Consider the following 144,179-nt stretch of genomic DNA (forward strand, 5'->3'; position numbering starts at 1 on the left):
GGCATCGTCAGCAGGTGATCACGTGTTTTCCGAAAGTGGCCGAGTGATTCAATTTGTCGATTTTGATTCAGACTGGCGGAAGGTTTGTTTCAAAACTCCATGTATGTAAAATTGAAATCCACAAGTGTAGAATTAAGATCCACAAATGCTTTTCCGCATCACAAATAGAAAATTGATACACAAATGTCTGTTTGAAAGTTGTAAATGTTCGCAAGATATTCGCAAATGCCTTTCATTTATTTGTATATTAATTGAGTGTATTCACAGATTAAAAAAAATTATTTGTGGAATTTGTTTGGGTATTTATAAATCCGTTTTATATTTGGGAGACATTTTTGTGAATCTTCAAATTTATTATTTATGTTTGTGTTTTATGCGTTTATATGTGAGTAAACATTTACGCACGGGTTGCCTATCTGTTCACACAAATAATATTGAAACAAATCTACCTCCATAAAAAGCAAGTTATTTAACAAATAGTGTCAAATATTAATTTAGTATGAAGTGAGAGAAACTCACTCACCGCTGAGCTCCGCAAAATCCTCCTACAATCCTGCACACGTCGTCCACCACCCTGGTTTATTTAGTAATAAGTCCACTGAATATAAAATCTATATTCTTCTTCACATGGAATAAATTAATCCATGTTTTAATGATGAGAAATCAAGCTAAATGACGACAATTTCTATTTTTCTTACACACTAAGCACTGTTGAGCACTGCAGGGAGGTCGGCGAGTCCCCAATTAGACTAATTACACCTTACAATCACACATCAAAGACCACGCCCACATCAGAGCAGCATTAAGTGTCTAGACATTTTGCTTCAGAAAACGCAGCAATACTAACAATAATAATAATACATTATAATATTGATTGTCTACATCACTTTTGTTGCAGCTGTTCAAGGTGGAGCTAATACTTGTAAAGTCTTATTGATATAATAATATACTAATTCATTTGTTTATATTTTGTATTATTATCTGAATCTGAAAAGTAACAAGAAACTAAAGCTGACATATAAATGTAGTGGGGTAAAAAGTATATTTTCCTCCCAAGTATGAAAAATATATAAAAAATATCATTAAAATATATATAAAGTATAAAGCAGCATAAGGAATATATATAGTTCAATATCAATATTCTAATATTGTAGGATATGTAGAGGATGCACAGTTAGAAATAAAGTTTCCCACTGTCCTTAAAATATATCACCAATTTTTATTTTTTATTTTGTGCTTACATTTACTTGACAAATCAGGCGTCTTTTTAGTTAATGGCAGATATTATTTTGTATAATGAAATTCCTCTATTGTTCAATGACATTTTCCATCAAACCAACATCTTTAGTGTGTCAGAGACCCCAAAAGGTGACAATACAGGCAGATACAAACCATCACTGAAAAGCTGCTCACTGTATGCTGACTTCAGACTTGATGGAAAATGAACATAATCCATGTACCTGTCTGCCCATCCTTCTGCTTCCATTTGTACAAAAAACCTTGCTGTGTATCTGTTCACAATGAACAGAGGATAAATTAAACTTGACAGAGGAAGTTCTGTTCAGCTGAGTCAAAATAAACATCAGTCCCTATTGTCTTGTTGAAGGAATATCCCTGTGTTCATGTATATTCTTATCTGTTCAACCGAAAATAAAAAAAAAATGTGACAGGAACAGGATTCTCATTTTATACAAAACATCCTAAAGTGCTAAATGCATAATGTTACAATTTCAGACAAAGGAGCACAAGTCAGTTTAGAGCATTTTTGCAAAGTAAGCCTGCTTAGTATTTGTGTTGTTAATTCAACTTGTTTCAAGTCTGAAGGTTTCCAATCATTTGTGGAAACAGCTCACAAGCTTAAAACTATGAACATACACAAGTCCAACCTTCACAAACCACAACCTCACAATATCAACCGTTTAGTTCACAACATCCACTAATTATGATATTAAAAATATAATATCTGCACTGAGTAAGAACATCATTCATCTGAAAACTTCAAGGAGCAGCCTCACCTCAAGGTCCATTTAGTAGCTGTTTTGGAGCTTTCAACCAGGTCCTTTTTGTTTTCACATTAACCCTTTAGTGATGTGCATGCTGCAACACTGAAGTGCACATCCCACCTGCACACACATGAACACGCACGCACGCTCTATGCTATTTACCAGCATTCCTACTTGATGATACCCAACAAAAAATAAAAGTAGGATGTGGAGTGGAGCTCTGGGAACATGGAGCACACATTAAACTTTTTAGGAAGGTGCAGCAGCTGATGTTTCCACATAAAGAGTGTCTGCATTATGAGGCATGTCCAAATGTTACCTTATCAAAAAGCTCTAAATATAACTGTGTGCTCCAGACCTCAGCACTCCAGATCCTGTCCCAGTTGTTCTGTCTGTTGAGGCAACAATATGAGCTCCAAATCCATGTCTGGAGATTTCTGCAGACAACAGGAATATTCAGTGATGGATCACTGACAGTGTCTCCAGCAAGTTTCAAGTTACTCCAAGTTTTATGATGAAATCATATGAAGTCAAAAACCAACAGTAACAACTTTCTGGAAGACACGAAAAAACACATTCAATCTTAAATGTATGATTTGTAACATGGGTGGAAGTAACATAGCACACATGACCTGTGAATTGATTAAATATAAAAAAAAAAACAACAGTACAGTCTTTTAAGTATTTTATATACTTCTTGGTCAAAGGGCTTAGAAATGACAGCAGGTTGTGTCCAGTTTCTCTGTGATTTTTTGGAAGATTGTGGACAGAGGTGAAAGGTTGGCTGAGAAAACCTTTCATCAAACAGCTTCTATAAATCTCTTTTCTTAATAGAATCAAAGCTATGGCACCAGTCAGTCAGCTAAATAACTACACCTAAAATATAGCCACCATTATCTGAATGAATGTCAGTAGAGCAGTGTAACATTATTAGGATGAGAGAACTTTGATATGAATAAATGCAGTGTAATCAATTGAACCAAAACAATAAATAGAAAATCTTAAACCTGCATCTTTTGCATTATAGTTTTACAGCTGAATTTCTACAGTGCATTTTGACACACTCCCTTAGACAATGAACAGAAATAATTAATCATTTCAGTTTGTTACTAAGCGATAAAAACATCTCCAGCATTATTCTGATTCTGATCATTAGAACTGGCACATTTTCTTATAATTTCTGATGAAATTATTGGCCTTTAAGTGTTGAGTTTAAATGCTCCCATGAAGACATCTGACAGCAGGTCAGTGATCCAGTTGGTCGGTCAGAAAGACAAGGCAGACATCCGACCAGGCCAATCGGTGAGTCAGCCATCCAGCCAGTCAGCCAGCCGGTTTGTAGCAGTCAGTGCAAGTGTTCAGTGCATCAGTAGTGTGTCGAACAAACAATCAAGTCCCACTGCATCAAATCAGATCAACTGGTTTGGGTCTGAAGCCACAGAAGTGGTTCTCAACCTCTTTGAAAACAATCTCAAAAATATTAAATATGATACTTAATTTGCATATAAGATGTTTTCAGCATTCTTTAAATTATCTTGCAGCTCTCTAGGTCTTTAGGTTGAGGACAAATACTGGAAACTGTAGGCTTTGCTAACAAGCACAGCAGCTCTCTGCAAAGCTGGTTTTCTTTTAGTTGAAAAGCCGGAGCTGCTGACGATCGGCACAGGAATCAATCAACTTGGTTCATTTCACAGGATCAAGCTGAGCAAATTGTTGCCATAAGATGATTAATATTATAGGAATTGTGGCAAGTCTCAATTTTAAGAAATGGCTCCCATGGCGTGCCTGGGTTTCCAGGATTATTGCAGCAACACTGGTAACACTGTAAGCAGAGTCTGTCTGAAATTTAGTGAACGAGATTTGTGCAGTCGATCGATTGAGTTGATGTTTCCGTCAGCTGGTGCATTGAAGTATTCAGTTCCCTGGGTTTGATAAAGTCCATCACATGAACGCCACCTTTACACCACTGAGCATCTAAAGCACTTCACTCGGTTTGGCCTATCGATGTCAGCTGCTTCCTGACAAAAAGTCTTCCCAACATCAGCGTCTGAGTGAGTCTTACGTCAGCTGATACAGCTGCGTGTTATGTGCTTGGGATTTGGAAAACCTCTCACTAAGACAGACTAAGAGTTATTTTAAGCCTGCGCTCCTGTGGCTATTGCTTTTTATCCAGTGCAACAATGTCCTTAAGAGTCAGGATCTCACAGGGCTTAAATGGAAATAGCTTGGAGACAGCAACAAAATCAGGATGTGCGTTGGCGCCAAACCGTCAACATCCATCCGTGATTGTGTCAGCTGAGATTGAGAGCCTCCCGTCCATTTGGACAGCTTTATCACAGGCGTTACTTCTCTGCTTGCCTGTTGAGCTTCAGGCGTCATTGTGAGTCTCTGTGAAACTGGCTGTCGATGCAGAGCTGATGCTGTAGGATGACTGTGGTCATAATGGCTTGTCAATCACTGCAACTCCTGAAGAAGTGAGAACATGACAGACAGTGAGACAGAGAGAAACCGCTACATACACAGGCAAAATGTCATATTATATTGCCTGTGGTATGATCAGTTGAGACATACCGGCGTAGCTGCGTCCGTTGCTCATGTTGGTGGGAATGAGGCTCCATTTGTCTGTGGCTGGGTTGTAAAACTCTACAGAGGAGAGGTTACAGGACCCGTCGTCTCCTCCAATCACATACAGCAGTCCATTAATGGCACAGACACCTGGAAGAGAGAGTTTAAAATTTAACATCTTTGTTTGATCCTTATATATTTCCCTTCACCCACCCTACCAAAACTAGCAATTCACATTATAAAATTCCTGATAATGCTTACATAAAATATAGTCTGTAAGGGCAACAAAATTTAAATTTGTCATTATATGTGCATCAGGATACAGGTACGGTTCATTTTGTTATTATGAGAAGAACCTACAGCAGAGTGTTTTGCTCCTGGAGATAATCTGCTTTGTGTTTTTAATGGGTTGTACCTCATGAATGTCTGTCTACAGTAAGGTCTTTTATCAAGTTGGTACTTACATACTTGCAACCTAAAAATAATAGCTGTTGCCTGGAAATGTATTTGTGATTATATAGTTGTTGGTAAAGTCTTGAAACCACAGGATCAAAAACTGAAACTTTTGCAGATTTTACCATGAAAGCTCAATAGCGATGGCCATGACCAATGATCTTGATGATAAAGGATTTAAGGGATGTGTGATTCTGTGGGCGATATCTGACCTGCATTTCGTCTGCACATGTTCATGTCACAGACCAGTCTCCAGCTGTTGGTGTGTGGGTCGTAAACTTCAACACTCTTCCTCACTAGAGGTCCGTCATGTCCTCCGGCTGCATACAGCTGACCACACAACACTCCCACACCTGGACAGAAAGACAAGAGGAGGCACCAGTGTGAACACAGATGAAGTAGTAGTTGTAGATGAAGTTGTACTGTTGTCATAATACCATTTGATGTAATACACCATTCTGATTTAAAAATATCAAAACTTTTGATGCTACAACACTACAACAAAGTAGAGCTATCTAATGTTGCTCTTCTTTTGACTGTGTGACCTATTACAAATTCGTAGAGTCCGATTTGGCTGATCAAAAGCCAAACACATTTTGTGAACAAACTGACTCTTTAATAAAATCCACTACAGCAATTAAACACTGTTTACTGATAGTTGTGTTGTTTCTCAGGTTCTTGTGTGTACAATTACAGACAAAGTTCACCAGGTGGCACTGTTGCTCCAGATAACACTTTTGATAAAACCAAAATACTGCATCATTTACTACAACACAGTATCAACTAAAAACTAAAAATCTCCAGTTTGTAAACATGTCTCTTTTCTGTAGAGCCACTATTAAGGGTGAAAGAAGTCTTGTTTTGTTGTAGTGTGCATAATGTACTTTGTACTGAATGTAGAGTAAGATAAAGTGTGTATGTGTGTATGTGTGTGTGTGTGTGTTTACCTGCTCCACTGCGCCGTGTGCTCATGTCAGCCACATAGCACCACTGATCAGTGACAGGGTCATACTCTTCCACTGTACTAAGACACTGACGGGATGCTCCATCGTAGCCTCCTACTGCATACAACTTACCTACAGACACACAGACACACGGTCATTAAAAATCAGTAGCATTTGGATTTTGTATTTTTGTTGAAAGAGCATTTGAGAAAACCCAGGTCACACACACTTCAGTCTTACCATCGACCACCCCTACACCCACACTGCTACGTCGGGTGTTCATGGAGGCCACATACAGCCACTCATTTGTTTTATAATTGTAGGCTTCTACTGTCGACAGACCTGAACGAGAGAGAAACAGGGATAGAAAGATACAAAAGAGAGAAGAACAGAAAGGCTAGAAAATTAGTGAGAGACTACATGTGTGTTGATCAATCTGTGGGTGTTAACATTCTGCATTCAGCTGGTAGATGTGTTAAGAGAAGAGAGGAAAATGGCTCCCCTGTCTCTTGTGTTTACTGTTAACACTGTAGTAGACAGTTTTGCTACTGCAAGCAATTACATCTTCTCACCCTCAGGTGGTAATGAGCGAGAGAGGACACAGCCACATAATGATGCTGAGTCAGATGGGGAAATTTGTTTTAAAGAACTGAACAGGGAAACTCAATCAGAATCTTGCTCAGTCGAACCAAGTATTTTACTTTACCTGCCTCATCTTTAGTGCTCATACATTGTTCGTCTCCAATTTCACTTCTTCCAGACATTTCTTGACTGAATCTGTACATTTTTAGTTATCTGCCTTCTTGCAGCTACACCACACCAGAGTAGACCATAATACCTCACTTCACATCACATTATTTTCCAACAATGTGTCACAGATTTTTGTAATTTTGCAGTTCTTTCAGAATCTGGAAAATATTTTAATCTGGCCTGTTTTGGAAAAGATGTGGTCAATTTCTGTGTGTGTTCTGAGTGATACACACCCAGAGGCTTTTAACCATCAAAAACAATGTCATAAAAAGGTTCTATTTGGCTCAAATGCTTTACAAGATCGTGCGATAAAGCATGAGAAGTAGCAACTATGACACAGCACCTAAAAGTATAAGGTTGTTTCAAAGTTTTATTATTTTAAAGTCTTGCGCAATATCTATAATTACAGCTTGTATTTTACTTGAGATATTCCCCAAGAAACATATTTCAACACAAAACACTGTAATACTTTCTGAAACAAGTAATAAAAGAAATTCTGAGAATTCTCCCGAACTTTTTTTTTACTTTTCAAGATTAGAAAATTTTCAAATGCATTGATCTCCAGATGTGCACAGCAACTGTTAATTAAAAAGTGGAAAAAGATAAGCATTAACTAACTACTAATAACTACTGCAGCCACAATTGTGCAACCCTATGATGTGTATGTAACTGTGTGTGTAGGTTTGTACCTATACTTCCATTGAAGCCACCCACAGCATACAGTAAATCCCCCAACACAGCAGCTCCCAGTGTACTGCGTCTCTCCTGCATACTCGCCACTGCACTCCACTGGTCTCTCACTCCGTCATACACGTCCACCGTCCGTTCCCGCAGTGAACTGTTGAAACCCCCGACTGCAAACACACGGCCTGCCATGGAAACAACACCTGGGGAAAGTAGGAGAGAATAAAATCAATTATTCAAAAACTGTAAGACAAATTCATGATTTGTGGAAATGTATTAAAATGTGTTCATGGAGCCTTTCTATTTCTGGGTGATTATGCCCACACTAGTGGTTTTGGAGGTGTTACCTCATTACAACAGAAAAAGCCAACCTAAAATTTTTAGATATACATTTTTTTTACTTTTCAGACAATTGACTATTCAGTTCATCTCACTTCACATAGACTTGAATCTTGTATAGTTCAGGAAAACAATTGTAGGGTACATTTCATCTGCTTTAAATTTTGTCCAAATGTTAGGTTACTGAAGCTCAAAAATTCAATTTTTGTCAGTTGATGTGTTGACTGAACTCCATGGAGGAGGAATTTTGCATTGTTATATGTATTGTCAGATATTTCTGTTATTGTGTCACTATACTGCAAAATNTTTTGTCCAAATGTTAGGTTACTGCATGGAAGTGCAGGTGCAACAGGGACTACTTCACTTGAACGGAGAGGAATTTTTAAGATATGCTGTTAATTACACCAATAAAATTTGTGAAGCTCAAAAATTCAATTTTTGTCAGTTGATATGTTGACTGAACTCCATGGAGGAGGAATTTTGCGTTGTTATATGTAGTGTCAGATATTTCTGTTATTGTGTCACTATACTGCAAAATCATATTCAGCATGGAAAAGGTGCTAGTCACACCCTAAGCAGCCACCCCAGTCATGCACAAGATACTGTACATATACTGACCTGCCCGGCAGCGTCTTGAAGGAAGGTCAGCTACTTGGTACCAGCGGTCTTCCTGGAAGTCGTAACACTCCACACTGCGGATTGCCTTAGGAGCCTGACCGCCAACTACAATCATCACCTGTACATGCACGTGCGCCCGCCCGCAAACACACACATACACACACAAACAGAGTCAAGGCTAGACAGTTGAATCACTTAAGTGTGTTTACAAAAGAGAAGAAACTATAATTAATACTGTGAGTTCACGTTTTGTCTGTCAGCGAGCGGCATGTGAGATGTTTGTGTGTGTTTGTTTACCTTAGGGATGCTGATAGGTGTCCTTGGTCGGGTTCTGTCTGTCTTGATGAGGTGCCGCTGGTCGGCAGGCAACAGGTGATACTTCATTGCTTCTATAAGAAAATCTTTACAGGTGTTGTTGTTCTTTATCAAAGCCTCTTCCTCCACAATCTGAAACAGGGACACAATTCAGCCAAATGTCACCAAACATCATAACTGTAAAAACACCAAGTTGTGGTGCCGGTGGACAAGGGGATAAATTGACAGAATATATATATATATGTAGAAGAACAAGTTTGATATTACCGACTACCCAGCACACACATCACGCACAATTAAGAGCACTTCATTTTAAGGCACTGTGGTGTACTAAACTGATTTTTAGGCTTTCTTCTTAACACACTTTTGAAAAGACAAAAATGTGTTGATCAACTGAAGCACGCTGGTGAAGAGCACCAACCCTATCTGAAGGTATTAAGTTAAAGGCATATGGACTTGTTGTTACGTGAAGACTCTTTCAAACTGAAGCAGCATCTTGGTTAATTCACTAAACATCTCCAGGCCCTTAGTACAGTATTTCTAGATAACCTATGACCTGGATGATTTGGTGTTTGGTGTTACTCACAACTTAATCTAACGTATATCTAAGTTTAGTTACATTTTTTATGTAAGTAACATGCACAATAACACAGTGTTCAGTGTGACGTGGACAGGGAAAAGGATGAAGATTTTAGAGAAAGCAGAGCAGAACAGAAAATGTATTTTACCTGTACCAGGTAATCCCTGGAGAGTAGTGGAAGTCTGACATGCTCCATCAGTTTGGGCATGTGCTCCAAACGAGCCGGCTTATCATGCTTGATCCAAGCTATCATAGCCTCAAACACCTGGGAGAGAGATGGAGAGCTGAGTCAGAGAGCAGTGAGGGAGAGAACAGAATAGAGTAATAAAAATAGAAATACATGGAGACAAAGACTCAGAGACTGAGTGAATAATTAAGATGTATTCACATTTTTAATTCAAAGTCCTTGTCTTTGACCAAGAAATGCAATGATTCAAGTTTTACACTTGAGCTGAATTTCCTCACCTAAGGACATCCGGTCAATCACTGCATGAGATGCAGTGTTATTCACGGTTTTAGACAGTTGTTTTTCTGATGTTGAAAGGGTGTGAGGGGGGGTGGGTTGTTATACACTGTTCAATGACTTACAAGTACTCTGTTTTAAGCATTCAGACATTCTGAGTGTGGACATTGCACATGCCACGCCTCACATGCTCAACAATTTCACTCACTGTCTGTGTGAAATGCATCGTTCAAGCTGTAGATACTGTGCTCTTTCATAGTGAATTGCTTGTGCTTCACTGTCAGCACACTGAAGGTGGCAGACCTTTATTTTACACCCCTTTCTATCCAAAACAGGATTTGGTGAAGGCACCACACCCTGTCAGTAATGTGCTGATTCAAATTCACTGATTTACACACATTCACACTTGATCATCTCCTGTTGGCCTGTGGAGCAGCTCCACTGGAGCAAACGAGGGCCTAAGTACCGCTTCTGTTGTGCACAAAGGGATATTTATAATGATTGCTGAGAGAGAGAAGGTCAATACTCGACAGACTTTCTTCTCTTCCAGGGTTTGAACGAGCCGACCTCTAAACTCAAACCGCAAACCTTATACCAACACACAGCATAAGCTATTTCGAATTTAGATTTACACAAGCCACAAAAATGGACACACGTGCATATTGTAATACAATCCAACACAATGGTACTGTAATAACAAGTGTAATTCTTATAATGTAGCGCTGCGTGTTGGTGTGTGTGGGTGTGAGTGTTGCATTAAATACTGATACTACTTCTGCTGGATTTCTGCTGCCGATAGCTACAGCCTATGTAGCTGACTTCGCATGACACCACACAAACTGTAATTAAGTGGAAAAAATAGTTTTAACTCTAAGTTGGAGATATCAGGATCTCTTATTTCAATGAAATTAACTCCATAGTGTCTACAAACTAGAGGCAACATGGCACTAAACATGAATACGGTTTAACTCCGATTATGTGAAATGAACCATTCGAGCTGTACCTACGTATTTCTTGTAGTTGTTCCCAGCAGGATATCAGCATCAGAGGTGGCAGACCCCTGATACTTCAGCTAATTAAATAAGAAGCTATGCACTGTTTACTTGTATGTGGTTTCACCTGCACATTTATCTAATGCAATAAAAATATCCAGGGTAATAAACTGGATTAAATTCTATTTATCTGTCGTGACTACAGGGTTAGCAATGGGGGATAACCAACTTAAATGTGTGAAAGCTCCCACGATCAAACAACAGGACGTTTTTCCACATCCTCAAAATGTGCCACAGGACTGAATTAACACACAAACAAACTGAACAAGGACAAAAGTCGATGAATCCCACATCTTTTAAAATTAATGCAAAAGATGTGGGCGGTTATAGTATTTATACTTTTGTATTGATCCACCAACAATAAATGAGCAGATATTTCAGTGGGAACTGATTTTGTCTCCAGATGAAGCTGGATGGACAGTGACATTATGACAGTGTCTGGCTCCCTGTGTGTCTATGTTTGACTGAACCAGTCACCGTGACCGCTGCTGCCCTGACAGCAGAATGACACATAGATGCTCCCTCTGACTCCTCCTGTTGACTGACTAACAGCAAACAGAGATGCCATCCTCTGGAATATGTCTGCTGGCCTAAGTCAGATAATCAGACACAGCAAGTGTGATGAGGACATCTGCCTTTAATACAGCTCCAGATCTTTCTCTGCTCCCATTAGAGCTGTCCCAGAGTCAGGATTAGAGTCGGCATCTCTAATCAATGCATCAACTCCTGGGGATCGGTTTTTTTGTCATCTTCTGTGTATTAACTGGTCAGATGCTTGCAGTTAATTGGTTCATGCCTTTTCTTCTTCATCATTATATCTTATCTGCAAATAGGAGAAATATATATATCGTTCACTCTCCTGCATGTGTTGTGTCAGCTCAGCCTCCCCACACCATCCTCCTGTATGTGACTCACTTTTTACCTAAAAACTTTGAGTTTTACTGTCTTTGTTCACCATCTGAGATGTGAAAACATCAGATTTCCAAACAGTCAGAGACAGTAAAAGTTGACATCTTGGTCATAGCTCAGTAATGAAATCCTACTGCACCGCAGAGTGTCTCTTCTACGCTGTCAGCCGGCCACCAGTGCGGAGAGAGATGGAGCAGCCGACAGAAACGAGTCGCACTGTTAAGCATTGTGGTGCCCTCCATCTCCATCACCCATCTCTACTTCCATCATAGTTACTTTTGTGGTTTGGACTCGGTTTGTAAAGTTTACAGCCTGCCACACTGTTGCTCCTGTGTACTGCGAGGCAGCTAAATAAAAGTGCAGTGAGTTGTCTCACAAAATGCAAGTCGACCTGGCGTCTTCTTAACTGATGCATTGACTCATCGACTTATAGGAGGAGCCCTCGCTCCCATTATACCTAACATTTCTGAAAAGTCATTTGTTATTATTATTATATTTATTTATTTTGTGTTCCTGGAAAATCCCTTATGAATATAATTCTCACATATCTTTTCACGTTCAAGGAAACAGGCTACACTTTGATAAAAAGTTGAAGTGTGTGTCTGCGTTGTGCTGTCTGACCTTCTCCTCCGTGGAGACTGTGAGTTTGTCGCTGGAGATGAGGCCGCACACTTGCTGCAGAGTAAGGCCTAGAAATTCCTCACCCTGCACCACCTCTGTGAAATGCTGCTCTGAGAGACACAAACATGCAGGGTTACACACAACACAACTAATTATTTCACCTAATAACCTGAGAGGGTGTCTCTGGTATCCTTTTCACCATTTGACACTGTCACTTTCAACATGACATTTTCACACTCTCTGGACATCGTGCAGTTTTCCAAACATTTCAGCATATTTCAACCGTTACATTAAAGCCCCACCACCTACCACACCACACAGTGGCAAAGATGACTCAGGATTCGTGTTGTGAACAGCGGGAAACTTACCAGCGTATGCGTGGGCCTGGTTGAGAAGCTGTGTGCATGTGTGCAGGTCAGCAAAGGCTCTGATGCCCAGACAGTTGGTGGGGTGAAGCTGAGACTGCAGGAACTCGCAACAAACCTGACGGACATCCATCAGCTGCAGGAGACTCGCTGCTGGCAGCAGAACCTGCAAAGAGGACACAAAAAGTCAATTTAAAGAAGAACTTATGCCCAAAGTGTTAACAAAATGAAATGGTAGAGCACAGTTAAATACCACCCACAGCCAAAGAAAGGTGAGTTAGCCATTTATCAGAACAACCGCTCTCCCTCCAATTAACTCATTACTTCAACAATCTTACTGGTCAGTCAATCAATTTGTGCATTAATCAACAAGCTACTCAACAATCTATAACGCAGTTATCTAGCAATCAGTCCATAAAGCTGATCAACAAGCCAAACATAAGCCTCTGTCAATTAGTCAGCAGGCCAGAAACAATTAGTCAATTTTAAACAATTAGTTAATAGACAGAAAATTAACATTTTTTGATAATTTTGATAATCAATGTTTTTTTGTCATATATTACAGTACAGTGACAGTGAGTAAAGTAATGTATGTATTCGCACTGCCATATTAGACAGCAGTACATCAGCCCTTGAAAACACATCAAATTTAATGTAGTTTGACACCTACAAATGAACCTAGATACTGTGTAAAACTGATGATTGTAACATTATGATACGCACTAAATTTGTATCTTCTTTGACTTAAATGTTGCAATAGTCATTCATCAACACTGCCACATTATATAAACATGTATCCATACAGGTACTTGTCAGAGGGATTGTAACATTTTATTCTGTCTCTATTGCTCAGGCCTGCAGTCGTCTTAGGTCTGTTAGCCAATCAGTTAGCAAAACAGGCAGGCAATGTACTGTTCAAACAGTGATGCTAAAAGACAAAGCTACCCTTTGATACGTCCCTACACATTAGCTTAACTAGGTCAGTGAGACAGTGTCTGTCTGCACACTCACTCATCCTCTGAGTGTGCACTGTTACTGTCTCCTCAGTTTTCCAGCTGCCCTGAAGGCTTATGTTTTCTAAAAGGGAGCATCAGGCCCGCTTGAGCTGTGCTTACAGCAGCTGTGACACACACAGACAGGCCTGAGGGTAGCACATACTAATACTGGGTAGGGCCTCTCTTTGCTCTAAAAACAGCCTCAGTTCAGTGACTTTGGGTTTCTGTATATAAGTGCATGAATAAGCAGCTGTGCAGGTGTACCTAATAAAGTGCTTGCTGACTGTATGTGAAGAAATGAAAAGTAATGCAACCTTTTACTGAATATTAGCCCCTAGTCAAAACACACGCGTCACACATTTACAAGTGAGCCAATCAGGCAAGCACGCTGCTAACAGTGGGAGGATTTCCTGCTTCTCTCCATGCACACTTCCTGTACTAATAATCAGAGGAAATATCCAGCCTGCAGCTTGATCCTGGTGCATTTATTCAACCCCGCAACAGAGCCATGCAGACACCAGGAGTTAATGCCACAGAGATAAACAAGGTCTCAGTCCTGTGCTTTCACAGCAAAGTACAGCTCACAATCATTACCAGCTCTTACATCCTTTGTGGTAAATGTCTACTCCTCAGGCAGGTTCATTGTGGCCATTCTGAAACTTCAACTGAAAAACCAGATAATTAAAGGGATCAGGCCTTAAGGGACGACTTCCCTTGTGACAGGCAAAAACAGTGACATCCCTTGTGACAGACAAAAACAGTGACATCTATAAAATCATTCAAAAGAATAAAAACAGCACTTTACCAACCAGCTATGTCACTTTTAAAAGTTCATTACACATCATGCGTATTTTGCATTAATAGTGTAGAAAAAGAGGGTTAAAAAGTTTGCAATAAACACTGTAACTACTGCAAACAGCTTATCAAGAATCTTGCCTGAAACTGTTGTTTCCCCTCAACAATTTCTGTAGGCTTGTTTGCCATTATTTTCAGATCCAACTAGTTAAGTTATTTTTCTGAGTTGTGCTCAAACTGGTGAGGAAAAACAAAAGATGTTTCCTTCTCAACAACAAGGAAGTTCTGTAACTGTGTGACTAATACTGTGAGCCCAGATCTTTTTGCTAAGAGCAACAGTGCTACTTCGAGTTATCATCATCCGCACTGTAAAACAGCGAGAAAATGTGACAAAGATGAACTGAGCTAGTGTTTTGAAATACTGTTCCTCAGGCAGCAGCGACATGTTACTTGTTCAAAACTGAATCCTTCAACAGGGAGAAGGGAGGAGAGGACAAGCTGGAAGGGCTATATGGACATAACGCACAAAGAGAATTGCTAGTATCCTGTTAATTCCTCATATCACTATGTTTTTAAATGAAATTGGAGTTAAAAACAGTAAAAGCTACCATTACAGAAGAAAAAAGTAAAGACTTCAAGTAAAAACAGGAAAACATTTTTTTACCCACTCTCACACCCTTCCTCCCCGCTCTCCCTCTTCATAAACACTAACACACACGCACTCTCTTACCTGTACATTGTCCTCTGTGACCTCAATCTCAGCAGTGTAAATGTAATCGACCAATTTTCTCAGGGTTTGCCCGTCCACCTCTCTGATCTCCACCTGATGGGCCTTGCTCTCACTCATATCACCTGCACACAGAGAAACACACAGATAAGCACACATTAGCACACACCCACACCAGATATGATGCCAAGCAAACAGCAGTGTATGTCTACCTGTGAACATGGCACAGAAGTAGGGGCTACAGGACGCCAGGACCACCCTGTGAGCTGGCACTTCAACGCTCCCTGCGATCAGCTGGACATCACACAGCAACTTTTTGCTGAAGGGTGAAGTGACAGAGAGAGAAAAAATGCACGTTTGTTATTTTCATTCCAAGTGTATGTGATAAAGTTGTGTAAAAATAAATATGCATACAGGAGCCAGGAAAAGGGTGCATCCTTTAAGACAAGTATGGGCTGGACAGCTGCCAGCAAATGTGCCAATTAAGGTGTTAATTACCAGGGTTGTAACTCCTATAGAATACAATGATTTGTTCCATTTGGGAGTTTCATTCAGTATCACTATCAGGCAAGAGTGGCATACTAATTTTAAGCTGACCAAAAGTTGTATCATCTTACCCTTTTTCCTTTCTAACAACCAGAATGGAAGTAAGGTTTTAGTTTTATTGTTCGACAGCAACTAATTATTATTTTCATTATCCATGCCATTGATTATTTTTTCAATTAATATATAAAATGTCAGAAAATTTGGCCATCCTAGTTTCCCATGGTCCAAGGTGATATCTTCAAATGTCTTGTTTTGTATGACCAACAGTTTAAAACCCAAACCGATTCAGTTTACTAAGTTACTACTTTTGCTTTTCAAGTGGCTAAAACTAACAATTGACTAATCTTGTAATCATTTAAGGTCTACTTAATTGTGTTTTTATCCTTGACAGCATTTTTATTTTATGTCTGGTCTTGTATTTACCATTATTTACCTTAACAAATCTATCTACAACATCTAATATACTATTATAATCTGCTATCAACAACAACATATGAGCTTCAGTACATGGCATGTGTTGTTTTTAAGCATTTTAAGAGAGAGCAATAGCATAGTAAAACCAGGTAAACAGCATTTTTTCCAGTAAAGAAAAAGCCAGACTCAAAATGCAGCCTCTTGTTTAGTGGCAGCTTTGCATTGTGGTCTGTTCAGGCCCCTGCCAGCAGACAAAGTGGGATCTCTTTGATCTCTTCTGAAATGGACTTTTGCTTGTAAAACACTGGGGTAGTGGTACAAAGTGGTCTAGAAGAAGCACTTACTTTCTATTCTGAAGGACAGACACTGAAACCTGACACTTATCACTGGAACATCTGTTCCAGGTAGCTGAAAGGTTTGTATCAAATTGAGGCCAGCAACTACAAATACAAGATAGGTAGCCACCAGCTGGACTTTTCTGTTTAAAAATGAAGCAGTTCCTCCTCAGGCAGAAGTAATTCACTCCCACACTGACATTTTCAGACAAACCAGGTGGACCAAAGATGACTCCTCCATTAATACATTATTTCTGACTTTTCTGGCAGAGTACAGCCTCTTCACTCGCATACTGAAAACGTCTGGACACAGTGAAATGGCCAACTGTATACTGGCTTTGTTTTTGGGTTTTTTTGTAGGGACAAGCGCCACTGTCAGCAACACACCTCCTCAGGTCGTTCATCAACTGGAAAGCTTTCCTCATATGCGTTTGGTTGAAGGTGTGCATCCCTCCATTCACCGTGTCCTCCTCCGAGTCCGTGGTGCAGTTCGGACGCGGTAAGGCCGGTGTGGCCACCAGACTGGTAAGACATGAGAGGCAGTGTCTGGATCATTGGAGATAGATGGTGACCCAACAGTTAGGCAAAGTACTTCATGGTTCATCTCAAGGGTTATATAAAGAGGATGGGACAGGGACTAAAAAACTGGAATTAGTGAAGCCTCCAAAATCAATAGTGGTAAGATGAGTTCTAGAAATATACTAATTTTGTTACTGTTGTCAATCAATGTTGTGCTACACCACAGAAAAGGCTGTTTAGTAAATGTATGCCAGGAGCTGTCTGTTGGCTTGTTACACTGTCTGCAAGTGTTAGCTATTTTTGAAAACTTGTATGACACCACTGACCCATCCTCCTTTAATAATCCTCAATTCTTCATGGTAATCTACTTTGGTTGTCATAGTACTCAGATGCTGCTGTAGTGTCTGCATAGTGTATGCATCCTTTGAAGACATTTCAATCCTGTGGTTACATGGTCTCTTCTTTTTGGAGATTTGTTGACAAAATAAAAATTGTATATGGCCAGCCTTATGTTTTACGCACTCCTCAGACAAATACACAAAGAAGAGGAAAAAACAAAACTATTACCTGTTACCTAATATTTCATAAAGCAGCCTGACCACAAAGAACAAAACCCGCTGAAGAATCCTAACCCCGAAGAATATTCTTAACCATATGTAAATTGATTTAAAACTTTTAACCGAAGGTGGTCTGCACTGAGCTGAAAGCAGGTGGCAGGAGGGAAAGGAAAATAGAAAACATGACAATCACCCAGAGCTCATCTGACAGAACATTTTCTTGGTTAATGTTTCATAGTGTTTGTTTGAAAATGACACCGTGGATCTACTCAACTGCATGTTATCTGGACTCTTATTATGACCCATCCTGTGTCCGCAAAAACAGTTTGGACAAATAATGATGCAGCACATACAAGCCATGGGAATATTATGATAAGTTAGGACACAACAGCACGAGTCGGTAAACTAAAGAATACTGAACACACTGCCGATAGGTTGTGGGTTTGTGTATAAAAATCAAAAGAAGTTTGGTAGAAAATTGTGTTTGTTTTGAGTTTGTTGTGCGTCAAGTTGTCAGCTTGGCTAGCTCTTAGCATTGCTAATCATTTAACTATCATAAGCTTATGACAGCTGCCGTTAGCTGCCGTAAATAATTGGTCATATCGTGGTTATAACCAATTTTAGAAGCCAGTGCACATTCAGTTCACTGTCTGTAAGTAACAACTTGATGGCAGTTCCCAAATGTTTGCTTAGAGTTTGGTTTGGAGCAGCAAACGATGCTAGCTAACTTACCGAAGCTAACTAGTCAACAAGGCTAGCTTGAGTTCGTTTGCTGGGAAAGTGCTCTTTTGACTGACCGTGTTGGATTTATGGTCAGTAGATCATGTGGCCTAAAATGTTACCCAACAGATGTACATGCAGCGTGAATCACAGATTTACAAAATAATCCCCACCGCTAAACCAACTCACCCTAAAGACACACCGTCCATCCTCCCGGAGCCAGAGAGCACAGCAGGCATGAGCGCTGCACGCAGATCCCGTATAACCGAGAGGTATCACTCCGTGGTTCACAAAAGGAACAGACATACGCAGTTTATCACGATGGTATCACTGACCAGATGAAAAAAACTTTATTAAATGGGATTTATTTATATTTTTATCACATTATGTATCACATGTGTTATATATCAGATTAAATTGATCTGTCAAGGTTTGTGTCTTCATCTATTTTTATTGAAGTTATATATTAACAGCCACAGAAGCACAACCCACCCTCCCTTTGCAACAGGCTGCAACAGTACGTTTAAAATGTAAAATAACAAACCACAGAAATTACAATGACAAAAGTAATAAGTTAATCATATACACATTGATATAATATGTTGATACAGCTCAATGGCAAGATCTTAAATTCCTGCACATAAGGAGCACGACCTCCTTTGGGGGCCCCTATTGACCTCCATTATACATTGCAATTTCATTATAACCTCAAGCACCCTGAAACTAACCAGTACCCTGCAGCTGAAATGATTAGTTAATCAGTCAATTAGGTAACTGACAAATAATTCACTGATTAATTGTCCTTTTTTATGCAAAAATGCCAAATATTCCTTGATATCAGCTTCTCAAAAGTGAATATTTGCCATTTTTCCCACTTTACTATGAGAGTAAATGCCACTATCTGGGGTGTAGGACCCCTCAGAGTTGATATTGTAATAAAGTAGTAAATGGGGCTTTTGAGTCCATTGGGCAGTTACCCACTTTGCCCATTTAGTAATCCAGCCTTACTATTAATCACTCAAATTTTTTTTTTTTATCCTGGTGGCCATAGAATAGGCGATATAGCCTATTTTCTCATATTTTTTCTCTTATCATAAATGTGATTTCTTCTAGTTTTGAATGAAATAGTGTTTTTTCATTGTCTATTAATCTATTTATTATTTTCCAGATTAATCGTTGTCTATAAAGGATGTGGTTCATATGTTGTGATCTGAAGACTGAACTGCAGTCGTTATGCAGATCACAGCACAACCAAATGAATCAAAGTAGCTGTCAACAATTAACATCTGTCACAAGGGGGGGCTAAATGTCAATAAATTTGATACAATTTAGCTTTCTTTTTTTAGTTTTTAATGAACACCATGTACAATATTAAATTGCATAAGAACATCTTTACTATATGGAGAGGAGTCATGGGTTTGTTCAATGATGTCATGTCTTATTTAGAAATAGAGGGCCCAGATCATGTTCACACATATCACATATATCACTGTCTTCATTGGCCAGAAGTGGATCACATCAGTACAGTTCTCAGATCTTTGTGCTGCATTCCCACATGCCAAACAATTTATTTTAAAATACCACTGTTTGTTTATAAAGCACTGAATGGTTTCTGATCTGCTGCCACATTATGACCCATCCACACCTCTCAGTTCTGGGACGGATCTAATTACTGTCCACAGAGTCATTTTTTGTTCATATGGGTTCGTATGGTTGCTAGATTTTGGCAAAATGTCTCAAGTATTATGTCTAACATTACTGGGAAAGTGAATCCCTCACTCACAGTGTCTGCTATTTCTTTATGCTTAAGCTTAAGCTTGATTATATTACACCAAAACACAAAATATTATTTTCTGGTCAAAGCTACTAGAGAAAATTATTGTTTTAGTATAAATGTGTGTGGTTAACTGTCTCCTTCCGTTATGTTTTCATATATTTGCTTGCTTACTTGTGTTTAAAGGAAAGACTAACTTGGTGTCTTAGTAAGGTGTTGGACCACCAGAAAGACGAGAGATATTACAAAAGATATTCCCTCATTTGGTATTTTGATGATAGTAGTGGAGAGCGCTGTCTGACACATTGGTCCAAAATCTCCCATAGGTGTTGAACTCAGTTGAGATCTGTTGAATGCGAAGGCCACAGCATATGATTCAAATTTTAAATCACTTTCATCAAACCATTCACTGAACCCTTGTGCCCTATTGATGCCCTATTTCCAGGTTTTTCCTTTAATCTCTTACCAGCCTGTATTACTATATGTATTTTCTTTGGTTACTTCATATATATACATGTACTTCATGTGTACTCTCGGCTATTTTTGTGGATGTCATCATGGATAATTGAGGAAATTGGCTTAGCTTTGGTGTGATTTAAAATGAAGCCATCACACCAACAACTTATCAATATATATAGGCTGAGTTATGTAAACATTTGCTTGCAGAAGAGCCTTGGCTCTTCAGGTTTTCATACCTGGAAATAGGGTCAGAGTGGGAGCTCACAAATTTTTCTTTTTTCTTCGTCTCTGTTGGTTGTCCCTGCTTGCCACAGTTCACAACACAGAAGCAATCAGGCATGTACATTTACTCTTAACATCAGTCTCTAAAAGATGGTGTATTGCTTACAAATTCTCAGAGCATAATTTCATTAATGGTCTGCAAGTAGACATCCCAACAACACCAAATTCAGATAATATTAGAAGAAAGATGACACACGTGGTGACTCTAAAGGAGTTAAGCCAGTGTTCAAGTGGGTTAAGCTTTCTTAAAACAGATACTAAACACTGGATCCTGTGATGTCATTTACAACAAATTGGCTGCATGTGTGTGGGTTTAGGGAGGTAAACCAAACCTGATTTTCTAGAAAAACTATTGTCAAATTGCATTTTTTCCCCAGTGAAACCAGATTACAAGTCAAACTGAACAGTTTAAAATACTAATACTTGCAGAATAGGGACACTTTCCCCCAACAAAGAGAATGTTCATATTAATTTTATATTATGGGCATGCACCTTTCAAAATTTAGCAAACAAAACAAAAGCATCAAAATCATAATTAAAATCATTTCACCGTGAATTCACGTGGGAAATAGTGAATTTAATAAGATTGCAAAAGTTGAGTATTTGCTCATTGTATATTTAAATTATTCTCCAAAAATTTCAATTACAGGACCAAAACAGTTTAAAAAAAAAAAAGCACCGTTTTTGATGATGTACCAAATCAGTGGGTTAAACCTCTGCCTCCAAAGTATTAGCTTTGCCGGTATAAAATGGCCGATGAACTGGAAATGTGGTAATTTACAGGCAATACTCCCTCCTGGTGGTGGCTTTATGAACTCAATTCACAAGATTACAAAAGACATGAGGCAGATTACCAATTAACATTGATGAAAATCATCACACTGCAGCTTCCACAGTGCTGATATTTATGCACTCCCCTCTGAAATGTAACCCACACGATTTGAATTAAGACTGCGAGATAAGATAGATTTTCAAAACATTAAAAACTTTAATAAAAGCAGAATACAACATAGGGGCGAACTGAACACATGGATTTCAAACAGTTTTAATCTAAACAAACGCCTGTAATGGGACGGGAGAAGTGGAAAAAAAGTAATTTACAGTTAACAAAACAGTCCGTGACATTTCTCCAAAAAAATACTTTGTCACGGAAGTGTTTAAGATCAAGAAACTCAAGCAATCGAGTCCCATGCTGCCCGACACTGCCACCAACTTCACTTAAAACCCTGAGTTCATGATGCAAAAATAACAGACACATCTGGCTGGTTTGCAAGACAAACAAACTCATTTCTGAGTGAGCAGTGACTGACATTGATTACGGCTTTACAAATGGTTCAAAACAAGTCTTTCCCCCAAACATAACAAAAGTACGATTCAATAATTCACAATTCTTAGTAGTAAAGTCCATAATGTGTGGAATAAGAGGACAGATGGGGTCCGGGTGGGGGAGAGCCAGGATCCAGAGGACAGTCTCATTCATTCCGTGTGGGTGATGGGCACTGCTTCATTTGAATGAACAAAACAAAGACCCCTCACCCCCACCTGGGCTTATATGATGTGTGTGTGCGCGTGTGTGTGTGCGTGTGTGTGTAAATTCAAGTTCGTTGTAATCAGAATTTTCCCCATGAACATCTCAAAACTGGAGGAAGCCACTAATAGCCACCGCCAAATCCACCCCCCCTGCCGTAGCCACCACCGCCGCCGCCGCCTCTGTTGTAAGGAGCCCCGCTCCTGTAGGAATAGCTGCCCCCCTTCACTGCACCATAATTTGAGTGCTGCTGTCCATAGCCGTCCCCAAAGTCACCATTACTGTACCCACCCCCCATCTGGTTGTCGTATTCTTCGTAGCCCCCATAACCCCCGTAGCCTCCACCACCGTTGTAACCCCCGCCATAGCCGTAGCCGCCTCCGTAATTGCCGCCGTAGCCTCCTCCGTAGCCGCCACCCCCTCGTCCGCCGCCATAGTTTTGCATCCCTCTCCCTCGACCCCTTCCTCCTCGGCCGCCGGTGGACATCTCCTGCTTGGTCAGAGCTTTCTTCACTTCCACCTTGTTTCCATTGATGGTGTGGTATTTGGTCAGCACCGCTTTGGTTGCAGAATCGGTGTCCTCAAAAAAGACAAAGCCGAAGCCTCTCTTCCTGCCGGTCTGCTTGTCAGAGATGATCTCGGCCTTCTCCACCACGCCGAACTGGGAGAAGTACTCGGTCAGGTTATCCGGCTCAATGTGGTCTTTCACGCCGCCGACGAATATTTTCTTGACGTTGGCGAGGATGTCCGGGTTGTTCGCGTCCTCTCGAGCTATGGCCCTTTTCAGCTCCACGTTGTTGCCTTCGACGACATGTGGCTTAGCCGCCATTGCTGCGTCGGCCTCCTCCGGTGTCGAGTAGGTGATAAAGCCGAAACAGCGGGACCGTCCGAGTTGCTGGTTCATGACCACAACGCAGTCACTTAGCGTCCCGTACTGCTCAAAATACTTGCGGAGGCCATCTTCCGTGGTCTCAACGTTCAGTCCTCCGACAAAAAGCTTGCAAAGTTTAGCCGTCATGATTGAATTTCTTCTGTGGATGGTATGATGAGACCGTCCCTCTTCTTCTTCAATGGACGACGTCAGGGCGGGCCGTTTGACTCAATCGCCATCGTAAAACGTATCCGTCGCTGATTGGTCATCTTGAAAAAATCTCCACCCACATTGGCTGGCGAGCGACTCACGTTTCTGCCGCCTTCTAGTCCTGTCGGAAATCTTAAGTTCCTTGTTAGACGCGTGGATTTCAACCGTTGTGATGGTTATATTCCTTTTTTTCTTACTGCTGTTGCATCGGATCTCTTACTGTATACAACTTTGTAAAAATGTAATACTGTAAGGTACAAGCAAGTAATTGATATCTTTTTTTTTAGCACATGTACTCCTTAAAATCACATGACATCATGAAGACCCCACAAAGTAAAACTATATCCCAATTAATTCCCTTAGCTTATATCACTGGTACTGTACAACCAGCGAACACAACTATGCAGCATAATGCCTACCTTTATATGAACGTAAAACAGACAGACATGCCCTTATGTTCTTTAACAGAAATCAACATTTTACAACATTATGACAAAAATAATGTTAACACAGTTTTAGAACAGGACTATAACAACATTATTTGAGTACCCTTTTAAATTAACTTCCTTTAGATGCAGACCACCAATGTTCAAACTGTACTTCCAACATGTAGCTGTTGAGCCACCTACAAAGTTGCATAACCTGACTGAGGACCTGAGGGCTGATAAGGAATCACACTTTTTATTAAAATGCCAATTGTCTTACCCAACAATTTTCAATGTAATGGCCACCAGCTGATCCACTTAGATGATTTTCCCGTTCTTAAAATACTGTAATTCTTCATAGTACCATATGTTTAATATTTGCTCTATGGCTGTGCTTGACATTTAAGAACTGTGCCTTTAAACTGTGAAATGCAATCTTTTTTAAACAATTTAATCTACATTTAAATTACACTGGTCATATGGTAATGGTTCTTAGAAAGTTTTTAAAATTGGCACATACCTTAACAATTTTAGGTTAGCTGCTCTCAATTAGCTGCTCTCAATAAATGAAATTTGTCTCCCCTCCCCATTTTTCAAGTTGCTTCTCCAATTTAGTTCAAAACAATCTACAGCACATTAAAGCATGATGCAACACACCCATGTTTTGAGCCAGTACTTGCTGTAATTGCTTCCACTGCCAATTTTTGCAGTACTTTTGGCACAGCCTTGTCACCATGAAACCTGCAGCATCGGTTTTGGGAAACCATCCAACTGTTAAACTAGGTCGTCAAGTTTTGTTTTTCATAATTTAGTACTACACTTCTATGTTGAGTCTGATTCCCAATTCACATTCTACATACTTGCAGGTGCCCTGTGGAGTTTCTGACCTCTAGCAGGCTATGGAGCAGTTTTACTAGCTGTGTGTCGCCATTTTGATTGTCTCGTGCATGTGCATGAAGCTGACATGACAGACTCCTGACAATGATGTAATACTGTTCCACTGACTTACAGGTGGCACTGTGCCAAGGTGAGCAGCAATGTGCCATCAAAGGCAAGGAGGAATGAGAGTGCAAGCTAGTAAACATGGATGTAAGCAATACAGGGCTTAAAATAGTTCAAAAATCTACTTTGCAAATGTTTTATCAGGAAGTAAATACATTGTATTTAGGTGAGTGAAGAGAACATAATTTTAGTTTACAGAAAGACTCCACAGTGTACCTTTAAAATTAACACAACCCTCATGCTATACAGAGATACAGAAACCAGTCTTGCCTACTTGGTTTCACGAAAGAGGCACAAAATTATGACATTACCACAGACCAATCTATACCAGCTCTTGCATAAACAAGCACCAACATTTAATTGGATATACATTATAGTATTCACTATTCCAAAGTCCCGAAGATGTACTCAGGAATTTGTACGATGCCAACCTGGTTGAATGAAAAACAAATACACCCACCAACTTTGGATCTTTGGCCTCACAAACCATATCTGTGCAACAGAATGAAAATAATCCGTGTGACCTCCTTTTGACACCCCTTTGTGATGGGTATCACCAGTGGGAGACATGCAACTATGCTCAATGTAAAAAAACAAAAGTAACATAACAAGTCTCTTGGTATATAAAAATATAGAGATTTATTGTGGATTCATAAAAAGCACGGCCAACATAACAGATGTTTCCTTTTCCTACGGGATGATCAGAAGCATCATTAATCCTATAAAGGGGACAAAAGTAAAATTTACACTCCGATCGGCATGTCAAGCATCAGTCAAACACAGTATTGTTGTCACGCACATTGTTGCTACTTATGTCACACTAGGTGTCATGAAACATCACAGCACATCAGACAGGATTTAGTAACAGGAATGCGCTTTCCTTAAATTTTGTGGTTATGAGCGATTACTGTTTGACTTTCAGTTATATTTTGTGTTGAGGTTTTATTGCTTGTTTTACTCATACCAATACAGCTAAGACATGAAGTACAAATTACAATGCCAATAAGTATAGCCACTTTCCGGCATTATAATGTACTATATATAAAGTCTGATGTGTTGTTAAATGTCCTCAACATCAAGAGTTTCTTGATAAGATCACTTTTTTAAAACCGATAAAAAGCATTTCTGCCTTCTTCTGTGAGAGCATGATAGAGACCACTTCATGCATCTTTGCTGCTTAATTAGCAGCAACCTTTAAAATTTAACAATGAAATGAAACCAACACTATCCAATTAGGACAAACACACAGCCCTGGCCAACAATAATGAATTTCCTTTTAGATTCTGGTCAGCAGACTTAAAGATCCAAAAATGTACAATGACAAACTCACAGCAGACTTGAATATTTCCTCAAACACAGCACTCACTGGCCTCCCACTGGCGCCTGAAACTTAAACTGGTAAAACTGTGCACCTCTCTGTTCAATGCCAATTTTGGGTGCATTAAAGCACAAGTATTACAAACAAACTGGTGTTCATACATTGAGGCTGTATGAACACTGTGTTTGTAATACTCGTGGTCATTTCTGGCCATTATCATCAACCTCTTGTTTATCTAACTACTAGCATCTGATATCCTGCAACACCTCCTGTTGTCCTCAAGTGGCATATTATATTTAACAACACCTGCTGTCTTTAAGGCTCAAGGGCAGTGTAATACAGGGAAACATGGGATCCCCCAAGAGAGATTCCACACAACATAAGGGGAATTTGACAGGATCAGTCCCAGTTCATTTTGTGGCCTAGCTGGAGAGAAGCGTGAACACAGACATTTCACTGCAATAAATTTTGGTTATTTATTCATAGATCCTGTAAGCCAGCAGACATCTTTGGTGTGTTTAATATAATGGTTTCTCAACTTTACGTCAATGTAGGGATTTATATGCATTTGAGTTTCTGTCATAGTTCTTTGTTTTGCAACAAGTCTGCGGAGAAATGTGGCGTCCAAGCTTTGTTATACTGGATTTTCAGCCAAATGCAGAATGCCAATGAAGCAATTCACATTTCATTAAGACATGCCTTGGATGAAGATTATCACGCTTAGGATACAGCCATGTGTAACTTTTGGTTTTACTTTACTATGAAAATAACATACAACCATATAATGTGACTTAAATCTGACACAACCCTTTATGGGATTGAACCCTGTAAACATTGTAGACGTAAAAACACAAGACAACATTATAACCATTTATTGTATTTTGAAACACACAGTGCTCAAATGCAAGATTCTTCTCCAGGAAAATCAGTTGTTCAGTCAGTGGTTTCCAACCTGGGGGCCCAAGATAAATCTGAGAATTAAGAGTTTAAAAAAAAAACAAAAAACAAAAACTATAAACCCATGCCACCACCTTTATTTTTTGTCATTTCTTAAAATTTGATGCTACACTCAGCTCCTTACCTTACCTTCTGAGGGCAAATTCAAAATGTACATATTTAAAATTGCCACTGTACTTGTGGGTAATATCAATGGGATAAATCTGTGACTTGAGAACAAGAATTTAACAAAACGTAGCTTTTCTAAAAACTCTTTTCCCCCCTACATTTAATACTGAATGTTTGTACCTTTTCAGGAAAGTAAAAATCATTGAAATTCAACATCCTAAGAAACACTTATATCCACACCAAAACCCTAACCTCTTATGAGAGGTCACAAGAAGATTGTTTTGAAAGGTCACGGGCCAAAAAGGATGGAAACCCCTGGCTTAAGTATTGTGGTGCAACAGATCATCACACAGGTCCATTGTTCAATCACCGCTGGTCATTGGGAAAAGAACGTTTATGATTGCATTGGAGCACTGTGTTATCAAAATTCCCCCAAACATATTCAGTAGACCCTGTCAAATTAGACTCATTCAAATGCATTTCGACCACTTTGGGGAATCCTTTGTGAAAACTGACTTCACCTGAGGGGGAGAAGGCACTACCACTCTCCGGTCCCCCCGTCGGCGTGGAGACACACACCCCATCGTTTTCGGGGTGATGTCCTCGTGCCCAGGTTACCGTAGCAACCTGGAGGAGATGGGAGAGAAACAGAGTGAGTAACTGGGGGGAGCAAGTTTTCTGGAGGAGACACCAATTTCCTTGTTCCATTATCTCATTTAATGGTGGAACAAAATTTGGGTCCCCTTCCACCCACTTAAAAGTTCATTAAAGATCAAATTAAGTAACCCCCCCACCCACATTTGTTTTTATTTTAAGATTAGCTATATAAAAGGCGCATTGAGCTATGAAGTGTCAGTTAAGTTGTTTAAGATTAAATAATGGCACACTTGTGCACCATCTCAAAGATAATCCATACATGGTTGACCAACACAGAGTGAAGACAGGTTGATTTACATACCTAGTTTGCTGGATGTGGATATCCTAAAGAGATATTTCAGACTCCTATCACAATCGACCCCAGGTAATCAACAGGGTCCTGATGTAGCCTACAAACAAACTGCTACGGCTATTTTGGCTGGGATAGCCTACAGGAATACAAGTAAGAACACCTAAATGTAGGAATAATCAAAGATAAATATCAGAGCCCTCATGTCCACATATAGATATATATTCAAATATGTAAAAAAGAAAGATATTTAAAAAAGGTTATATTAGCAATGTCTAAAAACCACAATTTTAAAAACAAGGTCAAACCCTACAAAGCCTACATGCATTGGCTGTGGGTAGACTACAACCATTCGGTAACCATTTCACCCACCTGAGAGTAAGGGAATAAACTGTGGGAAAGATGCCATGTAACTAAAGATCAACAAGATGGTGCCACTTATAAAACCTGTGGATGAAGCTTGAGGAAGCCTGGTTAAATAAGTAAAATAACTAAGCTAAGTGGTATAACGTTTTATTTAAAATGAACATACATAAGCATACCAAAGTGTTTTAACAGTAGGTTTGTTCTCCAGACATGAAAGTATACAATATACATTAGATATTGCTACAGGTAAATGGAAAATGAACAATATTTGGGTTGAAACTAGTTCTATGCGTGAGTTTGAGTACAGTATAGGGAAGGAAACAAGGAAACTGGATCCTGCAGTGTCACTTTCCCGCCTTTGCTGAATGACCAAAGTAAATAATTATACAAATTGAAGTTATCAGTATAACATAGCTATGAAATCCAAAACCACATAACATGCTTTCTCAAACTCATACATTGAAAAATCACACTAATTTTACTCCAGAAAACAAAATCTAATCTAATTGCTTAAAATGTAAATATTAGGATAATCAGAACTTGTCAGAAAAACAATCCTACATCGAAATTTTCAAAACAACGGGTGAACCGAATAAAAAAAATAATCAACTCTAAACGACAACCACACGCCATCGGCGTGGGAACATAAAAGGGATCACTGTGTGTTTTATTCTTCATGTTAATGTGTCCTAGTTGAACGGCAACATTCGCTGCTCGTTATTATCAGGTTTTCTGGGAAGTGACCTTCCTACCTGTTTGGGTTTTTGAGGTCTTCATTATGATTAGGGGTGTCTCTGTCCGTATCTCTGCCATGGTTGGGTTTCACGGCAGACGCCCCGTAACTGAATTTGAGTTTAGTCGTTCAAATCCTGGCTGGAGGTAATTTGTGGCAGGGGGATGGGTGGTTGACTTTCCATTGTACAGTCTCATCTAGTAGCCGCCGCCGTAGCCCCCCCTTGGGTAGCCACCACCGCCGCCGCCTCTGGTGTATGGGGCAGCGCTCCTTTGACCACCGAAGGGCCCTTTCATGGGGCCATAACCAGACGAATGCTGGCCATAGCCGCTGCCAAACTCGTTGTAACCGTTTCCACCACCATACCCACTTCCCTGGTCTCCATAGCCGCCCCCATATGGTCCGCCGTACCCTCCGTAGCCGCCACAGTTGTAGCCTCCGCCATTTCCGTAGTTGTAGTTTCCGCCGTAGTCCCTGCCGCCGTAGCCATTTTGATTTCCCCTCATGCCTCTACCTGGTCTACCCCGAGGCGCCATAGCGCTTCTGTTGGCCGCCTGCATCTCCTGCTTGGTCAGGGCTTTCTTAACCTCAACTTTGTGTCCATTGACAGTGTGGAATTTCACAACGACCGCCTTGTCAGCTGCGTCGTGGTCGGTGAAATACACAAAGCCGAACCCCCTTTTCTTTCCGGTCTCCTTCTCCGAGATGACTTCGGCCTTCTCGATCTGACCGTACTGGGAGAAGTATTCGGTCAGATGTTCCTCTTCAATGTCGTCTTTCAGGCCACCGACAAAAATTTTCTTAACCTTTGCGAGTGCCTCTGGCTTGTTCGCGTCTTCTCTCGCCACGGCCCGCTTCACCTCGACAGCATTGCCGTCGACAGTGTGCGGCCTAGCCGCCATTGCTGCATCGGCCTCCTCTGGTGTGGAGTAAGTTACAAAGCCGAAACAGCGGGACCGCTGCAACTGCTTGTTCACGACGACAACGCAGTCGGTAAGCGTACCGTACTGCTCGAAATGCTTGCGCAGGCCATCGTCGTCGGTGTCCACATTCAGTCCACCCACGAAAAGTTTGCAAAGCTGGTCGGTCATTTTTGAACAACAGTGAGATGATAATCTCTCAACAAAGTCAGTCGTCTGTTAATCTCAAAATGGTGGCGGGGGGAAGAACGCAGATGCATTTATACCGGAGGCGAAGCTTGAAATTCGGCACCACCTCTTCCGGTCCACTATTCTTTCTCTGTACAAAAAAAGACAAACGATATTCTGTGTAAAGGCTCTAAAACGACATAATGTAAAACCAAAGCAATAATCGGGAATGGGCTTATTTAAGAAAAATAAATTTAACAACACGTTTCTGTGTTGTGACGCACAATACCGTTGCGGGCAACACTTGGGAGGGCGGTTTGTGTGTCACATGGTATCCAAACCTATCGATCAAATACAATTGTTCCAATTTCTATACATATGGCATCCGTAAAAATAGAAACAATTTAGTTCAGACACATTCTTATAATAATACTTAATACTGTATACCACAGATTGGCCCTGACATTAATTTCACAAATTGAAGCCCGAGTTAATAAAATACTATTAAATGGGATCATAAAGAATACACGGGTTTCTTTTATCTTTGATAACATTGTCAACCTAAAATCAAACTTAATGTAGAACCATTTGTAAATAACGCTTAAAAGCAGCGCTAGTGCCTATGGTATTGCCTAAGGGTCGCCTTGTATGTCGGCATTACTGAGTGGTTGCTGATCTCACTATCCGATAAAAAGGAAATTTCATCCGCAACAGCAGCTTCGTTCGTGTGTTCAAGAATCGAGGCAATTAGTGGTTTGGTTACAATATTCCAATTTAAGAAATTTAAGTTTATGACAGTGAGTGAACAGGCACCAAAACAGAAGCTTCTGCCGATTCAACATTCATTTTTGTTGCAGAACACCTCCTACTCTGGTATATATTTTAATTCAGTGAATAAAAATCTATCTTTATAGCTTTATAGCTAAAAGAATTTAATAGTTAATTACTAGATATTTCATTGTCAAAAAATGTGATTATCAACCACTGATTCCAGTCAATTGACATAAATATGAGGACTTTCTGCTTTTTTTATGTTTTATATTAGTGTAATTAAAATATATTTGGGTTCTGGATTAATAGGTCGTACAAAACAAACCATTTAAATATGTTACATTGAGCTATAGAAACTTGCAACGGTAATTTTCACAATGATTGTTAGTTGCGTGCAGCACATCAAAATCCTTCATTTTGATGTAAGAGTACACGAAACCTTGCTGGTAGCACATGTACTGTCTCAAAACTGAATTTGCACTTTGGTGGATTAACGTTTACAAATTTTGATTTTTCGAAAAAGCAACACAAGATCAAAGAGTTGATTTGTTTGTCAAATTTACCTAGCAACATAGTTCTTTTATACTCATGTATTGCCATGAAATCGACATTACAGACAAGTGATCAGCACTACAGTATATTACCATCTGTATGCATGCTCTTCACTGCTAGACCAAAAACGCCCACACAGAATGGCGACCTCCTCAGACCATGGAGATTCAGGTAGTTTCAGGTGAAAGACAACACTTCACTGCATTTCCACTTCAACAGAATAGCAGTGAATATTTTACCCTACCTAGGCTTATGCTAATGCTGATTTTAGAGCCCATAGAGCAGACATTGCAAATAAAGAAACACCAATATCAAAGTTGATGGAAATTTTTATGAGGCATATTGCTCATGAAACAATCCCTTCATCTATTCTACCAACACAAACACACAGGACAGTCTGTGTCTTTACAGATACAGTTCCAAATCATTAATGGACACAAATGAGGCAACTTTTGGTTTGTCTATGAATCAACAAATGGAAGAAATGATTGATCACAAGACTGATCATGTTGAACATGGAACTGCATTTTGGATCGCTTTGTATGGGTGTTCAGTTATATTTTCACAATTTAATAATTATTTGTGCATTAGTTGACAATGAAGTCAACCTTCATGACCTATTACACATTGCAGATTTGTGTGTCCTGTTCTCATTCTGTTCCCCAGTCCATCCATCTTTTAGAGAAAGTAATAAAGAATGAGGATGACTAAAAGTTTGCAAGAGAAGACAGGATTGTTCAGCCAACAGCCTAGTTGAGGTTTCTAACCTGTCTCTTAATGAATGTTTCAAATAAAGGAAAGATTGTGCATTAAGCTACACGAAATGTTGATGAGGTGGTGTAAACCCTGTAGAATGTTGGTACCACAAGCAGCTTTAACATAAGCAGAGTTAAAGAGAAACATATCTGCACAGTCCTTCACTTTATTATCTTGTTCAATGTTGGAAAATAGTTACGAAATTAAAACTATTTGGGTAAAGTTGAATTAACTACAATCACCCATGATAAATATCCTAAATTCACTGCACTGAAATGCACTCATTCATTTAGCTGAAGAAAAAGAAGAGAAACTGGTTGAGTTAAGCTGGAAATGGCAAATCTCACACACAAAGGAAGACATCTTTTTCATTAAAAAAAAACATCAGAGATGGTTGTCTTGTTTGAATATTGCGTAAACTTCATTATGGTAGTAAAAACACCATAACTAATATTATCAAGTGAAACGATCAGCTTCTTCAGAAATGATAAGTTATACTGAACAGCCAGTTAACTTGAGGATACTGTGGGCTATATCAGGATAACAACAGCCAAGAAAAGACTTGTTTAGTTCACACAGCAATCTTCATAGAAGGTTAATCTTTGTTGTCATTACTTGTCTGGAAACCCCCTAAATTTATACATGAGGATGATCAATTCCTATCTAATATTTACATTTAAACAGGAGCCTAGTGCAGCCCAATCAGGCTCCAATTTCACAGCCAAGCAGCGGTGAGATGCAAAAATGTTAGAGTTTAACGGAGGCATGTAACACACATGCCCTTAACAACCCACCAAAAAACACATGGCTAGAAGACAACAGCATGCATCACGTAATAAGATGCTACTATGAGACCAGGCAGCCATGTTTGTTTTAAAAAAGGCCCAAATCTCATGTGTTAATCTGGTTAATGAAGTGAGTTAACACAGTCCTGCCACATGTTATTTAAGTAACAAAGGAACACAACTAGTAAAAAGGAAAAGGCAAAGTAACCTCAACAAGTTTTTATTTGCTGTAGTAAAATCAAACATCTACCTAGCAGTTTTTAACCCCCCCCCCAGTCCTTTTCTCTAGTTTCTAATCTTCAGAGTGAAAGCCTGTAAGATAATGACAATGTTGATAGTCCATGTGCTTGAATGGATCAGATGAAACGACTTCTAGCCACATCTAAGAGTCTGGAAGGAGAAGAGCCCAGTGTCTGTGTGATAAAATAGGAGGGAGTAGGTGAAAAGGAGTCAATCATGTATCGGGAGGGGGCATATTGGGTGTGTCTGTGGGGGATTGTGGGGAGGGGGGGCACTGGATCACAGCTCCACAGGTGGCTCTCTTGAGTAGGCCAGGTCACAGGTGAGGGATGACAGGCCATATTCAATCATGTTAACACTCAGACAGGCTTATCTGAGTGATCACATGATGTAGACCTTCTCAGCCTGAGAGAAGTTGAAGACTTCTTTGGTTCTGGGACACACCACTTTGTCATCTTGGCGGATGGACAGAAGGGACTGGAAAAGATGATAAGCAGAGGGTAATAAATTACACAGAAAAACAATCATCACAGCTGTTTATGACTTTTTCTTGCTTCTATACTTTATTTCAAAGTGATTTAACATAGAAACAGTTTCCCACAGTCCCTGTACTCTCAGCTGTAGTTCATCTTGCGGTGTACTCACATTGTAGCCATAGACATATCCATTAGGAAGCATCATTGGAGGGTTGTTTTCATTCATGACCTCCCCAGAGATCTTACAGACTAGTCTGGAGTTGGCACAGTGGGCCATGGGAAGTGGCTGGGCCAACTTGTTTAGAGATTTACTGCACACTGGGCAGTCTGGGTTCTTAGAGGTACCATCCTCCTTGTAGCATTGACTGGAATGAGCATGGAGGTTAAGGACAAAAATTTATGTCTTTCAATGAACATATCTGTCTCTGTGTGTTATTGTGCATCTCACAGCAGACACTTTGATTAGACGGTAAAGAGCAGAGACAAGAAATAGGAAAAAGAGAGTGATAAAGACACAATTTGACAGATCTAAACACAGTATAGCCACACATACTACTAAACTACAAGGACACTCTCTGCATTTTAAATCCTATGTCTGTTTCCTTTATTCACAATTAAAGTATTCCGTATATTACATCCTTAAACAGTATAACTGAGGGGTTAAAATTTCAGGGGCAAAACTAACGCAACAGGTTTAAGACAGTAAAACTGTGTTATGTCGATCTACTGTGCGTTTAACCCGCATTCTCACTGCCAGCAGAAACTCCAGTCTGCAGGTTAGTTTCAAACACTTCACTCTGTCTTTATCTGCCACACCCTGTCTTGATTGCCCATGTGTGCACTATTTCTCTCTCTCAACTCTTAAAAGTCAGTGTCATTTGATTCATTCACAGTCCTGTTGGCAACACTAGTTCACCAAAGCCAGGCTGCATCCAACACATGTCCAACCCTAGTCAAGAGGAGGCTTGTAATGGAGTTAACTGAAATAGTTGGCTCATACTGATCAACCTCCGACACAGATTTAACCTAATAGAGTAAGGTAGGATACGGTGTCTTGATGGCAGACAGACCAGCTTGTAGAGTGATAGTGAAGACAGAGTTGTTTCCAAGCTGGTGCAGTCTGTAGTTGTCATATCGGAACTGCTGGATCAACATCTTCCAGCGGGCTGGATCCAAAAGATCCTGATGGAACAGTACGAACAAGACAAAGATTTTTTTTTACACCAAAAGACCCAGTATTACTATTTGTGAGAGTGCACGTACAGTGAAGCACAGACCAGAGTGTTATATAAGCACTGCAAATCCATACAAATTAAACTGACAAAGAGAACACTAACAACTTCTCCAACAAACGGCTTATATTCCTACACAAACAATGTTTATCTTGCAAAACATTTTTGACTACAAAGGTTTGAAAAGCACATCATACATGTGGGGTATCTTAATTCTCTTAACTGCATCCAAGATTCCCTCACATGCATCTTAGTGTTCCCCCAAAAAACTAAAAAAAAACAAAATACTTTATTTATGTTAAAGTCATTTATGTGCACTCATTTCATTTCAGCGCAGTGTGAGAGTCTCTAGTGTGCTTTGCTGTCATTTACGGTTGCGTGTCTCTCCTCTCTTCTGCTTTCTGCTTCACCGTGTGTGTCTTAGCCCCTCCCCACACACACACACAGACAGAGTGGAGAAAAGGAGAGACGCTGACGGTGTCACACATCATGCTGCTTGATGATGACTGATGATTCCAGAACATGCTATCTACAAACAGGGCAGCAATATGCCAGCTTGTTTGGTTCCGTGTAAATATGCAAAGGCAGCACAGTGATGGGATATTTTTAACAACAATATAATGGGATCTCTATGTAAAAGGGGCTTTAGTCTCTCCCAGTGAGGAGGCAAGGAGAGAACTAATGAAGAAATATGTTTTTAAACACATCCTTTCATTTGAACTGTCATCTCAGATAACGTCTGGTTCTGATGACATCAACACGTTATTGTATTCAGCTGGATGTTTTTATCAAAGGATGGTCTTGTGTGTCCTTGCTCATGGCTCCTAAAGGATCCCTCCTCACTGCTCAGAGCAAAAATAAGACATTTGGGACGGCCTTCAAAATGGAGGACAAAAACGATTTCCTGCACAAACAATGATTAAGGTGCAAGAAACTATCAAATAAGGGAAATGAGATATACCCCAGATGCATTATACAGACAGAATCAGCCAGTGGCCAGGATGTGCCGAGACTGAATTTTTACAAAGCATTATATAATGTGAGTCTGTGCTGCCCTTCCACATGCCTTTGGAAATCGGAATCAACACCATCAGTGTACTAGAAGATTCCAGAGGCCTGTGGGAACAGGAAATAATAATAAATGTAGATGAGAATGTTTTGGTAATAAGCATAGAATACTGGAGAAGAGTTGGGCAACCTGTTTTTACAATGGTTTTCAATAAAAACCAGTCCCAGGAAAAGTGCGTGTGTGACTGGTACAACCTGAACAACACACAACCTAGAGTTCAAAAATAGTGTAAAGTTGACCCTTCAGTGAATCATATATGCATGTATTTGGTGGGTTGAAAATTTGGAAAAACAAACGTAGTTAATCACACACAAAGAGAATCACATTACTTTCTACTGTCTTTGCCAAACAAAATCTTTTCCCTCTGTGAAGCCAGCAATGTGGAATACTACCTGCTCCACTTTTATGAGTGTTAACACATCAATACTGAGCAACACCTATGCAACTAATTTTGTTGTATTCCTTATTAGCATTTGGCTCCCACAATTAATTAAACATAATGAGTAATTATGCCAAGGCTTTGTGTTTAGAGCTTCAGTCCTGTTCACGCATTAACTTGCTCTTCAATCACAGATGTTTGTTTGGAGCAAACTATGATTAACAGCTTATCAAACACATCTGAGGTGGTTGGCAAGAGTTTTTCACTACAAAGACATCTTGCATGTATCATGTAAATACAATTTTTTGAATGTAGTTACATTTAAATCCTTTGCATTGAGCTGTGTGCTATGGTGGTAACATTACTATTGAGTCTAATCTCATTAACATGTAGCTGCAAGTTTTCACACTAAATCATGTAAATGAAACTGAGCACAGTCCTCAATATTTGTTTCCAAATATGAACTGGTAACTGGTGTGTTCAATGTTCTGAAAATAACTGTGATGATATTTTTAGCTAAAACTGTGCAGGTCTACAAATATGTTGGCGGAAGACAGATTGTCAGCCCTGCTTCTGTCACACTGGCATAAGAAGCTGGCCAAAATATTGTCACCAGTTTGGCTGAATCATCTACTTTTCTTGTGCAAATAGCCAAATGCTTTTTGAGATAAATTATTGTTGGAATGATGCCATGGTACAACTCTTCAACACTTTCTGAGAATAAAAATAACAACATTGCTTCTGACAACAGCTGCTCAAGGACAAGTCTAAAGCAGCACAAGAGGAAACTGAGCATGTATCTAAAATTGGCAGGAGAGGCCCTCTAGTGGCTGTTCTGTTGCTACAGCACCTTCTCTGCTTGATCTCTAAAAAGTGTAGTCTTATTAGTAATAAAAAGTTGATGCCATTAACAAGTATCTGTTATGTTTCTGATTTATCAACAGTTTGCACAGGCATGTTGTTCATCATGTATACACACAACTGCACTGAATTATACCACTGAGCTTGTGTCCACAGGGAAGAACATTTAAGCAGACTGGTCTGTTTCAGGTCTGTCAATGATACTGGTTTTTCCATATGTGAATGGTAGACACTCGATGATATACCACTATATTCCTTGCTTGTATGTGTGTGAAAGGGGTCTGACCAAATAAAATCTTATACATGTACATATTTGCAATGGTAAAAGACCATAAGTGTTACCTTGTATGGGGAGATGTGTGTATCTGATGGGAAGGCCAGCATCCCCATCACCTGCCGAACCTCATCCAACTGTCCACCCTCTGCTTGGCTGAAGTGTTTCCTTGCATGTCTGACATAGACAAAGAGATACATGTGCACAGGATCAATGGGTGATACACTGCACATGTGTTAATGTTCTACTGGCTTTAAAGTACAATTAAAGTACAATTGGTGTAAAGATTTAGGGTGAAACAGTTAATGTGTAATGTCAATGTTTGTAATGACACAAACAGTGTGTGTGTGTGGTTCTATGTCCAATACCTGACTGCATCCATGCGTTTGTTTTGTCTGATGAGCTCAATGAACTCCTGGATTCTCAGACTGAACTCAAGACAACTCTGCCAAAGAAACAGACAAAAGATGACATTAAGTTCAAACAACTTAAATTCTTTTCATTTGCCTTTTTCTGAACCCAGGACACCGTTGCATGCAGTAAACTGATCTCTTTTATAACTGCTGTGGTACTGGTGGATTTCACGCTGCCTTTCAGTACTTTATTTACCAAATAGTTTGTGACAGAGGAAAAAATATAAATATATCCTACTGCTGTGGCTGGTAGAGCTTGAAAAACTACCAGAGTGTAGCTAAACTCAGCCTGCAGTTTTGCTTGTTTAAGTTTTTTTGATCCTCTTGTGACCAATTGGAAATTTCACAAATGCTCACAAACAAAAACTAAAACACCCAACACAAAGAAGCACCAGACCAACCTTGTAACCTTACAATATTTGGCCATCTACCCACTACCACGTTGACTCTGTAAGTAACAGCTAACTGGGAAGATTATCATGCATTCCTGCAGGTTTGAACTCTACTCAGGACTTTCTACTTTAATAGGATAATCTCAGGATTAACACTTTAATGTGCTGACACTGTCAGAAAGCCAAAACACCCAGGAAGAGTAATTAAACCTTAACATGTTTGTCCCTGAGTACAGACATTGTTACACTGTTGACTATTGTTTAGAGAGAGCAGAAATATTCAACATACAAAACCAATAGCATTTGTTCATATAGTTTTGCTTGCTTGATATACTTTGACATTGTTTTTAAGTATCTGTCAGGCCTCAACTTAAACCTGTTGGATTAATGAGGCTAAAATTTCAGTCATAAATGAACTACCTTCATCTTGCGGAGGCGAGACTTATTGTCGTGGCACCAGGCTAGGCAGGTGGCTGTCTCCTGCCTCTCCAGAGACTCTTCCACCTCCTTAGCTGTGAGGAACATCTCAATGTTCACCAGATCCTAAAAATACAGGCCAGTAGATGTGTTAATGGAAAAGAAAGGAATCAGAAACTAAAGACAAAACAACATAAGTTTATTAAGTAGGGAACAGAGGATTAAATTCAAAAACAACTTGTAAACAATGGATGAACTAACTTATCAAAAAGTGTTTCACTTCAGGATGAGACAACTCACAACCCACACACACACAATAAATGTGTATGAAGTTACACTGATAGTTTGTGTTTCAATCAAGGTCAGTGAGTATTACTTAATGTGTCATTTAGTTTTCTTTCAGTGTTGGCACAATATGAACTCAAAGAACTTCCAAATACTTTGAATGACCTTGAGAAAACACAATAATGACACACAGACAGTTACCTCTATACCACTCTGCCTGGCCAGTTTAACAGCTGTGTTGTAGTAGCCGCAGCGTAGCAGATGCTCCACCATCATGCGGTCCATGCGTTTCTTCTTCCACAGGTTGACTGAGGCTGGCTGGTCGCTGCTGTGCTCCTTTAAGTGCTCGATACGACGCTTACACAGCTTGGCGCTCTCATCTTCTGCTTGGATAGACTCAGCAGCCTACAGGACACACACATGCAAGATATGCAAAATACAAGATATTTACAAAAAGGTGAATGTGCAGTATGTAAAACAGAAGCACAAGTTCAAATTATAGTGCATTCAATACTAATACTTGTTATAATTGCACTATTTCAAAACATGTGGCATAGCAATGCCACATTTGAAGAAGCGCAGCTTATCTCGTTTTGGAGAATTTGGCTGAGAAAATGAACTAAATAAAGTCTAATTATATTGATAACATGCAATAAATCTGGATTTGAACAGGAAGAAGCCCAGATTTTTTGTAAACTTTTTGCAATACAGCTGATTACTACAAACTGATATGATAATCTGCCTGGCTGCCCTCACACTGAAGCCAGACCACAAGACTAACAGCTGCTTCCTGTTCTGTGGCTTAACTGTTATGTGGTGGAGGCAAGTTGGGTGTCATAACCATAAAGGCTGAGGATCACACACATTAAAAAATGGGCCTCCACTGCTACATGTTATATTTTATCACAAATATATTCTGAAGTGTCAAAACAGTAAAGAAACAGTGATGAACAGTGTTGTATCATTCAGTGAATAACTGCATTCCTGGGTGCAATGTTCCATGCACACTGACACTTGAGATTAGATTTATTTGAAAAAAATAAAACACTGCATAACACTGGCTTTGTAAAGCATTACCTATGTGGTTTATTTTCACACTAAGACTATCAGATTTTATTGTTGACTTTTAGACTATTTCTCTCTACACCAGCCAGAGTATTTTAGTATGTGACAAGTATCTGCTGCACAACATTTTGGCACAGAGGAAAAAAGACCTGTAGAAGTGTGTTTTGATCACTTGTTTTCTGTCATTTTAGAAAAGACCTGCAAAAACCAGCCAGGCAGCATTCCACTGCTGACAAACACAATCCACCAAGGCCACAGTCATGCCATTATAAAGAAACCACAGCCATAATAATGTGCTTTTGTCAACCGGGGCGAGTAATGTGGCTTTCAACAGTTGGCTCCAGCTGGAGGGAGATCTTGTTTATAGATCAGATACTGCCAGCAGTGTATACAGGTAGTACTAGGGCCAAAACTAGTGCTTGCATTTTTCAATTACTAATTACTGAATAGTATTTACAGTAATTTTTTTTTTTGCTGGTGCAAGTCTTTGTCTTGCTCAGAACTTTTCAATGGGGTACCATATAAGATGGAGGTTTCTTGGGCCGTGTGCACACTAACAAGCATGGATGTAAAATAATAATAACAGATTTTTTCTGTTTAATCTCCATCCACCAAAGGCCTGGTTTTGAAAATTATCTCCAAAGTGGTTACAGCTGAAAAGACTGGCATCGAAGTGTAGTATTGACAGAGGAAAGCGAAAGAGCTTAAAAACACAACACATGACTGTTGTGATAGACCTTCCACAAACAAAGCTGGCGTATTTGCACTTGCTAGCTATGTTAAGCCAACTCTTCTTTGCCACTGATTATCTCTGTAATCACTTTTTTGTTCAAGAGAATGACAAAAACCTGTCATCAGCTTTACTAGAACACAAAACAAACAACCATGGAGAAAATCTGAGGCGGCAGACGTACTCTGCTAAGATCAGGCACAGAATGGCCTGTCTGTTTATCTCTCCACTCATTTCTTAATAGAAGGTGGTGGTAGAATTCTTTTTTCTGTTTGCCAAGTTTAATTGAAGTAGAAGACAAATAAGTGAAAGAGATTTAAGTGTTTTTGTTTTGCATTTCAGTGTGAATAGCAGCATTGAGAAATACTTGGATACATGGATTTTCAAATTAATCAAAATCAGTGAAGAGATCTAGTTCCTGAAGTTTCAAATTCCAAAACTTACCATAAAGGCAAGGCCTAACTCTTTATTACACTTACCAATGACTGTGTATGTTTGTACTTCCATGAGCATGTAGAAGTGTGCCTATGTGTGTATTCCTCACCTTCCTCTTCAGGGCGCTGAGTTTCTCCACCACTCCATCCAGCAGTGACACCACGGAGTCAACCACCGGAAAGCTGCTCAGGGTCTTCTCCAGCTCTGCAACCACCATCGTCACGTGGCTCGTCTCCCGGTCGATGTTCTTCTGAGCTGCTCTGAAGCGTTTGTTCAGAGTCTCGTAGGGGACCTGTGAAGACAATGCCATTGGATATTTTTACCTTGTTGTTTGAGGCATGCTGGTTTGGCTAATGGCACAGAGAAAACATGCAGCTCAGTACAATTTTATGAAGTGTCATAACAGTTTAACAGACCCATATGAGAATGACTTTTGGCTGATTCAGGTTTGCATTTTGGAAAATGCAGAAATTTGTTTAGATAGCTGAGCTGTAATGGACCTTGTACATATCCTTCCATATTGAGAGGGTTGCTCCATAGAAAAATAAGTAGTTCGCATAGATATCCTGTCTTGGAAGGATTAAAGAGACCAGAGCAAACACAAGCCTAACTTTTCCCCCTGCTGTTAATGTTTCTTCCAAAGATATCACAGACAGTGGAATGAACTTAACATTACATAGTGTGCTCTTTGATGCCCTATGATCTGTCTTCTCACAGCCTAACTTCATAACTTTTCTGCAGCCAGCTGAGTTCAAGAACTGTTCAAGAACTGTTCAAGAGAAACAAAGTAAAGCAGGGAGCAGTTGTCCGGTGTCTACTTTTTCAGACTGCAACAATCCTGCCTTTCTTGCTGCTGCTATCTACAGAGTATTTGATCATTGTCATGTACAATTTCAAACAGTATTTTGTTAGTAAGACCGTACATATCTAGTACATCTCTAATTTGCCAGGTACCAACTTCATATGCATCTCACCTCGAATCATCACGATCCACTTAATCCTAACAAATTCCTGTTTATTTCATTGTTGGCCTTGCAACTGACTTTCAAATCAAAGAACTTGTCTTGAAAGCCTTTTTACAGTTTATGACCTAAACTACAGTATATTAAGAAGAAAAGCTTTAGAATCTATTATTTTTCACCTGATCTTTCACCATAACCATAAAGTCAAAGTATAAAGCATGTGCCCTCCACTGGCAGGTAGCTACAGTTTGCCTATTTTTAGTGATTGTGGTACTTAAAGCACAATGAAAACAAAATTTTGAAAAAGCAAAACAAAAAATATTCATGAACCACATGCTTATCATAGAAAATTTTAAATATATATTCAACAAGATCTAGAGACAATTATCTAGAATCAAACCAAACAGTAGAGTGTTTTTCTCCCTTGTACTACAACATAAGATAACTTCACAGACACCTGTAAACTAGCTTCATGTGACCATTGTGGTTCATTCTCTGATGTGTTGCATTAAAAAACAAGTGGAGCTTTGATCCATTGAGATTGTTTTTCTCTTTTAAGTTAGAGCCAGGTTCATTTCTCAGATCACTAAGACTGGAGAGGAAAATTATACAAGATTGCCATGCAAAATGACAGAATAAGCAATGTTGTTGCTTGGCTGGAATTTGGGGAATTCAGCTCTAATTTTGTAGAATTAAAGCCCAGAACAGGACCCTGTGATTCAGATATTTAATTCTACCACAGAACAGTTTTGCATGCACTAGTAAATATTCATTATTGTCCTGTTGGCAGAAACAGAGGGCTTATTCTGCTCAAGAATGTGTATAGCCTCTGTATGAGACGGAAAAGATGGAAAAGACATTGCCTTTACGTCAGTCTCTCCAGCATTTATTTTTCCTGATGGCTTCATCAAGATCAGGGTTTGCCACAGACACGTTCAACTGGTCAATGTTTGACCAGCAAATATTGAGTTTTTGGTGACACACTGGTGGCGTAAGATCAACAAATTAACAGTGGGTCATAAAATGAAAGAGTCAGTAGCCAGATAGATGGTGATTACAGCAAGCTGTAGATAAACCCAAATTAAGTTTTACACATTCATAGAATTTTTGGTGTAGGTTGGGGTGTAAATAGGGTTGTGCAATACAGTGATTAAGACCTCAGAACCACAGAGGGATGTCAACTGGCAGAATGACATGAACCAATCCAACTTCTTCTCTCCTAATATGATTCCAATACCTCATCTCAGGGTATCTGCCAATACAGGATGTAATACTGAAATAGCCGGATATCTCCCAATGTATCAGGCTATTTCAGAATTGTTTTTAATTAATGTAAAACTCCTTTAATCAGTCAGGTATTTATTTCACTGGAACAGCCCAAAACAGGCATCCAAACCTGGATATTTATTCTAATAATTGTTTAAATCAATTTCCATAAAATTCACTATATCCCGATATTGATGGTGTTATAAATGGCAAATACCATGAATTAAGATGTCTAATCTATATTGCCCACATATGTAAAGGTGCAAACAAATGTGACCTTTATTTAAAATGTGTAATAAATTTGCCCCACAAAGATTTTTCTTTCAACTTCAACAGATCTGGTATGGAAATTAGAATTTTGAGAAAATAATAAATATTCCCTTTTTTAATATGACTGGCCACTAGAGCTAATATATGGTATTACTCTTTTTCCATATGACCTTGATTTGCTTGACAGTGGACATGTAATTCAGTCATGAACACATTTCAGACAGCTATTATAGTGCTAGGCTAACAGTGTGTGAGTGGCTGTCTTTCATGATTTGTAGGGAGGCGACTCATTGCACGAGACAATGACAAGCCTGCTCCTAACAGCACACATTATTCTCATTAATGATAATCAGAATACTAATAATCATTACATGGCTTGCGTAATTTTAATAAGTCTGAATGATAATTTGGGCTCACCTTGAAATAAAGACACAATATCTTAAATATTCAGCATTACAATGTCAATATACTGTCGTGGGCCTGTACTTCTTGCATTCAGGCAGCTAACTTACAAACCACTGCCTAAAATCATATGTTAAATGACAACACGTGAATATATGGGTGAACAAACCTTATGGTTAACCTTACACAGATCTGACAGAGAAAAATATACAAATACATCCTCAAGGACATAATATCCAATACATACTGTATATTGTTGGCAATGCAGATTAGCAGCTTCCTCAGTGTCTGTGTCGGGCAAAACATTATAATTCTGCTCAACATAGCTCCAAATGTAATCAACACTGTTCTCCCCCAGCTGTAGCCTCCCATTTGATGCCAATTATAACCATCACTCCTGTCTTAAAATGGTGCCCATCATGTATCATCCTTACTGCAGCATCCAGGCAAAGACAGACACATCCCCAAACCACAGCCGTGCTTTCTGAACACAGAGACATCCTAACATCGTCATCAACACTAAACGCCACGTTATATTCATCATGGCAACATCACACCATTAGTTACCACACAAAAGCTGTCAATACATTGCTACTCACAACCGTGCGTTATTTGACGACGCTTTCTTTCTCCCTGAGACGGTTGAACACAGGAAGCAGCCCGGACCTGTTTCAGCTCGTCTTTTAGCGGTGGTGTCGCAGTAACGTTGTGTGGAATGGAGGAACAGTGCGTGTGTGCGGCGGCAGGCTGTGATTTCTCTCGCTGGCCATTTTGAAGAGCACACAGGCAGCAGCGATCTGATGACACTGCGCTAACTCGCAGGGCTGCTTCTCGTAGCGTTACGAGCTCTCCCCCGGTGATTTCCACCGATCCATCTTCCAACCAGCTAGAATCTGCATGCTCGACGTTACGTGTTTGGTAGGCAGGCTATTCATGTTTTGCGACGATAAAAGATTGATAAAACTGGGTTTGCCACAACAAGCAAGCTAGCAGGCCAATCACGTCTGCATGGTATTTCATTGACGGCGTGCCTGGTTGTTGAAGGGACGAGCACCCATGTTGTTTCATGTTCTGTCAGTGATGTTCATTGTAACGTTTATATCAACCTCTAACTGAATGCAACTGCCAAACGGTCGACTGTCCAGTGTAGCGTACTCGTCGGCGCTAAATTCATTAATGTGTCACCATCGTTTAATTAATACAGCGTTAGCTCGGCAACTGACCTGTCATAACTACTGTGAAGGGACCACATTGTCAAAAACAACAGGCTTAAACTTGAGCTAACATTTCTGAGGCCCTCGACACACTCAACGCCAATTGTGAGAGCTCATTAAGGCAGTAATGAAGCCAGCTAACTAGCCACCAACAATTGTTATTGTCGAACTCCCCAATCTTTACTGTCGTTTTTCAAACACAGGTAGTTAGTGGACGTTGCTACCTGGCTAAGCTAGTCCAGCTAACGTTAGCCTCCCTGTCAAGTTCGCTGCCCTCGCTATCTAATGAACTACTAATCCCCACTTTCCTAATAACACCAACTGCATCGTGTCTTTCAGCATCCCGGGAATCATTAGACTACCGATATATGGAAGTTCCAATTTTTGTTTACCTTCAGGGTTGGATATTCTTGGACTTTGAGAGCCATGGACAGTTGAGATGCTGTCTCTTGCACCGCCATCTTGGTTTTGTGGTTTTCTTGTGGTTGTTTGTGTTTTTTTTCCATCAACTCAGAATGGCCTTACTACCTCACTACCGCCACCTGGTGGGACGGTGTCAGCACTGACAATATGTGGGGGGTGGGGTGGGGAGGTGCTCTGTATAAGGTTTTTTCAGATGCTTTTCTTATCTGAAGAGACTTATAATTGCAAGTATTTGTTGATTTAAGATGAGCTGTAACATTTTTACATGAAACGATGTTGCCGACCAAAGTTATTGAATATTTTCATCATCACTTAATCTGCTGATTATTTTCTTGATTAATTGATATATCATTTTGTATGGAAAATATTGAAAAATGCCCACTATTTCCCAGTTTTCAAATATCTCTCTTTCTATCTATCTATCTATCTATCTATCTATCTATCTATCTATCTATCTATCTATCTATCTATCTATCTATCTATCTATTTTGGACCAACAGTCCAATACCCATAGATATTCAGTTTACAATAATATAATTATTATGATTATGATGTGATTAAATCGAGGATGTTATGTTATTACTTGTGTCTGTTTGTTGGTTTGTTTGTTTATTTGTCAGCAGGATTACACAAAACGCATTCTAGGACAGGCTCTGTTATATATCAGGTAACTCAGAATTTGACTGAAACTACAGAACTGTTAGATTTCAAATACCAGGCAGACTAGATGACATTAGTGTGTGGTGTAATCAAATTTAATCAGAAATTAATCAATTGATGTCATTATCAAGCAAAAATGCCAAAAGTTCAGCTTCCAGCTTCTCAAATGTGAGGATGTTCTGCATTTTGTTTGGTTTTACATCATAGTAAATTGAATACTTTTGGGGTTTGGGACTATTGCTTGGACAAAATAAGCAACTGAAGGTGTTGTATTGAGTTCTGGGAATTGTTCATATATATAAATATTTCTGACATTTTAGAGACCACAATCTAAAAATTATTAATTAGATTAACTGATAATGACACTAATCGTTAGTTATAGCCCAGGGGTAATTAGTCACATCCAAACATTCCCTTTAATACAATACATAATACAAATCACTATTGACTATATGGACTATATGAACCTTAAAAAAGAGGGAACCTGTGTGAAGAGGAGTGCTAATGTGTGACATACTGACAGTCATTACTAAATGTTACAAATGAGAAGCAATAAGATGTAAGAAATCAAACTGGTAGCGAGTGGTGGCACTAAAAAGCTGATGTTAATGGGAATTAAAAAAAAAAAAAATCTTTTAAAGGAATTCTGAATCATGTTTGTCCATGTGGAACCCAGTCTGGGGTACAGTTCAGGACAGTCACCTTAAATAAAACCTCTGAAAGCTAAGATAGGAATAATATAACAATATTTTATTCCACTAATGATAATCAAGTAATTTGAAAAAGAGAAACCACCCTCTATAACGTATCTTTATCATTACATCCAATTAGGGTACGTATTGTGTAATTTCTATTGATATTGAAAATACAGACTATAGTCCATATGAATCTCCCCTACACCCGTTCCATATCATGGCCACATTTCTTTTCCTGTGTGAGTGAGAGCTCCCTCCCCCCAGCCGCAGTGAGCATATTGCCATTGGCCGCTGTCCAGTACCAAGCTGTGCTGATTGGCTGGCACAAACTGTAATCGCTTACAATTGGCCCATTATCTGCTGCATGCCCCCCATCCCCACACCCCCCACACAGCTTTGGAACAAAGTGGAACAGTGGACACAGAGAGAGGAAGGTGATGCAAGGTTTGTGATGTATTTTTGGCCCCATATCGAGTGCTTCCTGTGTGTAATTTGTGTGTGTGCGTGCGTGTGTGTGTGTTTGAATGTGTGAGTTCATGTGATACTAGCGGCTGTGCTGCAGTAAGAGGAAATAACTCTGTGCCAAGCTAAATAAGGGGGGGAATGAAAGTGTGTGTACTTATAATATGAAGACTTGTTTGTGTGTGACAGTATGAACATATCTATTTTTGTTTATGTGGGTACAGTGTGTACAGTGTGTGTGACGCGGGGAGGGGGGGGGGGGTAATGTTTATTAATGAACAACTTGGCAGGGAAATTGGTATCTCTGCCTCTTTAAAGATGGATTTTGCCCAGAGTGGTTGTTGAATGTTGGTGCAGTTCAATGAATGTAGAAAGATGCAATGGGTCTTTAATTCTGACAGACTCTTGGCTCTTAACATCAATTTTCATCTTAAATAATGATTTTATCAAACAGTCAAGATGAAAAAGTTCTGTATAAAACCCCACCCGGATGATATCCCAGTCTCTTTAGACTTTAGAGTAGTTTCAGAGTCTGCAGGCTTTAAAATGTACATCCTCTGACCCCAGCTGGGCAGTGCATTCTTCTCATGACTGTCTTCATTGGCTTATATCATTAGTTAAAGAGCTAAAGAACTCAGGAGTTAAGAGTTGGATTAAGTGTCATTTTAATAATAAAAAAGAAAATCATACGCTATAATTTGTGTGCCAAAACTGAACATTTTAACTCAACCATGCTTGCTCTTTCATTATTTGAAGACTTTGTCAACTGTGCGTTTAGAAGAGAAATTTTATTTTAATTTGTAAGAGAAAACTCTGTTCCTATTGACAAATAGCTTTAAAAGTCACTCATTATGTATGACTGTCAAAAGTCATGTTCAGTGATGCCTCTTTAAACAAGTTTATACAACCTCTTTAAGAACCAATTCGCAAATACAGTAGAGCTGAAACAATTAGTTGATTAATTGATTAGTTGAACGATCTGCAACTACATACCTTGTCTTGTGCGATAGCAAATTTCCCTCTTTGGGTTTTACACTGTTGGTCAGACAAATCACGACATCTGAAGATGAGAATTAGAAACTTGTTATCGGATGACATTTCAAAAACCAAACTTGAGAATCGACAAATAATCAGCAGATTATTTGATAATAAAATATAATGTAAAATACAATGTAATTTCACATCCTGAAGTAAACAATCTAGAACACATCACACACTGTAAACGAGACCCCTGGATTATCACTGACATTAGATGTTTAAGTGTTTTAAAACTAAATTGACCTTTTTCTCTGTTGAGGGAGGAGACAGCGTCGGCCTGTCCTGACTTAGTTTTTTCATCTTGACAGAGATTTCAACTGCCAGCTCTCTCTTTTTTTATTGAACACACGAGGGACATACAAGAACTCACAGAAGATACATACATATAATATAATACAATATAGACATTATCAAAATAGATAAAGAGAAAAAAACCAATAAAATATGGAGGGGTTACTGCATATTAAAATATATATAGAAGTATATAAATAAAACATAATTTATTCATCTCTTGGTATTAAAAAAAGAGGAGCCAAGCCTTTAAAATAAGGGGCATACAGTATCAAAACAAGAAGTGAGAAGCTCTCTAACTATGAGCTAGTACCTCTAACCTTGAGACCTCGTGCCATTACATTTTACAGACAACTCAAAGCTGTTTGTAAATTCTCAGCATCCAACTTTTTCTGATATTAAAGATCCCTCTTCCTTTATTCCACACCCTTTTTTTATCCCTCTCCTTCTCTTGCACCCCACTCTGCTTCTTCATTATAGCTACTGCTTTCGTTTGCTACCCTATTTTTTTTCTCATATCTTATCTACCCTTCCTTCCCCCTTCACTCTTCTTTCCCACCCACCTGCTCCTCCTGTCATCTCTCCTGCTGGTCCCACCTACTCTACCTCCTTTTGCTCTTCGCTTCCTATCTCCCCTCTTTCCTCTTCTAACGTGGGTTAGATTCTTCATGTCTGCAGGATCTGTCTCCTCCTATAGCAGATTAGATTGCTAGTGTCTCCAGTATCTGCTCTGTCGTCTGTAGCAGTGTCCACATTGTTCTCCAGCTCACTGTCAGTATCCATATATCCACATGGCTGTCTGTGTATGTGTGTTAATGTGTCTGCATCTGCACGTTTGCAGCTTGTGTGATTGGTACGGTGTGTTTGTAGCTACAGTATGTGTTGTGCATGTATGTGTGTACATCCACGTGTCTCATGCATCTCTTGTGTGTGTATGTGTACACGCTTTGTTGCAGCTACATTATTTTGCATCATGTGTGTCAGCGTTTTGGCCTGTACCACAGTATGTCAGTGCAATTGTTGTTGCATGCTTGTATATCAATTTCTCTGCACACAAGCTTGTATCTTTGTGCATGTGCAGGTATGTTTATCTTTGCAATTATGTGTCTATGTGTATATGTATGTGTGTGTGTGTGTGTGTGTGTGTGTGTGTGTGTGTGTGTGTGTGTGTGTTTGCGATAGCTCTAGGTCTAGCTGGCTGTCAGTCTTGATAAGGCCAGCGGTTGGGAGGCGTTAGTCGGGGCTGCTGCTCGCCTGGCCTCCGCGTGGTGGATCTGCTGAGAAGGAGCTGAACCATTAGACACGCTGCAGTGACTACAGAGAGAAGAGAAGGGGTGGGAGGTGGGGAGGGTGGAGATATATGGTGTGAAAGCCAGAGATGGGAAAAGGAGAGTGAAAGAGATGCGGGAATGAGGATTTGTTTTGGGGTGGGAGGGTGGAGGGTGGTTTGACGGAGTGCAAATAAGATTGAGAGCGAAATTGGGAGGGATACAAGACAGAGACCAAGATGGGTAGATGGAAGAGCAGGAGGTGAAGAGATAGAAAAGGGACAGGGAGGGGGGAAAAGCAGACAGAGGGCAGGTGTAGGAGGAAGGTAGATGGGGAGGGAGAGTGAAGAGAGATGGGGTGAGCGGTGGAGAGGTAGAGAAGAAGAGAAACTGACAAGGAGGAGGACGATAGAAAAAAAAAAATTGGTTGTGGAGTGATAAAGAGAGGAAAGGGTGTAACTGTTAGTGTCCACCCTCACAAAATATACATGTGGCTATCACTGCCTGGTTTGCACACATGAAAAACTGAACAGAGCAATTAAAAAAAAACACTGTAAGGCAGTGAAATCTTTATCTATCCTGTCACCTCTTTCCTCCCCTCCCTTCATTTCTTCTCCATGTTTTCCCCTATGTGCAGCATTAAATATTCTATCGATCATTAAATGTTCCTGCCTTCTGAGAAGCATTTGTTCCGTCTTCTCACTCCCCTCTTTCTCTCTATCTCCCCCTCTTTTTGTGCTTCCCTGTGTAGCTACAACAATCCAGCTATCATCGCCAGAGCTTGTTTTTCTCCTCTGCCTGCCCTGGTTTAGAAACACTGAATATGTTTCATGGTTCCTCCATCTCCCCGAGGAGCATTTGTGTCTTGCGTGTAAGAGGTGGCTGGAGTTGAAGTTGCCATCGGCCTTGTCAACAGGATAAGTGTGTCTGTAGCTTCTCACAATGTCGACTGCGAGTTGTCAGTTTGAATTTGGTGTGAGAACCAAAATTGGACTTGCACACCTAACCAAAGTGTTATTATACTGTACATGCAGGGCAAGGCAATAGCTTCAGTGTGTGGTGTGATAAGAAGTATAGTGTTATAGAGATATTTGTCAGTCAGCAAATTAATCAGTTTAAAGACTGAATTGGCATAATTTGTTCAGTTTATGGTTATTATGACATGACATTAAGCAGCTCAAGTGCTTCTTAAAATAGCAAGGGGCTGATGCTCTCTGCAATGTGGAGCAAAATTCGATGCATCACCCCCTCACACAGCCTCTAAATCCCATAGTAAAAGTATCTGTTGTGATTAGAACAGTATTTATGCTTCAGTACATGAGCTTTTCTTGCCTCACATATCGACAGAAGCAGATTTTGTTGGACTCTTTATAGTGTTAAGGTGAAAAAAGAAGAACAAGGTGTCATGTTTTTTGAGGGACAGGCTCAATTTGTCAAGTGCAGATGCCACTGTCTGCTGCAGTCCAAAAGGTGACTTCAAGTCATCTTCTGCATGATGAACATGAGGGGTTTTACAAAAGGGGGTACGTACAAAAATGACACAGACACTGCTCAGCGCTGCTATGTGTACTGGGTGAATTTAGTGTTTACTCCTTGTTTTGACAAATGCATGAGTCACGTCTCCTCCCACCGTGACTCCCTCTCCTGGTATGGACATTATTAAATGAACACACCTAGAGTCACAGGGATTAGTGGTGTCAGTGGTGTTTGTTACAGCAGTCACAAAATATGCATGTTGCTCATTTTCCTTTGAAGTTGAAAAGTAATTTTGAAGCTAATGAGCTAAGAATAAAGCCAGTAGTGGGTGACAGGAATGAAGGGAGAAAGGGGGGGTGGTGTAACAAACGATCAAAGTTGAGTCAGCCTACTGACAGTGTTTAAAACAACAGTTTCCCTGACCCACCGCCTCTTTTTGGATTTGAACAGCTCACCCACCGGCTGTCTGTGACATTTACCAATAGTGAGGATGTGATGTAACCATCGTTGCTACTAAACTAGGTTAGGCCCTGGCAGTTAAAGGGGCGTCTGAGGCTGCTTATATCACTGTGGTTATCAAGTGGCTAAGTGTAAATGAGTGATTGTAATGTCACCACTGCAGGAACAGAAAAAGCCTGAGAAGGTGTATCGGTGTTTACCAGACCAAAGCACAGCGCCGGAAGGTTTCACATACTGCAGCACATGAGTAAAAGCATCTGATTAAAAAGACAATCTAATGCCAGTCACACTGACACATACATCAAACTTACAATTAAACAACAAGAATTATACACGATATCTTATATGTTAATGGGGAATAAGAATCAGGAAACTGAATTTGAGCTCTCAGCCCAAACAGAGAAATCAGTACCTGCTGCAAAGTACAGAGAGAAAATTACACTGTAATACACAGACTCAATTAATTTTACTTCTTTTAATGAGACTGTGTGAGGGTGTGCTATAGGAAAAGACAAAACTCTGATTCAATTATGGAATCATAGACGTGGATTTATTAGACTATTGCCTGAAAAGTTCACAATTTTGGAAATAGCCACAATACTGTACATATGTTAATAAAATAAGCATATTATAGAACTCTTCATGGAGGCAAATTAACATCAGTGTTTTTATTTTTTTAAAACTAGATTTCAGTGGTTGTGATTAAATTAAAAAGCCAAAGGGATAGCTTCCCATCCAAACCCATGTGAAATACTGCTGAAGTCTGTTTACACCTCCCTGCAAGCGGACACACATCTTTTACAAGATAAGACATATCAAGGACTCCACGTGTTGTTTGTCCCACAAATAATAATCAGCATATTCAGCTCCAGTTTTGTTCTGTAACAACGATAATATTATCGAAATATTACGTCATCATACACTTTTTGTTGTTCTAATAATTCCAAAGCACTTGAAAGATAGCATTTACACAACCAGAGAGTATGTTCAGGATCAGCTTTTACTCAAGCTACTTTAAAAGGTGGAGTATAATATCAGATGTGATGCTATTTACCCACTTTATATAAAAGATGCACCTATATTCATACTTGCCATGTTCTAGGTGCAACTGAAATAACTTTATTTGCAAGTTTGAATGTTTTGAAAGAAGGCCAGCACACTTGGATCTCAGAACTGAATTTATAGAATTGCAAAAGTTAAACTTAGAGAGTTAACAGTAAAAGAACCAAACCAGTAAATTCATTTGGTCTTGGGGACTCTTTTGCAGGGTATATCATTATTTATTATTCATTATTTAAAAAGTACACACTGATTATAGAGTCCTAACAAGTTCTTGCTTATTACAGTGAAGTTTTACAAGCTTTGTAATTGTTTTTTCAAGATATCAGGAAGAACAAGTTTTTCCTCTCTTGCTACAGCCGTGTCATTGCATAACTCTTCTGTCTTTTCTCTTTTTTTTCCTCCCTGTCGTCTTTCAGGAAACAAAAGATGAATTTTGGCCGGTGTTAGCTCCTCCCCATTCCTGCTCTGTCTCACACACACTCTAAAACACACACACACACACACACACACACACACACACACATACTCTCTCACTCTTTCTGCTCTCTTTCTCTTTTACACTCTCTTTCCTTCCTGCTCCCACAAATGCAGCAGTGCTTGCATTCGGTGTGTGTGCACATTTATTTCTTTTCTTTTTTTTGGGGGGGGGGGGGCAGAGACAGAGGAAGACACGGAAAGACAGAGAGTGTTGCTGTAATAGAAAGTGAGAAAAGGGAGGGGAGGGAGGTAGCTAGAGATGGTAGGGAGGGAGGGAAGGAGGGAGGGAGGGGTAAGACAGATAGAGAGAGCGGGCGAGCGAAGGGGACGGAAGGGAGGGGAGAGAGCGTGAGAGAGAGAGAGAGAGAGAGAGAGAGAGAGAGAGAGAAAAGAGGGGGAGCACATGTGTATGCTTGTCACTAAGGGGCTGGGAGAAGGACTAAGGGAAGCGAGGTAGCTGGCCACAGCCGCCATATGCTGACTGGATTCCTGTTCATGTCTGCTGTGTGAAGACTGTAGGTTTCTGTTGTGTGCTGGCCGGCTGGGGAACACACCATGGGAAGCTCACATCTCCTCAACAAAGGCATGCCTCTAGGTAAACAACCAGCACTCTGCTTTTATGTGGGGGAACTGTGTGTGTGTGTGTGTGTATGTGTGTGCGTGAATGTGTGTGTGTGTGTTTGTGTGCCAATATTTGTGAACTCAGTGTACATTATTCTGCCTTCCTCCTCCCCTCCCCCTTCTCTCTCTTCCTCTCCCTTTTTCCGTCTCCTCCTTCTCTTCTTAATTCTCTCACTCTATTATCTTTTTTTATCGCTCAGCCTCTCTTTCGCCACACAAGAATGGTTAGCCTTTTCTGTACAGCTCTGTGTGAGTGTGTATGTGTGTGCGTGTGTGTGTAATTGTGTGTGTGTGTGCGCGTGTGTGTGTGTGTGTGTGTGTGTGTGTGAAGAGGCAAATCTCTGCTATTGAAGGCTGCTTGAACACCTCCATTTGTGGCGACAGAAATAGATCTCTCTCTCCTTCGAGGGCTAGCAAGGACATGACACATATTTCCCTTTCATTGTGCTTCTTTTACGGAGAGCAGTTGCCTTCACTGAAGCGCACACACATACACACACGCACACAAACACACACACAAATACAAATCACAGGCATGTATGCGCACACATACTCACATATGTATAGGGAACTCAACGGACAAAAATACTGAAGTATACACATGCATACACACAGCTGGACTCACACACAGGTGAGAGATGCACCTTATGATAAGGTCTAGAGAAGACTATTCTAGAAAATGGGATCTGAATGGTTAGGGGCGACATAACATAACAGCGTCACTAGCATCGAGGTGTAGAGTCGCGCCGAGAGACACGCTGGTGCTCTCACAGAAACGCCGAAGGAGGGTGTGAGGATAAACGATCATCCACCCTAAAGCTGAATTATTGTATCTGTGGTCACCTAAATCTGGATTTGTGAAGCGGTTTCTCCAAAAAGAAACCAGAGATTGTAACGTGATGTCATCAACAGGCTGCGGGCTGTGTCTCTTGATGACATCAAAGATTAAAGTTGCAGCTCTGATCTTTTTTGCTTCCCCCTCCCTCCCTTCCTCCTTACCCCCCCCCCCCCTTTTTTTTTCTCGCTTCGGGAGAGATCTTCTCCATATCCGCCTCAACTATGTCCCAACAGCTCAAGAGTCCAAGGTCACAGGAATAACGACTGTGAATTATGGTTCAGGGAGGTTTGCCCTTTTAAGATGCTCATGCACAAATCACCACTAGTCAATAATCATGACACTGATCTGATCATGGGATCTGTCTTGGCACTCAGTGAAGCTCAGTGAACCTTTGAAGGTCTGCTTTAAAATCGGCTTGTCATCCCTGCTGATTGATGGATATGTCGACTCATGTTTTGGAAGGCAGGGGTCCTCTGATCTGTGACTGTTGAGTCATGTCTGATCTGACTATAAAGACCTAGATTAATGACACACACACACACACACACACACACACACACACACACGTCAGTCACTTCATACATCCTTTGTAAAATCAGAACATTTCTGGATAAAAGCCTTAAGTGTAATCTTATTGTTCATTTGGCTAATTTGACTGGTGCATTTGATTTACATAATGATCTTAAAAGCTGTTTAGAAGGTAAAGAATAATGGGATTGTGCGTAATAGATCCAGGCAGTTTCCCACCAGGAGGTGAGGTTGCCTTATTATGCCACAGGATAAAATCAAGGAAACGGCTCATGTTGTGACATGTTGCCAACTGATGAAAACCACAACTCAGTGTCACTTGGAAGTATTAGTTTACAAGTCATGAACACACTTGCACGACTGACTAAATATAGGCTAAAATGACAATGAACAGACACCTGGTTTTAATGGATTAACAGTTAAAAAATGTAACTTTTTATAAGCTTTACTTCACATCCAAAACACTACAAATCAGTTTAGGGAATGTTAGACATCTCAGTTTTTACACATTTGCATCTACCATAATACACACTTAAACATTCACTGAATTATTATATTGCATGAACACTTTCACCATCACAGATGAGGATTTTGAGTTGAGCATTTAAGCAGGGACTCATGAACCTGACTAGTCTAAAAGAATAGACAGCGATGCAGGTATAATTGACAGCACTTAGAAATCTATGAAGCTTGAAGTGCTGAGCAAGGAGACTATGTAGTAACAACCACTGAGAGGCTAGGGCTATTATGTCTAATGCATATAATGCTTGAGATAAAAAGAGAGGTAGCAGTGAAAAATCTACCAGCCACTGCTGAGAGGTTGGGCATTTTTTAAGGTGAGATATCTGCAGTGAAGGTTAGCTAATATAAAACTTACCAATTAAATTGACTACATTGAAATTCGTTCATTTTATTAAGAAATGATCATCAAAAAGGGAAATGTAACTGAGAAGCACATCAGTCTAGACAGGTGGCGAAATAACAGTGCCATCATGTACAGAAAAAATAACTGGCCTGCAATGTAACATCCCAAAACAACAATTAGTAGACAGGCTATAATTCAACTTATGAGCCCTTAATGAAAAGCACTCATTACTCAGGAACATGCCTTGTTGTTATTAATTTATATGTCAGCAGAGTCAGGTGAGTCTGTTTAGTGTAAGACCTGCAGCTGAAAGAACTCACTCAGCTGGCAGCCATGAAGCAGGGACAGCAGGACAGCACCTGCACAGTTTTTCTATTGGTGTCATCACATACAAATTTACGGTCATTGTCTGCACTAGAAGGCTTCTATTGCAATATTTATTAGGTGGCAGCAACTTTGGTTGTCTCACTGTTTAAAATCAGCACCTTGCGTTTAAATGAAAGATCTGAAAAAAGTAGAAATGTGGTCGGCTTAATGAGCATATAGGTCTTCCACTGACGCACTGTAGATCTACTGTGGTCATCTACAGATAATTGAGTATGAAATAAATCTGGGCATACTAAATACTCTTAGCTTGATCTTATGAGCCAGTAATAACAATAAACTGTCATATAACCTACTGATTAATAGGCCAACTCTAATTAACAGGAAATACGTGCAATGAAACAATATTTAATTTTGCTGGGGAAAGCCTTTGAACCCATTCAAAGACCCCCTGTGGGTCCTTGGACACCAGTTTGGGAACCCTTAATCTAAATACAATAAACGTTTCATAGCTTTAATAATCCATTAATGGGGCACATTTACTCCAGAGTATCCAGACTGACCCCAATCCAATTGAAACTTGAAAGCGATTGTGACTTTCTTCTGCATATTAACAGTTAATCCAATATAATGGGCCAACGTCCATACAATAATCCAGTTATGGCCTGAATTTAAATGTAGTATTTCTTATTGTGCAAGTATTGTATAAGTCAGTACTTAACGTTTTTGGTTTGTGGCATCTTACAAATCTATTGTCTATTGGTGACACCCCTCACAGTGGAAATATACAGCTAGTTTCCTCATTTCGGGTTGTTACATTTTACTCTCTTCTCAGAGGCCTATGGGTTGAAAATAACTAATTATTTGACATAAAACTGCTATAAAATCTAATTTTTAATAGAGGATGTGTGTTTTCTAACTTGCATATCCAGCCTCCATTTTTTTTTCTGTGGTCTCTGATTCAGTGCAGGGGTGTGTAGTGGCTATAGTGGCTACTACTATATAGCTTTATTGATCTATTGATCGAGACCTAGGCAGCGGTTACTGTAAAGCTGTAATTTGTCCTTTCAAACCTTAACTGATTGCCATGTACCTTCTATCTGCACATAGAGGAAGTAGAACTGCTATAAAATTTAGAGATGAGTAAATATACGCAGGTTGTCAGCCCTGCTCAGACACAGAGGTGAATTAACTAAGATTTGCCTCTTCAAACTTTGACTTTGAATCGGTCGCCACAACTAAGATGCTGCCAAATGTTGTATCTCCTTGTGTGTTTTGCTGCTGATGTTTTAGTAATGGGAACAAAAAGCTGACAAACCTGAACTGGCTTGCTGATACACTACCAGCAAATTAAGACCTTGTTTTTATGTGTATGTTTGTGTGTATACAAGTCAGTGTGTGCGAGAGAGGGAAGAAGAGGAGACCTGCAGGGTGATCATTTCTATGTGTAAGCACTTTGATGTATCATATATCACTGCATATTAGTTATGTCAACCTGCATGGATTGGTGTGCTGAGTGTGCACCTGTATTTCTGTACATGTGGGTGGGGCAGGATGTGTGTGTGTGTGTGTGTGTGTGTGTGTGTTTACGTCAAGCTACCTGAACACTTTGTCCCTGCACATTCAGCCGTTTTTAAGTAATGATATAAAACATGGTTTTTCTCATTCTTAGAGAGATACATGGGACAGGGGGGAAAAAAGAGGAAATGGCGAAGGAGATAAAGAAAGCCTGGGGAAATGAGACTGAAATTAGAGATGGAGATCTGAAAATGAGGCAACACAAGATGAAGGGATGGCAGGATCAACACTGAGGGGGTGAAAGACAGATATGGGGGCTTTTTAACCACGTCATGTTGCTGCATGCCACAAGGGCCAGTAACATTATAAATCAGCCGTGCTGTGGCTCGATGGTTGGTTGCTACAGTTGCAGGCGACTGACAGATCACAGGTGCCGACACCAACACTTTCCTCTCTTCTCTCTTCTGAACAGTGCAAAATACAAACACTGCAGCTGAAATGTGAGTATGTCATTTTTGCCAGGGTTCATTTTCAGTTCAGTCGGAGAGGGACTGAAAAGAGATTTAATTCAAGAAGTCTGACCTTATTTCAGAACTGAAAAACATGTAACAGCTGCTAGTTCTTTGGCAATAACTGAAAATGGTTTGTAAAGGTGTGTATGTGAACTGTAGTTTAAATAGACTGAAATGAAGCTGAATGGACGCTGGCTTTGATCCTAATACATCTGATAGGCCTATGTGCTATGGCTGTGAAAGTGAGAGGTGTTTATGGGTGTCAAATCCAACACATCATACATAAATAAGATTTATGTAAAGCTGCAACTATTATTTTCATGATTGATTAATCGACTAATTGTTTTTCTTGATTCAGTGATAAATTGTTCGGTCTATAAAAAGTCAGAGAATGGTAAAAAAAAAAAAAAAAATTGTAAAAAGAGACTTAAACTCAGATGTCTTGCTATGTCCAACCAACAGTCCAACAGAGTACAATGATATAAAACAGGGAAAACAGAAAATTCTCACATTTTAGAAGCTGAAACTAGCAAAACCTGCAGATTTACGTGCTGAACATGTTTTTTTCTGAGTTTAAAGTTTGATACAACAAACTAAACCCACAGATGCTTTGAAAATGAGAAACCCTTGTTTTAAGAGTTTGTGGTAACAAACCGGTGCTGTCGTTCCCTTGTGTCGGTCAAAACCAGGCACTCGCAGCTTGTTTCGGCAGATCACTATCTTCCTAGTGACCCGCACTTTTAAAACACATGACAATTGCTGCTCTTTCGTATTGTCTCTGTTGATCGACAGTCTGAAAACACTGTCTCGTTCCTCAGAGACCAAAATCCAGCTGTTCTCGTGAGCGGGTCAGTGACAGCTGGATACAGGCAGGCCGCAGGGCTTTCCCACTGGCTCTCATGCCGCAGTCCCAGCAGTCATTGGCAGATGCTTTTTCCATCTCTACATGTCACTCAAACGGCGTTAGCCTCATTTTGGTTTGATTACAAATTTTCCGGGAGACAATTTTCATATTGGGGGATGTCATTTAGTATCCCAGGCCCTCAGGCATAAACTGCACAGCCGGGGACGTTACTATGCAGATGGTTCATGTTGTCATTGAACAATTATCACAAATAAAATTTTCTTTTCTTCCAATTCAGATTTTTTGCATCACCTTATAATTTTTACCAAATACAGTAATGAATTTGATTCAAAGAGTAGCTGCAGAGAGACCCTGGATAGATGGCAAGAGCAGAGCTGGAGCTGTGGCCCCGTTGGCTGTGAAGAGGCCTGTTTGCACTGTGAAAGCTCCCAGCAGTCACCCACCCCCGGGGCTATGGGGGGGGGGGCGGTTAGAGGAGAGGAGAGAGCAGACGAGGACGACGAGACGCAGAGACGAGAGCACGAGCAGACGACGCACGAGAGAGAGAGAGTGTGTGTACACAAGCCTACTCTGAATATAATCGAGAACGCGCACAGTCGGGCATGGACCAGATGGATGAGGTTTTAGAGTTTAGGAATTGAGCAGAGTGAGCGGAAAGTCTGGGCAATTATTTAATATAATGAAGAATTTAATGAGTGTTTAATGTGACAGGAAAGCGAGAAAATACATTAAATAAAAAGAGACCAGGAGATAATGGCCATTTGAGTTTGTTCGATTTAAGAATTCAAAAAGAGAGAGTGGATTATTATATAGGATGTTGATCTTAGGTTTGTGTGTATGGGAGAGACAGAGAGAGAGAGTATGGATGGGTGTTTTATCATAAAGAACAGTTTGACTCAACGGAAACTGTTGGTGAAGCGTCAGCGCTCGTGTGCAGTGCTCCTTGGGTAAAGACCAGCAAGTGTACCTGTGCGAGTCCACTGACGAGGCAAACTGTCTGTACTCAGCACTATAACCTAGCTGCTTCCACTCCATCCTTGTTGTCTCCAGTAAACACAAAATGTATCACTGCGCCAAAAGGCAAAGAAATCTGGCTAAGCTCCGGTCATCGCAACAACCCTCACCCACATGTGCCTCACCTGGTTTGTAGACCTGCCAGTCTGCAGTTAACAAAGCTGATGTCATTCCTGCCTATGTTAACCAGCTATCCCTTGAGCTACTGGCTCTCACTGAGACTTGGCTCGAACCAGAAAACACTGCGGCTGCGCTCTCCACTTACTACACGCTCTCCCATACTTCCCGTCTGTCTGAGCAAGAGGGTGGGACTGGCTTATTAATTTCCAACAAATAGAAATTCACTCAACCGTTGCTATTGCTATGAACATCCACTTGGACAATCCGAGCTCTGTGGACTTCCTGTCCCTCATACATATTGATTTGACCTAAAACAAGTTTGCAGCCGTCTGACTCTCAAAGCCAGCAAAGAACTTGACCTCATTCTCATTCAAAACTGTGCCGCAAACAGCCGCCAACGGTCATGCACCTCGCTGACCATTATTTAATTCGCTTCACTGTATGCCCCCAGGAACAGCCCTTTGTTCCACCATCTCTGGTCTCTTTCTATTGCAACCTCCGCGGCGACTTTTCCTGAGTGGTCACCTCCGCTCCACCTCCTCTTAGCACATTTTCATCACTAAAGGTCAACGAGGCCTCAGAGTCTCTCTGCTCTACACTGACTCCAGCTCATGTCTGGATAGCCTGTGTCCTCTATCCACCAAACCTCTAACCTGCGTCACCCATGGCTGACTGATACCATCCGAAAGCCACCCTGACAAAACAGCGTAAATCCAGCGACCCCACTGATCTCAAAGACTATTAGTTGCTCCTATCTTAACTCTCATCCGGCATCAGTGCTGCCAAAACTGCTTTTTACAGTGATAAGATCAGCATTACCACAAACAATGAGAAATTATTTTTCACCTCCAAAACATTACCCATTCCTTGGCAACACCTTCAGCTGCTCCAGGACTGACGTAATCACAGTCGCAATCATCCCGATTTTAAACCCTAAATATCAAACATGTCCACACTGTTCTCGTTTGCGGTTCCCCGATGGTGGAACGAGCTACAAGTTGCCATCGGAGCAGGGGCGTCCCTCTCTGTCTTCAAGACTCATCTCCTCTGAGAGCACCTCCCCTTCTTTCACCTCCAACACCCTAACATGTCAAACTCTACTTACTCTGCACTTCTTTACCTGATCTCCTTGCACTGCGTCTTGTTGAGCAGATTTAGTACTTAGTGCTTACTCTAAGGCCTCCTACTGTACTGAGGCTTGAGTGTTGTTCCTCATTTGTAAGTGGCTTTGGATAAAAGCCAAATGAGTAAATGTAAATGTAATGTACTCAGTAGCAGTCAGTGGTACCGGTCTTTCCAAGGTCATGCTTGGTGCTGGAATGAGAGCTATTTCCTCCCTCACTTTGACCAAGTGTGAGCTGGAGAAATGTCTGGAATCTCTGGTACTTCCCAAAAGCACCACTCTGCTGAACTGACTAGACTGAGCAGATTTCAGTATTTTGTTCGTGTGAACTCCATGTTTAATGTTGTGTAAATACACACATCTCTGAATCACACTTTGCTCCTGTTTCAGCTCAAATGAAAATCTTCTAAAAGATGAGTCTATAGGCCAAAAAAAAAAAAAAAAAGCTGTACAATGAAGCAGCTACAGGCCAGTGTGCTCCTTATGATTACATCTGAGTTACAATGAGGGCTGTGTTGAAGCCTCACAGTACTTTTTGTTCTTGTTGAATTCCAATTTCTCAGCTATGCACCATTGATTTTGTATTGATGTGTAAGTGCAATGGCCTCCAGACAAATCCTATTACGGAAAGCTAATGTTTTACCAGGCCACATAAGGCATTGTGAGCAGGATTTGAGTTTCACTTTATTGGTCTTACTGCGCTGTGGGGCGGCTTCATCAGATCAGGTTTCATGCTGTAATCTGACGATGGAGATAAGAAAACAATACAGAAATTGAGTGAGGGATTGCACTAAGTTGTTTGTTTTAGTGCAGTTTGAGTGCTGGAAAAACGCAGTCTATTATCCTTAATTTTTTTTTTTTTTTTTTTAACATACATTAAGGTTTTAATGAGACAATGATGTGTTGATGTGTTGAGACATTTAACTGACACTGTAAAGCTGTAACTGTAGGTGAAAAAAATCATGGTTAAATTCCTGATCCTAATTGTAATCCTAATTCCATGGTTACAGTAACATGGCCCTGTGTGTCATCACATACACTATACATGCACTGTACTCCTGTTGCATGATCGATGCAGGAAGAAGTATGTGCAGAATAGTTTAGAATTATCTCATGAGTATGCTGTTTGAAAAAAAAAAGCTTTTAATTAGCATGGATGTATTCTGGAAGTAGTCTATACAGTCCCTCAAATTTTAATAATGATGTATCACAATATGACACAGACTGAATACAGATACCTCATGTCTGTTCTCTAAATACAGATTCTTAACACTTATAGTCTGTCACAACCAAACCCTGAACACTGCAGCACAGTGGAGCATGAACCAGAAATGCATGTAATCACTGTATACATTATTTCCCCATGCATGCACACTGGCTCAGTCAACAAAGAAAAGAGAACAACTGAGAGTCTGCGGGGAAAAAAAAAATTCACCACAGTTTCAAGACTGAGCAGCATGTATTTAGACACGTATTTGCTTGCTGCAACAGCAATTTATATGAGAAAGAGGAAGCTCAACCATCTGCCTCTGCTCAAGGAAGTTTATTTCATGCTTTCTTTCAGTACCTCCCTGCTTCTTATTCATATTTAATTATAGTTACACTTATTCACTTCTGGGAGCTGCCCAGTACAACACAGTGCTCATCTTCTGGTCACTGAGCTGTTTCACTGGAACAAATGGGAGGAACAGCACAGAAACATTTATTTCTAAATGCTGACATGTTAAAACATTAACATTAAAACATTAATGCTAAATGTCAGGTTTCGACATCCCTCCAAATAAAAGATACAATGGCATCTATCCAATATATAACATGTAACAGTCATCATACGAGAGGAAATCAATCGACTGCAGGAGAGGCCAATATACCCATCTCTCCAACAACAGCAGCTTCCATTAGTAATGCAATCACAAGATGTGTTGCATTTGCAAAAAGGTTTTGGGGATTTAAAAAACAAGAAAATCCCTTTGTAATTACATCATTCTAAAAGCTGAACACAACATCTCCACACCTCTTTTCTCAAGATTGTCAGCAGGCATTCTGGGAAAAACTCACTACTGACATAGAAATATAAAGTAGATAACCGGTAAAAAAACAAACAAACAAACAAACAAACAGGTAAATTACAATACTTCATTACAAAAACACAACTGGAAAGCAATGACAAACAGACATTAATGAGACAAACTGGTAGCATCATTCCAGCAGGGACTTTTCCTGTAATTTATTTTGCTTATGGGCAATTTAATGAAAGCTCTGGAGGAAAGAGCGTTGCTTAGTATCCCTGCCCAAAATTTCGAAACTAATTTTCGGGCTGAAGATGCCAAACATCTGTCCACAAATCTGATTCTCAGGGATCCTTGGCATTCAAAATGTTGTAGAGACAGTAGAATGGTGATTTTGAAATGACTGGTTTAATCATTCGGCTACTTTCTCATGATGTTAGCCCAGGCAGCTGGAAAACAAGCTCCATCTGGAAGTCTGAGCTGCAAAAAAAAAGTTTAAGGAGAAATATTTCGAGAGAAATGACAGAGGCAGCTGCTTATCTGAGATGTGGGCCTTCACATCTCAGATGGGAACAAGTCAGGAATGAGTGATGAGAAGAGTCAGCATCAGCAGAAACAGGCATAACTCCCCACTCATTTCATCTACAGTGTTTTGGAGGGGTGTCAAAACTTGACACAATGTCTCAGATTTTCTTCTGAATCTACATCTGTCCATCCCTCAGATGTCTTGGTTCTCAATCAGTATGTCTGTCAGTGATCTGAAATGATTAACCCTTCAGTTGCCTGAGAGGACAGATGAACCATAGATCCAGGATTTGATTGCAGTGGGAGGGAATAGTTAAGGAGAACTAATAAATGCAGCTTCTCTTGACCACTGCTCTTGTTAAACCTGAACAAAGGCCCACTAGTGGGGTCGTCTGGAGGATCTGCCTTGTTAAACGCTACTTATCCTCCTGTGCGGCCTGGCTGTACTCTCAGGCTAATGGTTTAATCTGAGGACATGATTTAATAAAACATCCAGTGGGAAGGTTGCAGGGGGACTCACTCTTACTCTTGCTACTCTTACTAGTTATTTAAAGATTTCAGTTTCTGACCCTCTCTCATGACAGATCTCACCCCTTCATACGAACTGTTGCACCTCTTTACCCAACTGACTTTTATCATTTTCAGTGAGCTATGAAATATCACATTTTTGTTGCGTATTTGTAAATTAACACCCTGTGTGCTAGATAATTGAGCAATTGAGACATGATCTAGGGCTTCAGGCTGCATGCTCACTTGTTTTCTGGATAAGACTGCCCCATTTTTTCCCAAGTGAGTTGCTCCCAAGAGTCACTCTCAGTTGTCCACAGGGGCAAGCACTCGCATTCACCATGAATATATGACAACTCAATTAAAATATGTGAGGTGGATGAAACACAAAAGGATACTCTTAATTATACCGGTGTTTTCTGCCTCCTGATTTTTTGTTCTAAAGGGATATTGTGAACGTTTGAGCGCAGTCTCTCTGATTTTTGAAGTCTGTACTATTTTCTACAAGCCTAACTTCAGGGCCTACCTCATCCATGTTCCCAATTACCGCCTGTTTCAAAGAGTCAGCAAACAAAAGTAATAATTAAACAGAAACAATAGATGTTTAAAAGCAATAAGGAGAAAAACAGCTGCGAAACATGACCTCTCTCAACAGAATTAGCTGTGCAGCAGATAGACAGCTGCTCCGGGAATTTAGTTTTTTCCATCCACGCTTACTGTCATGGTTGTCATAGTAACTGCATCAGTCCGGAGCAGGAGCATTATGGGATGCAGTTGAAGCAGGACCTCATATGTGCCCAGGAGCAGCCACATATCTTCAGACATATAAGGAATGCCCAAGCAAATGATGCATGTCTAAAGGTCTGATAAAGACCTTTTTTTGTGATGAAAGATTCCTAATTTCTTTGACTGTGTGATTGTTGCTTTGTAGGTGTTTAGTTCCTACAATAAGAAATTCCACTAATTAGATGCATGTGTACACTTCTACCACATCTGACAATGAAGTCTATCTTCTGTCTTGGTCCTGCTCACTGCCACGTTCATTCTGCCCATCTGACACCTTTTCTTTTGTGTGTGTGTGTGTGTGTGTATGTGTAGGCATCAGGCCACCCATTATGAACGGGCCCATGCACCCACGCCCCCTGGTGGCGCTGCTGGACGGGCGCGACTGCACTGTGGAGATGCCCATCCTGAAAGACGTAGCTACTGTGGCCTTCTGCGACGCTCAGTCCACACAGGAGATCCACGAGAAGGTAACACACTTAACTAGATAATGTACACAACATACGCACGCGCACACACACACACACACACACACATACGCACGCACACACACACCTGTTAACTACAGCATCCTCCCTGCACTCAGACACAGACCCTCATGCCCTCCAAGTGCTTCTCCTAATAAAGCTCACACTCATGAACACATCAGACCTTAATTCAAGTCATTCAAGTAAATTGAATTGTGGCCTCAGACTTTTGTATCCCACTGTGCATTACACAAATATTAATTGATCGGTTGTAAAAAATTAATTCACATTAATCTCAGGAAAATTTTACGACATCATATAACATAGTCATGGTGGTTTTGCTCTTCCAATCGAGCTCCACTTCACTGCACAAATTTCGATTTTTGGGCGGCTTCAGTAACTGTGCAAGAAATGGCACCAAGCGTAAAATTCTACCTTGAGAAATCTGTGAGGCAACAGATGCGGCATCTGTGTTTTTCTACAATACATGGAATCGCCTCATTGATTTGCAAGTGATCTCTGATCTGGAAAAATTACCATTTGTGCCACATTCACATCACATCATTCAGACTGTCATTACAACTAATGAGTCAAAGCTGTCAGCCTACAGTGCAACTCTGACACAGACAAGTGTCAACAAACAGCAGCAAAATGGCTACAAAGCCTCCATCATTGGCAGTCACTTCTAAATAAAATGCAATATAAACAACAATATAATCTATTCAGCTAATTTAAAAGGAGCATACACTTCTTTTTTTGTATCTAGTTTCACTATTAAACTTCTCTGCATGCATACACAACACAATAAAAGTAGCAAATTTAGGCAATTTAAATAATGTGACTAAAAGGATAACAGTAGGGATAACCTTTGTGGACGGGTTAGGGAAAACCAGAAGGTTTTCCTGGTATTTCCATTCTTCCCACATTGCATGAATGCAGCATTGGCACTTGAGATATCATCAGAAAGAGAGGGTCTGAAGTTATCAAAACAATACTGGCTGTGCATTTAGGATGCTTTATAGTTATAATTTAGCTGTAACTTTAGTTAAAGTAAGACAGGAAAATGAGTGAAGAAGAATAAAGTACAGTACAGAGAGTAAACTAAAAATGTGGGTCAGGCTCGGATCTTGCCACAGCCACTATGGATTGTAAATGGGTTTGTATGTCTGGCAGGGTTACGTCTCGTTCTGGGTGTCTGCCAGGCACACTCTCTCTGTGAGCGCGCTCAGTAGGCCACAGCGTGGGAGAAACAGATGGCTCTCCTTCGCTCACTATCTATCTCTTGCCCTCTCCCTCTCTCTCTCTCTCTCTCTCTCTCTCTGGCTCTACACAAAGCAGCCACCTCATTGTGTAATTAAAAGGGCTTCTTTATTGTAATTGAACCGCATGTCATTTTCACCCTCTCTTGCACACATGAAGAGGAGGGCTGGCAAAGATTGAAAGATTAACTGAGAATCAATTAAAAGGTGACAGCTGACACTGAAATGGTTTTCACACAGACCCATATATTCCTATTCTATACGGTAATCAAATTATCAGCTTTTTGAGTCATTATATTTCATTGTCCATTAAGGCATTAAGCCGTCATGCTGATTAGAAGCCACCGAACAATCCCATGAGAATGTGACTGCTGCTGATATTAGTTTTGTTAGACACCTCATCTCGTTTCCTGTGGTTATAAAAGCTTCGTTTCCATGGTAATATTCAGGAAATGGCGTTATTCCATGCAGGCAGGAATATTTAAAAAAAAAAACAGGATATGAGGGTGATATAAACAGCACCTCCAGAAAAAGCCTTAATGGAGATACTTTATGTAAACAGTGTGACAGTGAACTCAGTGAACTGTGGCTGCACTCTGCAAAGCCATGCTTGACTTGTGCTCACACCTACACAAACACATGCTGATAACTTGGCTTATAGTCTTTCTACATACAGTATGTACTGTACCATGAAGCAATACCTGAGACACCCTTGCATGGCTGTCTACAGACAGGTGGCTCAGTAAGAGTATGCAGATTTTGTTATTTCATATAAATACACACTAACAGATATTCCTACCTCTCTGTCATTTAAGTAACCATGTGTGTTGTGTGTGTGTGTGTGTGTGTGTTCAGGTGCTGAATGAAGCCGTAGGAGCTCTAATGTACCACACCATCACTCTAATGAGAGAAGACCTGGAGAAGTTTAAAGCCCTGCGTATCATCGTCCGCATTGGCAGCGGCTACGACAACATTGACATCAAATCTGCTGGGGAACTGGGTGAGAACACACACATGCACACACATATATACACACACACACAGAAGAAGAGCGAGTGTGTGCTGGTAATACTGTGCTGCACTGTGCTTCTAACTTTTTACACTTTTAAAAACCAAATTCATTTTATCCTTTGTAGCGATATTTGCAAGTTAACAGTACAAATCCAGCATTCATGTAACAAAGTGATCTACCAGGAATGTGTGCTTGCATATACACAATTTGACAATTCTCTGCCTTGTGCTGCTGCAGAAGTTGAGCCAAGTTTAAATTTGTTGCTTTGTGTCACTAGCACTGACAAAAGTTACTTTATAAAGTTTTTTACATTTTTTTATTGTGTGGCCTATTGCTTCAAAAGTTTAAAAAAAGTAGTAACTAAATACAGATAATAGTTACAGTTAATATTCAGACCTTTTGTAGATGAGCAATGATCTTCTGTATTCAGTGATTTAAAAAAAAATCTTTAAACATTTCATTGTTATGAATGATTGCCCCACTTGCTATGTAAACAGAGAAAGTAGTTCCAGGTAGTTCAAAACAAAAGGCTGTTTTTCAATCGTAGTTTTTCTATGTCCTAAATGAAATTGTCATATTTGACCATTTATTATTTTTAAGTTCAACTATTAACTGTTTATTTTATTCTAACTTTTTAAATAACAATAGCTTCACAGTAATATAATTTATCACAAGTGTAACAGACAGACAAGTTAAAAAGCAAAATAATCTTTAATCTATAGTCTATAATCCTTTTTGGGTCTTATTCCTATTTTGGATCTCATTCTCTGCTGTTGTCTTACTGTTTTCTGTATTCTGTGCTGAGCTTGTACTTTTCTTCATTTAATCTAAATAATTTAGCCTTTTTAAAGTTTACTGTTGGTCCGTTGGTTTTTGGTGTTGTTCGGTAACTCTGTTACTAAATATTATATAAATAAAGTTATTATTATTATTCTCCCAAAACATTTTTCATTGCTATCTGCCATGAGCAGCCATGTTTACAACAAGTCTATGATATTTGTGGAGAAAAAGAAAACTCATTTTGTAAAAACTCATCTCTCTCCTGCAGCAGCCGGAGCTTTACTAACGTCCCCTATCTTCTTCCAACAAGAGGCTCTGGCATTTGAAAGTTGCCAGCGGTGTTTGTGGAGAAAACTGCTGACATCGCACCTTCAGCCTGCACTTCTCCACCAAAATAGCTTTGGCCAAACTTCATCTCTTTCAAAGGGCCCAAAAACCTATTTCTAATCCTTATCTGCTCTCTGGTCCAACAGGCATCGCAGTTTGTAATATGCCAGCAGCTTCAGTGGAGGAGACGGCGGACTCCACGCTGTGTCACATCCTCACCTTGTACCGACGCACCACCTGGCTGCATCAGGTTTGTGTAGCCTTGTGTGGCTGATAAAAGGGAATGAAATGAACTGGATTTGAATGAACTCATTCTAAATGTATTAGTTAGAGGTGTACGGTTGGTTATCACTATTTTAGTTTGGACAGTTACTAATAATCGTCTACTGACAAATCAGCAAAATTGAAACATTTCGTTTCCTTTAGAATGTTGCTGTATTTGAAAGACGTTGATGTAAGATGTAGAAGGTACAGTAAAATGATTTGTTCCTCAAATCAGTTATAAGTTATTATTTAGACATATTTCATAACCATGATTCTGATATCTAAAAGGATTTAGACTGTGGTCATTAAGTGCAAAGTGCTGGCATTATGAAATTCACCTGGATCATGTAAAGCTGTAATGTTTTTGTTGTCTGTGTCATTTTTGCATGTAATAATTAATTGATATTCATGCCAGGCTCTCCGGGAGGGCACGCGGGTTCAGAGCGTGGAGCAGATCCGAGAGGTGGCCTCAGGGGCGGCAAGGATCAGAGGAGAGACACTGGGACTCATAGGGCTCGGTGAGCAATGCCCTGTCAATGACATCTACTCTGCATACTGTTGCAGGAGACGTGTTTATATTGTGCGCACAGTTCGGTTTGATGGTCGAACTGTCCATCAAGTTTTTAATCAGACCGTTTTTCTCTTTTTTCCATTTTGGGAAGTTTCGTCCTTAGCTCAGCTAAATTAGCTTCCCAAGGAGTTACTGCCAATAAAATATAAGCCGATTAAACCAGAGGTAGAATGCAAATCTCTTCCCTGTACAGTCTGAGCATTTTCCAGCAATAATGAGCAGACGTGTGCAGCCAGAGCATTATGTAATTTGTACGAAGAAAATGGGGAATATTAGATGCACAAAAATGGCAGCTATTGTGTTTTTATGTTCCATTTGAATGAGTATTCATGTGTATGGAGTTTGTCTAAATGCACCTGTGTGTTTACTAATGAGTGTGCCTGTGTGTATTCATGTGTTCTAGGTCGAGTGGGCCAGGCTGTAGCCCTGCGAGCCAAGGCCTTTGGCTTCAATGTGATTTTCTATGACCCTTATTTGGCTGACGGAGTAGAAAGATCCCTGGGACTACAAAGGGTCACCACACTACAGGTAGCGCGCACACACACACACACACACACACACACACACACACACACACAAACTCACACACCATTGGGCCATTTTTGTTTCTGTGAAACCAGCAACGACCTGACTGTTTCCGGCACTTTTGTGTTTTATGAAAGGAAAAATGCCTCCACTCAAAAGAAATCCTTCCATACTTGTACAGCTTTAAGTCCAGCTTGAAGAATGATCATTTCATTGACTTTCACTATAACAGCTAACACACCAACAGGAATGTGGTGATGCCATGATGCCATGTCCACTGTTTATATCCTTTAAAAAGAGTTCAGGTTTCCATATTAAGTAAAAAGGTAATTCATAGCATATTGCTAAACCTATTACTTTATCATACAGCTACAGCAGGGTTCCTATCAGGGATGGAAGTCCCAGTCTTGTTTTTGCTTGAGTCTCACACTAGTTTCATAGGGAGGGATGCTGTGAGAATTTTTATTAAGTTTCTCTGCATGTAATGCCAGTGTCAGCAAAGAATGTCTCCCATGACAGTGATATTTGACTGTCACCACAGTACCATTTTAACTCCTGCTAGGACTGTAAGAACTCAGCACTGGCATAGCATTTAAATGGATTCACACTAAATCTTCTTTTTACTGAGGAAAAAAATCCAACAGTGCTTTCTTCACCATCCACCATGACAAATGTGTATTTACCGGTATGTTGCTGCGCCTACTTAAAGTGCGTGGAAAAAGGAGCCCCCTCTTGCCCCCCCCCCCCTAATTTAGCTTCACGTCTTAGCGTGAATCTGGTGAAATTTGTCTGCTGTGAAGTGACTGTATGAAGTGTAAACAGAGGAGAGGGATTTACTGGCACTTCTTTGTCTTGTCTTTCTTCTCAGGACCTGCTCTTCCACTCTGACTGTGTCTCTCTGCACTGCAGCCTGAACGAACACAACCACCACCTGATCAACGACTTCACCATCAAACAGGTGAGGGAGAGCCACGCACGCAAGCGCGCACACACACACACACACCAACACTGACTTGAATGATTTATTTATACCTACATCAACTAAAGCCATAAATATTAAGTGGATACCCATAGATGTCCACTACCTACATACAGATGAATGAGGTTCTGTACTGCACGAGCTGCATACGATGACTGATACACTCAGGAAATATTTGTTGTCGATGACGCTCCCTCAGCCCAAAGGATTATAGCTCTAAAGCAATTCTGACCTTGCTGGAGGAAGGAAGGGGAATAGACAATGTGAACCAATACAGTATTACATATTTATCATTATGGTTAAGTTTCACTGGGAGTTTCTGCACCGTGAGTAGAATATTTTTAAGGACAAGTGTTTTGTTATGTCCCTGTACGTGTACATGTTAAAGACCACTGGCCAACATTGAGAAGAATTAATATTTCATTTTATTATGCCTTTAAATGTCCTTAGAACAAGAAAAATTTAAATTGTTATCTTATTAGATGAAAGTAAATCACTACTTATATGTGTGCATATGTGTGTTGAAGATGCGTCAGGGGGCGTTCCTGGTAAACACAGCCCGGGGGGGTTTGGTGGATGAGAAGGCCCTGGCTCAGGCTCTGAAGGAGGGGAGGATACGTGGAGCTGCTCTAGACGTTCATGAGACAGAGCCTTTCAGGTAAGAAAATCACTGTTATCGCATACATGAACTGTTATCTGTGATGTTTTCTCGATCAGAGATGCAGAACATGGTTGCAAAACCAAGACAGCATTTCATTCTAGTTTTAGGGGACATCGCAAATATGATGCTTTTTTTTTGGTTTGAAGGAATATCTTTGGATTTTGATTGTTCAGACAAAATAAGCAATTTTAAATTTAGAAATTGTGATGGGCATTGATGGCATTTTTATAGACTAAGCAATAAACCAGATAATTAATAATATGATTCAGTGGTGAATGAAATCATTGGTTGCAGCTGTAACCCGTTGCACTGTTTGTTTTGTGTCAGTTTCAGTCAGGGCCCGCTAAAGGATGCTCCCAATCTGATCTGCACCCCACATGCCGCCTGGTACAGTGAACAGGCATCTCTGGAAATGAGAGAGGAGGCAGCCAGGGAGATCCGAAGGGCCGTCACAGGTAGTGCGCGCACGCACGCACACACACACACACACACACACACACACACACACACACACACACACACACACACACAAACCTGCTGAAAAATGTAAACACAAGTCTGAAAAGAGATATTTTTAGGTGTTCTGGTACAGTCAAGCATAAACCATCCTTATTCTTTTAGCCGAGAGAGACTAAAAGGCCTTTCAGAGTGTGCCTCTCTTTCCTCCTCAGAACCTCCCTCGTTCTATCCTCTTTTTCTCATTCTTTGTTCTCTCTTTTCCATCCTCTGGTTTTGCGGTTTCCTCGGTGGCTCGGCCTGTTCAATCTTAATTCTTGCACACCTTTTGTATCTCTGCAAAAAGTGGGTTGGTGAGGTAAAAAAAAAAAAAAAAAAAAGGTAGTGCAGTAACACCAACTAGTTCCCCTGTGTGCCTTAGAGAACACTGCACTATTCATTTCAGGTATTCCTTTTTTTTACTTGAGCACCTCATATTTTTTTCTCTCTCTCTCTCTCTGCCTTTTTCTTTTGCGCCGTCTCTGTTTTTCTTTTAGGTCGTATCCCAGACAGTCTGAAGAACTGTGTGAATAAGGAGTTCCTCACCCAGAACAACCACTGGGCAGGAGTTGACCCAGCTACCGTCCACCCCGAGCTAAACGGGGCTTATAGGTAACAACACGAAAAGGATAACTCATTGACTGATGCAAAGTTTGACCGATCTCTTGGAAGAACAAGTACAAGTGTTTTACTTCTTTGTCGGCTGTAAAAAGTGTTTACAGAGCATACACAGTGTTTTATGACAATGACATAAATGATATGATGATGCACGATAATTCAAAATCTATTGTTGGATATTTTTAGGTCAGTGTCTCTGTATGTCCAAAACTCAGCCAGTAATTCACCCCTGTTAGCCGATAAAACATTTATTAGGTTAGCGGTGCTAGGTACAGTCTTTCACAGAAACCTATAGTTGCTACAACAACACAGTGGGCAAGGATACACCCTGCTAGCATCCACCGATACCTCAGTGACAGCAAACAAATATCAACATCAAGGCACAGCTTGCATCTTTCCGCACCTTTAACTATTCTTTCATCTGCCTGTCAGTCACTTGGGATTTCAGTTGCTGATCTGCAGTACCAGTTTGAGGCATTATTAATAGATTAATATTGCTACTACGAAGCCTGATCTGTTACTGATCTTGTAACCCATTGTGCTGTGGCGGCTATCTGTAAAAAAAGTTAAAACACTAAAACTGCACTGACATTTCAGTATTTAGTTGATGCTGCAGACGAAGACACAAATCATGAATCCTTTGTTCTCCACACGTTGTGCAAAACACTGCAGGACCCTGTACAAAATGTCACGGGAGGGCGATAAAAAAAGCTGTGATGCAGGCTATAATTTCTGTAAAGGTCAATTTACTCAAATTACAAAAGAATTAATATATTTTCTCACATATCCCTCATGGAATCTTGCCATGAAGATGCTTTACTTCTCTGAGATTGTGCCAGTACCCCACTGGTGCTTGCCAGCACTGAAAAATGTCATTTTAAAAATTCAGCAACAGCATGTCATAGGACTTACTTTCCATTGTAGAGACAGTCCCTATGAAAACAGTTGACAGCATGTTAACCAGAGTAATGAGGACATCGTTTCGGGAAAAAGATAGGGCTGTTTAATATTTTAGATGCAAGCACCACAGATAAAATCTTCATGGCTAGATACCACTAGATTTTTTTGGTAATTAAGTTGGAGGGAAATGTCAAAATATTTCAGTTGGATTGGCTTTCATAATGTTATTGTAGATCTAATGTGATCAGGCACACTGTGACCGATCAAGTATCACATATTTGCAACTGCAGTTTCAGTTGAACTTCAGTTTCGTATCGCTCTCTCTGCCCTCTAGGTATCCCCCAGGAGTTGTGAGCTTGCCAGCTGGTGGCCTCCCGCCTCCAGTTGAAGGCATTGTGCCGAGCGCGGTGCCCATCACACACACCCTCCCGCCCGCTGTCACACACCCTCCTCATGCCCCATCTCCTGGACAAAACACAGTCAAGCCACCAGAGGGCGACAGAGAGCAGCATCCAAATGACCAACTGTAGCCACACACTCACACACACAGGCTTGTCCGTGTTGTCTGGTAACTGGAGGAGGTCGGCATGGCAACCGGTGTCAAAGCAGTATGTTCCCTAGCGACAAGTTGTTATCAGACAGGTTCAGTGTCAGATCGACAAGTTGAGGTCCCAAAAACAATCGATTCCACTACTCTCTGGCAATTGGTTCCCAGCAGCCAGTTCATACTCCAAAGAGGAAGAAGAAGAGGATGATGATAAAGAGGATGAGGAGGAGGAGCGGATAGCTGTCAAATGCTCTAATCAAAGCACAAAACAGTTGTCCTCTGCCCCAACCAGAAGTCCTGAGAAAGACTGTAAAACTCAAGGTCCACAGGTTGATCTTCACATAACAACTTTAGCCGAGTTTTAAATAGTTTTCTCTGCCAGAAGTAAAAAAACAAACAATAACGATCGCTTGATTTGGAAAGAAAAAAATACTGAATCAAATTCTGCTGTCTTAGACTGTAGTGTGTCCAAAGTTAGAGGAGCAGGTTTCATGTCTTTCTCTCCTTTTTCTGTGTCCTTTCCTTAGTTTGATGTACAAGCAAACGTAGTAGGTTATGAAATGAATGTAACCTGTCAGTGTACAGTTTTTAGACTTACAGAAAGAAAATACTGATATTTGTATTCCAGTCTTAACAAAAAGAGTTATGTGATCTCTCTATGTAGCCAAACTGGTTTGAGAATACAATATCTGTTTGTTTTTTTCAATGTGTCCCCAAATTAACAAGCCCCCCCAAAAAAGAGGCAGCTTTTTGCACACCATCTCAGGAAATTAAGTTTCCGCAGTTGGTATATTATTTTTTTAAATTTTTTTGTTTTAAAATTCCTTTTTATGCCACTTAGTGCTTTTGTTTTTCTACCTGCTTGCCTTTTCGTGTCCCGCTACATTAGAAAAAGAACTTTAACAAGAGCTAAAGTCGATCTAATGTTTGCTTTCGTTCGTTATGTTAAAGGGGCATATGACTTTGCTCTATGACTTATGTAAATGTTTGACCCAAATGAAGGGGGTTGTGGGAGGAAAGGCTGTTGGAAGGTGGCAAAATGGTATGCTTGGCTAGGGCGACTTCATCCCTAGTCGTGATTATTAATTGCAAAATAGAGTGGTTGCATTAATTAATCTGTAAAACAAAGCAGGTTGTCTATAAGGTGATTCAACAGGAGTTTGTAGCAGCTTACAGTTTGAGACACAGCTTCACAAAAGGTACTTATGTCTTCTTCATGTCTGATGAACCAGTACTTCCACTATCACAAAGTAACTGTCCAGCTCATGGAACATGAAGAGTTCAGCACACCAAGGTTTACGAATACGCAAAACATTGATGAATCAGTGTGTTGTTTTATGCTGCTAAATCAGTATTTTACTGACGTTGCCCCTCCAGCTCTGAATCTGTCAACTCAGCAGCAAACTGACTTGAGAATATCTGCATCAAAAAACATCAACAGTTATTCAACTGTTCTTCTTTCTGCCAGAACCATTTTCGGATCCTGTTTGAAGTTAAACTCACATGTACAGATGTCACATTCAGTTAAGGAGAGTTAATGGTTACTGACAGAGAAGGAGGAGGTGTGTGCTTGAAGCTGGGTGAAACCAAATTTACAAAAGTTTGATTTGCTCCCAAGTCGACCTTTTAAGACTTTTAAAAATGCTTTATGGCTTGTCAGTCAAAACAGCTGTCGAAAAGAGGAACAACCTGCATATGTGAACGAAAAACTATGGTTTTACAGAAACTTGAGAGACATCATATATGCACAATGAAGTAAAGATGTTTAATGATAGCATGTCAAAATGTACGGATTGCTCCAGTCTAGTATCCCTTTAACATTTCATGATGGCTCCTACCTGAGTATACCGTTTAGCCACCCTCTGTGGCCTCTGTGTCTATGTGTACATATGGTGTTCTGCCTGCCTGTGTCAATGTGACTTGGTTGTATCTGTGTCTAAAAAAAGCAGCACTGGGAGGAGGGGTGGTGGCTAGTACTCTCCACAAGGCATCCTTATAAAGACTGCCATCTAAATACACAACTAAACACTATGTAACAAGCTAAAAATGCTTCAGATAAAAAGGTAGCAAACTGAGCCAGTAATCCAAGTTTCTACTGGTTACAACACCCCACAGTACAAGCAACAGGGTAAAATATGTGAAACTCTTTGCTATCAGGAATATTTATTACTGATTCCAGCTCATGTGTTGTTGATGTTAGCGGGCCAGCTAAGTGACGGTGCTTTCTCGATCCCCTTCTACCAGCAGCTGAGTAGTAAAAAACAGTTCACTGTTGCCTACCTGGTCGTCTTCATGGTGAGGTAGTAAGCGTAGCGATCAGGGATGGAAATTTCACTAGCCATTGGTGAGTATTTCGCAGCCCAGGCTACAGTGTCCAGTTCTCACTGGCCTAAATCTAAGCGGGGTGTCTAGGACTGAGGTGACATTTAAATATCACTGTCAGGCTAAAGCCCCAAAATCCTAAAAGGAATGCTGAAATATTTTGAACTTTACTCTTAAGCGTTCCTCACCAGATGCCTGTCGTTATGTGGGGAGGGAAACTCTTTGCTAGCACTTCCTAATATAAACTCAAAGCATTCCTTATTCAAACTGATGGATGCCACAAGTAAAAACAGCAGACTATCTTTTAAAGTGTCGAGGTGCTCCTTGAAATTCCATCCCTGGTAGTAACATACAGTCCACTGTTGCCTACCTTGGTCCCCTTTATGGTAAAGTAGTAGGCGTAGCAATATACAGTATACATATTCTATATTCTACAGTAAATATCATTATTTTTGGTCAAAACTGACAACCTGACAAAGATATGTTTGTGACTGTATGCATTTGTATGAATTATTTTAAAAGGAAATAAACTGTGGAAAGGTGAAATGTGTGTCTTATTAATCTTATTTTAGGGGTAGCTATTTTATGGAGGTGGCTAGCTTTCTAATAGCATCTGTTAATCAATGCAAGTGAAAATTGATGATGTATAGTGAAACGCTACATTAAAAGTTCCTTTCCTCAAGTTTTACATGTTTGGCAGTTAGTATGCAGGAAATGACACAAGCCATGTAGAAAAATGAGGTAAATGCAAATCAAACTTTTAAAAGGTACAACACATTTTAAATTTGGCAACTTAAGTAAAACAAAGTATTACGTTTCACCACAGGTCAAAAGCTTATTGAAATGTTTTCAGGTTCTCCATTGTCCGTCAACAACAGAGGAAACTGCAGTAAATTTATTCAGAGTTCAAGCCCTGTCCTTTTACCTGGTCAATTACTTATGGTAGTTTTGCCCAAGGTAAGTGCCAGTTACCAGTTGACTCCACCAGGTGTCACCAGCACAGCTGCTGCACTCCTGCTGTGGAGACATGCAAGCCAGCTTTGACATAGGAATCTGCATTGGCTCTGCTACTTGCATCTGGTTTTCCAGTTTAATTTATGTATGCAATAAATTTATAATCATCTTTGTGTGTTCCTCCAGACATACACAGTGCACCTGTGTTACAGCAGTACAGTGGCTGTCAACACTTCTTGTGTCACATACTTGCCAGCATACACTGAGCTATTGACTGGTCAAATGTGAAGCCTACTGTCATCAAATCAGACCTCATACAATAAACACAACATCCATAACATTAAATATTAATAAGAAGTGGAAATTAATTATAGTGTGTGGTGTAGAGCTGGTTATTATAAACAATGATTTGAAGGCCTCGAAATGAATCTAATGTAATCCAAATCGCTTAAATCACAGGACTGAACAAACGAGAACTTCCATTTACGTAAGTGTTCTTCCGAGCAGATATTTGCAGTCAGGAAATCGATTGGATATGGTCTGATTCTAGTTAGAAAAGTAAATGTCTTATACATGTATGAAGTCAATTCACTCAACACAGAATGGAGAGCCACCGAGACTTAACTAGAGACTTATACTGGGTAAATATAGATTAGATTATACTGTTTTATAGATCACTGCTTGCCCAAGTGACCCAAGTTATTATGAAAGCTTTTTATGTAGAAATAAGATACAACATAAATATTCAAGAATCAAGCTGAAATTTTGAGAGACAGGAGCCAAATCTATTCTTCTGCTGTCTTTGTCTGCTTGAGCAGTGAAAACAGTTGTTGGCTGCCAATCATGTGAAACCTCATCTTGAACCGTAGCTGACTTCAGACACAGGACATGGAAAGACTACTACTACATCTCTTTGTCTTTGTTTTTCTCTTTTTCTATCTCTGTTTTGCTCCCTAAATATCCCAAAATCTCTCCATTGCACTCTTTGCCTCTTCCACTTTCTTCTCTCCCACTCTGGTTCATCCATTCAGGATAACAGCCACTGGAACAGGCGCTCCAGCAGCTGGAAACTCAAGGTGGTTTAATCTAAATATCAGGGAGCAGGATGGGAACCAGATGCAGTAAAAAATGAAGGGGGCACATTTTATTCAATTAGCATGGGGACCTCCAAAGGGCACTCTGCAAAGGGGAAGAGCAATTTTCATGAGTCTCTTAGAATTTTTATAGGGGAAATAAGTGTCTGCTTAAACCTCAAGACCAGAAGTGTTAGCATTGACCATCATCACACTTAAATTCAAAGGTTAGAGACATCGTGCAATGTTAAATATGAGCAGTCACATCTTCCATTGTGAATATCGGCTAAGCTTGAAGATTTAAGAGATGACGGCTAGTTAGAAGAAGGGGAAAATTTGGGGAAAGGATAGATGAATGACTAACACTCTCCACTCCTTCAGGAAATACCTTCAAGCTGCCCTTGGGCAAGGCATTTAATATTAATCCATGTTATAGCAAAATACAGTTTTTCAGGGTTCAAGTAGGACTGCGGTTTTTCGTGCTTGTTAAAGCCTTGGCTGTTAGACAAGACAGTCTGAGGCATGAAAGGAACAAAACTGTAAGTTGAAAGGAAACAGCCCTTGTAAATGGACAAAGTACACAAAGAGGCTTTTTCCAAACAGTAAACTTGTGAAATGTTAATTGATGCTAGAAAAAGTGGCTGATGGTAACATTTTTTTCTTCAGGGTAATTAATTTTTCTTCTTTTTATCACTTCAAATTTCCACTTACAACATAAGATACACTGCCTGTTTTCCTACTGATTGTTGGAGGCTTACTTTATTGCTCTGATCCACCTGTCATTAGCTGGCCGCTTATAAGATGCTTGCAAGGTTGAATATTTGTGCCTGAGGTTTATAAACAAATACTCACAAATGTTTTATTGTTTGAGCTTATAACCAGTGGTGGAAGAAGTAATAAGATTCTTTATTGGCTGGAGCCAATCCCAGTTGATATTCTGCGAGGGCGCGTTACACCCTGGACAGGTCTGCAGTCTATCACAGGGATGACATATAGAGACAAACAACCAGTCACGCACACATTCACACCTATGGGCACTGTAGCCAATCAAACTAATGTGCATGTCTTTGGACTGTGGGAGGAAGCCGGAGTACCTGGAGACAACCCCTGTAGATACGGGGAGAACATGAAAACTCCACACAGAAAGGCGCCCTCCTATTTTGCATCATTAACCTGGTTCAATCTCTGACATAGATTACTTGTTAGGTTTGTTTGTTATTTGAAACGGAGGAAGCAACTAGAAGGATGAGAACCCAACAACAGAAACAGGCTGTCATGAGCTAATGCTGATACTGCTGACCCCAGTAAATTATGGTTTTGTCCCTTAGAGCAACACTTCCCAACACTTCCCAGATAAAGCTGTCATCATTCTATTATTTTCTTATTGCCAACAAATGCAATGAAAGAGCAACGTCTTGAGCCACAGGCAGCATTGTTGGGTTTTTGTTGTCATGGGACTTGTTGACCGTAAGAAAATGTAATTATTACTAATTCATTGTCACCCTAGAAACAGTAAAAAAACAAAAAAAAAAAACAATTCAAATTTTCATGTTATTACCTTTTACACCAAGAATGTTATTCACATCTTAAAATGCCTGTTGTGCCATTTTATTCAGTGGATTTTCTTCAAATTATTCTGCAGTTTAAATTATTTTTCCCTTATATTGACAATAATATACTTTCATATTATTAATAAAAATGAACTAAGGCTTGTGTTTTTTTTATGTCTATCTGACTGGAAGGTTAGGACAAAGTAGTTACTGTATGTGCAATGGATAAGAATGACAAGACTGCAGATGCCTTGATTTCTTTTTCAAAGGAACAAGAAAGGGAAGTGACAGTTTGACAGTTTACCTGCCAACCTGCATCCACAACCTACTGACTGCTGCTGCTTCCAATTCACTAAGTTTCACACAATGTTGTACAAGCTGTAGTCCACACAGATTGATATGTTAGTTCCTCGTTGTGTCAGATTTGTACACTCTCAGTTGAAAGTACTGACTGTGACAAAGACATATGTGTGGATGAGGTGGGTCCAGGCTTTCACAGATGAATTGGTCGATGATGGACTTGGAGGAAACGGGTGGATTTTCACAGTTCCTCTTTGCATCTCCTTTTCTTCTCCCTCTGCTCTTCTCGCCTTTCCTCTCACATCTCCTGTCACCTGTATGTGGTTTCTTCTTCCTGCATTTTCTCTCTTCTGCTCTCAGTTCTGCTCTCTTCTCCCCTCAACTGGGCACAGTCCAAATAAAGCCAAACAGAGGATTATTATCCTCAGAAATGTGGTGGAATATATTGGCCCCCTCAACACTGAGAAGGTGAGGCACCCTGCTGAGACGAGTTCCCCACCAAATGCAGGATTTCCATCAGCATTTGTGTCAGTGGCAGGTTTCAATGTCCAATGGGTCCACATACTGTTTCATGGGGCCCTACCACCCTGCCAAGAAAAATGTCTGGTGGTTAATAAACACCAGACATGTGCTTGTAAATGCTGGCTGCTGTCTGAAAGGTACTAACTCCATTGGCTGCTTTGGCAGGTCACCCTTATTTTGTTGGTGGCGAGGAGAGATGGTGCACTTCCAATTTCTCTGCTATTTTATCTCAATTTATCAATTTTTACAATAACTGGCCGCCACACATGTAGAAAATATCTAGTGGCAGTAGAGCCAAGCTGCATCATTAAAACAAAGTGTAAGATGTCAACAACGAATGGGAGTTAGCTTTAATATCCCCAATTTCTTTGACCTCTGACTACTTCTGGCACCATCTGTTATCAAAGTGATGATATGGGGATGCAGCACAAAGCTCCTGCAAGAGATATTTAAACCCTTTGACTGCAGCTGTCGACCACAACGCCAAACTCACAGGGGTTTGGTGATTTTATGCCTCATTCAATTTCTGCAGTTTTAACAAGGCAAAAAGACTGGCTATAACTCCACAACTGGGTCTGTTAAAAGGAGATTATGTTGTTATCTCTGGCCAAATGGGTTTTGATTACCCATACAATGCTGGAAAACACTGTGCAATAGTTTATATGAAAAATAAACAGACTGCTGAATAGGGCCCACACTGCTGGAGAAACCGCAAGACAATCAAATGAGAGGAGTAAGATTATGAGAAAGACAGCTAAAGATATAAACAGAGAGGAGCGAGAGGAGACAGAGGAAGAAAAGTATGTAAAACTGAAAAAGATGGAGAATGACTGATGAGATGACAAAGGCTCCTCTACTAATTTCTGTTATTGCAACACAACACATTGTATTAACTTGAATATCAGCTTTTTACAATTATTTTGTTTACATTTTTCAGTGGGAGTTCTGGTCACGTTTTCACATTTTCCCCTCAACGTGTTTTGAATGTGTGTGTTTGTGTGTGTTTCCCAAACAAGTCTGTGAGGGTGGTGACCCAGTTTCAGCAGCAAGGTTTCTGGGGTTTTTTATGTCTTTTTTTCAGCCCTGAATGAGTCTGAGGTGGGAGAAGCCGACACTTGACAAAAGCCATGTGGTTCATATGAACACACACATGGAGAAAAACACACAGGTAGATGTAGGACTATATGCATGCACACATACACATGCATCAAAATATCAGGTTGAAAGGGTGAAAAAAATACATACACATGATACAAATACATGATCAATCTGAGTTTCCTGCTGTGTTTACATTCACACATTAAACATTGACTCTCTTTGTTTTGGTCCATGTTTAATATGTTCTGCTCCGGTCTTAATGGAGACTTCACTGTTGGTGTGAAAGATGACCTAAAATGACCTAAAATGACCTAAAATGTGTATCATGGTATATTTTGAATATGATAAATATCTCATTATAAATTCAACAGAATATGATTACCACCTCGTGGATGTATGCCTCCACCAACCCGCCAAGTTGCAGGAAACATGGTCACAATCTCCTCCTCCAGAGTTACAGCATGAATAATGGCCAGAGGTGTTTTTGAGGAACATTAAGATGAAGTTGACCTTTGACCATTTGGATATGAAATATCATCATCTTACATCATAACTAGTGTATGAATTTAAGAGTTATGGCCAAGAACATGTTTTGAGAGGTCACCATGACCTCACAGTGACCTTGACCTTTGACCACCAAAATCTAATCGGTTCATCCTTCAGTCGAAGTGGACATTTGTGCCAAATTTGGGGGGATTCCCTTAAGGCGTTACTGAGATATCACGTTCACAAGAATGGCACGGAGGGACGCACAGACGGATGGACAACCCAAACACATAACCGGCCCCCAGCTGTTGCCAGTGCGGAGGATTTCTCATGGAGTATTGTCATATCAAGGGCCGTCCTAAATCAGTGACTCTCACAGCAAATCTCCTCTGCTTCAGTATGAGCTACCACTTAAATTTACAATACAGAGCTACATACATCCACTTGTACAACAGTGATTGTGATCCCTGACAGATCCAACCTGGGAACACTAAGTTGAATTGGCTATAATCAACACAGAAAGCACTTCAGGCTAATGTAAGCTTAAGACAAACTTTCACACAAACTCTTCTTAAAGGATTTCATAGTGTTGCAATTGTTTGTATTGACAAAAATGGACAGAAGTTGTGAGAATGAAAAATGAGAGCTTGAGAAAGATGTTCAAAACCTGCTTACGCTGCACACCTGGCCAACGTCTGCATTAAGTGGGCTCGCTTGTAGGATTGTTGGTTTTGGAAAGGTACCAAAACTGTCAGACAAGCCCCCCCCCCCACTACTGGAAAGGCAAGGGAGCGGGTTTCAGATGCTGTTTGACAATCTAACAAGCACTTTTTTGAAAGCATACTGACCTTTATCTGAATGGTTACATAGAAATGAAGGCAAAAAAAACCACATCTGAACTCCATATTTACCTTTCCTCTGCTAAGAAACAAAAATTGAGAAAAGATATAAATATATTGGAGCAAGATTCATGCAACAAAAAACTCTCCAACTAGAGGTGTAATTTTTTTCCTACTCCTTGGCCATCTTGTGGCTGCTATTATGATTTTTGCTATTTATGATATTACCAAAGTTTTGTTTAAAAAACAAATACAATTGCTATGGAGTCAGACCGCACTCTTAATAGCAGTGGCTGGGGTGTATCAAAACTTTACATGAGGTTTAAAGACATTTTGGCTTATTTCACATACATGCAACTTAACCCATGCCTCAAAACAAGAGCCTGTTTTCATAGGCTCTCTTTGTCTTCCCGAAGTAAAAGCACGCCAGCCTCGTTCAACTTCCAAATGAGATATTTCCAAGAAACCATCTGCAGAAGCACCCAGTATTGTCTGAACAAATCAAGAGTAGGTTTCTTCTAGGAATGGAGAATAAATTCAGATCACATGGCAGTGCTTCATGCCGTCATAGATTAATAACAGCCTGTTTTCCAAACCTTGATCCAGAAGGCTGTTTCAGAGACGACTCCTTCACATGACTTAGAGTGTAAAGGCCAACATAGATGATCTGGCATATTATAGACACAGGGATATATAAAGTAGACAGACAGGCATACAGCCAGGATAACTGGTAGCATGCCAGTAATTGTAGAGAACCAGGATTATGCATTTATCCTGCAACAGCATTGCAATGGGGCCTCTACAGCCAGATTATCTAACAGTAGGTCCCTGCAGGGTCAATACAATTTAAAATCATATTGTTGATGTTTCACTTGCTTATTCTTTTTCAGGGTCAGTGTTAAGTCAACACCGACAGCTACGTTCCATCTCTCCTGTGCTTGCTGCAAAGTCGCCCATTGGTTAGTTACAGCAACTTGTGTATGAATTTAAGAGTCAACCACAATCAAAACACTGTGGCAGAGGGTGACGTTGAGCAATACATTCATCTAAATCACAATTGTACAAACTTGCAAACACAATCTTCTTAAGCTAATATCACAAAAACAATTGCTGGCGGAAAATGCAAATGAATACTTGGATTTAATAACTGGACCAATCTCCTTTGGCAGCAATACCCTCAGTCAAGCTCTTCCAGTAGCTGCTGATCAGACCTGCACAATGTCCAGGAGGAATTTTGGACCATTCTTCCTTATAGAGCTGCTTCAGCTCAGTGATATTCTTAGGATGTCGGGTGTGAACGGCTCTCTGGGGTCATTCCACAGCTACTGGGTTAAGGTCTGGGCTCTGACTGGACCACTCCAACAGGTGGATTTTCTTAGTTTGTTCTTCACTTGCATGGTCACCTATCCCCTCCTCATATTGACAGACAACTCTGCCTCAATCTAAATGGCTACTCTCAACTCTCAACAAACTCTGAGTCACATGTGAGATCTTTTGTGCATGAATTAACATTGAATCAAAACACAGCTACCCAGGAAACATTTAGTAGCCATGTGTTCAATTACTTTTAAGCCCTTGCAATCTGGGCACTTTGTGTTGAAAGGGCTGTATCTTCCACCCAGTTTTTTCTACATTGGCATTAACCAACTCATACTAAAGCTGAGACTTGGCACTTTAATGTAGTATCTATCATTTTGTTTCAAATTGAACGTGCTGAAAGATCTGAAGAACAAAAAATGTGTAACTGTCTAAATACTTTTGATAACAAAGATGAGTAGGAGATCAGAAACAAAAGGGCTGGTTCTCTGCTTTGGTTTTGTACTTTGAACTCCACATTAGAGACATCAACTGTGAGTGATTAAAGTGAATTTGTCCATGATTACAACTATTTCCATCCCTACAACGCCAATGCAGCATATTAAGTCTAAGAACTTTTCTTCTCATCATCTTCTCTTGTCTGTTTTTACTCCCACTAGTTTGTTTCTGCTGAAAGCCAAATACAGAGGTTTCAAATTCATGTGACAGGGATGATGATCCCGATAATGATGCTATAACAGCAATCCCACACGTGTTATGGAAAACTTGATCTATTTCTATGACTTCTCTTCTCTTGTACTACACCCATAACAACCACACCTCATTTGAATATTTTGCAGAAAAATTGCATGAAAGTTGAAAGAGCACATTCAGATTATATCATAAAGTAAAACACAATACAATTCTCATTTACTTGAAGTTCTAGCTCATAGAATCTTTCAATGAGAGAAAAAGAAGATGTTAATCTGCTTGCAAAGAGTGCATCTGATATCAAGGCTTGCTTTATGGTGAAGTTTCCAACAGCACGGCTGCTCTGCAGGCCAGATGTACATATCTCCTTGTTTAAAAGTGATGACAGTGTTATGCAAAATACCCTTTTCTCCAGCATTCTATCTGGGTTAGACTTCTGGATTTAATGACCGTCAAATGGACGAAAATTATGATTCTTTCCAACAGTGAGATGCTGTAATGTCCACAGATGCAATGATGCAGCAAATAACTAGCATATGTGTGTATGTGAATGAGTTTGATCTTGTATCTTGGGCATTTTTCAAGAGAATCGGCCCAAGTGATTATAAGATCTGAAATGGGCACGTGCTGTTGACCAAGGGAGAGTTATGTAGAGTTGTACAAAGATTCTAATAAGTCTGCCGCTGCAGACAGTCAGATCCAAAACTACATCCTACAACACGTTCAGAAAACATGCAGTGGGTGTGTATACGCCTAAATGTGAACAAACAGTTGCTGTTTAAAGGTCATCGTCATGTGTGGTGCTGCAGTATCTTCTGCCTGTCTCCATTAACATCCCAGCATGGCTCAGGCAGACAAAGAGAGGAAGCGACAGACAGGTACAGAAACAGAGGTATTGAGTCTTCCTCTCAATCACCCCCCTCATCTGTCAAAGATGTCTGGTTGCAGTTCTCACATCCATCATCATTATTTCATTAAAAGAGAAACCTGAGAGACACCGGCTGGCAAGGTCATTTACACAGAATATTGTGCAGTAACTGCTCACACCTATGAAAACAAAGTGTGGACCTTATTACTCTGTCAAGACGTCACAGGAAACCAGAGGTAGGAAGAAACGGATTATGGTGTTACAGTAATCTCATTAAAATATAATAACTCTTATCATACTGCAACCTTTCACAAATTCCAGTTACATAAAAGTGTGAGGATATCAGATTTTTATTTTAATGTTTTTAAGTTATTTTGACTTTGTGAACAATGTCATAAATACGATATAATTTTACACTGCGTGATATATGAGCCTTGGCGAGGGCAAGGGTTTAGAAAACCCTACAGTAACCCTCTGCAGTGATTTACACTTTCATACTGGAAACCCAGGGTGGGACAGGAAACTACATTTATTTTAGTAATTGACCAACATGGGTGATGGGTTCTCATATATAAAACAAGTTATATGCTAAGTTGTTTATTCAAAGACCGAATGAGGAAAATTCTACTTCTTATTAATGTAGCTCTTTTTGTTCAGTAAAGACAAAAAATGTTTCAAGGAGCATACTAGCACTAATAAAGGCTGCACCTTGAAGAACTTGCAGCTTTTTACTCCATTTTCCTTTGAACTTTCCTCAAATGTCAACATGAATCAAGGCTAATGCTTTTTTTGGCACAAAGACGTCTCAGTAGTACATAAAAAGGTTACAAAAGAAATTGGCCAGAACCAACTCTGGCAATACTACACCCACTAAAATGAGAAAGTAACGTTAGCTCAATTGTTAGGGGCATGCTGAAGTTAATAGGGGAAACCTGTGGCTGAAAGGTCATGTGACTAAATCTGTGATCAAACATTTGACACCTAAACACAGTCTGGCCTCTTTAGAGTCTTACTGTATCATTCACAGTGCTTTTGTTCATTCACAGTGATTGTACAAAATATTTCAAACTTATCTATAATACAATGGACAAATGTATTAGTGTACGCCACAATAAAGAGGATTTTTTTCCCCCCCTTTGATTTTTTTATTTGACGCATTTTGGGACCATATGGATTGAGGTACATTCCCGGTGGCATGCATAATGCAGTCACACATAACATTTAGGAGACTATTTAAGATAAGTTATGTCAAATCATAATTTACCCTTTCGTGGACATTTCTAGATTATTGGGAGACTATGGGTATTTTCACACTTGGTCCCTTTCAGCCCTCAAAACAAACACAGAACAATGACTCAGTATTTTTCGCACATATGTGAACAGTCCAAACAAACTCAGAACCCTCTGAAGTGAACTAATGGGTTCAGTTCGCTTGTTTGGTTTGCTTCAAGTCCGCGTTACAGTTCACCTAACCTGTGCATTGTGGACACATTGGCTCCAGATTCGTTTCATCTTTTGCCATTGTATTTTAGCCCTGCCATAGACAGACCACATGGTATCGCACTGGGACGCTCAAAACAACAAATAGATGGAACCATGGCCGCTGGTATCGACAGCAAGACTGGTGGACGAGGAGTAGTTTGGTCCAAGATAATAACAACTGTACTTCACCAGATATATAATGAACACATCAAGCAGCAACTGTCTCCTACGCACAGAAACACCCTCTTCCCACCCCCCTTCTTTCATTACCTCATTGGCGATGTTTGTTGGTAATGATGTTTAGTAAGTCTATTGTTTTCCATGCTCACCATTATAGTTTTGCGTGTTTGCACATTAGCCAATTACGGATAAACACAAAGTACAGCTGAAGCTGATGGGAATGTCATCAGTTCTGCAAGTGTTTGGCCACACACAGGCAAAGTATTGGAGGAAGACAAAGACAAATTGAAGTTTTGAACTGATGATGCTAGATGAATACTCAAGGTGTCACATTACAATTCATTGTGAGGGGACATTCATGTACCAACTGTTATAGCAAGTCATCCATTAGTTCTCAATCTATGAATGGCAAATAATTAAAGAGTGGATGGAAAAACAAACCAAGACTATCTATACAGTACATATACAGTATGCCTATAAGCAACAAAATTTGCGCACACACACTTCACTATTCCCATAAATAGTGAAACATTTTTTTCACATAATGCATTCCCCCTTACCTTAATCCAGACCAAAACCTAATCCAACCCTGACCCTAAAATCAAGTCTTAACCCTCAAAAAGCAGTCTCTACTGGTCGGGATCTCAATTAACGGGTAGTCCCCACCAGGATATAACAACTACTTTCATGAGCGTGGGTATAATTTTTACTTAGTTTGCACTAATATAGAGGATATTCTGCTATAAGATCCACTGCTATGAATTACATAATTTTTTAAAAATAATGGTCCAGGCTTCAAAATATTGTTTCAGAATCTTATAGCAGACACAACTGACCAGAAAATACCGTCTATGCTTGAGCCACAGGCGAATAGAATGATATGCTGTTGGTTTAATAATAAATGTTACATACAAAACAGTAGAGTGAGAAGTATCGTCTACTGTCTCTCAAATACCTTGCGCTACCCTTTTGCACCTCATATGACATTCTACTGAATGTCACCAACACAAATCCCCTGATATTTATTGCACCTGGCAGCTTTGGTGACTGTGATATTGAATTCATCTGCTTCGACACAATCCATGTATGAATTGTCTCAAGGCTCAAAAATCCTCCTTCCACCTGTCCAAATCCTTCATGACAGAGGGCGATTTATTAGGTGAGCTGAGTGAGGGATCAGAGGTTTCATTTGGGTTCACCTGGTCAGTCAGGTTCATGGAAACAGCAGGTGTTCCTGATAGGTTTTTTTCTGCATTTGGTGTATAGCTCTGTTCTTTAGAATTGCAGGATTTCTGGGCAGCGGAGCAGCATTACCTAACAGTTCCTCAGAGACAGACAGTAAATCCCTGAACAGAGAGGGACATGAGAAACACAAGATGATGTTTCTGGTTGACTTTGTGAAAGCTGATAAGGTGCGTGATTGTGTGTGAGAGCACCTAGTGTTTCAGTATACTTTTGGTGTGTGCATGTATATGTTGTGTATTAAAAGTCTCTTGGGTCTTGTCCTGCAATAATGCTATGAAAAAATGTCTGTATTTTTATGAGACTTCATGAGTTTGTGTGAATGTGTATTTTTTCTACAGTACAATTCTCCCTTCACATAAGAAGAAAAACAGAAAGTCTATAAATTCTTCTTTCTGCAGACATCTGGTCTAATATCAAACCACATCTTCACTGAGGGTTTTTGTATGTGTTCTTGCATTTTCATTCATCCTGTTCTTTATTCATGAGTGCAGTCGTGTCACTGTGACTGCATGAAAAGTCAATGATACCCACTGTTTAGCATGCATGGTCATTTGCCCAATGACATCTAAGCGAGTTTATCCCAGTAACTTCAACAGGCCATCAGTCAGGCTTTAATTTTCAGAGCTAACTGACCAGAGTTTCATACGCCACTGGGGGGATTCAGAACAAAGCATCACTGTCCAAATATCATTATGCAATGCTTCAGTTGTGTGGAAATCTTTCAGTCAATTTTGGCTTTTGCTTCATTTTCACCTTGACTTTAAAGCTGACATCATCCCCCAACATGCAGAGGGAGTGATATGACCTTTATGTCTGCGGAAACCATTCAAACCTGTTGTGGAATTTTTTGAAAATCCGTTGGCGTCACCTTGAAATGAGAATCGTTTTTCTCTTTCTCCTGTGCTGCAAAAGCTATCCATCTTGACAAGTCATTCAGTGTAGTGTTGAGTCTTAAAATATTATTTCTCTAAAAGCAAGGGAGACAAAATCTGCCAGAGGGGTGAGGTAGTTTCACTGAAGCAAACTGGCTTGTTTAAGCTATTTTGAAGTGACGTTATCTTGATATCTCTGGAGCAATAACATCATTATTTCACAATGTCGTCACTTTTTTCAGAATATACTTGAATCTGCACTGGGAACCTGTGAAATTATCTCACACATTTTCACCTTTTTTAAAGTGAAAACAAAATTTCAAGATCGATTTTTTTTTTTGTTTTTGTGAGGATAAAAGTGTACGTCTTCAGAGATTTAAGGTTTTCTTTTGACTGCAGTGATAATTTAATTTCTTCCCCTGTCTCTTCATTTCCAAACTATTAGTAACTCATCTGTATCGAAGCCTGACAGCTGCACAGACTTCTGTCCAACAGATTTTTCTTACTCTCTGTCACTGAAAGACATTCCAACAATAACAAGTCAAAGAACAGAGGACCTCACATTGGCTGGTTTTTCAGGGTATCCTCAGTATCAAGTATTTTATTTCATTTCCCAATTAGGGGAAAGATCAAGCGACCAATGTTCATTTTACCTTTCTGGCTATAAAATATCCAGTTCTGGTTTTTATTTTATCTTCATCTAAGAAAAAGAAAAAAATATGAGTTGGAGTATATACTGCTGAGCAGCTCCACTACAGCTGTTTGAAAATATGAACTTCCTCTTAGTGAGATGGACACTTATGAAACAATCCATGCATGATTACCACAAATGTTCAATTTTTAAAGTTGCCTTCATTTCCATTTACTCCTTGATTACTGATGTTCATTTTTCTAATTCCTGTTTTAATTATTGTATACAGCATTTTTCAAAGCACAGATCTTATAGTTTAACTGAACACATAAAATAAGGGTACCATCACAAACCATACATCTGTAACAGCGCAATATCTTTTGATATCTGCATTGTACTGAAAAAATATATACTATTGTAAATTTTTTCATTCCTAAGTATGAATATAGAGATAACTATAAAAATTTTCAAAAATATGGACCCACACAGACATGGTAATTTGTTTTCTTTACTTGCTTAGTGCACAAAAACCGAATTAATAAACTCTGATCACGTTTGCCCACATGTAGCCTAGGTTTACAAGATTATTCAATTACTACCTGGACACACACCTGATATTTTTTTCCCCCTATTTGATCGTATTCCTTTAGGATCTATTGATTGTCCTTTGGCTAAGGCATTATAAAAGTAATGTATTGGTCCAAACATAAAACGATATGGGTGTTGAATTATAAAACGGGGGGTTTGAATTATAATTCAGGACTATACAATTAACATTATGTATTATTTACAACATCAGATTTTTTCTTTAAAGTGGAAAAAGTCTCCTACAGAGTGTTGCGTAATTTTGTTTGTAGCCTTATTGTTGCTAGGCTAACAGGTTACTTGAGGTCCGTTTAAAGTGTGTCTCTTGGAGTACGTCAGCCCCTATGGGAGTTTCTGGGGGCTATTTCCATGTGTATTGCTGCCATTGAGGAAATAAATTCAGGGGTGAAATCAAGTTGAACATATCTCCTGAGGTCTTCACTGCAAAAACAAACCTGAGACCAAATCCACCCTCAATCAGCAAAGACTTGTCGGTGCCATAGCTCAAAAAGAGAAGAGGGAAAATCATTGGACCGCTTCCAAGAGCTTGACGTGAGAGTGGGTGCGGACTGACTGACAGACAAGCTACACAAATTTGGGATTTTATTATGCTTTAATGGAATTAATATGGTATTTAATATTTAATTTTACGTTTATAATCAGGCTTGTCTAATAATTCCATTAAATATCAATGTGGTAAATTTCTTCTCTGTGAAATTACTCAATCTGAAATTGAGTATATATGGCTCCTCAATCTGTGAAAAAAGTGAAACCCTTATGTAGCCTTGATAAACTATTATCTGCCAACATTAGCCTTATGACTACAGTCAGTGAGCACTGCAACAAAAAGCAGGGGGACTACTGACAGTGTCACCTGCATCAAGGTGCATAAAGAACTGGTCTCTGTGACTGGTGTGGAAGAACTTGACTGGCCTGCACAGACCCAGACCTTACCCTCATCCAACACCTTCTGGGATGAACTTGAACACCTACTGATTAAGGCCTCATCACCCAACATCGGTGCAAATCTCTGCAGCCACGTTCCAAAATCTATCCCAAAAGAATGAAGGCTGTTACATATTAATACATATTAATACCCATTGTTTAAGAATTAGATGTTTCAGGACAACCACACTTCACCTACCGAGTGTGGAAAATATGTTTTTTGAACCTGTTTGAATCATGTTTCATTACAGATGATGACTAATAAATCTCAAGCCTCTTGCAGGTGTTCTATCATCATATAAAAGCCTTTACTTGTAACGCCTGATGGTTTTACAATACAGGTATATGAGAACATGACAGCATAAAAACTTCCCATCCATCTATAGGTTATGTGGAAAAATAGAGTCATCTACCATCACTGTGTGTGTGTGTGTATGTGATACACAGAGCAGTGAGATTCTTCCAACATTCTGTCAAAAGTGATGTTATACTTAGATATAAGTGGTGTATTATGTAATACAGTTGGTAATTTGCATTCATTTCACTGAGATAAATTAAAAACTACAGGATATTAATCACACCTGTTGTAAACATTAGACACTGCAGGAGAGGTGGCTTTGAGAGAGAAACTGTCACAATCCTGTGTATTGTGAAGAATGAGTTTACCGTGTAACTCACTGTGACACATTTGTCATTCTGCTAGAGATTTTTATTTGGATTCACAGCACAGAATGTGAATTCACGCCCACTTCACAAATGTATGTTTTTGAGGCATTATCAGTCCGCCTCACTGACGACATGTTGAATGCTCAGCTGAATCCAGATGTCTTGATATGACGGCCATCCACGTACTGACTGCCACGTTTTCACCAACTCATTAATGCCATTAGTATCAAAAGGTTACATTTTTTATCTTTTTTCATTTCTCTTACATTTCCAATAACTCAAAGTGCAAATATTGCAAAAGCTACAAAATGGTAAAATAATTGAGATGCTTATTGAAAATCTTTATATATAAGGAATGGAAATCTGTGTGTGGAGGTTGAGTGTTTAAACCATTAGTTTTCCTGTTTAGTGCCACAAACCTCTGCACTGAAGTTTTGTTCAGACCTTAATGTTAATAATTACCCTCAATCCTCAAACCAGCATTTAATCATCATGAAGAGGCAAACTCCAGTCAAGGCCTCTGTGTGCAGTACATACAAACCCTGATTGTTTTACCACATCATGTTCAGAGAAAGCAAAGCCACTGGTCTACTTGAGCTGTAATCCTTTAATTACATAATCAGAATTCATAAGAAAAAAACCCAACAATTTTCCCAGAAGACTGACACTAACTCTGCCTCTGTAGTTGTAGTTTATCTGTCTCCATCGCATCTTAACGGGGGGGGGGGGCAAAACCATCAATTGAGCGTATGATCATCAATGCGCCTGTCAAGGCATGTTTCCGTAACTGCCAGGAGGGAAGTATTTCTGTATTCATGCATATACAACTTTGCTTGAAGTTCATCCGTCTTATTTCTCAGGGACTGGACATTACGGGGGATGACAGAGGAGAGTGATCCATGCGTATTTTCCTGTTTAAGTTTCATTCTGCCAAAGGTGGCATGAACTCCAAGTAACAAGCAGCATAAAAACAGTTTGTGCGCACCCATGGCTTGTGGAGTTGAAAAGGTATTCAAACCAAGCTTTCAAAGGAACGTCAGTTTTCTGACAGTGCTGCAAATCCACATTTTCTCATCTAGACTATTATGTTTTTGTTTTTGTTTTTTTTTATTGAAGTTTCACTAACTTTATAAATTTGCAGTTTCTAAAAACACATTTCAACCATACAGTAGTTTTATTCTCATTTGTGATTAAGTAAGTGTAATAAGCCTTATTTATAGGTATTGTGGGCTTGTTTTGACACTGAAGCACAGATGGACTGGTGTGTATCCAGCAGTGAAATTTATGGGCGTCGCCTGTCACTGCCTGACAATGTTTTGATACAGGAGTGTCTGTGTGGGCACTGTTGTTTTCAACTCCCAGCAGATGTGAGATGCTGACGAGGACTCTGCAACCGGGTAACCTGCCTGGCAGATAGACCCACTTGGATTCCCAAACAAACATGTGTCCTTAAACATAAGGTTACACAAGGCTTAAATATTTATGGTTTCAGAACACAGAGGTTTTGTGTGATCAACTTGACTTAGCTCTGCTGAGCATGGTCAATAGCAGAAGTTTATGCTGAAAGGCTAAAGGGCTTAAACCCTGTGAGAAATTAAATATTTGCTGGGGTATTGCTGCAGTAATCCAAACATATTTTTGATTGAAACGGCCATTGTGCAATGTTTCTCAGTCAAAATATCCATCTGTATGGCAGAGAATCAGAAATCTGGTCCAGCTATACTTGCTTTTAAGGAAAGTTGACATACTTATGACACTTGGTCATGTTGACCATTTGCCAATAAAATCTGTTCAAAACAGAATAAGCTCACTGGTAGTGATGCAATCCTGAGGAGTTTGATTTTTTTTGCTTCAGATTCAACAACAGCCCAACAGCATCACATCACACAAGTTTTTTAATGGCTGAGTCAAATCAACAGCATGCTTCCACAACAACACCATCATCTTTCTGTAACTCCAACATGACTCCATTAACCTCTAGCTGCAGCAACGTGCAGAGGGCTGCACCTTTCAGCTTTAAACTGTCCGAACAACTTGCCAACAAGATGAAAAAGCCATAATTAATTTAACTGGGACTTTACATCCCATGCTATCTTTTAAAACACAGCATTACAATGTGTCAGTAGCCTCAGGCCTTAATGCTTAACTGTTGCTTCCACCTCCCTCATTTGGATCGCTCCATCCAAACATGTCAAGAAAACACGCATGGAGAGAACTGAAACTGGCTTCATCACTGTTTTCTCCTCTTGTGGAAATACATTTCGGCACTTTTGCAACCTGACAAAATTGGACCACACCGTGTCATGGTTGGAGCACAATATTTCAAGTCAAAATTTTGAAGAGTGAAACCCGCACTGAAGCACAACACTACTGTGCTGGAAAACTGATCTTTCATTTCATGTTTTTTTTCTTTCTTCTTCCCTTTTTTTTGTTGTGAAGGGGCCCTGTAAATCATGTCCTTTATACCTCCGGCCGGGGGTTCACCGCCTCACCGCAGGGTGGGAGGACAGCATGATGGGAAAAACATGATGCGATCTCACTTTAGTGGGTCAGAGAGAGAGATTGAGAGGAAGGAAAAGGGCAAAAGAGGATGAGGAGCTGTGAAGGAGGTAGGAGGAGCTGTCTACACTAGATACGAAAGAGATACAAACAGTAGGGGGTAAAATACTGAAATATAGTCAGAGAAATAGAAATAAAGACAGAAGAATATGAAGACATAAAACCACTGTAAAACCAATAAAAATAAGAGCCAACTCCATACTGCCAAAAGGGCACAAAAACAGCACAAAAAGTCATTAAAACTGAACAAAAAACAAAAACACAGTACAGAGTTTCCCCACACATAGTATATTAATAGATGCTCAAGTATATCTGTCGACTCATTTTGACATTTGTATGTTTTTTAATCCGTCATAACGATGCTATCCGCGATTGATTAACTATTCTCTACTCGCTCCCCTGTACCTCCTTGTTCTGCTAACTCACAAAGACAAACAGAAAAAGAGAAAGAGAGAAAGAGAGAAAGAGGGAGAGGCACGGTGTTACGGTAGAAGACGCGGACACGGTGGATACTGAACGGACAAGTCAGTTGTCACTTCCAGTCGGGGGTCAGTGAAGCTGCTGGCACAGGTAATGAGGCAGCTGAGGGAGAGGCTGACGCAGCAGGTCCCAGTGTGGTAAGAGCAATATGTCACTGCATCTTTGTCACTGAGGAATATTAAATAAATGTGTATGTTGTGTTAACACATAGTTGTTGTTGGTCACACCAAGTCACTACATCAATGACCCATGCACATCACCATACATGTAACAGAAATGCTCCTTCGCGAAGACGCTGTCAAGCTCGTGGCTGCTGTTCCGTGCAATCCCAAGGCGGAAATGTTCGTTTGCAAGGATAGCTTTGTGCTTGCCAATCTATTGTGTGCGCTCATGTCATGTGTATGCTTGAGTTTTGAGACCAATTTAATGGCATAGAGGTCTCGCCAGGGTGTGGGGGAATTGAAGGGGGGGGGGAGGGCGGGGGGGGGTGCAGAGGGCGAGAGGTGAGGCAAAGACTCTGCATTAGGTGAAAGGCACAGGTGCATGCCGAGAGGAAAGGTGGGTGGAAGATAAGTAATTGTAGTTGTGCCCGCTGATTTCGCCTGCTAACCAACACATACAGCAGCTGGAGCAGCAGTGGCTGTGACGCACAGCTCATGGAGGCAATTAAGACACAAAAATGTCTAATAATGGTCCATAATTTACTTCTATTTAGATATCATATAAAAAAGGTGCTCCACCTAGGTTTTTGTCTGTGCAAATTGGAGCTGCTAATTGCAAATTCAGCATACATTTGATGGTACCGATTTGTTAAGTTGAGGTTCACAGAGTCAGACTATGAAACATAGAAAAACTTACTTAAAAATATAAGAACATTAGGAAAAATGCATGGTCAAATTATTAGCCTTCCTGCTGCAGTAGCCAAACTTCCCAAATCTGGCAAAGGTTTTGGCCACTCAAAACTAAACGACAGTGATGGCTCACTCACCTCTGTCAGAACTGTTGCCTCTCTTCCAGATGACCCCACATGCCACTTGGAGTTACCCATGTGCAAATCTGCTTTGTGCAGCTTTTAAAAAATCTTTCTACTAATCCAGTTGCCAACTGCTCAGCCAATCATTATGAAAGACACAAGAGCGAGTGAGAGGGAGCAAGAACAGCAGACTCAGCAGCTGTGATTTCCTAATGGTGAATTTATATGCGTTGTGTTTTAATACTCTGCGGTCACCTAATACCCTGGACCAGAGCTGTTCATCCATAATTCTCAGATATAAATCGCTTTGGTCCCGACATCTAATATTGGCTTGTCTGGCTGCGGTGGGTTTTGATGATTGATGGCACAAACATTCAACAAAGTGAGTTACAATACCAGCAGTCTGTTTCTGTGGAGTCAAAGAGTAGGACTCAGATAATGTATCATCACAGGGTTGAGGTAGGTCACACTGTTTACATGACCATCCAGAAGCCAATATTAAGGTCTATATGGGTGAAACCAGCAGTATCGTCACACTCAAATTACAAAACATTCCTTTATCATAGAACGAAGAAGCACAAAAGCAAACACAGGATCATTATACGAGTATAAACATGAGTAACGGTTCTGCCAAACCAGAGTGATCCATGTGCTGCATGGATATACAATATCACCACTGGCCTGCTGTCTCATGTTTTTGCTCTGACCTGCAGCTTCCATTAGACGGGACACACATGCACACAAATACACACACAACTTGTCCAGAAAAGTGCAAATGAATGCAAATGCACACAGATTGCTCCCACACAGAGGAGGAAATTATTCCCGGAAATCAGGGGTGATTATTGCTGTAACAAGGCCCAGGGGGTATGTTGAGTGGAAGCTGGGGATGAGAACAGCGTGAAAAAGGTTCAATGTTAAGACCAGGTGTCAGCAAGAAATAAAAGTGTGTGTTTGTGTATGAGAGAAAGTAAGAGAGACAGGGTGAAAGTGACTGATTCATAATAAATGACTTAACTGATGTGTCTTTTTTCTTGTATTTACTGTGTGAGCTTTTATGTGAGTCACGGTGTGTGTGTGTGTGTGTGTGTGTGTGTGTGTATGTATGTGTGTGTGTGTGTGCGCACGCAAGCGTGCGTGCGTGCGTGCGTGTGTGTGTGTATGTTAAACTAAGCCAGAGAGTAAAAACAATGACCTCACATCCTGCCACCATGGCAACACTGGCCATTAACCTAACAACAACATGCTCTGTTATTTTGTTTACAGGCTGTCCGGTCCATTGGGCAGACATATGGTGGCCTCTCTGCGGCCTTCAGCATCTTAAAATTCACCCGGTCACTGAAATCAGTGAGTTCAGCCCTGCTTCCTACTTTCTGTTAGAAAGTTCAATGATGTTACTTGGCAGCAAAGCCAATTCCAGCTTGTAAACCAGTTTTGGATAATATTTCTTCACAGTGAAAGATTGTGCGTCCACATAAAAAGACAGAATCTGTTTCACAACCTTCACTGATGTGAAGCAAAGGAGAGGCTAATGGGTGCAACAAAGGACAAGTATTGTACTGACTGAATCAAGTTCTGAGCATGAAAGAAACTCTAAGAACACCTACTCTAGTGCAAGTCATTTGATACTTACTCATAAACTAGTTCTTTCTTCACACTGACTCGTGTACAGTACTTAAGTACTATACTGTATAAATCATTTCTTTTCCCTCCTGATCAATTGATGGTGGTGTAATTTCCAACTGAAAGCGCACAAAAAGCAAGATACAGTCTGCTGCAAGCCTTAAACAAGTTCATCACCATTAAAACACAGATCTCTGTTCACCATGCTTGATTCACATCAACAAGTTTGGCCATCTGGCCTTCATTAACGCGGAGGTTACCAAGGACTCAGTGACCACTCTGATATAAGCAAGAACGCAAACATCCTCAGTAGACACCACCCTGATGAACTTGAGATAGCAAATAAAAAACATTTGGTGAGGTGAATAAAGTATGAAGAGCTGAAGAGGAGGTGTCCAGCATTCTTAATCTTGATTGGAACAGATGGTAGTGTACAGAAGCTCTTTCTCGGAAACCCTGAGCAATGATAGTAGGATGACAGATACATTTGATGGCTGTGTTAAAACTAAACAAAATTGTCATCACAAACAAAACATGAATTATTTACATGTAATGTAAAGCATTCACAATAATCACCCAAAGATCAGCAGGGGTGGGTGCAGAGAAATGACATGTTTATGGTTTGCAGTTCTCTCCCTCTCTTCTATTTACAACCATGAAAAGCAGCAGATTCACAAACTGAACTAAGTGACGTGTTCTGTCAGTCTATCGATCTCTGTCCTCTGTCACAGCGCAGCATTTACACACAACAAACATTGCTTCAATGTGTGTGTGTGTGCGCGCGCGCATGCGTGTGTGTGTGAGTCAGTGTTGTAAGCAATATATATGTGGGGATACCGACGTAAAACTATGGCAGGGCATATTAAATTTAATATTAATTTACTACTACTACTAAAAATAATAATAATTAATAATAATAAATCAATACATTAATGGGAAAACAAGCCTGACACTGGCAAAGGCACAGGCTATCGGCAATCGCTCTCATAATCATCGATCACATTGCCCATCGGCACACTCTTAGTACCAGCCAATCACCTCTGATTAAATCTTTGTTGGCTGGATGTGTGATGTAATAAAAAGTGTTGACCCATCGCCAAAAACTAAACTGCAGGATGGGACTTGGCTCCCGAACTGACAAACTCACAGGTCTTCTCATACGTGGAAAAAAACAGACATATTTGCTTTTGTGTTGCAACAGTTAGTTTATATATCAATTAGTTGATCAACAAAGAAATGAACTGTGACAAGTGGGCTAGTTCAGTCTTTGGTCTCTTGGTGTGAAGATGCAAGTGTCTGATTTTCTTGGAATGCCTCAAAAACGCAAAACATAAAACCGTTTTTTTGGAATTGGTCATGTCCCATATAAACACATGGTTGAAAAACACTGGGAAACCAGTTTGTAAACAAGCCAGATACATCGATGAATAATGACTAAGGTAATATGACCTCTTTCTTCTGAGATTTATTCTGCTCACACAGTCGTTACAACGACTGCAATATATAGGATAATATATAGGATGCTGACAGTATTACCACCTCCGTCCCACAATAAGTACCCATATCCTCAACTCCCACCACAGTTGCGGCAGACATGTGCCAGACTCGCCTCTTTGGCCCCAGTCCCGCATGGTGTTTCCTGACCTATATTCTCTTAGACTTTCCTCTCCCTTGGTATTTACAGCTTCCTTTCAAACACATGACTGGACATTTTCCTACACAAACATTATCAGCTCAAACTGGTACCTCCTTGTTTTTAAATCAAGACCATCAGTCAGTCATGTGCTGAAAAAATAAGGCAAAATAGGCCAGTGTGCACGTGTGATATTGGTTCATCTCCACAGCAACACAAGAGTGAATAATATAATAACATAAGCTGAGGCTGTGGACAGTGTATGCGTGTGAGTGTCACATCTGTTGCTAGATCACCAAGAATTCCCAAACAATAACAGGGGACAAGACAGAAAACTGTATTGAAGTGTCACTTCAGTGCAGCATTCACCAATAGTCAAACAACTAAATATTAAATATTTCTATAAAAAAGGTACAGAAATGATACTGTACAGGAAAACAGGATAAAATAAATATGGACTTCCAATGAATATACAGATGAAGAGTATGTGATATGGTCAAAAGTAAAAAGCCAACATGACAGAAAAAATCCTGAAGGTGCTCAGAATAATAGAAAGTTGAAACATTTATAATTCCATGACAAGTGAGCAGACTTCATCTAGTTGAAAGCTCCAGAAGCAGTGTGTAACTGGACCTTGAGTGTAGATTGTTTTGTGTACTGGCAGGTCTACCTTTGTACATGTAATTAAGATATTTACTACTGCTACTACTCATAATAACTTTACTTATACTTTATTGATCCCTGTGGGGCAGTTCAGCTCTCTGGGGAGGATGAGGGCCAGAGGTCAAAGACAAACAACAGACTAGGAGTTGGTTGAGATTCAGAGGCTTAATCCATGACACTGCAGCAGTGTGGATGTCTGTAGCCACAGGGATATAAAGGATCTCTCTATTGACCATGGCACCGTGCACCCTTTTAAGGTGTGATATGCATATAGGGATGAAGTCATAATGCAATGTGTTAATGCGCATACCAGGTACATTTGGTACCTGTGAATCCACTTCATGAATTAAGTCAGCAGTCTTCTGTGCCATAGGGAGCAAAACTGAAAACCACTCACTTTTGCTCTACTACCCTCGATAAAAAAAACTGAACACAGTGTAGCACTGTTCAGTGTGCAAGAGTTGTGAAGGCAGTGACGAGTTAACTTTCCTTTTTCAAATGTCACTGACTGAAAGCAGACTGGAAGTCCAAACAATAAATCCTGGAAACTGAAAGAAGTTGAGTGAGGGCAACTGGTCTGTGTGTGTGTGTGTGTGTGTGTGTGTGCGTGTGTGTGTGTGTATTAGTTTGTGTTTGTAAGAAACGTGACCATATGGAAATCATTAGATGTGGGCTGATTCAGCATGCTGGCATATTTGTGTGTTTGCACGTGAGCATGTAGAATGTTGACTGCCACCACCTCCAGGTTCAGTAAGTCAAACACCACACCCACAACCCCCCTGAGAGAGAGAGAGAGAGAGACACACACACACACACACACACACACACACACACACACACACACACACACACACACTATACTATACTGACCAATTATTAGTTATAGAAGTACAAAACTGCTTGCGTAAGTTGTCCAGAAGGGACTTGCAACCCTGGCCAATGTCCAACTCCTGAAGAGGGGACCTCTATTAGCTGTAGTGGAATTATCTGTATCTGTTATCTTCGTATGTACTTGTGTCCCAGTCAGTGGTGAACACAGACTGGGACACAGACACAAGGCTATCTTCATGCCTTTCATAAATGGATCATCATCCATAACCAATTGCTTCTAACTCTCTTGGAGAGGGGCACTGCACAACAGGGTTGGTTTTAACACTGTGGCACAGAAAATGGGAGGGATTTGTGACTCACACTGAACCACTGACTCCTTGCAGTCACAAACGAACCCACTACGCTACTGATTGCGCTGAGAGCTTTAGTTATTGGACTTCAAAATTTACTGAGCCTTATAAGGATCAAACACACATCCTCAGACGTTCCAAGCAGTCCTCTAACATATGGACATATTTGGTCAGAGATACTTGACCACCCTTTCTGAAAGTTCATCTGGTCGTTGGATTTCAAAATTCACCAAGTCATCTGTCATCAAATCCTTGACCTCAAAACTTCTCAAAAGTCTTCTTTCTTGACCTTCAAACTTCACTAAGTTACCTGAGGTTTGAGCCCACAACCTCAAAATTTCAAAACAGCCCTGTAACACTCTGAGCCATTTGATCAGACAGCTATAAGCTATATTTTTGGAGCCTTTGAGTCTTCCCTTTGTCTCTCCGTGTTTGACTTCAATATTCACTGAGCCTCATAAAAAAGTAAGAGGACTGCTCTGGAGTCTTGAGGTCTTGGACTTCAAAATTCACTGCAGACTCAGGATTGAACCCAACACCCAAAATAAATATTCAAAAGCTCCAGGAAATAGGGGTAAACAGTTGAAGCCTGCACAGACCAGAGTACTATGCCTCCACACCGCTGCTACTGCCCATACAGGCTCAGGTACTGTAAGAATCCAAGTTCATTACACACCTGAAATTGCCTGTCAAAAAAAAAATGTGTTAAGGTGTAAGGTTTCTGCAAAAATCTGACTCAGTGTCATAAAACATACCATTTCTTTCTATCTTAAAGTCTATACTTCCTCAACATTTTGTTGGATAATGCCTTAATTTGCCTGACTTTATAAGCCCCTGAAAAACACATCAAAGGAGGTATGCAAATCGACTGTGTCATAGGCAATATAACTTCCTACATGAGTTAAAAAACAGCACTGGGACTGGATCTAGCTGCTCAGCTGTGATTCAAAAACCTCACCAAGAGACATTTAGAGAGTTCTAGAAATACATTATAAGCCTCATTAGTCATATTTGTAGGTATAGAGAGCTACAGTATCACACTGTGAAATGACACTCTACCTATGGCGCTGCACAGGACCCCTGGCGGTGTATCCAGAACTGCTGAACACATTAGCAAGTTAATGGGGTACTTATAAAGAGCAGGAGAGAGGAGGAGGAGAGTGGCAGAAGGATAGCCAAAGTCAAAGGGCATGAAGGGGGCAGGGAAGTCATTGACGAGCAGATAGAGAGGCTGAGAGAAAGCATTTAGCAAGTTGAGGAGGGGAATGGAGCAAGAGGGGGAAAGGGGGGAGAGACCGGGGGAAAGGAGGGAAAGAGGGAGAGGAAAGAGAGGGGTGAACCTCCTGAAAGACATAAATAGGCGAAAGAGGACTTGGAGCCTCGCAGTCACTCTTCCCGACAGCCACATCCACTGCTCTCCTCTCCCCTTCTCCTCACCTCCAGCCCTCCTCTCCAATCATCTGCTGCAACCCTTAATTCATCTGGAACCCTGAGCAAAACCAGTGAGTAGTTACTGCACCACACCATCATGTTGTTGCTACACAACAGTACAGATGTACTAACATTTAGAAGACTGCATCACTCTGCACAAATTGATGGCTGTTGACAGTTATATTACGGAAGGTTACCAAACTTGCATGTATCAGCGCTTTACGCAATCATACCGCATGTAAGTGACAAGAGATTCAAACAGAGAAAACAAACATGTGACAGTGAAGTGCAGATATAACAGAGTTTATATGGATGTCATGTATTATAGTTTGGAAGAATTAGTGTGGCAGTAAAATGCAAACATCTGCTGATAAATGTTAAACACATCTGGCTCTACTTTTGTGTTAATATGTCAGCATGCAAGGGTGTGCTCCACATTAAAATAGTACATTTCCCTCAGGGGAACCTTTAATATCGGGGCTCTTTATTGGTCAAGGACACATATTAGTGTCAAGATAATACTGCTAAGTGAGGGACTGAGTGAGAAGACCCACATCACTTAAGAGTTATTGAAAGAGTTCAAGAAGGTGGCAAGATGAATGCCAAGTTACTGCTCCCTCTCTGGAGAATTAAAATATTGGATAGTGAGGAAGATATGATGAGATATCCAAAGTTAGAAAATTCAGATGGCATAGCTTTATTCTGTTAAATAATATCATCGAGACAGGAATGTAGAGCTCACAAGGCTGCAGCAACAACATTTCACAATTTGTATTTTAACTGATGTCAGATCTCCCTCTGCCAATCCTGCATTGCTTAAATTTGAGTTTACAAGTTTAAACAGTGGAATATAAACAGTGCAAAGGACTTCCGTGAAACACATTCCCTCTGACTCACATGCCCCACTTGTTAAACCCAGCAGTGATGCTGCTGCCAGACACTTTGACCTTTTCTCCAATTCTCCTTGTCAGTCTTGCCATGTACCAGATCTTACAGGAAAAGGACAACCCCAAGCACAGATGTCAAATAACAAGAAAAATGGTAACTGCACATCAGAATAGTGCAAAGCTTTTAAATGCACAGGCACAGAGGGAGTTAATGTGCACAAAAAAGAGTTAAGAAAAACCTATTCAACAAAAGATTATTAGTTGAATCTTTAGAATAAAGACATTTATGGCAAATATTGGTAAACATGCTCTACATCAGATCACCTTGGGACACAGCAACAGCAGAGCAAAGAACACTAAGTATGTAGTACTGTATGTTGTGATTACAACTGTACACATTAGCAGCTGGAGGACTCAGTTTGATGTTACTACTTACTTCTCTCCTTTCTTTGTATTCTCTTAAATATATCTCATCCAGGTCCTTCATCCTTCCCCAAATCAGCCCCCATTATCATGGACATCACAAAGAACATCCTCCCCATCTCTGAGGCACTTTACCATCTGATCGTCATGATGCTGACACTGGGCCAAGGCTTTCATTCAATGCCTGTTCCTACTGATATCCCCATGTGCACGGCCTCAGAAACTGCCCAGTACAGGCTAACGTTTACCGGCAAGTGGACTCAGGCAGCTTTCCCTAAGCAGTATCCAGTCTACCGTCCCCCTGCACAGTGGTCAAACCTCATTGGTAAGTGCAGAGTTGAACTGCTTTTTGTACAGATTATTTTTATTAGAAGCAGATGTGGAACAGTATTCTGATTGGTTGCGTAACAGAAAGCTAAATATTTCTCCTACTGACCCATTGCTCAGTGCTTGAAACTGATTACTAAAAGCAGAAGAAGCCATTGAAGAGATAAATGAGCATAAGATTAAATCTCCTTTCCTTTAGTAAATTTACAAAAGATACATCAGATTGCTTTGAGGAAATAAAGGAAATCTTCTCAATTATGCACCTAACATTAGAACAAATATAGTCATAAGGCTTAGTTATTATCAAAAAACCTTCCTTTAATATCCCTCTGCAGAGTTACACATAAACTGCTAATTGCAACATCTATCTATGATCCTCTCCTATCCCTCTCTCTCTCTCTGCTCTTAGGGGTGACCCACAGCTCTGACTACCACATGTGGCAGCGTAATGAGTTTGCCAGCAACGGAGTGAGGGAGTTTGCTGAGAAAGGCGAGGCCTGGACGATCATGAAGGAAGTCGAGACGGCCGGCGAACGCATCCAGAGCGTTTATGGGATCCTCTCCGCTCCTGCTGTTGTGGGAGGAACAGGCCAGATGAACACTGAGTTTGAGGTCTTCGCCAGGCACTCCTATGTAAGTCACTCAACACCTGGAATCCTTCAGTCTGAGTCAGGGCATTAAGTACATCGGACGCCTTTTGCTTGGTCAGTATGTGTGACAAGGTCGTCTGATGCTCTGGGTCACAAGTCTTTCTTGTGAATCCTTCCATATTTACTATACTTCCGCAATCTACAACAGTAACGACATTTTGAGCGCCTTCATCTCAGTTTTCCCTTTCAAATAAGTTTTCTATACAAGTGGATTAAACTAGATATGTTTAAAATATGCTTGATTGCTTGTTTGCCCTTGTGAACTGTGTGGTGAGGTTATTTCCACTGAGGATGTTGCATTGCCGTGTCACAACAATATAACTGAATAAAATATTATTATATTACCAATAGTAATGACAGCCAAAACTATTAAAATTGGACCAAGGACAAGTCTCTTTTTAGCCAGGCAATAACTTATAATACCGCTACTTGAAGGTTATAAAAAGAGTAATATTATGAGAAAGAGCACATTATACTTTTTTAACTAGGTTGGTGCAGCAAAATTGTTAACACTACCATAAAACCAGCTCCAGACTTTTTTTTCCATATGCTGCAGCTTAAAGAGAGCTTCTAAAACGTAGCAAGCCTAATTTATGTCTCTACAAATTATATAAAACTCTGTAGGAGTTGGCTGTTAAACTTCCTGCTGATGAGTCCCTGGCTAGGTCATAAAACTGGGGACACATTTGACACTATGTTAGGCTTGGACAAGGGACGAGACAGAGTTGGGAGAAAAGAGAGGGAACGGAGGTTTGGTTTGGAGGTGAGAGAAATGGAAAAAGTCCAGTTGGAGACTGAAGATGTTCACCAGCTCAAAACAAACTATTCTTTAGCACTGAAATAACAGCATGCGTGTAAGGGGATGGGTAAAGTATTGGACTACGAATAACCAAGGATGATATTTGCTTCCAATTAAAAACATTATAGCACAGTGAAATACTTAGTCATGTGATATACACATCACATATGGTTGATTTAATTGGTAAATCCACAAATTTTACACATCATATGTGAAAAAAGTTGTAAGAACTCTTTTGTGGCTCCAGAAGAAGCTGTGCAAAGCATGACAGATCCCCTCGAGTAATGTCACTGGAGTCTGTACTGTTGAGTCTGAAGACTACAATAAAAAATGTAATAATCTGCAGTTGTGTCGTTAGAAAGAAGCAAGCTCACCAGACCTCTGTAGCATTGCTCTGCTTGAGGCTAGCATCTCAAGGCTATATTAGCCGCTGCTAACATAAAACTTCCACATGTTTGACAAAACTTTCAGCTGTTGAGATGAAATGTAGGTAATACTGATGCCAGGTTTTCACAAGGGAGAAGAATGCATGATAATATTTAAAGATAATATCTCTGGTCTGTCTGCATCGAAATCAATATATTTTAACTTTCCATCGTGAATCCAACAATTATTTGTTAAACCACAGTCCTGACAAACAAATCATATATGGCCATAAAAATAACCCTTTTCCATTCTCTTTCCCATGTCTCTCTCTTCTTCTCTCTCTCCTTATCTCCAATCTCACCCACCCCCTTATTTCCTCCTCTTTCTCTTTACGCTCCATCTTCCTCCCCATGCTTTACTTCCTCCATCTGCAGCTCTCATTTATCGTGCGTATCGTTCCAAGCCCAGACTGGTTTGTGGGTGTAGACACTGTTGACCTGTGTGATGGCGACCACTGGAAAGACAATGTGTCGCTGGAGCTTTTCCCATACGATGCAGGAACTGACAGCGGGTTTACCTTCTCCTCTCCAAACTTTGAGACCATCCCGCAGGACAAAATCACACAGGTGGGTCAATCTAAGCCAAGAACAACATTGCATGAATCAAAACCCACAAATCATAAACCATGTGAACACAGAAATGAGCTTGAAATTGTGCATACACGTTATGTTGCCTACAGATTATTATAGGATTTGAAAATCACCTAAATTATGCAATATTCAACTGCCAGCTGCTTAAAGTCACTCTGGAAATTTGACAATCAATTTAATCACAGAAGATTAAATAAAGATTAGCACACTCCGTTAGTACACCCTTTGTGTTGTGGACATAACACATAAACTTATCATCTAAAACTCAACAGCAGAAGCACTGCAGCACACTACTCATACATCAAAAAACACTTTGATTATAATGGATCAACTTATTAACTGCTATTGCCACTGTGCTATAAAGTGTGACAGCCCCTTATGATCTCTACCAATACATCTCCATTTATCATCAACTGTAATTCATCGTCCATTTTCCCCTTCCATAGATCACCGCTTCCTTCCCTAGCCACCCTGCCAACTCCTTTTACTACCCCCGCCTCAAGCAACTCCCACCCATCGCCAAGGTAACGCTTACCAAGATAAAGAAGACCAATCAGATCATGAGCCTGCCAGTGGAGCCCACCCAGTCCAACCAACTGCCAACAGGAAATGAGATTGAAGACAAGCTCATAAGTAAGTCTGAAGAACACAAATACTCTGAATCTCTACCTTTGTATGTGATTGATTAGATACTGATTGAAAAAAGTCAAAGCCTGACTCACCCTGTGGGTGCCTTAATGTGCTGTGCTATGGAGCAATGTCTTAAAGAGCGGGTCCCCATTTGCCTTTACTGTGCATAGGCAAAAGGATGCACATGTGCAAGCCTTTGGGCAATGCGATGTATGTTACCAGTTTAATGCTATTGCACTCAATAGTTGAGGGCAATAACGTGCAAAGAAGTATTGCAACGCACAAACAAAGGCAGTGAAGACAGCAAGCTATAACTGTCCGCTAATACTATATAGGACACCTTGAAGGAAAAGACCAAAATGTTCAATTGCAAAACTAAAATACTGTTTTTCCAGGTATAAGACAAAAAACTAAAAATTAATACAAGCTCTTATACATAGCCAGCAAAATATGCTGAAATATAGATTAGTGAGATCAACAGTTAAACAATATACTTGCAATATTCCACCATTTCTACCCTAAGGTGCCTTTCTCCATTCTGCTTTACACATTTAAATGGAAAAAAGATATATGTTTTATGTTGTGCACAATACTAGGAACTTGTTTCTTTTGCTGACTCAGATGAAAGCATTTGCAAACCATTATAGGCCACACACAAACTTAATTACTTCCAACCAGAAACCAGAGAAGCCAAGCGAGTGGAGGGCATCAAAAAATGCCAGGGGCACATCTGGCATCCAGTGGAAAAGTCTAAAGATGAGAGACGGAGAAAGTGAAAGAGCATTTTAAGAAAACTGCGTCGAAATTAGGTACAGCAGCGTTTAGGTCGTGATTCAAAATGGGATACAGACACATATGTTTTAACAAGACCTGGATCCATAAGTTGAATCTGGATTTACTTAATGTTAGTTCCCAGACTGTTAAATTTTAAGACTCCCTGTTGTACAGATTAGTTGTAACAGTAAAACAGACTAAGTGCGAGGACGAATAGGAAGACAGCTTGGAAAAATAAAGATGAAGAGTGTGTCAAACTACAAGTAAGGCCAACAATGCAGTAGTCAAACAACCTGCCTGTGTGACTGATGTTCTTAAATGTGACAGGAAGGGAAAAATAACCTTTTATAAAAACACAATTCACCACAAAAAGTCTAAATAGATGACTCGACCAGGAAAAAGTTTCATTAGGGGGGAAAAAAGGAACAGATAGCGTGTCAGCCTGGCAGTAGAGCTGACAGTGCGGTAATCAGATTCAGTGTTGAGAGTGACTGTAAAGGTTTGACTCAGCATCACAGACTACAAGTCCGTTCCCCTGACTACCCATCAACAAACAGCAGAGAGGGGCCAAGAATCTGTTGGGGTTTCCTGCCCTGCTCCCAGTGCTCCATTCTACCCCTCCAACGGTTTATCCTTCCCTCGTTCCATTAAAACCTTCATCTCTTTTATGCATTCTCCTCAGGGGTTGTACAAAAATTTTCATTACAGATTAGCATTCACCTGTTCTAGATTTTATCTGTGAAACACAGCACTGATATAAAATAAGATGAATTAGCATTACATGCAGCATCTTATCAAGTTATCCCTCTGTCTGTCCTTAATGGACACACAAGCTGAACAGAGATGTCAAAATCAGCCTTTACTTGACGTGCATGTCCCACCCCTCCATCCGTCCATCCATGCAGCTTCCGTATTGCCTCCCATCCTTCTGCTTTTCTACTCTTTAACCCACAGTGAAGTCTGTGATACATATCAGCTGTACACAAGGTCACAACAAGGTTGTTTGAGGTAGCCCGGCAAGTTCACGATGTTGGAAAGGGAGAGTGAAAGCAATAAAGAAAAAAACATGATATAACATAAGATTTCAATGATTGCATAACAGGTTAGCTGAAAAATGAACGAAAAAGGCAGCTGCCTTTCCTTGAATTACAGCTGAGGTGCATTTTTGCAAGGCACTAAATCTCTATCTGCTATGGTGGATTTATTAAGTGATACCAATGTTTACTGTAAGGAAGGGGTATACTGACTAAGAGCATGCACAGTCAGCAAAGACTCAATAACGGAACGTAAAAAAAAAAAGAAAAAAAGAAAAACAGAACTGCAATTAAGTCTCCTGCAAACACCAGCAGCACAGCCACTGCCAAGAATCTATAACGAGAAACTATGGGTTCATAAAGAGCTGCACACACAGCATGCCATCATTTACTGGAATTCCCTTTCATTATTTTATTACTTTTTAAAGCCAAATAATGGTTGAAGAGTAGGAATTTTCCTGGTTATGACTTATTCCACTCCTTTCCATGCAAATCTATAAAAGGAAACTTACAAATGTCAATACAATGAACACAGTATTTTCAAAAAGGAGGTAAAACACAAGAGTGCATGCACAAGAGTTAGAAAACAGTAACTAGAAAATAACAAACCAAACCTAAATGTTAATGAAACTATAATGCCCCCCCCCCCGTCTCTGTGCAGATACCCCTCTGGACTGCGAGGTGTCAGTGTGGTCGCCCTGGGGCTTGTGCAAAAGCAAGTGTGGAGACTCAGGTGTGCAGCATCGCACACGCTACGTCCTCATGCATCCGGCAAACAATGGAGCACCCTGCCCCCTGCTGGAGGAAGAGAGGAAGTGCTTCCCAGACAACTGCTTATGACTAGGCCAGGAAAGGAGGGAGAAAAAAGAGAGGAAGGAGAGGAGAGACAAGAAAGAGAGGAAAGCCAGGAAAGGGAGGAAGGGACGAAGACGGAGAAACAACAGTAAAAGGTCCGCGGTGTATTCCCATGAAGCATAAATATGACTAACCAGACTCCCTTCTTTCCACCCTGGCCATGGCCTCTTTCTGTGGAAATGACTTATGTACTGATTGATAGTCTAACTATGAAAACGGGAGAGTTGGACTAAAAAAAAAAAAAGTCTCATCCTCAAGTCACACTGACAGATCTGACAGTACTAGAGAGGTGTAGTTTGGCAGAAATAGCTATTAGACACCAATTCAGTTTTGACAGGTTATCAAAATTGTGTGGGGATAGAACAATGCTGTTTTAGACACAGCCATCAACTAAAAACACATTTTCACATTATAATTGGGTTTGGTCTGACATTTCTGAGGATCATATTCACATTCACATTTGTTTGCCCACGGTGGATTATAACTCCCAGCAGCTTTAATCTAACGGATTTGGAAATAAATCTATATAAATGACACTTATGATCTAAAATCCTCATATCCAAGAAATACTTAACAGAAAATCCAAATACTATCAGTTCCATTAGTTGAATCAGTCCTACTCTATTGCAGCATTCAAAACATAATGTTTACAGAGACATTGTGGTTATTTTCCTGAAGACAAAGAATATATTTATTGACAGGATTTTAACCTGTAGTGTACAGTATATCAAATCTGATAGTAATGATTTGTATTCCTTTATGTTACTGAGATATTAGTTCAATACAGAGGTTTTGGTAAAAAAAAAAAAATCCTAAAAATGTACAAAAAAATGTATGTTTTCTGTATGGTCAATAAAGTGTAAATATCTTTTAAGAAAATGTCCTTGATGAACTGTGTCTTCAAGAAAGAGATGGTCCTTTTGAGAAGGGAGGATATTTGCATGTTTATTGTTGAACTTTACATGATTCCTATAATCATGATTGATTTTCAAACAAGAAATTTCCATGATATGAACTAAAATCCTTCTTTCCTGATGCCTCTGCTCAGTGCAGCGTATGACCTTCAAATCTCAACCACACATTTAGACTTACTTACATTTGGGTTCCCGAGGTAATATTACAAACACTGGGGCTGCAGGATCAAATTGAGTACAGAGAGAAATGCTTTTAACTAGATGACCTGGATTTAGGCCCCAGTGTAGGCTCAAACTCACCCTGATGAAGTGTTGGTCATAAAATGGATAAAGGTGCTCACCAACTATTTAAAACAATTCACCAAATGTTGATTTAGATCACGAGACCTGATATCTTATAGATCTCACTTCATTCTGTAACATCCAGTGCTGCACATCCCACTATGAAGCTAGAGTCCCATTTAATGGACAGAACAGACACCAGTAACATGTAATGTGAAACAAATAAAAATCACTTATGACCCCCAGCCCCCTTTCCCACCTACCAACAGAGAAACCACGCTGTAGATGACAGATTGAATAGCAATAAGAACTAAACATCTGGTGCATGAAGAAGCTCCTTCCGTTTGAAATGACGAGGGAGGGGAAAATTACTGAGCAGATCCAGGTTCTGGCTTTCATTAACAGTAGTTTCATCAGCTAAGTCTGAGAGTGATGAGAGGTAAGTACATTATATTATGAACAATATATCACAGGGAGTATACATTCAAAACAGAGGTTTACTGTTATATAATCCAGGTTGCTAAGAATTTGTCTTGGTATGTTCAGGATTAACAAAAACTGATATAATGTCCTCCAAGGAAATAAAGTTCTTAACATATGACAAAGATAATATAGAACAGTATAGAACTCTAAGATCAATACACTCACCAAGAACTTTATCAGGAACACCTGTATAGCTGTTTTTTCATGAAATTACCCAATTAGCCAATCATGTAGCAGCAGTGTAATGTATAACATCATGCAGATACAGCTCAGGAGCTTCAGTTAATGTTCACATCAAACATCAGAATGGGGAAAAAATATGATCTCAGTTACTTCAACCGCAGCTTGATTGTTGGTGCCAGACAGGCTGGTTTGGGTATTTCTGAAACAGCTGACCTCCTGTTTTTTCACACACAACAGTCTCTAATGTTTTTATTCAGATTGGTGCAAAAAAACAAAAAACATCCAGTGGGCAGCAGTCCTGCAGACAGACACGCCTTGTTCAGGAGAGAGGTCATAGAAGAATGGCCAGAATGGTTTCATGCTGACAAAAAGGCTACGATAACTCAGATAACTACTGTTTGCAACTACGGTAAGCAGAAAAGCAACTCAGAATGCACAACATGTCGAGCCTTGAGGTCAAAAAGCACAAAACCACTGTCAGCCAAGAACTGAAATTTGAGGCTGCAGTGGGCATAGGCTCACCAAAACTGGACAGCTGAAGACTGGAAAAACATATCCTATCCTGATAAATCTGGATTTCTGCTGATGCAGAAATAGGGTCAGAATTAAAAAATTCAGCATGAAGTCATGAACCGAACCTGCCTTGTGGCAACAGTTAAGGCTGGTGGTGGTGGTGGTGCAATGGTGAGGGAAATAATTCCTTGGCACACTTTAAGCCCCTTAATACCAATCAATCATGGTTCGAATGCCACAGCCAGTCTGAGTATTGTTGCTGACCATGTGCAGCTCTTTATAGCCACAATGCACCATCTTCTAATGGTTACTTCCAGCATCTGCAGCTAACAAATTTGCAGAATTTATGTCTCAGCTTGTGGAATCCATGCCACGAAAAACTGAGGATGTTTTGAGGGCAAAGGAAGGCCCTACCTAGTATTAGTTTATTGTATATGTATGAAGAGAGAGTGTATGTTGTAGAAGTTTTCAAAATATCACAAAAGAAAATAGCGCATGAACTAACTGATCATAAGTAGCAGTAGAATATGGTATTGGTAGTGCCAAATGGCAGCGAATTACAAATTATTAATGGTAGTTTTCATTAGAATATATGTTTGGAATAAATTAGAGCATTAGACTGAGGTTTGCAGACACTACATAAATCCAAGGTACTTTAAAAGTGAATCTGTTACTTCATGGCAGGTATAATAAACATATTGATTTAGCATTCACACTTTCTGTAAAACCACTGAAGCGTGGGAGGAGAGGGAAATCTGACTCGTTGCTTACTTTAAGGATGACAACTTTTGCAGACACTAAATATGAGAAGGGTTTATTCAGTGTGTGGGTGTGTTGGGGTTTACTTCATAAGTGATCTCATCTAAGGTAAGCATATGGCAACTATTGTATGTAATGGTTTGGGTTTCTGAAGGGCTCTGGACTGTTTTTTTGTACTGTAGTACCAGGCAATGGCACTGCTAACCCTTACTATTTAAAAAGGTTAAAAGGTGAACACCATATTTTAAAAAGGACTAGAAAATCTACAAGGAATAAGAAATACACCTATAGGGCACATGAAAAGCGCATTTGTCTTATTTGTCAAGATTAAGCATCAATCATTACCTTTTTTACATAGTGCTCATCTATATTCTCATTCTACAACACCTTAAACGGACAATCAAAGCAGACAAATTATGGATTTGTAACTTATTCTCCCTGCGTTTTGTTGATAGCTAGTGGGCTCTCCCTTCGGGCATGGTTCAGCATCTGTCACTTTTGATATGGTGTGGTAATATGCAGAGCAAGCACTTGGCCCAGTGTTGGAAACAAAATAAGTAGATATTTTCTGTATAGTGACAATAAAAAGCATGGCATGTCCCAGAAATTTGTTTAAGAAGAGGAGGAGTCACTGCCGTATCTGGTGCTAGTGGTCAGTCCCTGTCAATCACTAGCCTTAGATATCTTGCTATTGGCTATTGGTTAACCAGTCACAACACAACCAGAATGTCTCGTCGCACAAAGCAGCACCTGTGAATTTCTCACACTCAAACTGTCTCCCTTACAGCCCTCCACTTGTAAGATCTGCTATAGGACATGGTTGTGTGGCTATAGTCGATGAAAAATACCTCAATCTTGACACAGAATTTGCAGATCTTAAGAAAAAGAAAAGAAAAAGAAAAAGAAAGGCTATCGGAACTACAGGCCAAACATTTGGTCACTGGCAAGGGTATTGTAATCTAAAAGCTCATTGTTAACTGAAAATGGGTTTTCGAGGCATTGGCTTTCTGCTCCAGTGTTACCTGATGTTGGCAGCGGCGATGTATTTCGATCTCGGAGAGCAGGAGGAAAAATGCATCATTGAGGAGATTCCTGAGGACATGCTGGTGACTGGTGAGTACTGGAGAGGGAATATTCCTCCTGAGTGTTGTTTACAATCCCGACAGTAGGAATGAATCTGGAATTAGATTTTGTAAAGTGTATTGTGAATTGCCATGTGACTGTTGAATCACACAGTAATGTTATATGCACTTTCATTATATTATGTCTTATTTCAGTGCAAAAGCCATTTATGACTTGACATTTATACTATACATTTCCACACTGCACATTAAGTAGTGTCTTCTTGAAAGCTGATTTGTTCTGTGCTTCAACAACAACAAATAGTCACGGAAACGTAAAGAAATGCAATTTGTCCTACAATGGGAGACGGAGAGAAATGAGTGTTTGTATACTTGGGTAACATGTCAAGTAGTGTATATTAAATACTATATTATGTATAAACATTAAATTAATTTTAATGAATGAAATTCATCATTTCTTTTCTCTCACAAATGTTATAATCTTTAGTATTGCCCTTGACTACAACTATGCGAGTTTGTGCACATGTCTATATATGCACTCATGTGTGAGTGTCTCTTACCCTCAGGTTATTTCTTGTTGGAGCCATGGGATTCGAAGGCGTTCACCCACTCCCCTCACTTTGGCGTCACTGTGACAGTCAGAGATCCAAACCATGAGGTACTGCACTCACAGGAGAGGTTTATCACCAAGCAAACATGTGCTGGCTGTTGAAATCAAACCTAAACAAGGACAAAATGAACACTGAACAGTGCTACTGAATGCTAATACTGCACATCTCAATTTTGTTGACTCATAGCTGTAGAAATATTGGCTTAACAGTGTCTTTCCTTCTCCCTAGGTTGTGATGTCCAAACGCTATGGTAAATTTGCTAAATTCACCTTCACAGCTCACGCCTCTGGTCAGCACTACCTTTGCTTCCAAACCAACTCCACAAGGTTTGCAGTCTTTGCTGGGGAGAGGCTGGTGAGACATGTGGACACACACACAAATCATTTTAAAGAGAGAGAAAAACGCAGCAAAACATACAATACTGCAATAATAATACAACATTATATCACAAGTTATTTCTGTGAATTGCATGACGGTGTCCCTTTACACCTCACTGTAGCCATAGTTTAAAACACACTGATAACGTTAATTACTCCCATTGTAAATCTAGAGCTAAAACAATTAGTCGATAACCGATTAGTCAATAATCAGCAACTATTTTGATAATTGATTGATTGTCTGTATAATTTTTCAAGCAAAAATGCCAATTATTCTCTAGTTCCTGCTTTTGAGTTATGAGATTGAGCTGTTTGTTTTATGTCAGCAATTTCCAACCTGAGGGTAAGGGCCCCTCCTATGGGTTAATAAATCTGAGGGGTTCATGAGATGCATAATGGATAGATTTAAACTCATTGGGTCCGAAAAATGTATTCAAATCTGAAAAAATGACGAATTTAGAGGCCAAATATCTAACTTATTGACCTATGACACCTGTGATGAGGGGTCACAGGCAGACACTGCTTTATCTTAAGAGGTAACAAATGTAAAGTCTTTGGAAACATTGTGTTATGTGACAGTAAACTAAAAATCTTAACATCCTGAAGTGCCTTGAATTTGATGGCAAAATCCTGGTTAACAGGACATTGTCACAGGCATTTTTTAAGACTGAAATCAAGAAATAACTGGTCAGATTAATCCATAACGAAAAAAACATCTACAAGCCTAGACAAACCCCCCCCCCCCACTGTGTTTTACAGAAGCTACATTTGGATGTTCAGATGGGTGAGCACACAATAGACCCCAACACTGACAAGACTAAAGACAACATGGAGACACTGGAGAACAGCCTCAGCCACCTAATAGATCAGATGACGTACATCGCCAGCCAGCAGGAGTACCAGAGGGTAAATGAGAAGTATTTTCATTGAGTGTTATCATTCACCCTGAAGTGACCTTTCAACAACAGGAAGATTTAATGTCTCTTTCCCCCATCTTTTCTATTATCTACTCTCATTCAGGAGAAAGAGGAGGTGTTTCGTCAGATCAGTGAAGACACCAACAGCAAAGTGTTGTGGTGGGCAGTGGTGCAGACCTCGATTCTGTTATCAGTTGGTTTTTGGCAGATGAAACGACTCAAAGACTTCTTCGTTGCCAAGAAGCTGGTCTGATGATGACTTATGACCCGTCAACAGTGTTCACCTTTTTGCATTGCCCACACCTCTCCCAATGCTTAGCACTATTATATTGTAACCTGCAACATGCCCAGAAATACTACAAAGATTAAAAACTGTCCAAATGCCAAAAAGATGGTTATACAGATACAGGATATAAGGGTGAAGACCCTGTGTGTAAAAAATAAAAGTGCAAGGATGTAAGAGTTGGACGATTGTGTCATAGTGTGTTTTTGTATCATAAACATGATAATAAATTCAATTCAATTCAATTCACTGGCAAATTGACAATATTGGCAAAAGCTAATTGAATTGTGTTCCTCTTATTCTATGTTAATTTCTATTGCCTTTTAAATGGTAAGCACACAGCAATCCATTTCATTTGAGTTCAGTGTAATTTTAGGTTGGGCTAATATCAACCCACACTTGTTAAATAATGTTTTAACTTGTTAAAGTAACATTATAATCATGGTTATTTGGCCCCGTTATAAGCTGTTCCACAGAGAAAAGAATACTAAATGAATTTAAAATTTGAACAAGAATTATTTGGTGATTACTCCTTATTTTTCAGCACATGAGCTTTATATATAACTTACCTTCATACTTCAACATCTTGAATAGTCTTGAAGTCACAGCCATGTAGTGTCAACTACTAGCTAACAGCATACTGAAAACCTAAGCTAAGAACTGACGTCGTTACTTGCTAGGACGTCGTTACTTAAAAAATATTATTGTTGAGCTGTGACGCGACTTTTGTTCATTAATTAACAGAGAACGGGTAAGCCTATAATTAGGTGCCATAGGTCAAATAAAAAAAACTAGTTTTGTGACCAGTTACTGGTACAGACTTAAGAACTTTGCTTCTACAGATCCGTTAATTGACGTTAACGGCAGCTAAGTTAGCATTTAGCTTCACCTGCAGCGGGACATCCGGAGTCAGGTAACATGCTAAATCTATTCTACATGTAGCTGACTGTATGCCGGGTGGGCCCGGCTATACGGCTGCCTTAAACTTAAAAGAAACACAGCAACGACTTTAAATCACTTAGTCGTGACAGTTGAAATAACCCATAGCTTAATTGGTTAAAGCTGAATTAACACGCCCAAGCAGAAACAACTTGAGTGAACCGGACTTAAAAATAAGTTTACCTATCTCACGTTGGGCTCTTCTTTTGCAGGTCTTCAGATGTCTAACTGGATCTGCTGCAACTCCTGCTTCCTTTCCCCCAGTGCTGATCGAAAATTGGCTGTGACAACCTGTGGCCATATCATCTGCAGTGTCTGTTATCAGAAAGGTAAGTCATGAAAGCACCAACTCCGCACTAGAGTTGTACCAGGCCTGCTGCTAAGGGGATGTGAAAGCGTGATTAGACGAGGACATCTGTTGGACTTCAAGTGATACTGCAGAGTTGATGACACCAGGTGTACTCCAGAGTGAAGCTTTTAACTAAACCTTTGTATGCCTAGGCCTTCTCTAAAGACCCCTATTTAATAAACCCTCTTACAGGAAGCCATATTTGAGACATGTACATGTTGTCACACCGGTTTTGATATTGTTCTGGGCCACCTATATTAAAGAAGTGAGAATGAAATCTCTGATCCTGTCATGCTCTGTCCCTGAGTGCTTCTTGTCATATCCTCAAATGAAATAAGAGAGAAATTATACTATTCAACATTGGATATGGGACCTCTTGAAGTACTCATGGAGGTCCCTTGATCCCACTTTGGGAACCACTGATCATATTCATAAGCCACAGGTCTGTTCCTGATGGGTCTAATTTCAATCAGACTCTTACATTTCAAGCCACTCTGGCTGCCAGGGTTATATCAACGGTTATATGCAATATGCAATTTTGTGACTCAGGCGGAAACTCCTTTTGTTCAGTTTATGTACTGGATTCAGGCTCTGCATGTCTTCTTTTCAGTGCGACCCTGCAATGATTTTGCATTGCTTTGTAATTCTGATCAAATGTACATATGTGTATATACAGTATACATATATATAAATTGCAACTTTTCTTTCAGGCAAACAAGGCAAGTGTTTAATATGCCAAGCCAAATGCCAAGTATCACCTCTCTCTGACAAAGTAAGCATCTTTCTTCTCATTTAATGGCATCATTGTGGTTGTGGGGCTGTCTGTGTTGGATAACATGACACATTAAAACTTTATAGACAGACTGATATCATTTTACAATCCTACGGTCATTAAAGTCATGTGAAATGTCTTTGTTTCAGAGCAGCTCAGAGGTGAAGGCCTTGTTTTCTGACATCAATGTTGTGGCGACCAAACACTTCACGGAAGTCAGCAAAGTTTGGTCATTTTCTTGCTTCACATCATAAAATAGTCCTATTAACTGTTCTTATATCTGCATCAACCTCAAAACTACAGCGTTGTTCAGCAATGTCTGTCTCAGCCAGTTTGACACAGTTTGCTCAAAAAGCTGTTTTGTAGAGTTATATATGCAGTATATGTATTTTTATATTATCTGTTTGTGCAGACTTCACATAACATTGTTTCCTACCTCCTCTCAGGTTGTAATGTTCCAAGCAAGACATCAAAAGAGACTGTTGACTCATTACCAGCAACAGGTGAGAGACAATGGATGTTTGTTGGTGTGTATGGGTGTGTCTTTGAGGGTTTGCTTTTCTTCATCTTACAGGTAATGCACTATTTTTTGAGGAGCTATCAGCGCCATTAGCGCTGTTCTAGCACATCACTAACCGTTTTATCAATTACAGAATGAGAAACTAGAGGAGGTATTAGTCAAGATGAAGCAAGAAATGCATCGGATGACAAAGTAAGTTAAACCATGAAGATTTTCATACAGATTTCTAAACAACAATTTATGAAAAGTTGGGTGACTTTTCTTATTCATTATTATTGTTTTCCCATTAAAGGAAGCTGAATGAACAGAGTGCCTACATCTCAAAGCTAGAAAACTCTCTTCAACATCAGAGGTACAGCATAGAGTAGATAGTATAGTAGATAAAGATAGTCATATTAGACATACACATACATCTTGATGTTGTAATAATGGGATATTAAAAAACATGAGTTCCTACTTTTACTATGCAAGTTAATCAACTAGTCTTTGATTGTTCCTCATAGCTGGCCATCCTGAAGCATATTTAGTTTTCCAAAGTGTTTGCTAACAAGCATTTGGCTGATGTTTCATTTTCATTTCCCATTCTCTAGATTATTTTTTATCTTCCTTCATTCACACTCAATTTATGCATAAAATATCAGGTGCCGCACTGCATGGTCAGGATTGAAACACTTGTGAAATAAAAGAGTAAAGAAAAAGACTAAATGAGGATCTGTGGAGGCAGTAAAACCAGTAATGAATTTGAAATAAATGCTGGCGTGTGACCTGTTGGATTTGGCTGCACCTTACCATATAAAGTTATTTACAACGAGCTGGCTGTTATTCCTCACCACTCACTAGGTGTCACTCCTGGCACATCTGCTCCTGGCCTGTCACACTCAGAACTGAATGGGTTTAAAGGGGCAGTGGATTTTAACTTATCATGAACTATATATTTTTTTTAGTATCCAAGTGCAAGTTGTGGATTAAGAAAAGGGGCCCTCATCAATAGGTGTTGAAAGATTAATTTCAACAAATGTTACAGCCTACAGTGCAGTGAGGTCCTTTTATAATATTGTGTAGAATAAAACCAAAGGTAAACATACACCAAAGAAAACCCTAATCCAAATATGCGAAGACCTTATTTGCCTTGCTTTAGGGCATGTTGAAGGGAGATGGGTCCTCACCTATTCTCTCATTTTAGGAATCAAACTGTGTCTGAAGCAGCTATGATCACTGTCTGTTTTGTTGCAACTGATTAACTTTGTATGTTGCTGTTCTCACTCAGTGTCAAAGCTTCATCAGTGTCTCAGATGAGTCACAGTTCCCATACTCCACATGGACATAAATCAGGTAAATAATCTCATAATTCAATGACACTCTTGCATTGGTGCTTGTAATGGTCTGTATGGCAGACAGACCAAACTGGTATAGCATCTAATTAATCTGAAACACACAAATATGATACACAAACTGCTACTATTATACATTATACTGTATATGTTAATGTATTTTCTCACAGATACCGATTTATTGTATGTTGCTAATATTCTCTTCACTGTACCATCATTGTTGTCATCACTGTTGTGGCCAATGATGGTAAGAATACCTAACATTCATTTTTTTGGTTTAGACATTATATATATGTTTTACACTGCTTATACAGAGCTTTAATCAAGAGCACTTAACCAAGTCAGAGACAAGTCCAAGTCTGACCAGATTAACTGAGTCATGGCCGAGAGCAAATGTTAAATGTAAAATGTTCCTCATACTGTTGTGTTACTGTTGTTTATAGTGAGTCAGTGTGAGTCTTTTGGGTTTAAAAAAGGTTCAAATGTGATTGTAAGAGTAAATAGTATAATTTTTTTTAAACATTACATTACTTTCAATTGTGATAACTCTGACCTCTGAAGGAATAGGTGGGACTGGTGACCAAGACAGAAAAAGTCTAAGATGATAGTATGTTGAGACCAGACTTCCAACTGTGTCCAGACTCAAGAGCTACAGCCCTGATTTAAATTGTAAAAGATCACTTTAAGTAATAGAAATATACCACATTCTCAAAATTGTATACATCGCAATTTCATACATGTATTAATTTTACATGCTGTAAATTTTATACCATTCAGAATTGCTCTATTTTTAAGGCCGGCCAGTCAGTTGCATAACATCTGTTCCACAAAACTCTCCAAACAGGGCTGGTTGTACAAAATGGGAAAGCTAGCAGGCTTATGTAACAAGACCAGAAACTCTTACATCCAATTATGCCACTGAACAACCATCCAACATGCCCAAGGCAGTGTTTCACCTTTGAACATTTGTACATCTACAAATGTCTTCTCATCAACAATAGCATACAGTAGATGTTTATATGTTACTGTTTATTGTTTGTTCAGTCTTACAGATTCCATTTAACTCCCCCATGTCCCTCTCACGATACTCCTCAGTCACTAGTGTGTGAGTATTGTCCTCTCCTATCTCTTCTTATCATCAACCCTCCTTTCCTCTGTTCTGCTCTCTTCACCTTGAGTAATGCTGTGCTTTTTTAAATTCTGCCCTTATTTGCCTCTCACCTCGCCACGGGCCTCTTAAGAGAGAGAGAATGTAGGAGGTATTTCACAGTGCAAACAAGCTTTAACCTGGGTTCAGCCCCAGTGTCTTATGTTAGCTTTAGCTGCTGTATGGCTTTGCCCTGCCCTTCGGCTGTCTACACACACACACACACACCTGAATAAGCTAAGCTTTGCTTGGGTTTAGTCAGGAATCCCTGTTGGGTTTCCTAGACACCGTTGACACAGGATTGATTGGCTTCCTGAATTTAATAGTGTAAATGTTGTTTTATCTTCTGAGACTTTAGATTTTTCTACTGAGCGAAAGCAGTATAGATGACGGATGGCGGATATTAACCCCGTTTGCAGTGTTACCACCATTCCTGCAGTGTGAATTACTTTTTGATAAAGAAAAGACTTCGAACTGGCAATTTATTTACTGCTAGATGTAATCTTGGAACATGGCTGAATGGATGTTTATGACAGTAAATAATACATTTATTTTATAGAGTGCTACTTAGAATACTTAGTAAATCTAATATTAATTTGATCTCACCAAAAGTCTCACAAAAATAATGAGTTTCATTTTGAAAAGCCAAGCAAAGCCACTAAGAATGAAAAACTAAATGTTTCTACTACATAGATCTTTGGCTTGTCATTAAAAAAAGATCAGGTGCCACTGCAGTTTTCAGCCAAATGAACCCGACCAGACTAATGAGCTGTGCTCTCCTGTCTGGCAGCATTGAAAACATGGACGTGGATGAAAGGAGTCTGTTCAGGAAGGTAAGTTCCATTATTTCTCCTACAGTAAATGTCCATATTTGCTATTTGTATAATATACTGTAATATATAAGATCTGTCAAGATCATACTACGCTTTGCCATTAAATTTATCACTTTAGCGAATGGAAAATAAAAAACCAGAACAAGCAAATAAAAAGTGATTTGTGCTGATTTCTCTGTGTGTGTCTCTGTCTTTCAGCCTAACACTGTCCCTAGACTGTCGTTAATCAGTCCTCCACAAGATGGACGAATGGGTATGTGCCTTGCTCTGCCTATCATAAAACTGTACTTTTCAGTGTTAACTATAAGATCTGCAGCCTTATATCTGTTTTGGCAATTTCTCTGTCATAACTCTGGGAAGACAATCTGCTTCGTTACATCAATGCAAAGAGGATTATACCAGTAAATTCAGGGTTAGTGGTTTGACTTCCCTCCTTGCTAAATGTGTACACTAATGGCTCTTTGGGAAATCACTCATGCTATGTTACCAAGGAAATAACAACACAATTAAGTCTCGGTGTCTCTCTCTGGTAAATATATGCATCTAAAGTTGCACATTTAGGAATGAGGTGTCACATCGACACAGGCAGATTCACACTGTAATCATCTGACAAAATCATCCTGCAACTCAACCTTGTGTGGGAGTTATGGGCACCACAGTTGACCACCCACAGTGATTAAACCAATGCAGATGTTGTCAGTTGTTATGTTTAGGATTATACATGCTGAGTTCGTCCTCTCTGATTATGTGATTTAGTCACTTAAGGGATTTGACTTCAGTTAGGCTTCAGTTATGAGGGATAAATTGGGTGACAGCCCTGAAATACTGTCAGTATTGTGTAGATTCTCACTATATCTGTAAGAGTGCTTGGTTAAGTCAATATTATATGGAGGAAAACCATAATATATAACCAGCATCTGATTGATTGGACTGTTTAAATGCTTGAGCTATTTAAAGGCTCAGCAGACATTTTGATTTATTGTTACTACAAGTAAGGATGACATGTACCATTTATTATTCTACTCTCCAAAGCAGATGGTTGTGTTCATGCCATAGGTGTTTTTCCCTGTCGGGTATTGTGAGCTACTAATTACTGTGGAAGATGACTCACCCATTTATCTTGTCTTCTTGGAAGCTTTTCCGAATGAAACTTGCAGCAAGCAAGGGATGTGACGGAAGAAGAGACACATAAGCCGATAATGACCTGAAAATATGTCATGTATTTTTAAAATCATTAGAAGCCATTATTTCTGTAGGACCTGTGTTACAGATTAACCACGGATTTATCTGGTGTCATATTTAGGCACCATCGCTCAGAGATCGTCCAGTCAGAGCACATTGGCCAACCACTCTGCTCGCTCTGCAACAGTCAGGTGATTCATTTAATTTGTTATAGTCGTCATGATAATGTTTATATCTGTCTATATAATGTCTCTTACATCTTTGGGTATTCCAGTAAATGGATCTATAGAGGTGTCAGAAATTACGAGGTTTTGAGCACTCCATTCAAGTCCATTAATGCATTAGTTTTGCTTTTAAAGATAAGTCTGAATATTCCATATTTTTCTTATTGAGAACAAATCCCCTGAAAAGACCAAAACCAACAATGAACTGATCCTGCTAAGTGTTGTCATGTAGCTAAAGCCTGATAAATCTTATTCCTCTGTGCCATAAAGCTCAGCTGTTTATTAGAGACACATCATTGAGCCGCTTAGTGACAATGATGTGTTTCTACTTTATTCAACTTTATTTTCAGTTCCATCTACATGGGAAATCTAGACATGCGCACCAAATCCATGGCTTAAAACAGTCCCCCCACAAAAAAACACTATTTCCTCCAGTTTGACTAAGTGGCCAGCTGTTGTACGTCATTACTAGGCCTTCGCTAAAGTGAAAGTATATATTTGTGACCTGTTCTGAAAGATGGCAAAAGGTGGGAGAGTTGGGAAGTGATGCTGATGGTGTTGCTTTTGGTCTTTTCATGGTATTTGTTGACAGTAACAAAAGTACTGTGTAAAATGTCACCAGGTGAAGTGTGGAGCTTTATTCTATGTAACCATTTGCGCTGTTTCTAGTAAAGGTTTTTTGAGAACAGTGATTCTTTTAAGAGGTGACGCTATCGATGATTGAATGCTGAAATACTAAATATATTCAAATAACTTACCTTACCTCCTTGCTATTAAAGCACTCCTGCATTTTCAGTTTTAAATGATCATCGGTAAATCAGTCAGTTGAAGTAAAAGGAGTTTTCATTAGTTGATCATGTTCATCACACATAACAAATCCTCTTGTGTTATTTTATGAAATACACCTGCACTGTGAGTGAGTTCTCCTCTCCTCTCTCAGCCGTTTTCAGGGAGCACCAATGACCCCAGATATTTCATACAGCCAGAGTTCTGGATGGAGTTCTCCGGTCTTCAAGCTTCCCTCCTCCTTCAGACACTCCATGTCCTCCCTGGTCTGCCCTCCTCCTTAACAAACACACACACAGACACACACAGACACACACACACACACACACACACACACACACACACACACACAGAATCTGTCATGAAGCCTCTCGAGGAAATACACCTGGCCACTGACATGTACACAGAGGTATTTGTGACTCTCGGAACCTAAAATGAGTCACCAGCCTATTTGTGTGTTGTTTTATAATGACCCTGGATTCGCAGGTGACATAAAACATATTCAGCTTGAACCTATGCCATGATATATACCCGTATACTGATGACCAAACTCAAATTCAGTGTTGTTGAATTTCAATTTGTCCAGTCTCCCAGTCAATTAAACTGGTAAAATAATGACATATGCCTTTGTGTTGTTGAATGAAACGGGATCTTTATGGGCTTAAATTAGGCTTTTGCCATCATACTTCAGATATCCTGACGAATTCACTCATTTCTGCGATGATGCCTGGTATGTAGTTAAAGGTCAGGTTATTCAGTTGAGTTTGCGTTGTTTAGCCATGTTGTTTTGAAAGCGAATTACTTTCAGTAATCCAGCAGAGAGACGTACAAGCCTCAACCCACAGAGCCTTACAAGCTTTTAGCCACAGGCGCAGTTTGACGTTACGCTCACTCTGCTGCACCAGCACCTGTTCAATTTACAAAGATTACAAAAATAACCTGGGATTACTTTCACGAAAAGATTTGTCCATTTACTGGATTTTACCAGGCTACTCTTCAAGGTTGCCGAACTAACATTAAGAAAGCCTTTAGGCAGCGACACAGTTAACATCCCTCAACAATAGATTCGGCACTCCTGGCCTGCTCCAGGTAACCTCAGTAACATGACTCGTGATTTCACCCTCAAATCTTGTTACAAAACAGCTGCAAGTAAAGGCAAGGAAAACTGTAGCCATATAGAAACATGATATCACCTGAAGTCATCACAACAGGGAAAAGCTGTTGCGGTGAAGCGGGTGGCGAGGGCGGCCTGATGTGTTCAGACAGGTCGATTCTCTCTTTGTCGACCTGAGTTTTTGCCTCCATTGTCCCAGTTGTCAGGGTGGTGAATGGTGTCTATTGAAGAGGGCTCAGGTGTGACTCTGTGTGTGTGTGTGTGTGTGTGTGTGTGTGTTCTGGACCTGTGCACGCTATATTCAGCCACTTACTAGTGTGTGTGTGTGTGTGTGTGTGTGTGTGTGTGTATGTGTGTGTGTGTGTGTGTGTGTGTGTGTTAACGGGTATTGTACAGAGTCAGTAGGCTTGATCCTCCTCTGCGCTCCAGTGGGATTTGAAGTCGTTTCCTGTTTTTTAAGGTCCACTTAGAGAGAAATGGCTCCCCAGGGCAGACTAAGCTGTCATGGTGTCACAGTCTGACAGGTAGAAGACTAAATCAGAATAATCTCTCCCTTATGCACACACACACACACACACACACACACACACACACACACACACACACACACACACACACACTCTAGATGATCTTGTGCTGTACCTCTCACTGTGACGGTCATAATACATGTGTTGCACTTTTCTTTCTTTTTTTTTTTTTTTAAAGTCACAATTCTGGATACTTTTCTCACACACTAAGACATCTCCATTTCTCTCTCACTGTCTTTATCGCTCTCACTTTCTCTTGCGCACACACACACACGCACGCACGTATGCACACACACACGCACACATATATATACACACACACACACACACATACACACACACACCTCTGTATGGCTCCAGGCTGTACAAATGAGCCCTGCCACTTCAGAGAGCTAAAGAAAACTATTCTGATGTCAGTGGTAATTATTCAGCAGCGTTCCCACAGCTAGTCCACCCCTCCCTCTCTCTCTCTCTCACTCTCTTTCTCTTTCTCTCTTGGTCTCTCTCTCTGTCTCTCCCTTTCTGTCTCCTTCTCCATCTTTCTGTGTGTGAGAGAGAAGCTTCTCACTTAATCTGATCCAGATTTCACACTTTGTCACTCAGTATTTCAGTCTTGTACCTTTGGTGCTGTAAGTGTAATCCCCTCAAGGCAAGACACGACATGAACTAAATGATTTCACACCGGAGCTATTTGTCTTTCTGAGGTGAGCAGAACGTGTTTGTGTGTAGGTCTACAGTCTATAATCTCAAATCTCCATCACCTTAATAGTTTGACATTGAAAAAAAAACAAACAAGAAAACTAATGAAGATGTTCTTGTTTAAAAATGGCCACAATGGAAGATTTATTTCTAAATGTATTTTTTATACTCAGACCCTGAAACCAAACTTTTATTATAATGACCAATTTAAACACGTTCTTTTATTATCCACTTTTGTGCGGTTTAAGGATTGACCACCAAGATAAAGCCTATGTACCTTTTTACAGATCAATTAGTTTTAATGGTTTAGAGCATTGCAACCTGCAAGTTGAAAGAAAAGAAGACAAAAATGTCTGCTGCACAGAATTATTATTTAAATTTTTACTTCTTCCAAATCCTTGTTTTTCTCTTGTTTAAGAGTTTTACCTTTTCACCTTTTTCACATTTTTACCTTTTCTTTCCTGCCGTTTGCGACCATGAACTATCACACAGGGCCTTCCAAAACAATCTTTCACATCTGACTGATTTGGCACAAAGTCACCTTTTAAGCCGTAAAGAAATCTGTCATTTGAAACAAACAAGTTTTTTCTGATTTATAGTAGAACAGATTTCATCACTCTCAAACAATATGATCATTTATAGCCATGAAAGTGGCAAATCCTAATAATTAATAACGTCATCATCAGGTCAACATTTTAATTTGTCCAATATGTGGGTTTAAGGCCGGTGTGGATCAGGAGGTAGAAAGGGTCGTCCACTAGTCACGGGGTCGGCGGTCTGATCCCCGGCTCCTCTTGCTCACACATCAACGTGTCCTAAAATCCCAGTTGCTCCTTCCATAGGTAGAAAAGCACTGGGTAAGTGCAGTCTATTTATCATTTATGATAAATAAGATTTATAGAGAAAATGATCCTGAGATGACATTGACTGGCCTGTAGATGGCACTATAGTCTACCTCAGTCTTGTATATATCATGATAGCTCAAGTATGCATTCCTCTACTGTGTGTGAAGGTCTTTGGACCACAGCTGCCTCTGATAGGGATCTAGAGGATGAGGAAGGGACGCGCAGGAGGTCATATTCACGTGCGTGCGCGCACACACACACACACACACACACACACACACACACACATACAAAAGGACGAGATTGAGGAATTGTTGGACGCACAAACATACAGCGAAACTGCCTGTCTTTGTGTTTTAGTGGAAGAGAGCTTAATAGGAGTGGTTTATGAGTCAAAGAGAAACAGGTGAGGATGGGTGACCTGAACCACTCGTATACTCACTCAGTACACACACACACACACACACACGCACACACACACACACAGGCGTCCCACATGTGAAGGCAGGCAGGCTGCTGCCTTTGAAGGGGCCTGGCCTCCTCCAACTGTCCCATGCATGCTTGAGTGATGTCAGCACGCCTGTGGAAAGATTCCTTTCCTGTCATAGACACACACATGCACACATATGTGCGCACACACGCACACACACACACCCACACACACTATTTCTTTATCACACACAATCTCTTTTCATACAAACACACACCAACTTGCCTTGCCATTTTACTACTTTCTCAAACAAATACACACACGCTCTTGCTTGTATAACACACACTGACTCTGACTTTCTTCCTCTCTTTTCTCACACATGCACACACACACACACACACACAGACACACACTTGGCAGGATGTGCGGGGAGAAAAAGGGGCCGAAAGACAACACCGAGATTAGGAGGCTTTTGTCACGGCTCTGTGGCAGACTTTAAAGGCCTTGGCTCCCTTCCCATCTGCCAGATTTCTTTCTTTTCTCACCCTGTATGTCCACATCCCTCTCTTTTCACGGGGGGAGGTAAACATTTGGTACAGAGGGATGGAGAAAAGGAGGAAGGGAGTGAGGGAGGGACGGGTGGAAGAAAGATGGAAGCCGTCTGCTGCCCCCTTTTAGCCTCTTTTTTGTGTTTTTGTTTTCCTAGTTTTAATGGCAGCTTTGTGGCTGTGTGGAGGATGAGCGGAGAGAGGGAGAGGTATGCAAACAGAACAGCGCTTCAATGCCAACCAGGTGTTTGTGTTGTTCCCAACTGTGTGTGTGTGTGTGTGTGTGTGTGTGTGTATATGTGTGTGAGAGATGCATCTGCGCTTTTGTGTGTGTGCACATATGCACATCATGAAACAGTGTCAGCCTATTTTCCAGGTGAGAGTGTGTATGCATAGGTATCTTTTGGATTTCTATGACTAGATATGTGTGTGTGTGTTTTTTCCCAGGTGTGTGTGTGTCTGTGTGTGACTGTGTGTGTGAGCCTCTTCATGGTCACTGACTCCATTCACCTGAGCGCTCCTTTCACAGTGAAAAGGCAGTTGCCGGTAAAAAGCTCTTTGGACAGCTTCTCCTCATCACCAACCACAGCTGCTGTTGACTCAAGCTTCCAGGAATCTCCTCCACAGGTTCACACCCTCTTAACCAGCCAACCGCACACCAGACCCCTCCGCGAGCGGGCAAAAGGTCCTGCAAGACCGCAAGGTCTAAAGGACTAAACATTTGCCCAGGCAATGGACAAGATGTTCACAGATAATTGTGATGACTTAATTACTCAAAAAGAAGTTGTGGTACATGTATAATCACTGGTCGGAGCAGCTGCATTCAAAATCTTAACTTCTAGCCTCCTGTGTCTTCGGTATCTGTTGGTTGTAAATGGTGCCGTGTTTAAAATGTTGCTCTATCTGTGATATTCCTCTGCTAAAATTGTAGCTTCAACGAAACAAGTGTAAAAAAGTTTTATGTTGCTATACGAAACTAGTAAGATTTCCTGAAACGTTTTGTGCATCTCAGCAGCTCAGGAATGTCTTCAGTATCTTCACACTCCTCTGCTCAGCCCGTCACACAGTGTTACATACTGTGTGTTACTGAGAGACCTGCAAAACCACAAGATCTGAGAGGCTAAAAGCTTTCATTCACAAAAAAAGTTTCACAAGTTTCAAAGTTTCACTCAAAATGCAACACTGCCAAAGACTTTTTTTCTTTCTTTTTATGCATCGCCCATTAGGCATCTCTCTGCAAAACAACATTAAGTATGCGTGTATTAAATGTTTATTTAATTATTAATAATGACAGCCACATGTTACATCGAGGCAAAACTACAGAATTTTAAACAGATTTTGTTGAGTGAATTAAACTTTAAAGAAAGAACAAAATTATTTTGTTGTTTTGAGATATTTGCAAATGCTTCAGTATGATTATGTTTTACTTTTCACATCATTTATATAGAAATCTTGTAAAGATGCTAAGAGCTTTAGGAATATTTGAAGCCAACCACATAAACTTTGAAAACCTTTCTTGATTATTACTGTATTCAGCTGAGCTTTTGTGGTTAAATATTACTTATTATTAATTCTTGTCCATTCCCTTTTAAACTTCCATTACGTTCACTATATAAATAAGAAGCATCTGTCTTTTACATGGCTCTCCTGAGAAACATATCAGTCTGGCAGATTTGACCTGAGCCTTTTTATACTGAGGATGTGATGAGCTAAAGTAAGAGGGTTTCCATCATTAACACATTTGAAGCTCAATATATATGTTTTTGTTTCTAATCTCTTCAGACTTGATACCTGCACGTGTTTTAACAGGATAATCTCCACTCCTGTGTGTAACAGGTTCCTTGGAGTGATATTTTTTGTATGTTCACTTCCTTGCCTGACCTCTCTTGGAAAAAAAACCTTAATCTCAGTGAGACCTGTACCTGGTTAAACAAAGGTTAAATAAAAATACATAGTACATAATGTACTGTCTGTGGGTTGCACCAGAATCATACACCAACATTCAATATTTTGCTTTTCAGGAAGTATAGATCACTCTTTTTAAGATGCCAAGAAAACAAAGAGAACTTCAGAATTATCATTGAAAAACCAATGAATTTTGTTTTAGGAATTGTGTGGAAAAGTGACAAATCGGAGGAATCAGGCCTCGCTGACGTTCTCTCCTCCCTTCCTGCTCTGCACATTTCTTTCCCCTCTCCTTCCACACTTCCACGCTCTCCACTGATCTCCTCTCCATTTTCTCATCTCCTCTCATCAGCGCAGAGCAGCAGTGAGCTCAACACATCTGTCAGCAGCTCAGCTTTGTGTCATCCTCCTCCTCCCTGCTTTTCTTCATCTCTTCCTCCTCCATCTGTCCTCCCCGTCATCCTCCTCCCCCCTAACTCCTCAAGTCAATCAAATTCACAGGAGATAGCCAGTAACACACACACCAAAAAAAAAAAAGAAGAAGAAAAGCAGGAAAAGGCTAATCTCTGAGATAAGAAAAAAATGAGAGTTGAATGTCAAGGATGGAAACAAGCCATGAAAGTCATACACAGTGTTTGCCTTGTATAGTATCTTCTATCAAGTCTTTTTTCCTCCTTAAATCACACACTTAACAAAAATGTAGAGTGTAATATATCTTTCACAGCTTTAAATCTTTCGTATCACTTGCTCTGCTATTTATTTATCACCAGTGAAGCTTTCCAGATGCATGAAAATCCACAGGTTCCCTGGATTTGTAAATCCCTGGGTTAGGTCATACACTCATGAGTAACTGTTGACTTTGCAAAAATTTCAAAACCACAAATTCCTGTGAGGTATTTTCCCCTCTCTGTATATTTTCATTGTTCTTTTTTCCTTCTCTTTTTTCTCAAACTTCTTTTCCGTTCCGTTGCACGTCCAATATCCCCTCGACCGCTTCGCTCAATTTCTGACCTTCCAATCCAGAAAGTTATGAAACTGTATATCTGTATTAAAGATCCTATTTTTGGTCAAAGCATCCAATACATGAGGGGGAATTATACATGGGTCAATCTCTGTCCATTCAATATGTGATGTCTGATCTAATTTAAATGAAATCTGCAGAGACAACGGGAAGTAAAGCAAATACAGAACATGAGAAGATTTTCTTTTGCTTTCACTTCTTCTATAACTCCTTCTGACGGACTTTATTTTCACTGACTTGCTTTTTATTTATTGTTTCATCTGCTCTTTGTTAGTTCTGAAAAGTGATGTTTAATCCATTAATTTTACTGCTGAACTATTGATTCCTGCAAAGTCAAATTGGCACTGTCATGTGCATAAATGCCTGCGTAGTACCCTCTGTTATTTATTCATAAATATCAGTAATTGTTACTGAACTTACAGCTGCCTCGCGGGACCTTTATTGGTCTCAACACCTGGAGTCTGATAAGTCTTAGGTAAAACATCTGGGCAGGATGGATGTATTACCAAACAGTCCCACTGAGCACGAGGGGTCTGGGGGGGCCCTCAGCTACAACATATGTGATGTGTATGCAATGTGTATGAAGTGACTGCTATTAAAGCTCAACTTATCAATATATTTTTCTGTATCAACATATGGATCAAATGGCTACATATAATGAAAAACTCATAGTGAGCTCATTCAGCTCATTGTTTTGGTTCTGATGCCTGAAATATTAAAGTTGTGGTTCAGTCTCTCATTAACCCTGTTTCCAGCTGCAGCAGACAGATGTTATCAGTGAAAACACTCTACACATCCCGCTCAGTACCAAGCAGTCAGTGTCTATAGAGAAGCATTTAGCAGAGTCAGATATTTTTGCTCAGGAGTTGGTGAACCAAAACAGAGCTAAAGCTTGGATATTAAACTTAGACCAGGTGGCCAGAAACACAACCCCAAACCAACGTTAATGTTCCCCTGTGTCTGCTGGATGAGTAACTAGACAGCTGTTTGCCAACACATTAGACATATCAACTAGATAGGGTAATAAAATGGTAATGTTTTATAGCGTGTTTTCCTCAGTTCATACTGAGTTAAAATATCTTGCTGGAAAGCCAAATTGCTCAATCCAAAGTAAGGCTGTGCTGGATGATGGGTTCCATACAGACCAACGCTGGAGGGAAACCTGCAGATACTCAGCTTCATCAATGCAAAGTCCAGCAATGCTTCACAGTCAAGCAGACAAACACCATGGCAGAGAGGGTTTCATCCAAAGAGAAGAACGCACTGAAGAGCGAGGAAATGACTACTTTTATTTGTGTGTCATCTTATTCTGTTCTCATGTCCTGCCCTGTTGCCATCCCTCCACCCTATTGTAGTGCCCCATCCTTTCAACAGCGTTTTCTTTCATCATCTTCCTTTCCTAAAATGAGTCAGAGAGGCAGAGAGACTCTGGGCCTTCACACCCTCCGTCTGCACGCAACGCTTGTCCGTCTGTCATCTCTGCAGACAGACATGTTGACAGATGAAACGCAGGCTGCAGCCGTCACAATTGAAGGGCTACAACTATTTAGAGAAAGACATTCACTTAAAGACAGTCCCATGGTGCTGTGAGGGTTTGTATCAGATGGGACTGGAATCCCTGTCTGTGTCCATGTGATGGAGAATTGAAGCAGTGAGACAGACAGATCTGGGACATCGAAAAAAATAAAAACCAAACATTTGAGTGCAGCCTTTAAGAACAAAGACAGTATCACAGAGATTTGACTTTTTTTAATGGCACCAATAACGTGATTACAATGAGAGAAAACACATTTTTTATCCTAAGTGATAATAGACTGTACAAGATTGTCGATACAAAGATTATCGATAAAATTTCGTATATTCCATCAGCATGTATAAATACAGTATCTTACAATGACATGAACATGGTGTTTGCCACATAGCTTACATTATGACTATAACACAAAATCCACTCATGCAGTATAATGCCCAATTATATGAAAATAACAAACACGTTTAAAAGAAAATAAATTAGAAGCACACGTTCATTGTTTTGTTTTGTGGGTCAATGTGTTGCCAGAGTTACGGTATGGTCCAAAGCATCCTCACTAAAATACCTAACACTAATTTCATTTCATGTACATCCTAGTGGTAAGTGCACATATATACAGTCTGTCTGTTGGCAGTCCATTAGCTTTGACACATAAAACTTACATGTGAGAAAAAAAAAAAATATAGCAGTGGCTGGAGAAAATCTTGCTGTTGGACAGAGAGGAAAAACTTCAAAGTGAAATAACACCAATAACTCCAGCTGATGTTCAGGGTGACTTTGTCAGGAGACATTTCAAAAGAAAAAAAAAGGGGAGGACAAGAAAAACATCTCGAAAAGGAGAGAACAAATTCAGTATTTCAAATGCTATGTTCAATTAAAGCTGTTGCTATAGAGGCATATACTGTAAATGTGTTTCCCTTTGGAGCTGTACAATAATCACTTAGACAGCACAATACACTTTGTCTTTGCTGTCATATGCTTTACTTTAGTGGGTTTATACAGGAGAAGAGGGGGAACCTGCTGGAAGGATGAATTATGAGGACAATATGGTGAGAGGCTTGCTGTGACTTGTATGCTTTTAATTCGCATTTAAGCATCAGAACAGATTTTTGCGCAGCCTTACAGATAATTATCTGTAGGCTATATTTTGTATATTTGCAAAATCTGTGAGTAACAACAGACAGAGAACTTCACAGGTATCAAATCAATTTTCTTGAGGCGATTTAGACAGCGAACCAGTGAGTATTATAAAAAATAAAAGGGCATATATGATTTATCCATATCAATATATTTGTACATTTTCCAACTTGAGCTTAAAGAGTAATGTGCAAAAATATATGCTGAATAACGACCACATGTGTAACTGAGTTCACCAGGTGATCTCAATATATCACTTCCTGTCACACGGTTGTTTAAACACACTTGTAAAGTTCTCACCGTTGTGTTTTAGATGTCCTGAAGAGAAACCTACTGAGGGAAACGGTAACTAAATACAGTACAAATACAATCAACTACATGACCAGCCAACACTTTCTTTCATATTTCACATATATACAGTACAATTATACATTTCCCCCACATTTTATTTCATGTTTAAACATCTCTGGACAGAGTCACCCCACTTCTTCAAGCATGCACATGGCCGAGTGTGGCTTTCAGAGAGAGCTGTGATGTAAAACAGCTGAAACCTAAATCTTATCTGAGGATATCATTTTACAGTTTTTCTTTAGTGGTCAGAGTCATGAGCACACACAGCAACAACAAGATGGACACCTGAGAAAGAGCAAGTCTGTTACAAATGGCTGCGTACTGAGAAGGTTTGTTGCGGCTGGTTTTTATTTTCATGGAGGTTCTGGTCAGTCTAAACGAGTTCATCATGGGCTGGTTCAGAAGAAACTTCCCAACAACCTCCAGGGGCACTGAGACCAATAATGCAACGATATGCTGAGAGTAAAAGTCATCCAAACTAGAGAACATGGTGAACAGAGTCTCTTTAAACACCTCCAAGAAGAAACCCCAGCAAACCGCTGTACTGTGAAAAAGTAAAACTCTACTCCTACTACTTTTACAGGGGATTTTGATGCTTTTGCAGCTGCAGTTTTAAAAGTAATCTTTAGATTTAGGATTTTACTGCTTGTAAAGAAAAAAAACAAAAAAACAAGTTCTTGGGCTTGAATCGTTTTAACACCTTTCTCCTGTTGCCTTGGGTCTAAAATACACCATCTCCTCTCTCCTGCTTGAGCAGACACTGACTAGCAAAACGTCTTAGCCTTGGATTGTTATATTGTGTACTAATTGCTTTAGTCCTTACACCTGCTGATGACCTCACTGACAAACAGACCCTGTGCAAACACACAGATGTTTTCAGTTTAGCTGATCAGCCCTCTGCTCAAGATGAAGTCAGGAGGAACTGCATTAGGACTGCATTACCTAAGTTCACCAAATTCATTGTATTAAAGAGAATGATGAAGCATCTGCGTTTCCCACGCTGAAAAGTGCATCAACATTTAAAGAAGAGTGAGGGAAACATCAGTCGAGCTGAGTCTGTTCATGTGCACCTCGTCCTGTGGAGAGGTCTAGATAGTTAAAATAAGTGACACCACCTGTGGCAGTGTAGGTGTGTCGGGGCTTTAACATGGGGTTAACATTGAAACCTTGGGGATCAAATTGTACTCAAATAGTGAGAAATGGCATAAAATTCACATGTAAATCCAGTTAAAACACATTTGTCAGACCTCATTATTTAAAAATCTCTTAAGGCTGGTTGATAAAATTCATGTAAACTCAAACATGACAGATACTTACTTGACTGTACTATTGTAACTCATTGCCATTGTAGAGCAACAAGACAAGTTTGTATACTTTTAGATTAACATCCATCTACATGAAAGGCTCTCTGCACAATATATGGCTCTAAATTTAACAATTGCAATACTGACATTCAGTTACAAGCTGTATACCAATATTTTACCTTTAAAGTATCTTTAAGGTGTTGATTGCAACATTTTCAGTTTTCTTTATCAGGGTGATAGACGGTGCTGCAGATGAGAGGGCAGCCCATTATCCAAGACTTTACTTCTTTAGATTAAAACAAGAGACATGTCTCCAGAAGAGGAGCTGAGGGTTTTCAGTCTGATTCTTGAGTTGCAAAGTTGAAGTCTCTCTCTTTTAAGCCCCTTAAAACAGATTAACAAGAACCTGCGATATATACGAAGTTCCCAGAGTGATCCATGAAATCTGGAAACAATTCTCGGAAGGCACCATTTCACACTGAGGCATTGTTGTTGATCCCTTTGTGCTGTTCGCTAAAAGAGGTTGAACATGACATGACGAGCACCGATATCCTTCATCCCTCTCACTTGTGAAGTCAGCATGCATCAAACAAAGCTGAAAAGGAGACATTACAAACAGGAAATGCCACCATTATCTGGGAAGTAAACAGTCAGTACATGAAATCTAATGATTACCTTTGAAACCGCAGTCTGGGGGGGGGGGTCCTTGGTTGTAGCAGAAATCACATTGTAGCTGCTGCTAAAATTAATCTACTAAAAGAGGTTGACATCAGCTCTTTTTTTTTTTCTTCACACAGCACCCAGATAGCAGCTGGACATTTATCAGAACAGCTGTCGGCCCAGCAGAAGTGAAAACCAGCAGCCCTCATCTTTACCGAGGGTGTGGATACAGTGGCGTTTGTCTTGAGTTGTGGTTCTTATGGCTCAGTTGGGCTGACGCCTGAGATATACTCTGAAATTAAGCTATTACATTACACACATGCTATATTGTTCTTTATAGATTACCCAGGATGAAGTAGCATGCTAAATGCCATATAATCATATTCCACTATATACATGACTAGCTATATTTGGAGCTTTGCAGTGTAAGCGAGCTGTATTTGAACTGTTACTGAGGAGGTTGTGGTTTTATCCAAAGTACAAAAAGAACAGAGGCAGATAAATTGGTGGGTTGCTGTAAAGTTACCTTGAAGCTGTGAGTTCATTGTTGCTTCAAATAAGGCCTTTGAGCAAGAAGGGAGAGATTTATACATTTACAGAGGAAATAAAACATTTTGTGATTTTTCTCTCATAGATTGCAGTGGATTGGCTCCCCGGTTGGCTAAAAATAAAGATCTTTGTTTTTCTCTCTTTACATTCTTCATTGTTTGTGTCTTGAGTAAGTCCATTTGCACACAACATATGCTGCAGCAAAATGAGGAAGGATTGCATGATCCCATGTTTCTTTTTCTGTGTCAGAATCTGCACGGTCTCTTGCATGTGGCTTTCCTTGTTCTTTGCTTTGTATGTCAGACTGTTGTGACTGAGTCTGCATGCACAGGAACATGCTCATGTAAGAGCTGAATGTGAAAACACCAGAGCTCGCTGCTAGCCTCGCCGCTAACACTGGTAGTGAATGTGCTGGTGCTGGTGCACTTTCCCGTCCACGTGCGAATGTGTGTGCGTGTGAATATCCGTGTAGATCTTCGGGTAGACCTTCGGAGCCAACGCAGCGCCTCCTTGAGCCAGGAGCAGCTGCTGATGGGCAACGTAGTCCTCATATGAAAGACAATCTTTATCCCCATTGGCCGGTTGAGGAGGCAGCGTTGGGCAGGCTCGGTCACGGTTGGCCGCAGGTAGACGTTGAGCGGCAGCAGGCAGAGCGGAGGAGGAAGAAGGGGAAGAAGAAGAGCAGGTGCGTTTTGATTGGCAGAACCAGAGGAGGGCGGTGCCTAAAATGAAGGCGACACCTGCTGGGATTCCAATAATGACAGGCCAGGGCAGGCTCGGGGACGTTGCTGTGGGTACGGAGTTGATTGGGGGCTTCAGATCTGTGAAAGAATGAGAGGGGTGGAAATGAATGGAAGGACAAAGAGCTGAAAATATCAATCATCTGTCTAGATTTTAACGTAACACACTCCTATAGATGTTGTGTTGATTGCTATGGTGATGTAACAAAAGGAGCTTTGTTGGTTTGTTTGGGGAGTTCAGTTTATCATCATATACCAGCAGATAGACTGGAAATGACTAAAACGATTAATTGATTATCAAAATGGTTTTGAATTAATACAGAGGTGTATGCTTTGTTAAACCAGTGCCAGCTAACATATACCAGCCAAACAGATAGATTGATGCACCATTTACATTAGTAACAATGGCTAAAAACAGCTGTTTAGGTTTACCGCCTTTTTTCAAACCCGCTGCTCATGTATCTCACTCTTTAGTATTTTAAACCAGAGAGATAAACACACATGATGATAAACATTTCTCTCTCTCTGTTATTTTCTCTCTCTATCTTCCTCTGACCTGGTAGGACAGTCAGGTAGGCGCTCCTGAAGCTGTAGCCCATAGTATTGGCTCCCAGGCAGATGTACATGCCAGCGTCCTCCTCCTTGGCTCTGGTTATCAGCAGCTTGTTGAGGTAAGACCCATCAGGACGTGACCACACCTCTCCTGTCGGCAGCACCACAAAGCGATGGTCTCCGACCTTTGAATGAAATCATACAAAATACAAGTTTGTAGATCAGTTCAGTCAAACATTACTGGTTAACCAGACAACTGTGTTTTTGGCAGGACATGCGCTTGTACCTCTATGGTGGAGTTAAATTTGTTCTCATCACCAGGTTCGACTCTTTTAAGCCACTGGATAACCGGCTTGACGTCACTACGGACTTTACACTGGAAAGACGTGGTTCCTCCGTAGTCCACGGTGGTGTTGACAGGGTGAGTACCAGTCAGGATGGGTTTGGAGTTGGTACGCTCTGCAGGAAGAAAGTATTAGATTAATGTGTTAATATAAATATTATATTATATTTCAGTTGTCAAACTGTTAACAGAAGAAGATGGTTCGATTGTTGTATTTTGGAAACTTGTTGAATGTAGCTGTCATCAGAATTAAATCAGGGGAAAAGCACAGTGAGGAAGGAGCACCAGCGCTGAGAAAAATAACATGGTTTGAAAGCATTATTTGCACAGTATCTGCTGTATTCACCACCACATCCTCCCTGTCTGCTGCAGATACACAAACAGATCCCTTATCTTCAGTTCCCGCCTTTTCTTTCTGAGTTTATACAGCAGAATAAACACACCTGCCAGAGACATTCAATAGTCTCCTTTTTAGTATCTGGTAATGCAATCTCACTGGAACATAATCTGAGAACATGTGTTCGATTTTTTTCCCCCTTGTTTGACATCAGCTATTTCAAAACTCAGCAGAATTTAAAAAACATCCTCAGTTTTGTCAGTGTTGCAAAAGATTGTGGTTTCTAAACTGTCAATGACTTTCAGGGAGGCTCATAGGGTGATGGTGAAAAGTTACAGGTTTAAGACCCTAAGAAACACCTTGCAGTGCTAGCTTTGTTGTTGTGGTAAGCGCGGCTATTGGCTACCCACAATGCAAACAACACTAGAACTCATTCAGATAACATGAAAAAAAGGTTGTGTGACATCTTTGGGCATTGATTTTTATTTTAGGTGGTAAGTAAATGCTATAGAGGGATGCCAAATGGTGCCAGGATAACCTGTATTTAATGTACCTAATCTCCAAATTATTTAAATCACATCTTTAACCATCATATAATTCAACATGTTTAAGAATCATGTTCCTGTTGTACTATACTCAAGTAATCTCGGTTTATGGATTTTATATGTCAGAATTTTCCAGTTTTTTTTGTCCCTTATCTCGACTTTTCTTTAGCAGCTGTGAATGACTGACAGCTGAGTCGATCTCTACCGATCGAGAAACTGTCACGTTTAACATGAGCGAGCAGCAGCTTGATTTACTTCCACTCTGACAGTGTGTGTTTGTGTGAGTGTGTGCGCGCACATGTGTGAGCGCGTAAATGTCTTTCAGGAAAGACTACAGCTGTAGCTTAATGTAGCGCAGATGTGGCGTGTAAAGCGAGAGGCGAGAGCGCTGGTCTGAGCCTCTCAACAGAGCAATAACACTCAGTAACATCCAGTTCAGTGCGCGCACACAAATTCAACACCAACTCTCCACCAAACGGCTCAACATTAAATCACCCAGCGTTCAAACAGCTTCTTGCAGCTTTCCAACACAACGTACTTCATCAAAAAACACCCACAACTCATCAGAACACACGTTGAGCTCTCAACAGTAAAACTAGACCCTTTTTACACTAAAGCTGGAGCTGCTCGGCTCACCTTCCACTCTGAAGAGCCCGCTGAGCATTCCTCGCTCGCTTGACTGATGTTTGACTGACAAGACTGGTGGTGATCAATAAATGCCACTGAAGTGAAAGGAGGCTTTTAAAAGCTATTTTAAACTTCTATTCTTGGTGCAACTCAAGTGCTAGCACACTGGTGCATCTGGGCTGTAGCTGTGCTTTACAAACAACAACAATAACTGAAATACTTGTATGAAATTAATGACAAACAGCGATTCATTTATGATTACAGTTTAAAATTTTGGTTGACACTCTCGCTGTGGTCACGTTTGTGGATCTAATTTTAAAACGTGTTATGTAACATAATCTCTGATACTGTCTAAATGTCAAATTCAATCAGAATAACACAATCGTGATTTCCAAATTATCTTCAATTACTATTTGTAACTGCAGGTTTGTAGCATTAGACGCTGTAAGAGAAATCTGCTGATGACTGACCGTTGTCTTCATGTGCTTTTCTCTTCAAACATGGAAATCTATACTCAGCTACTTTCCAAGCACAATGAGTGATTCCTTATGAAAGCAAAGACTGATTACTTTGCCAACAAATCATTTCAACGTCTGAAAAGTTAATTATGGTGCTCATGATCATATGATCGTAGACATTCTACATAATCTCTGTATTGTGAGTCAGAATGGAAACGAAACCCATTTCCAACCCTGCCATTTATTCAGACAGGCCTCTCAGTCAAACAATAATATACATACTGTGTACAGCATAATGTATGTTATTGTTTGGGTGAGAGGCATATGTATATGTATATCATATACCAGCAGCAACACTCAACAACTCACACACCACAACTCTAAAAATGTACTTTCAGATGTGTCAGGACATGAAATGACCACATGCAGTCAAACCACGAAACCCTCAGACATTCAAGCAGCTTACAGTGAATGTGAGGATTTCTTTGTTTTACATCATTGTTAACTGATTATCTTTGGGTTGATCTCATGTTGTAGATGGCAACATTTAAAAAACCCTTTCAGCATAAATACTACATGGTAAATAAATACATAAATAACACATGGTATCATAACAGCAAAACTCCCTCCCTTTTCCAAAAATATTTGAGTACAGAGCTTCATCAAAAATTCACACAAGCAAATAAAGAAAGAAACAGATTTTGGAACGTACACAAAAGGACCTACAGTATGTAATCATAAGGAATTACTCCATCTGCTGATGAAGACTGTGTGATACAGTATGGTTGAAATCTACAAAAATACTTGCAAGTGGACCTTGAGTTGGGATTGTTTAATCAATGTATGTAAATACAGTAAGAAAATTACTTGCAATTAATTATTTCCTTGCCCTGCTTACAATAAGATTACTTCTCTTTTGATCCCAGTATGGAAAGTCTCTGTGAATCTGGGACTGGACATCAACTGGATTTCTCCTAGCATTAAGTTTCAACCAACCTTTATCAATGCTGAAAAAGGTTTCATGCCATCACCTTTTGGCAATGCAAATACACAGTTGTTGCTGTTTTGGGAAGCAGCCAGTATATATATATATGTATGGACTATAAATCATGCTGACTCACGTATGACTTCCACTTTGTAGGTGGCATTGATCTCTCCTGCTCTGTTGGAGACGTGGCAGGTGTACTTCCCGCTGTGCTCCGGCGTCAGGTTCTTCAGACTTAGAGTCCACTTCTTCTTCTTCCCGTCTCCTCCACCTCCTCCTGCTCCAGCTCCACCGTCCTCGTCCACCAGCGGCCGACTGTCCTTCAGCCACACGATGTCGGGGCGAGGGTTACCACTCGCTGTGCACTTCAGGCGCACTGAGCTGCCCACCGGGCGAGCAATGACGCGCTTCCTCATCTTTGCCGGCTGGGTAAAACGTGGACGTACTGCAAGTGGAAAGAGAGGAGGGGGG

General features: G+C 40.1%; 8 protein-coding genes across 10 annotated transcripts in view; 3 read left to right on the forward strand and 5 right to left on the reverse strand.

Moving 5' to 3' along the window:
- Positions 1–1,218: 1,218 nt before the first annotated feature.
- On the reverse strand, positions 1,219–18,533 carry klhl3 (kelch like family member 3). Of its 2 annotated transcripts, none has more exons than XM_022760200.1 (15): positions 18,459–18,533; positions 16,861–16,995; positions 15,391–15,497; positions 15,182–15,303; positions 12,665–12,827; positions 12,297–12,406; positions 9,400–9,516; positions 8,654–8,803; positions 8,357–8,474; positions 7,405–7,602; positions 6,206–6,307; positions 5,969–6,097; positions 5,234–5,374; positions 4,575–4,718; positions 1,219–4,469 (listed from the first exon to the last, which is right to left on the reverse strand). In XM_022760200.1, the coding sequence occupies exons 1-15, from the start codon at positions 18,506–18,508 to the stop codon at positions 4,441–4,443; spliced, it is 1,815 nt and encodes a 604-aa protein (XP_022615921.1). In that variant the 5' UTR covers positions 18,509–18,533; the 3' UTR covers positions 1,219–4,440. The 2 variants fall into 2 exon arrangements, with proteins under 2 accessions (XP_022615921.1, XP_022615920.1); XM_022760199.1 differs by having other exon boundaries at positions 16,861–17,019; positions 18,459–18,524.
- A 3,215-nt stretch (positions 18,534–21,748) lies between these two features.
- Positions 21,749–23,461, reverse strand: LOC111232614 (heterogeneous nuclear ribonucleoprotein A0-like). Its single transcript, XM_022760207.1, has one exon. It carries the CDS (start codon positions 23,328–23,330, stop codon positions 22,437–22,439), a length of 894 nt encoding a protein of 297 aa, XP_022615928.1. The 5' UTR covers positions 23,331–23,461; the 3' UTR covers positions 21,749–22,436.
- A 5,185-nt stretch (positions 23,462–28,646) lies between these two features.
- Positions 28,647–30,412, reverse strand: LOC111232615 (heterogeneous nuclear ribonucleoprotein A0-like). Its single transcript, XM_022760208.1, has one exon. It carries the CDS (start codon positions 30,337–30,339, stop codon positions 29,446–29,448), a length of 894 nt encoding a protein of 297 aa, XP_022615929.1. The 5' UTR covers positions 30,340–30,412; the 3' UTR covers positions 28,647–29,445.
- A 2,155-nt stretch (positions 30,413–32,567) lies between these two features.
- Positions 32,568–46,049, reverse strand: maea (macrophage erythroblast attacher). 2 transcript variants are annotated; one of them, XM_022759992.1, is made up of 9 exons: positions 45,975–46,049; positions 41,578–41,760; positions 39,440–39,643; positions 38,957–39,079; positions 38,100–38,176; positions 37,800–37,908; positions 34,965–35,098; positions 34,086–34,281; positions 32,568–33,917 (listed from the first exon to the last, which is right to left on the reverse strand). In XM_022759992.1, the coding sequence occupies exons 1-9, from the start codon at positions 46,041–46,043 to the stop codon at positions 33,822–33,824; spliced, it is 1,191 nt and encodes a 396-aa protein (XP_022615713.1). In that variant the 5' UTR covers positions 46,044–46,049; the 3' UTR covers positions 32,568–33,821. The 2 variants fall into 2 exon arrangements, with proteins under 2 accessions (XP_022615713.1, XP_022615714.1); XM_022759993.1 differs by lacking the exon at positions 45,975–46,049 and adding an exon at positions 44,968–45,183.
- Positions 46,050–54,291: 8,242 nt separating this feature from the next.
- Positions 54,292–78,318, forward strand: ctbp1 (C-terminal binding protein 1). Its single transcript, XM_022759994.1, has 11 exons — positions 54,292–54,488; positions 66,361–66,515; positions 68,627–68,771; positions 70,037–70,140; positions 70,570–70,672; positions 71,129–71,253; positions 72,119–72,208; positions 72,757–72,887; positions 73,218–73,345; positions 73,883–73,997; positions 75,238–78,318. The coding sequence occupies exons 1-11, from the start codon at positions 54,449–54,451 to the stop codon at positions 75,431–75,433; spliced, it is 1,332 nt and encodes a 443-aa protein (XP_022615715.1). The 5' UTR covers positions 54,292–54,448; the 3' UTR covers positions 75,434–78,318.
- A 26,266-nt stretch (positions 78,319–104,584) lies between these two features.
- spon2 (spondin 2) lies at positions 104,585–112,126 on the forward strand. The gene is made up of 6 exons (XM_022760224.1): positions 104,585–104,689; positions 105,984–106,253; positions 106,665–106,888; positions 108,505–108,696; positions 109,167–109,353; positions 111,820–112,126. The coding sequence occupies exons 2-6, from the start codon at positions 106,019–106,021 to the stop codon at positions 111,996–111,998; spliced, it is 1,017 nt and encodes a 338-aa protein (XP_022615945.1). The 5' UTR covers positions 104,585–104,689; positions 105,984–106,018; the 3' UTR covers positions 111,999–112,126.
- A 3,803-nt stretch (positions 112,127–115,929) lies between these two features.
- On the forward strand, positions 115,930–118,602 carry LOC111232667 (transmembrane emp24 domain-containing protein 11-like). The gene is made up of 5 exons (XM_022760287.1): positions 115,930–116,260; positions 116,796–116,887; positions 117,069–117,194; positions 117,977–118,123; positions 118,238–118,602. Exons 1-5 carry the CDS (start codon positions 116,131–116,133, stop codon positions 118,385–118,387), a joined length of 645 nt encoding a protein of 214 aa, XP_022616008.1. The 5' UTR covers positions 115,930–116,130; the 3' UTR covers positions 118,388–118,602.
- Positions 118,603–135,856: 17,254 nt separating this feature from the next.
- Positions 135,857–144,179, reverse strand: part of LOC111232634 (fibroblast growth factor receptor-like 1) — a 69,097-nt gene continuing 60,774 nt past the window's right edge. Inside the window, exons 5-8 of the mRNA XM_022760237.1 lie at positions 143,845–144,153; positions 140,700–140,872; positions 140,418–140,598; positions 135,857–139,942 (exon numbers count right to left, since the gene is read on the reverse strand). Of these exons, the coding sequence (XP_022615958.1) occupies positions 139,512–139,942; positions 140,418–140,598; positions 140,700–140,872; positions 143,845–144,153 (1,094 nt within the window). The 3' untranslated portion in view covers positions 135,857–139,511. The remainder of the gene's footprint in view (positions 139,943–140,417; positions 140,599–140,699; positions 140,873–143,844; positions 144,154–144,179) is intronic.

Source organism: Seriola dumerili, unplaced genomic scaffold (assembly GCF_002260705.1).
Source record: "Seriola dumerili isolate Sdu_G_001 unplaced genomic scaffold, Sdu_1.0 BDQW01000331.1, whole genome shotgun sequence".
Classification (NCBI taxonomy): Eukaryota; Metazoa; Chordata; class Actinopteri; order Carangiformes; family Carangidae; genus Seriola; species Seriola dumerili.

What these genes read in the sequence shown, in the direction of transcription:
- klhl3 (XM_022760199.1), bottom strand. Translation starts at nt 18,508, where the DNA reads ATGCCTGCTGTGCTCTCTGGCTCCGGGAGGATGGACGGTGTGTCTTTA. An exon ending in CACCTATCAGCATCCCTAAG is followed by an intron (nt 8,475 to 8,653) that starts GTAAACAAACAC and finishes GTGCATGTACAG; the next exon opens with GTGATGATTGTAGTTGGCGG. An exon ending in CACACGGCGCAGTGGAGCAG is followed by an intron (nt 5,375 to 5,968) that starts GTAAACACACAC and finishes CTTTCTGTCCAG; the next exon opens with GTGTGGGAGTGTTGTGTGGT.
- LOC111232614 (XM_022760207.1), bottom strand. Translation starts at nt 23,330, where the DNA reads ATGACGGCTAAACTTTGCAAGCTTTTTGTCGGAGGACTGAACGTTGAG.
- LOC111232615 (XM_022760208.1), bottom strand. Translation starts at nt 30,339, where the DNA reads ATGACCGACCAGCTTTGCAAACTTTTCGTGGGTGGACTGAATGTGGAC.
- maea (XM_022759992.1), bottom strand. Translation starts at nt 46,043, where the DNA reads ATGGCGGTGCAAGAGACAGCATCTCAACTGTCCATGGCTCTCAAAGTC. An exon ending in CTCGCCTCCGCAAGATGAAG is followed by an intron (nt 38,177 to 38,956) that starts GTAGTTCATTTA and finishes TTTCTTTGGCAG; the next exon opens with AGTTGTCTTGAGTTCAGTCT. An exon ending in CTGTCTGCCATCAAGACACC is followed by an intron (nt 34,282 to 34,964) that starts GTATCCTACCTT and finishes TGCTCATTCCAG; the next exon opens with TCAATGCTACAAGGAGGATG.
- ctbp1 (XM_022759994.1), top strand. Translation starts at nt 54,449, where the DNA reads ATGGGAAGCTCACATCTCCTCAACAAAGGCATGCCTCTAG. An exon ending in CAAATCTGCTGGGGAACTGG is followed by an intron (nt 68,772 to 70,036) that starts GTGAGAACACAC and finishes CTGGTCCAACAG; the next exon opens with GCATCGCAGTTTGTAATATG. An exon ending in AAAGGGTCACCACACTACAG is followed by an intron (nt 71,254 to 72,118) that starts GTAGCGCGCACA and finishes CTTTCTTCTCAG; the next exon opens with GACCTGCTCTTCCACTCTGA.
- spon2 (XM_022760224.1), top strand. Translation starts at nt 106,019, where the DNA reads ATGGACATCACAAAGAACATCCTCCCCATCTCTGAGGCACTTTACCAT. An exon ending in ACAGTGGTCAAACCTCATTG is followed by an intron (nt 106,254 to 106,664) that starts GTAAGTGCAGAG and finishes CTCTGCTCTTAG; the next exon opens with GGGTGACCCACAGCTCTGAC. An exon ending in TCTTCGCCAGGCACTCCTAT is followed by an intron (nt 106,889 to 108,504) that starts GTAAGTCACTCA and finishes CTCCATCTGCAG; the next exon opens with CTCTCATTTATCGTGCGTAT.
- LOC111232667 (XM_022760287.1), top strand. Translation starts at nt 116,131, where the DNA reads ATGGGTTTTCGAGGCATTGGCTTTCTGCTCCAGTGTTACCTGATGTTG. An exon ending in TGAGGACATGCTGGTGACTG is followed by an intron (nt 116,261 to 116,795) that starts GTGAGTACTGGA and finishes TCTTACCCTCAG; the next exon opens with GTTATTTCTTGTTGGAGCCA. An exon ending in TCAGAGATCCAAACCATGAG is followed by an intron (nt 116,888 to 117,068) that starts GTACTGCACTCA and finishes CCTTCTCCCTAG; the next exon opens with GTTGTGATGTCCAAACGCTA.